At 40.9% G+C, this 144,179-nt stretch overlaps 1 long non-coding RNA gene across 1 annotated transcript; it reads left to right on the forward strand.

The window, feature by feature from the left end:
• The first annotated feature begins 29,987 nt into the window (after nucleotides 1-29,987).
• On the forward strand, nucleotides 29,988-101,875 carry LOC148148787 (uncharacterized). The gene is made up of 3 exons (XR_015758577.1): nucleotides 29,988-30,150; nucleotides 97,198-97,294; nucleotides 101,510-101,875. It is a non-coding gene; the product is annotated as an uncharacterized LOC148148787 (long non-coding RNA).
• The last annotated feature ends 42,304 nt before the right edge of the window (nucleotides 101,876-144,179 follow it).

The raw sequence follows: 144,179 nt of genomic DNA on the forward strand, positions 1-144,179 counted from the left end.
AGTAACAGTAACGTTTTGCATTTGAAATTAGATGATACTCGCCATGATAACAAGACAGTATTTAATGGCTTTGGCATTGAGGAAATTGTGAAACATTGATTTTCACACTTTCCATTGGCTCGAAGTCCAAACACAATAAAAAAAGTGTTATGATTGTTGAAAGCCAATCATTTCAGTCACTGCACATTGCTGCAGGAGTTCTCCAGCAGGTTACATTAGACACACAGTTACTATAGAGAATATGCCATGACTGCCTCGTGAAGCAAAATGTCCATATAACCTCCCCCTCCCTGATTTAGCACAAAGTCTGTAGCTCAGACCCCAGCTCTTCAACTTGTATCCAAAGTTGCTCAAGCTGCAAATGTGTGATGTAGATGTGTCCACTCTGGGTGTCCAGCAGCTCCAACATGCTAGAGCAGCAAAACATCACATAACCTGTAATCCCTCATATGTATTTTATTTATTAGTCACACTTATTTTCCTGTTCTTTACCTTTTCTTTGAATATCTTTTGATTTACATCAGTATCAATCCCAAACTATTAAGGAAATAAGAAACAAAAGACAAGACACTGAAGCACAAACTAAAGTCCTTATTTCTCCTACTTTAAAGACTTGAGTATTTCAAGTCACACTCATGGATCAGTTGTTTTTTTAGACAGAACCAACTCTCCTCTTCCTCCACTTAAATGTTTTTAAAATTTACTTATGGATAACACTGGCTGAATAGCATTTAATACCCATTCCTTGTTGCCTTTGAGAAGGCAATGAGCTGCTGGCTTGAACTGCTGCAGTTCATGTATTTCATTTCTTTGTTGAGATTTTATAGCGCCTGATACCACTGAGTCACTCACTAGGTCAATTCAGATGGCAGTTTGAGAGTCAACCATAATGGTGTGTTTCTAGAGTCCCATGTAGGCCAGACTAGGTGAGGGTGACAGATTTCCTTCTGTGAAGGACATCTGTGAACCAGGTGGTTTTTTCCCGATAACTCACAATGTTTTCATGATCATCAGTTGACTCTTAATTCCAGATATTTACTTTCATTCCAAGTGTTTGAGGACAGTATGGGATTTAATCAGGCCTACTATTGCCAGTCAACTCATGTTAAACCATGCCCACAGACTCACCCCAATGGTCTTTCACTTGTTATATGTTAACTTAATACATCCCATCCACTCCTATTATCCCTTGATCCATGTCAAAAATGTTGCCAACTCATGCCAATCCATCCTTTACTCTTCCCCCTTACACCTCCATGCCAAACATACATAGTATTCAAAAGGGATAAAAAATAAAGTTCTAAAATTATAATCTTCATGATGAGGTACGTTCTGGTTTGATAGTGGGTTCAATGGGATGTAACAAAATATGAGTTAAGTGATTCTAATTAAATTACTTTAGTTTTGGTCTCCTTACTTGAGAAAGGATGTACTGGCACTGGAGGGGAGTGCAGAGGAGGTTCACTCGGTTGATGCTGGAGTTGAGAGGTTGGCTTATGAGGAAAGACTGAGATTATATTCATTGGAATTTAGAAGAATGAGGGAGGGATTTTATAGAGACATATAAAATTATGAATGGAATAGATAAGGTAGAAATGGAGAGGATGTTTCCATTGGTGGGTGATACTAAGGCAAGAGGGCACAGCCTCAAACCTGGGTGGAGCAGATTTAGGACTGAATTAAGTAGGAACTTCTTCACCCAGAGGGTTGTGAATTTATGGAATTCCCTGTCCAGTTAAGTTGTTGAGGTTTCCTCAGTAAATGCTTTTAAAGCTAAGATAGATAATTTTTTTGAACAGTAAAGGAATTAAGGGTTATGGTGAGAGGGCAGGTAAGTGGAGCTGAGGCCACAAAAAGATCAGCCATTATCTTATTGAATGGTGGAGTGGGCTCAAAGGGCTAGATGGCCTACTCCTGCTCCTCGTTCTTATTTTCTTATAACGATATATTAGAAACATATGTCAACTAATAAGTAGATCTGGTGTCTAAAGTAGTTTAATCTATGTTCAACAATGTATCTCACTGTCTTGTGCCCTTTGGGGACCCTGTTTTATGTTGGCTGATCTGGAGAACCCAGGGTTTCTGCTGCCATTCGCAATCTCACTTCAAGGTGAAGTCCCCTGAATAGAGCAAAGTCCCCAATATCCTGAATGTAAGATCACGTGCTATATTATCACTCTGAGGTACTTTCAGTACTTTCCCAAGCATTCCAGTATACAGAAAAACACACTGTGGTAGCCAGTTAGGACAATTCTAACAACAGTGTAGAATCACATGGTCATTCCTCAGTCAAACAAAGCGACTTTCGCATTTGGCCTATTTCCCCATGTACTTTTCCATTTTATTTCAATTGCTTGTTGTTATATTCAATTAACCCTCAATTAACTTTTGATGATCTATTTTGAAGATATCATTTTAACTCCTGTCACTACAGAGGAAACTTCCATCCATGAAAGCCCATTCAAAACATTTGAATCTCCACAAGTACTATATTTTTGCAAAGAGCAATCAGATTTGTATTTATCATTCCACAAAGACAATTAGTCCTTTAATAAAACCTCTGATCTGTCAATCAGTTGTAAACTTCGGATCTCCTACTGAGATGCATAGGAAGCAACCAAGCATTGATAATTTTATAATTTTAGTCCTTGAAGTAATGTCTACAAGTATCTATTTTAATTTCTGAACCTGTTCTTTTGTAAACTCTCACTGACATAATGTCTATTTAACAAAAGGAATTGGGATTGAAATGACCTCATAGCTTGAAGCCTCTACAGGAGCAATATATTGTTCAAGAGCATTAAAGGCTGCATTTAAAATTTCAAAGTCCATTACTGCATAATAAGGCCCTTGCTAACGCAAAATGGGATGTGATTGAACCCAACACTGAATTTAAATGGCCTACTGAGTTTGATTTTTTTTCATGTATAGATCATGTCCCACTTGCTTTATTCCACGAGCAAAAATGAGTTGTTTGGAAATAGGGTGGCCCATCATTTACGAAGGTCCACAGATTCTCCACAACTCTGGATGGACTCAGCCACTGCTTTCTTCCATAAATGCAGATAATATTGAATTCATTCCAGCCATATCTTGTGCTGGCACTTCCTCTGCTTGCATACCAGCTCAGCTTTCAATACAAATAGTCGAATTTCTATTTACCTATGTATTAAACTTGCCTTCACAACAACTTGACATGTCTATCTTTGTTCTTATTAAAATTTAGAATTTCAATTAAGAAACTATGTCAAGGTTCAACTGAAGAAATCATGATATAAACATTTAGAAAGCACTGTGAATTATAGACTTCCTTCATAACAACTACACCATGATTTCTTTGCAAATACTTGTTTTCCTTCCTAGTTGATTTAAAATTTATACCTCTACTTGGATTCACTGTTGGAAAATACAGAACAAAAGGATGTTTTTTTTCCTGCTTGAACTTTGCTCTTTAACCTACTTACTGCATCAAAAGGTTCTGATGTCAACATAACCTTTAAGCTGCATATGAACACCAGGGATTTAGAGATTAAAAACGGAAATGATAGTACGAAGTAAAAGTACCAAACTAACATACTGTTCAGCAGACAACTGGAATTGCAGTCAGTTTTAACTGAAGGAAAACAGTCCCTTTGTCACAAGGATAGTTGCATTTCAAATCTAAAAATGTAAAGATAAATTGCATTAAGATTCATTTCTATTTTAAACAATACTTCACTAAAGTCAATAAGTGCAGTTAGAAACCTCTATTGAAAGCAATCCTGATTCACTTGAGAAGCAGTATTAATTTAGATTCTAAAACCAATCAACCAAAACTTCAGGTGAACGATTGGCTTGTAGGGACCTTTCTATTGTCCTCAGATCATTGCCAAGGCCTATTTGTCAGCAGGAAATTGCAATTATATTTGAACTTCTCTCTGAAATTAATTTACTTCAGGTACTACAATCATCCCATTACACAGCCAGCAGTCTCCATCTGATCTTAATATAGGGAGCATAGAGGAAAAAAAGGAAAATTTTGTTCTATATCCCCAAATATATCAAAGGTCCATGCAAGAAGGAAAGTTTAGAAAATCTACTTCTTTAAAAGGGAAAGTGTGACATAAATGGTAATGACACTGATCAAGTATATCAGAGGTACAGACAAAGGTCCTGCAAATCTGGGTTTTAATCCCACCATGGCAGATAATGAAATTTGTATTCAATAAAAAACTTGGAATTTAAAACTGCCTAATAATAGCAATGTAATCATTTTTGTAAAAACTCATCTAGTCCATTAACACTCTTTCGAAAAGTAAAACTGTAGTCCTTGCCTGTTGTGGCCTACATGCAACTGCAGGCCCACATTAATGTGGTTGACTCCTAACTGCCCTCTCAAATGGCCTAGCAAGCCTCTCTGTTGCATTAAAATTGCTACAAAGGCTGAAGAAAGCAATGAAACTGGATGGACCACTTACCAATAACCAAAGCATGAAAATGACAATAACAAACATCACCCTATCGACTGCAAAGTTATCCTTACTAAAATCTAGAGGCTTATGCTAAAGTTGAGAACACTATCTCACAGACTAGTCAAGCAACAACTTGACATTGTGTATGTCCCATCATCACTATCACTGTGGATGTTCCATCTCACCAGTACAGCAGACTCACAAGAGATGATATGCAGAGATGTACAGTCAGGAGGCTGTTGTCTTGGGAGTATTGAATATTGATTCTGGATCTCACGAAGTTCATCAAGTCAAACATGGGCAAGAAAATCGATAGCTTCTCATTTTCCTCCTCAGCAGATTAATCAGTACTAGCCCATGTTAAACACCACTTGGTTGAAGCAAAGGCGCAGAATGTACTCTGGGTCAGAAACTGGCAGAACCCAGAAAGGACCTAGTCACTTGCTTGTGGAAGCAAGAGGTAATGAATGAAGTCAACTAGCTTGTTCTTCCTCTACTATCGAATTGTTTCAGATGCATACATCCATGATAGGATTTATAAAACTGACAGCAATCATTTTAGATGAAGTCCTGTGTTGTGCTGTGTAACACTAGCACTGTACTGAATAGGGTTGACTTTGAACAGCTCTAGAGACTTGACAAGGCATCCTGTGGCACTGTGGGCTACTTATAATAGATCGTATTTAATCACAATTTGTAGTCCCATGGCCCAGCATATCCCCATTCTACTACTACCATCAAGCCAGGAAATCAACCCTGGTTCAACAAAAGCTCGGGGAAATACCAGGCATGTCTGAAAATGACATGCCAAACTAGTGAAGCAACACAGGGCTGCTTACATGCCAGACAGTAGCAGCAGCATGCAAGATACAAGGCTAAGTGATTTGATACAAGCTCTGCAGTCCTGCTACATCATGTTTGGTGATGGAATCCAAACAATGAACAGGAGGTTAAGGCTTCATAGGTTTCCCCATCCTCAATGATGGGAGGAGTCCAGCATATCAGTGCAAAAGACAAAAGGTTAAAGATTTGCATGCATCTTCATCTAGAAATGCCACATGATCCATCTTGGCTTCTTCTTGAGCATCACAGACACCAGCTTCAGTCAATTCAACTTGCTGTGATTTCAAGAAACAACTGAAGGCAGTAGATGTGAGTCCAGAGAAATGTTCCAACAATAGTATGACTCGCTTGTACTTGAATAGTAGCAACAAACATTGACATTTATTTAACAGTTTGGAAAATTGTACATCCTGTGCACAATAAGCAGGACAAATCCAACTTGCCTAGTTACCAACTCCTCAGCACACACTTGATCAAATGTTGGAAGAGGTAATTGGAAATGCTATCAGTTGGAACTTGTAATTGAATAACCAGTTCAGTGATGCTTAGTTTTGGTTCTGTGAGGACCCACTCAAAACCTGACCTCAACTGAGTTTGATTTACATGAATGAAAGAGTTGAACTCCCAGAGGGAGGTGATCATGGCTGCCTTTGCAAACTTTGACTGAATATAACCTCAAGGATACCTAGACAACTTTGGAGTCAATGGAATTAGGGGGAAATCCCTCTGCAGATCAGGGCCATACTCATTGCAAAGGAAACTGTCAATGGTTGGTAAAGATCATTACCTCAGTCCAGTGTCTCAGACTAGTGTCTTCGGCCTACCCACTATCAGTTTCTTCAATGTCCTTACCCTAGTCATCAAATCAGTAGTAGGGCTGTTTTCTGATGATTATGCAAAGTTTATCACCATTTACAATTCCTCAGATGGTGAAGCAAACAGTATCCCCATGCATAAAGACCCATACAAGATCCAGGCTTAATTTGATATTCGCATGCCAGGAAATGACTGTCTCCAACAATAGAGGACCTAAGCAACATTTCTTGACTTTGAATGGCATTGCCAGTGCTGAATCCTATACCAACATCATCCTGGGCTAACTGTTGATCAGAAACTAGACTGGAGTAGTCATATAAATAATATGACTATAAAGAGCGGATCAGAATCTAGGAATTCTGCAGCAAGTACTCCACCTCCTATTTTCCCAATGCCTGCCCATCAATTACAAAGCAAAAATCAGGAGTGCAATAGAATACTGTCCACTTACCTGCTTCAGCAACACTCAAGAAACTCCACATCATCAAATTTAAAGTAGCCTGGTTGATTTTTTTTTTAAATCCCCCACACTACAGCAGTAGTCCTCATTTCTCCCCAGCACCCATGTCGTGTGTGCAGGTGTTGGACACAGTGAAGAAACAATAAATGCAGAAATCTTTATTCATATTCCACCATCTCGAAGTAAAAAACACCCGAGTGACCAATGACAGGCAGTGCTCTTCTCTTCAAAAGCAATGCTTAAGTGAACAAAAAATTGAAGGGGAGGATAGGGTTTAAATCAAAATAGAATTGGAAGGGAACATAAAACACGTATGCCCTGCCATGCCCACCTCTCACTAAAAATCTCATGGGTTCAAGTAGATACCGCGTGCTCTTTCTCCAGGGACACCTGGCCCCGAATGTAACCGTGGAAGAGGGGCAGGCAATCGGCCATAATGAACACCCTCCATGGCCACTTCCTGGACTTGGTTATGGCCAGTCCCAGGAGCAGACCCACGAGATCCTCTAACATGCCCACCCTCTTCCATGCTGAGTGAGCAGCCTGGTTTATTGGCATCCCAGCGATCACTTTCAAAATTCACTCTCTTCACCACCAATATGCAGTGACATCAATGAGTAACATCTGCAAGATGCACTGCAGGAACTCACCAAGGCTCCTTCTGAGTCATCTTCCAAACCTAAGACATGCAGTATGTGGTCTAGCAGTGTTTATGATGTAGACCATCTGACATCCAGGCAGATTGATTATATTTGCACTCAGGCATTAATAATCATACACATATACAAGTTCACCAATTCTACACTGAAATTTTTCATTGTTTTTGTTTAATGGCTTCCCATGCCATTGGTAAATGTTTTTAGAATTCAGAGATATTTCACTGGCATTTGTCCCTGTATCAGACTTGGCCAATAACTGATCAGCTTATGGAGTACAGATAATTTGAATAACTCCATACAAAATGCGATGACTGTCAATCTTATGAAAACATCAAAATGAAAACATCAGTCTTTGTCTCATTATGTATATTGTCAGAGTTTGTTTTGTTGATCGCTTTATGCATATGCCTCTGGCAGAATCCCAGATGGTCTTTGTTGTAGCTGGAATATGCTCCTTGTGTGCAGTCTGTTTGGGTTGATGCACAGTTCTTTGTAGCTGTATAATGTTATGATTCCAACTGATGCTATTGCTGGACAAATCAGATTCCAAAATGAAACATGGCTTAACAGATCATATCTTTTGATTTTTGCAGTTGATTACCATGGTGGTGAGTTAATGGGACATATTCAAATAAGGCTCCAAGTGGTACTTCAATACACAAGAAAACCAATAAATCTACACATAAAACACACTACAGTTAGAAAAGAACTTAACAAAATAAACAAAGTTACAACCTATTTCCCAACATTAATCAGTTCAGATACTTAATTCCAGAAAAAACACTTTTTTTTCCCCCCAGTCTTTACGAAACCAAATGTTTTCAGTTTCTTTCCCTTGGATCACAGGAGATAACTTTACCAATTATTTGAGTCTTCTAGTTTGAACCTTTCAAAATTCTTATGGTCTAACTTTTTTCTCGGTTCTAACTTGAATTTTCTTTTATTCATTTGTAGAGCCTGGACATCACTGGTTAGTGAAGACTTTTACTTAAACTCTCCTGGATTCAAAACTCCACAAACTAGAAACCACTTTTACTGAAGAGCTGGTTCTTTTGAACTAAAAATGTAATTCTTCTGAACGGAGGCTTTGAGCCTTCTATTCTGAAACCAAAATTAAACCCACAACCTTGAAGAATTTACCTTTTCATAAATTCAACGAGATCAACTTTTATCCATTAACATTACAGGAATTTCCACAGACACTTGACTGCAAGCATGGTTTCTTGGAACTGACGCAATTAGTTCACTGTCCAAATGACAGGCTCAGCAATTTTATTTTGGTAAGAACTACATTCAGAGAGGAAACAAAGTCCTTCTTCCTCTGCTCTGTCCCAGTTCTTTGGACATTCATTTTGGATGGCATGCATTTCACCTTTTCTGGCTTACCATTTATCGACCACATACCCTGATCACCTGCCTTTCTTGAGGAGTCTGTTAAATTAGCCTCCTGATAGGAATTTGTTTGCTTACCAGGAAGGTGCATTTTCAACACTTTGCTATAATAAACAAAGACTTTAAGGTTTGTCTCACCTATTTTCATAATCAACCCATTCGGATATGTTATTACACACCTCTGGAGCATGAACTTAGGTCTCTTGGTTCAGGGTAGGGATATTAACACTGTGCTACACCCAAAGGTTTGTCTTATGCACTTTAGCATGATTTGAAACCGCTGACTCTGTTTAACGTGTTGAATAACTGGCTTGCTGACTGTTCAAGCAGAATAGGCTTTATCATTACAAGGGAAGAAGAATGATATTGGACTGAAAACATTACCTCTGTCTGTCTCTCTTTCCATAAATGTTGCCAGACTTGCAAAGTTTCTCCAGCACATTGTTCTTATTATTTCAGATTTCCAACATTTGCAGTAATTTGCTTTTATTTCAATGTTTTCCATTCTTGTTCAATTTATTTGACCGTGATCATGAAAGTTAGCATTATATACTTGTCAGGGATTGATTAACTCCATGGATTAGTTCATTGTAAAAAGTTGTGAAATAAACATTACAGTGATCCACAGCAGACTAGTTGCCAGGAAGATTCACAAAATTGTATGCACACAGTACGTGGAGTGCTTAAAGAGAAGATGCATGTAAAATATAACTGGCTACTCTGACTGACGATGGTGAATTTGTTCTAAATTAGCTTCTGTATCATTTTTATAGACATTTACTAAGGTTCTATTGGCCACAATTGGTGTTGAAACTGGACTGAATTATTGCATCCACAGAAGGTTAGTAAACTACGACAGAGCTTGAAAACCAGTTTATATACGGAGAAAATGGATACGTTTGTTACAGTTAATGATATTTTAGAAGATAAAGGTAAAGAATCATTACAAATCCCAGAGCGCTGACCATTCGTAGGAGGTCTAAAGCATACTGGCAGACACCACATGCTCCTTCCTAGAGGACAATTTGGTGCAGTTGCAACCACAGACAAGTGGAAGAGTCAGGTATTACAACCCCCTCCTTGGCATGCTCCATAGACCATGGTCAGGTTCAGGAGCAGACCATGAAAGGTTGTTCACCATTTTGTGCATCAAATAACCAAAGATCAGGAGCATGGGGCTGAAGTGCAACCAGAAATTTAAAGGGAGCTCAAAGAAAGATATAATATTGAACATGTTGTTTTTGGACAGGGACAGAAGTGCATCAGTTCCAAGAAATACGTTTGCAGTAAAGTGTCTGGGCTCAAGATGTAAATTGTTTCTAGGATCTGATTTCTATAGGTGAAAGTGAGGACTGCAGATGCTGGAGATTAGAGTCAAGAGTGTGGTGCTGGAAAAGCACTGCAAATCAGGCAGCATCCAAAGAGCAGGAGAGTCTACGTCGATTTTCCTGCTCCTAGGATGCTGCCTGACCTGCTGTGCTTTTCCAGCAATACACTCTTGACTCCAATTTCTATATACTACTGCAGGGTGATTAATTAGGACTGAAGGTCCTTGACAACTCCCCCTTTTCTTTGGGAGAGAAGTGAATGAGGTCTGCCTCTTGTCTGGCCTGTTATAATCAATTTGCTTGGAACCATCCCTGTGAGTCTTGTGGAGGAGGTATCAGGTTTGGTTCTGTATGGGTCAAGTGTAGAGGTAGTCCTTTGGGCTTATAATGATCATATGCTCCTCATATTCACAAACTGGTTTAAACTGCAGATGATGAGGGTGGTTCCAACAGATACTGTGCAACTCATCTGTAAGGATCAATTGGTTAAAGTCAGAAATCACACAACATCAGGTTATAGTCCAACAGGCTTATTTAAAATTGCAAGCTTTCAAAGCACTGCTTCTTCATTAGATGAAATGATGAAGGAACAGCACTCAGAAAGCTTGTGATTTTAAATAAACTTGTTGGACTATAACCTGGTGTTATGTGACTTCTGACTTTGTCCATCCCAGTCCAACACCGGCACCTCCACATCAGGATCAATTGGTGAAAGAGTTTCAGACTCTTTGTCAGTTTGTGGTGGACAGACTGTCTACTGCAAGTGCTCAGGCCCTTCACCTGAAGCACCATCCATCTCTTCTGCTTGGAAGCCAGTCATAAACCCTCTGAAGAATCAAGGTTGATGAAGTCACAAGAGAAGGAAGCCAAAATAGCCTAAAACACTGGACTGGATTAATCCAAGTTCTATCCTGACCGAGTATTGATCATAAACCAACTGATAGCTGCTATGTTGTGATAGTGGTTGGCCTCTCAGGTTATGTGGTTTGCCAACATTGGCAAATGGAGTATAATGTGGGAAAATGTGAAGTTGTTCAATTTATAAAGAAGAACAAAAGAACAGAATGCTACTTAAAATGGAAAAAAGCCACAATGCAAGGGGTTTTTGGGGTACTTGTGTACAAAATGCAGAAAGCTAACACAGGTGCATTAGGTAATGAAGGCTAATGGAATGTTGGCCCTTATTTCAATTAGGTTGGAGTATAAGAATAGGCAAGTCTTACTGCAGCTGTACATGTTGCTGGTGAGACCACACCTGGAGTACTGTGGACAGTCTTGGTCTTTATATTTAAAAGAAGATATATTTTCATTGAAGGCAGTTCGGAGGAATTTTACTCAGATTATTGGAGGCATGGAGTGACTGTTTTATGAGCAAAGACTTCAAAGATTGAAACTTCACTCACTACAATTTAGAAGAATGAGAGGTGATCTTATTGAAACATAACAGATTCTTAATTGAATTTACACAGTAATTGCTGAAAGAATGCTTGCCTCATGGAAGATAGTAGACCAGAGGGCATAGTCTCAGAATAAAGGAGTGCCAATTTAAGACAGATGAGGAGGAAGTTTTTCTGAGGTTTGAGAGTCTATGGAATTTCTTGTAATAGATAGCCATGGGAGCAGAGTCCTTTAGTATTTTTAAGGCTGAGATAGATTCTTGATCATTAGGGATATCAAGGATTACAGGGAAAGGAGGCAGTAAAGTGGATGCAAGGAATGTCAGATTAGTCACAAACTTATTCAATGGTGGAGCAGGCTTGAGGGCCTGCTCCTGTTCTTATTTCATATGGTCTTACAGCATCAGAACGCCACACCTCCATTAGGATGACATTTGATGGCTGCCAGAAGAGAGGTCTAGGCCTACTGGGGTCACGAGACTCAAGGATGTGCAAAGTGATCAGTATTTTGCCAGGCATGGGTCTGATAATATCCAGTTTATAGATAAAGCCAAGTAAAAACTGAAATTAGCAGTCCTTGGCCTAGTATGCACTCATGGTGTTGAGGTAGTTCAGCATATGCTGGGGCCTGTCTAACTTGACCCCTGCTCAAACACGATTTTGCATTAGCCACGACCTCTCAACGCCACTCTTAGACCTGCACTCACAACTTGAGCTATCTCAAGGAAATTCCCTTCTAGTCCTTCCATCTGGCATGGAAGATTTTTCTCCATGAGGTGCTGCTAGATGCCTTCCACTTCCACATCTATCTGGCATGAGGTGGTGGCAAAAGCCCCCAGTGCAGAGCATTTTAAGTGAAAGTTCTTCCCCATTACCATTGAAATTTGGGGTAGAGAATTGTTGCATCAAACTGTCCCATGTAATCATAGGTTGAGTAAGTTCATAGATTCCCAAAACCAAAGTCCCTCTTTGTTATTTAAAGGAGATTCTTTTATATTTCTGTTTGCTTTTTGGCTGGCCTCAGGATCTGGAGACTATCTAATAAGTTACAGTCCTTTGTTTGATTGTTCTTTAAAGCATGTTTCCATCTTGCCCAGTCATCAAACAGTCCTTCAGGGCCTACACACACTCGTTCAACTCCAGTCAGCTCCTGCAAACTGGAGGAAGAGTCTAATTGCTTGGTGACCAACGGGACGACCTGTGGCAACGTTTTTACAAATGCTAAGTAGGGCTGCATACTGACACAATCTTTTGGCTCGGGAAGCAGATAAAATCTGCACCACAGAAGATACATTTACTCCGATCAATGGAGTTCAAAAGAGTAGATACTTCTTCAAAGAAGCTTCCATTTGCAATCCAGCCAGAGAAAGGTATGTATTCAGAAATTGAAGTACCAGGCCCCAAGTCAATGCTGATGTGGAGCTGGCACTGGTCCCCTAAATGGCCAAGTGAAATTGAGGGCTCAACAAAATAGGCATTTCATCGGAATTCAAGGAATGTGACTCATGCAGACCCCTCCTTATCACTTCATGACCTACCTGGCTACTTTTCCAAGAACAATGTGCTTCTTTCCCTCCTGCAGGAAGCACAACACAAACTTCCTTCTTTATGGAGTGAGATGTTCCGAAATCCGCAACGTGCTTCTCTGCTGCAGTTCAGGTTGAGGTTTTTTATGGTAATGTCCATGTCAAAAGCTAGAAAGGTCGGTGGACCATGGTATTATTGCTAGGCTATTAATCTAGAGTACCAGGTAATGTTCCAGGGACTCAGATTCAAATCCCACCATGGCAGATAGTGGAGCTTGAGCAGAATAAAAAATTGGAATTGAGAATCTAATGATGACTCGGATTGACCATTGTCAGGGAATAACACATTTAGATCAGATTACCTACACTGTGGAAACAGGCCCTTCAGCCCAACAAGTCCACACCAACCCTCCGAAGGGTAATCCACCCAAACCCATTTCGTTCTGACTAATGTACCTAAGATTATGGACAAATTAGAATCGCCAATTCACCTCATCTGCAGGAGGAAACCCACAGAGAAATGGGGGGAAGTGCAAACTCCACACAGACAGTCGCCAAGGCTGGAATCAAATCTAGGTCCCTGGTGCTGTGAGGCAGCAATGCTAACCACTGAGACACTGTGGCATTAAATTTTTTATAAATTTACTTACAGGACATGAGGATTGTTGGCTGACCAGCATTTATCTCCCATCCCTAGTTGCCCCTGAGAAAGTAATGGTGAGCTGCTGCCTTAAACTGCTGCAGTCCACATGCTGTAGGGTTGACCCATAATGCCATTAGGGATGGAATATTGACCCAGTGACAGTGAAGGAGCAGCAATACATTTTGAAGCCAGAATGGTGGATGGCTTGTAGGGGACCTTGCAATTGGTGGTGTTCCCATGTACCTGCTGCTCTTCTCCTTCTAGAAGTAGTCATGTGTTTAACCGGACAGTCTATCTTTGGTGAATTTCTGCAGAGCATCTGGTAGAAAGTAGCAACACTGTGTACTAAATGTTGGTGGTCGAGGGACTGGATGCAGTGCCAATCAAGATGGCTGCTTTATCCTGGATGGAGTCAAGCTTCTAGAGTGTTGTTGGAGCTGCACATATCCAGGCAAGTGGGACATATTCCATCATTCTCCTGGCTTGTGCCTTGTAGATGATGGATAGGTTTTAGGGAATCAAGAAGTGAATTACTTGTCTCAATATTCCTTGTCGTTGACTTGCTTTCATGGCCACTTTGTTTATGTGGTGAGTTGAATTGGTTTCTCGTCAATGATAACCCAAGGATGTCAGTAGTAGAAGAGTATATGATGGCATCACCATTGAATGTGAAGGGGTGTTGGTCAGATTGTCTCTTAATGGAGATGGTTATTGTCTGCCATTTTTGAGGCATGCAAGTTATTTGTCATTTGTCAGCCCAAGCCTAGGTATATTCCAGATAATGTTGCATTTGAACAGAGTCATAGAGTCATAGAGATGTATAGCTTGGAAACAGACTCTTTGGTCCAACTCGTCCATGCCTACCAATCATCTTAACCTAATCTAGTTCCATTTGCCAGCACTTGGCCCACATCCCTTTAAACTCTTCCTATTCAGATGCCTTTTAAATGCTGTAATTGTATCAGCCTCCACCGCTTCCTCTGGCAGCTCAATCCATACATGCACCTCCCTCTGCGTGAAAAAGTTGCCCCTTTGGTCCCTTTTGTACCTTTCCCCTCTCACCCTAAATCTATGCCCTCTAGTTCCGGAGTCCACACTCCAGGGAAAAGACCTTCGCTGTTTATCCTATCCATGCCTCTCATGATTTTATAAACCTCTATAAGGTCACCCCTCAGCCTCCGACACTCCAGGGAAAACAACCCCAGCCTATTTAGCCTCTCTCTATAGCTCAAATCCTCCAACCCTGGCAACATCCTTGTAAATCTTTTTTGAACGCTTTCAAGTTTCCCAACATCCTTCCAATAGGAAGGAAACCAGAATTGCATGCAATATTCCAAAAGTGGCCTAACCAATGTCCTGTACAGCCGCAACATGACCTCTCAATTCCTGTACTCAATGTTCTGACCAATAAAGAAAAACATACCAAACACCTTCTTCACTATCCTATCTACTGGCGACTCTACTTTCAAAGATCTATGAACCTGCACTCCAAGGTCTCTTTGTTCAGCAACACTCCCTAGGACCTTACCATTAAGTGTATAAGTCCTCCACAGATTTGCTTTTCCAAAATGTAGCACCTCACATTTATCTAAGTTGAACTCCACCTGCCACTCCTCAGCCCACTGGCTCATCTGATCAAGATCCCTTTATAATCTGAGGTAACCTTCTTCGCTGTCCACTACACCTCCAATTTTGATATCATCTTATGTTCACATCTAAATCATTTATATAAATGATGAAAAATAATGGACTCATCACCGATCCTTATGGCACTCTACTGGTCACAGGCCTTCAGTCTGAAAAACAACGCATCATTACCACCTTCTGCCTTCTACCTTTGAGCCAGTTCTGTATCCAAATGGATAGTTCTCCTTATATTCCATGAGAACTAACCTTGCTAACCAATCAACCATGAGGAACTTTGTTGAACGCCTTACTAAAGGCCATATAGATCACGTCCACCACTCTTTGTTACTTCTCAACATGGACTAGTTCAGCATCTGAGGTGTTGCAAATGATGCTGAACATTATGCATTTATCCCCACTACTGACCTTATGACCTTTAAGATGGAGGAAAGGTTAGAGATGAAGTAACTGCAAATTGTCGGGCCTAGGACACTCCAACAACCATGACCATCTTCCTATATGTCAGATATGACTTCAATGAGCAGAGAGATTGCTTTCATACTATCCATTGATTCCAGTTTTGTTACGGTTCTTCAATACTGTCCTCGTTTGAATGCAGCCTTAATGTCAAGAGATGCCACTCTCATCTCATTTCTGGAATTCAGCTCTTTTGTCTATGTTGAACAAAGGCTGTAATGATGTCAGGACCTGAGCAGGTTATTGTAGAACAGGTGCAACACAGTTGTTCAGGATTTACTGTTGCCTCACAACACCAGGGACCTTTGTCAATTCCACCTTTGGCTGACATTGCAAACTCCACACAGACATTCTCCTTTATCTTAGTGGGTTTCTTCCAGGTGCTCTGGTTTCCTTCCCTAGCCCAAGGTTGCGCAGGCTAGATGTATTAGTTGTGGGAAATACAGGATTATAAGGATAGCATTACGCAGTGGATCTTGGTAGGATGCTCTCTGGGGGGGTCGGCATGGACTCGATGGGCTGGATGGCCTGCTTCCTCACTGTAGGGATCCTGTGAAGGTGCTGCTTGATAGTACTGTTGATGATACTTTCCATCACTTAAGTGATTCGAAAGTAGACTGATGGAGCAGTGGTTGGATTTGTCCAGCTTTTTGTGTACTGGACATATCTGGGTAATATTCCACATTGTCGGTAGATTCCAGTGTTATAACAGTAGTGGAAGAGTTTAGATAGGGCAGCAGCAAGTTCTGGAGCACTAGTCTTCAGTACTTTGCTGGAATGTTGTCAGGGCCCACAACATTTGATGTATCCAGTGTCTTCAACCATTTTTCATATCATGTGGAGTGAATTGAATTGACTGAATTCCGGCGTCTGTGATGTTAGGGACCACTGAAGAGGAGGCCAAGATGGATCATTTACTTGAAACTTCTGACTGAAGATTGCACAAATACTTCAGCCTTATCTTTTGCTCTGTTGTTTTGGGCTCTTCCATCATTACAGATGGGAATATTTGTGAAGTCTCTTCCTCCAGTAAGTTGTTTATTTATTTGTACACTATCATGCGTGTGAATGAATTCATTAAAAAAATGTGAAATGCTATCATGACCAACACTTGTTAATGTGACGAGGAAGGGGAGGCATCTTCAGTCTTTTTCTCCCTCTAGGACCCCGGGGAGAAATGTGGATGGAGTCATGGATCAGCAAAGTGAGGGGTTGTGGCAGTATGCAACTCCAGAGCCAACTGGACTTTGTTGTGACATCTGAAATAGATTTACAAAGAAACCTGAAGATCCCCAGCAGGAATGATGGGTATGCAGCATCCATCATTTCATTGTTAATAGATTCCAAGTTGTCTCCACTGTGTTCCACCAAACCACTAACCTCCTCCAGTCAGTTGCCCTTGGCTTCCATCCCATTTCTCAAGGGATCCCCACAGACATTCTCCTTTGTCTATGTGGGTTTCTTCCAGGTGCTCTGGTTTCCTCCCCTAGCCCAAGGTTGCGCAGGCTAGATGTATTAGTTGTGGGAAATACAGGATTATAAGGATGGCATTACGCAGTGGATCTTGGTAGGATGCTCTCTGGCGGGGGTCGGCATGGACTCGATGGGCTGGATGGCCTGCTTCCTCACTGTAGGGATCCTGTGAAGGTGGGAGTGGGTTTAGAGCCACCAGCTGATTTTGACACAGTGGTGATTCTACTCTCAGAATAACCAATGAAGGGCTCCACCTGGGTTCCTCCAGAGGTTCTGGGCCATCGAGAGATAGTGCCCAGCTCCATCCTCAATCCCTGATGCCAAGTCACCCATTGTGGTTTTAAGGATTTGAGGCACCCATTTAACCAACTGGTTTTAAGGATTTGAGGCACCTGGAGCAAATGTCTGAAAGTGAGCTAGGAGGTCTGGGTTAAAGTCTCATCCCTCTGGTAGTGTGTAATAACATAGTTTGAGTCTTGTGACCGTGGTAGTGTCCTTGCTTCTGAGCTAGGAGTTCTGGGTTCAAGACTCACCTGTTCCAGAGTTATGTAATAACATCTCCAAAGACGTTGATTAGAAAATAAAATGAATGTCTGCAGAATAGGCTGGAGTATTGCTGTTACTTTGAGCCCAGTGCACCACTCATTTGGCCATCTGGAAGAACACACCATCATAAGTGGACACCAAACTGTGGAGTTCAGACACACTTTGATACTCCTGCTGAGATGGGCACAGCTCAGCATCCTAGACTCTTAATGAAGAGCTCATAAGGCATTGGGGCCACAGAGGTAGCAGCTACTATATAAGTGCGGTTGGGTCCTACCACCAGCACCATTGCTATCAAAGCCATGATCACCTCTTCTCTAACGTTGGTATTGATAATCATCAATCAGGTAGGGGGCAAAAGAGATAGTAGTGTAGGTATCCCCCTTTTACCTTTAAGGAAATAGAGAGTTCAGGTAAAACAGGAGTGGGGGTGAATAGGAGGTTTCAGGTTACATGGGTGCTTGTTTCTTGTTGTTATAATCAAGAGCAGCAGGATGTTTCTCAATGTTTTGGGAGTGAATGGGTGATGTTTTTCTCCAAGATGGTTAAAGAAAGTACTGCTCTGCTACAATTAAGCAAAATTCTTACTTTCAGCTTTCTCTCCTCCCCTCCCACCATGTGCAGCTACCAACCAAACAAAGTGCAAAGCAGCAAAATAATTTCTGTTGATGTTATTTATTTTCCTCTGAAAAAATATTGGACTTTTTTCATGTTTTGCCTTCAGTCTCTTCAAAATCTCATATCTTTCCTTTTCTGTCTAGGCAGTTTCAGCATGGAGTCCACTCGCAGTACCTCAGAACTGCTGCTGCTAAATGAATTAACTAGGTTGAAGAGAAACTGTTACCTCCACACAGTAGTAGCATCAGAACAACACCTAGAACAAAACTTTATCTCATTGCTCTCTCTGTAACCAAGCACTATAAGGCTCTGGCTATGTAGACTTTTCTTCCGCCTCCACACAGCACAGAATTGATATTTAGTATAAGGACCTAAATAATTAGCAGTGGTAGAGTATAAAGCACTCATGGGTATTAATGAGAAAAGGTACTGCCTGAACAATGAGATGTAATTTATTGCTTTATATGAATGGGTAAAAGTTGCATTAATAGTTTTGTAATTATGGCTCATTAGACAAAGTTGGTACAGCTGTCTCCTTGTGCTAGATTGCCTCTTCCCCACCCAAAGACTATGTAACATCATCAGATTGGGTTGAGCGTATTAATTCCTTCAAACCCATTACCTTATACAACATTTGATATAGTTGCAATTTACTGTTACACATAGTGACATAACTCTAACTAAAACACAGTTTAATTGAACACTGGTGAGATGTTACAAACATGCAGATAAATCAAGTTCAAAGTAAGAGTTCTTTAATGCTGTGGTTCTGTTCGCCGAGCTGGAAGTTTTTGTTGCAAACGTTTCGTCCCCTGTCTAGGTGACATCCTCAGTGCTTGGGAGCCTCCTGTGAAGCGCTTCTGTGGTGTTTCCTCCGGCATTTATAGTGGCCTGTCCCTGCCGCTTCCGGTTGTCAGTTTCAGCTATCCGCTGTAGTGGCCGGTATATTGGGTCCAGGTCTATGTGTTTGTTGATGGAGTTTGTGGATGAGTGCCATGCTTCTAGGAATTCCCTGGCTGTTCTTTGTTTCGCTTGCTCTATAATGGTAGTGTTGTCCCAGTCAAATTCATGTTGCTTGTCGTCTGCGTGTGTGGCTACTAGGGATAGCTGGTCGTGTCGTTTCGTGGCTAGTTGATGTTCGTGGATGCGGATCGTTAGCTGTCTTCTGTTTGTCCTATATAGTGTTTTGTGCAGTCCTTGCATGGGATTTTGTACACTACATTAGTTTTGCTCATGCTGGGTATCGGGTCCTTCGTTTTGGTGAGTTGTTGTCTGAGAGTGGCTGTTGGTTTGTGTGCTGTTATAAGTCCTAGTGGTCGCAGTAGTCTGGCTGTCATTTCAGAGATGTTCTTGATGTATGGTAGTGTGGCTAGTCCTTTGGGTTGCGGCATGTCCTCGTTCTGTTGTCTTTCCCTTAGGCATCTGTTGATGAAATTGCGCGGATATCCGTTTTTTGCGAATACCTTGTATAGGTGTTCCTCTTCCTCTTTTTGCAGTTCTGGTGTGCTGCAGTGTGTTGTGGCCCTTTTGAATAGTGTCTTGATGCAACTTCGTTTGTGTGTGTTGGGGTGGTTGCTTTCATAGTTACAAACTCCATCAACAAACACATCGACCTGGACCTAATATACCGGCCACTACAGCGGACAGCTGAAACTGACAACCGGAAGCGGCAGGGACAGGCCACTATAAATGCCGGAGGAAACACCACAGAAGCGCTTCACAGGAGGCTCCCAAGCACTGAGGATGTCACCTAGACAGGGGACGAAACGTTTGCAACAAAAACTTCCAGCTCGGCAAACAGAACCACAGCAACGAGCACCCGAGCTACAAATCTTCTCACAAACCTTGAAGAGTTCTTTAAGTTATCTACTGTTGTGGCAAGATATGTCAGCCCACCAATAGTAGTGGTAAAATATAGTTTTGTAAATATTTTCTCTTCAGTCTGTCCAGCTATGTTATTACACACCTTTGGAGTAGGAAGGACTTGACATCAAGCTCCCTGGTTCAGAGATAGGGACATGACCACTGTACCACAAGAGCCCTTCAGTCTAGATGTGTAAGTTGAGGTTGGACTGGAAATGTGTTTTCTAGGATAAGACAACAAGGAATCTTAATCGGTCATTGAATAGTCACAGCAACATTTTCAAAGACAGTGATTAAGATATATTTGGTATGAAAGCACACACCTAAAGCAGACTAGTATTTTGCAAGGCTAATCCAGTTCCCTATGCTCTCAAAATTAGGTTGAGAAGGAAATAAATAAATTGAGAAATATAATGAACTCATCTAAACTGAAGTCATCGAGGAACATCAATTGTAATAGTGCGAAGTCAAACACAAGTATGTGGCGATGACAAAATCTCAGGCAACCAGACAGTTCATAAAAACAGAGACAATGGGATCCACAGGGTGACAAGGATGGACCTGACACACTTACCAAAGACCAATTTGGAGTGAGAGAATCAACAGTAATTTATAATAAACATTCCCACGAAGTTATATTCTACATAAAGTAGCCCGATAGTGTGAAATGTTTTCTAACATTCATCCACAAACAAAAGAGAGATTTTGTAAGATATCATATTGCTTGTGCAATCAGGATTGTGTGTTGATTGTGACTGCAACAGAGGGCAATGCTAGATTTCATTGCCAGATAAAGTGCAATAAAGGCTCAGCAATCATATTGTGAAATTAAAACAAAGAGAATATGTGCTGAAATCCAGAGTTTTATATCTTGGCCTAAAAAGCAATGAAGAGAAAGTGAGGACTGCAGATGCTGGAGATCAGAGTCGAGAGTGTGGCTCTGGAAAAACACAGCAGGTCAAGCAGCATCCGAGGAGCAGGAGAATTGACATTTCGGCATAAGCCCTTCATCAGGAATAACTGATGAAGGGCTTATGCCTGAAACATCGATTCCCCTGCCCTCGGATGCTGTCTGACCTGCTGTGCTTTTCCAGCACGACACTCTTGACCCCAAAAATCAATCAAGCCAGTGACAGAGAAGATAGAGGTGACAATGAATAGTTCAAACCAAAAGATGTGCCTGAACTTGGAACTTTTCAAGGTTTCTTTCAATATTGTCTGTGATTTTGGCTTAATGTTGCAATTATGTTAGCTCCCCTACATGATTGTATTGAATAGAGGAGCACATTCATGAGGCTGAATTGCCTACCATTCCAAGTTCTTCTGTTCTTATGCTGGTCTTCTAACTGTTTGTTATACCTTCATACTAATTTCTTTTAATTCAAATACTAGGACACCCAGCAGCTCAGTGCTCTACAATCTCACTCCATTTAGGTCATATGTTTATTTATATTCTTGCTGTCAAAATGGACAATTTCACATTTTTCAACTTTGTACTTCATTTGCTGAATGTTGGCTCACTATCTATAGCTCAGGAATCTATCTAAAGCATAGGTCTTCCTCACCACCTACTTTTCTATATATTTTGTGTCATTAGAAAATTTGGCAACCACACCTTCTGATCTTTCAACCAAATCATGAAAATAGATTTTTGAAAGTTGAGGACACAGCACCGATCTCTGTGCCACACTACTCCTTATACCTTACCAACCTGAACAAGCCCCATTTATAATTACTTGCTGCTTCCTGTTTGCCAGACAATTTTTCTGCCCAGTCAATTTGCTACAAATTATGCTATGAGCTTGTGTTTTTTGTAATAACTTTTAAAGTGGCCCTTTATCAAATGGCCACCAAGTACAATATATCGCCACCAGCTTCCCTTTATAGACAGCATATGTTACCTCCTCAAACAACCTCAACAGATTGCTGAAACATAAATTCCCTTTCACAAAAACATATTGAACCTGCCCAATCATCTTGACCTTAGAATCCTACACATGGAAGCAGGCCATTTGGCTGATTAAGTCCACACTGACCCTCCAAAGAGCATCCCACCCTGAACCACTCGTCTACACTATCACACTGCACTTCCCGTGGCTAATCCAACTCACATGCACATCAATGGATACAGTGGGCAATTTAGCATGGCTAATCGACCTAACTTGCACATCTTTGGACTGTGGAAGGAAACCCGTACAGACACAAGGAGAATGTGCAAATTCCACACAGAGAGTCAGCCAAGGTTGGAATCGAACACAAGTCCCTGAGGCAGCAGTCCCTGAGGCAGCAGTGCTAACCACTAAGCCACTGTGTCACCCATATAGTGCACCACCATAACTTCTTTAATAATAGTTTCAAACATTACCCATATGAAAGATGTGAAACAAATTAATTTGTAGTTTTCTGCTTTCTATCTCTCTTTTTTTGAATAAATGAATTACATTTTGTACCTTCCAATCTCATGAGAACTTCTCGAAATCAGAAGAGTTTTGGAAACAAACTGAACTTGAATAGTAAAACCAGGTTTGACAATTGTACAGTTGAGAAATTGAAGCAATTCCACAATCATTACAATGAGTTGTCATCTAAACAGGACTTCATTAAGAGTGGTCAGAGATGAGGAGTGCCTAAATCCTACAATGCAGATATCTCACCCCTTTGGTATGTGACTGACCCAGCATGTTTCTTTTACACCACACCAAAGACCCAGTTCAATCCTACAATAAACTCTCAAGTGGCTCATTAACTATCTAAATTGCTTACCCACATTTCTGTCCAGTCACTGCCATCCACCCCCTGACCCCCAGCCACAGTCTCCCCAACAGACATTTCAGCAAAATTGCTGGGAAGCAGGAATGTGCTATGAAACCAAAATGCCACACAATATTGTGGCTTTACTGATATGAATGCCTTTCATAAAAGTAAATACTGTGGGAAACTTGCAATCTGATACAAAATTGGAAGCCAAGAGCACACTCCAGTGGAGATGAAACTGACATTTTTACCCTGGTCCACTGATATTCTTCAAAGCGAAATACACAAACATTGTTTGTAGTTTGGGACATAATGTAGGGAGACTGGCTTGATGTTGAGCAGACGGTCATCAGCCCCTTCAGGTTATCTTTGTAGTCACAAGAGATTACAGCCAATCCTGTTTGGACTTGCCACTTCTATCCTTTGCAACCAAAGGTATGACTTAACATGGGTCCTCCTCTTTCCATAAAGCACTTAATTTACAACCAAAGTCATTTTCATCAGTTTCAGCTTTTTTGAGAAATCACATTTTGGAATTACAAGTTATAAATTTCCACAGTTCTCCATGGTTCTGTTCCGTGGTTGTAACACTTCCAAATGAAAAATTTTGCCAAGTCTTTGATCAGTTAGCTCATTTTATAATCAATAGAGAGTTCTCTTCATGCCCCAACCAATGTTTATCCTATAATAAGTACCAAAAAAACAGATTTCTTGGTCATCCGTTTATGCAATTTGTCATCGTTCTGTTGATCCTGCATCGCAACAATGTGAACACTTCAAAAGTAGTTACTTGATTGAAAAGTGGTTGAAAACTTGTTAATGACGTGCAAGTAATTTAAAAGTTCTTTCTTTCCCAACATAAAGGTTGTGCAAAGGCCATGTTATTTGTAGGCTGACCTATGGAATACAAATAGCTAATTCCTGTTCTCTTTACACCCCCAAAATGGAAACAGATGGATCATAACAGAGCATTACAATAGGACTGAACTATTACAGGAAGAGGCGTTTGCCTTCCCGATAATGCATCTGACTACAGCTGGGAGTGACACCACACACATTTTCAAAATAGTGACAAATGAAGGGCTTGCATGTGGTGAATCATCAACCTCAAGTTTGTAGCAGCAAGGGCAGCAGGATACGATTCCACACATCAGCTTGTTAGATTATAAAATCACATACCAACACTGTTGCAGAGAATGAAATGTAGACATTGAGTGCTCAGCTTACCAGGTTAATACATTATAGTTTCAAAGAGTGGTTATTACACAGAAGAAAGCCATTTAGCTCATTTTGTCTGCATGGGCTTTCATGGGAATCTTACCTAATATCACTTTTTTGGCCCCTTATCTATAGCCCTGTGTTTATTTTCACTTCAAATAATTATTCACTTCCAGTTTGAAAATCATGCATGACTGTCTCCACCACACTTTCAGACAGTGCATTCAGATCCTCATCATTCATTGCATAGGTACATTGTATAACTTGTCAGCAAACTTACATACAATGACTAAGAGTGTGGACGAGGTCACTTTCAGTTCAGCATCTCATGGAGACTGTTCTTTCAGAGGTGGATCAAATGGCCAACTGCATTGGTATGTTTTAAAATGGTGCCCATCCTGATTCAATATCTGCTGTCAACTATGGCAACTTACAATGCTAATTCAGAAGCTCAGATGACTTTGCTGTGGGAAGCAGTGCTGTCAGATGCTTCCAAGTGCCCCTTAACTCCTATCCTCCCTCCCATAGGAATAAGGAGAGCATTCGAGGGAAGTGGCCATAATCTCATGGCAAAAGAGCTCCCTGGGATGGTAGCCTGCCTGTACCTTCTCCATCCACAGCATCAACACCATTGCCATGTGGCAGATTGGACTACTTATACTTATTTCTATACTGCAATGTGCAATTGGTCATCAAGGCTCATAGCTGCTTGTGGTCACTCAACATGACAATCAGAAATATCTTCAATGGAAATTCAGTCGATTTCGTTCCATCAAGGACACTAAAGTAAATATGCAGAAACAAGATGACAACTGAGGGAACACCTGCTTAGTTATATTTTATCTGTTTGCTTCTTCAATTATCACCTTCCTGGGCCTTGAAAACTCCTCCATTTAGCGTTTCCTGTCATCCACCCCAGTTTTTGTTCTTTTCTCCATTCCCTTACCCTCATTTCCTCATCTTGCTTCTGAACTATCACATCTCTAAATCCTTGCACTTCTAATGTAGTCATTGACTTGAAATGTGAACTGTTTCTCTCTCAAAATTGCTGCGTGACTCGTCAAATATTTCCAACAGTTTTTGTGTTTATTATGAACATGAAGGAGTTACACAAGAAAAATTCTTAATTATTCCAGCGAAATATTTTATAGAGTTAGAAAGAAACTGCTCGCTCATGTTTTTCCTTTCTTAATTTGATGTCATTCTTTGGCTTTGTACTGAATTAGGACAAAAGGAAAGTAATCAGATTCTGATAGTTGGAAATGGAAACAGGAGAATTTTTAGATCATTGTAAAATTTGTGATCGAAAGATAGTAGATGTGAAGATTCCCTGATTGAACAGCCCTCCAGTAACTCAGACAACTAGGTACACTGCAGTCAATGGTGCTCTTCCTCCTCTCTGTGTTGTTCTTCATCCGACACTAGCTGGACTTCCTGCTGTTCAGGTGGTGAGAAAGACTGCTTTCTCCTTATTGCAAAGTCATGTAGAAGGTAACATGTAGTAACAAATTAGGACGTGAGATTTGAAAATGATGTTAGATGTAAAGATGTCACTTGATCCATATTTTAATTTATTCATTAGTATCCTATTTGTTTCAAGCAGAAACTCCTGTACCTAGGATTGTTAACCGATTTACAATCTAAACAAATGTAAAAGCAATGGTAAATGGATGGATCAAACAGCTGTTTTATTTTTTATTCAGTTTTTGAAAATAAACAGAGCAGCCAAAAGTTGAAACCTGAATCCATACTCTGTTGTTATAGTCTAAACTCTATCATAGAGCTCCATCCATTCCCATTCCATGTAGGAGAATGGAGGACGGAGAACTGACGAGTTAAAAAAAACAGTTTTGATTAAGGAGATTATTTTTTCCTACGAAGCCATTCAAGGATGGATATCGGTTATCAGTTGGATTAGGTAAAATATCAAAATAACAAGGCTGTTTTGCACTGTGACCATGAAGCTAATCCAAAGTCATAACTCACAATGAGCTGCAGTTGCTTCACAATTATGGGAACAAAGAGCCCTGTGTATCCAACAGTCCTTTGATAGAATTCGGAGCACCCACCCAGATAACATTACAGATACATCAGTTGCTGATCTGGAAGACTGCTTGTGGATTTAACATTTAAAATGCCTCTTTTTCAACTGGACCAGGGACTAAATTTTCAGACCAGTGTTGGGGGCACACAGTTGAGGAATACCCGACTCCTCATTTGCAATCTGGAGAAACTTCACAAAAGGTTAGATTTTTGCTATTGGTGCTTATTGGAATTGGATCACCATCAGAAACAGCACTCCAGAGACGTCCATGCTCTGGGATTTTGTCCCAGCATTGTTAGAAGCAGTAAGATCCCCACACCCCCTCAGGCTCACGTATTTTTCTTACTCCATTCATGCCAAATAAACAACTTCATGCTACCCACTCAACCTCATGAGCCATCACACCCTGCATGGCAACCCATGACCCTGTACCCACTTCAATGAACCATCATAGCTTTCATAGTCAAAATGTGTGGTGCTGGAAAAGCACAGCATGTCAGGAAGCATCCGTTGAGCAGAAGAGTTGACATTTTGTGTATAAGCCCTTCAACAGGAATGTGGGGGAGCTCAAGGGGGCTGAGATATAAATGGGAGGGGTGTGGGGCTGGTGGGGGGAAGGTAGCTAAGAAGACAATAAGTGGATGCAGGTGGGAAGACAGGACGCCAACTTGAGGAACGTTCCAGAGAATGTCTCCGGGACAGACACACCAAATAGCCCACTGACCTGGGGCCAAACGCTTCAACTCGCCCTCCCACTCTGCCAAGGACATGCAAGTCCTGGGTATCCTCCTTCACCAAATCCTAGCCACCAACACCTGATGCCTGGAGGAAGAACGCCTCATCTTCAAATTAGGGAACCTTCAACCACACAGCATCTATATCAATTTCACCAGTTTACTCATCTCCTCTCCTCTCACCTTATCCTAGATCCAACCCTTCAACTCAGCACTACCCTCTTAAACTTCTCCCCCTGACCATCTTCCTTCCCACCTTTCCACTCCACCCTCTCTTCTGACCTATCACCATCACCCCCATCTACATCCACCTATTGCCTTCCAGGCTACCTTAACCCCAGCCCCACCCCTCCTCCTATTTATCTCTCAGTCCCTTGGGCCTTCCCACATTCCTGATGATGGGCTTAAGCCAGAAACATCGACTCTCCTGCTCCTTGGATGCTGCTGACCTGCTGTGCTTTTCCATAGCCACACGTTTTGACTCTGATCTCCAGCATCTGCAGTCCACACTTCCTCATAGCTTTCATGCCAACTTAATGCTAACTCATGTCAACCTAAGAACCCTGTCATCTCTGTGACTCTTTATTGTCTATGTCAGCACATACTCCCTGTCCAGCACCTTTTGGGCTTATAACATCCATTCTAAATCACCTTGTATCTAACTTGGGCAGAACGTAGGGCCATGCTAAGATGAAAAAACTTGCTCATTGACATTCAGTTTGGATTGCATTGGAGCCAACCAACCCTGCCTTCAATATAGTTTGTCCAAGCATAAACAAAAGAGCTGAACACCAAAGGTGAGATGAGAGTGACTTACATTAAAATTCAGACAGCATTTGACCAGGTATGGAAAAAAAGCACCATAACAAAACTAAATTAATTAGGGACTGGGGAGTATTCTCTACTGGCAGGATTTGTACATACCACACAGTTAGAGATCAATCATCTTAGGACATCACTGAAGGAGTTCCTCAAGGTAGTCTCCACAACCAACCCTCTTCAGCTGCTTCCTCAGTGATCTTCCTTCCATCTAAGGTTGGAAGAACCTTCATCCCCTCCCCCACTCACCTATTGTACTCTATGCTACTTTCTCCCCACTCCCACCCTCCTCTCACTTATCTCTCCACACTTCAGGCTCTCTGCCTTTATTCCTGATGAAGGGCTTTTGCCCGAAACGTCGATTTTACTGCTCCTCGGATGCTCTTCCAGCACCACTAATCCAGAATTTAAATTCATAAAGCCCATGTATTTCTGGATCACGGGAGGTAAAAATTGATACTGTTTGAAGGTAGCTGGAATTTGAACTGTTCCATTGCCTCCAATGAAATGTGCATGTGTGAAATATGTCCTGCCTCTGCTTGCCCCATCCTTAGTGAGAATGACAGGAGCAATTTCATGAGCAGTGCTTCTGGAATCAGAGCTCTACCCATCTTTGGCTAAGACTTTGTCCATCTCTGAAAATTTGGACCCAGTCTCCTTAAAAATACTTTTGGACTTTAATGTGGATAAACCAACTGCAAACACATATTAAGTTTTCATTTATGTTTGGGATCAGAAAGACACGATAGGGAAATGTTAGAGCGAGGACAGGCAGCTAAAGATTGAATATGTAATTGTGCATTACTGGACATCATCTGGTTACTTTGGTTTACAATTTAGGATTAATCATTAGCATAAATAGTATCTAAAATAATCTATTATTAGAGAACTATATATGAAGCATGTATTCAAATGTTAGGTCAAAAAATTAATGAATTTGAATATAATGGTCTAGCAGTTACAGTGCTGAGCCAGCAACTCAAAGTTATGTATTTGAATTCTAAAATAGTTCAAATGGCAAGAGATGAAAAAGCCAACTAGTTGCCTAATGAAGGGTAGTGAAGGGTATCTATCAACATTCCCTTCTCTAGTCTACATAGTTCTAAATGGTATGGTTGATCTTTAATACATTTAAGACATCTGAATTAGGCAATAAATGCTGACTTGCTTAAGTAACCTACACATCAAGAACAAATTGAAAGAAAATATAGAATTGCCTGGTATCATGGGATTTGATTTCAAATCCAGCAGGTTATAGAGATGAAAAATAGTGCTTCTCTGACAGGTCTACATATTATAATATTTCTAAGAATCTCAGACACTGAGGTGAACTCTCTTTCCCTCTCTTTCCTTCTCTCCCTGGATAAGCACATGTGTATTAAGTTAGTAACATATAAATTCTATATGCACATTATAAAAATATCTTTCTTTACCATATAATAAATACTTGGAGTAATCTGCCAAAAAGGTGGCTAAAAACAAGATGCCAGTAGGTTTCAAGAAGCAGCTGGTATTTAGAGGTTTTAAGTGTTTGAGGGAGTGGTTGATGGGATGGATAGACTTTTATCCTTGGCTTTATCTTCTTAACACAAATTAATAAGATGAAAGTCTGTAAATGCTGATAAGTGTCATCATTAGAATTTATTTATGGCAATTTCAGTTCAATTTTCAGATGATGGCAGCCTAAGATAAGGCCACCATTAGATGATACTTGATTATCTTAATAAAAGAGGGTATGCACTCAGACATCAGAAAACAAACATAGAAATCACCATTGCATGCAATATTTTTGATGATCGGATTAAAAAACCATGTCCTATCAATCATTGTTAAACTCACAAATGCTTCTACGTTTTGCCTGTTCCGATCTGTGATTGCTCACTCCTGTCATTTGATGTTTTGAAAAGGAATACTTAATTCCACAGTATCTGTCAGTTTTCATATTAATAATTATATACTCAGAGAGAAAGAAACACAAGTTAAGCTGCTTAGGTCTGTGTGACAAGGATGTGTGGTCAGCACTACTCAGAATCTGCTCATTTCATCATATAATCACATAGCTCAGCAGTCAGAGTGCCACTGATTCAGAGCAGAAAATAATGCTGGGGTGAGCTGAATCCTATTTGTCACAATTGGTGGAAGATAGGATAGCAACCTTCCCCTGAGGGAACTGGCCTTCCAGACAGCAGATTGAAAGCACTGATGCTTCCGAGATTGAGTGGGTTGGAGAACACTGAAGAACATTAGAAAATTAACAGGGTAAAACATGTTTTAAAGCTCCACAGCTGTTGTAGTGCAATGTCTACAGTGTCATCTGTTCAGAAACCTTATCCTGACAGAATCCTTCTCAGAGTCTGACTATAACATGGCTTCATTACCTTAAAGACACAAGGAAAACAGTTCTGCATCAAAGAGCAGAAACCTGCTGAGATTGCAGAGAACTTCGATAAAAGAATAAAGAGGGTAAGCAATACTGTTGCTCTCTTACAATTTTGAGATACAAAAACTGAAAATCATTGATATTTCTCAATACTCGCTCTGCATTAACATAAAAATATTTCTGGGAATTAAATGGAGTGAGTAGTGCCCATGTTGCACCATTAATATAAGATTTATTCTCATCAATGTTAAAAAGAGCTAGGTTTTTGGATTAACTTTTTTTGCTGAATCATTGGAGTAGTCATGGAATTAAAAATAGTAATGGTATATTGTTATTCAGTTATGCATAAATGGTGTATTCACATGGTGCTAAAGTAGTCTCTGGTGGTTGTGGGCATAGTCATGTAAAGACAAAGAAAGTAATATGTTATCATATTTTAAATTGAGTAGTGGATTTAGCACATGTCCTATGTTTAGAAATTGAGCGGAAGGTCTTTCAGGTGATATGTGTTTCAAGGCTGCATCTCTGAATGTCCACCAACACCCTTACCGCAAAGGTAGAAGTCAATGGCCATGCAATCCACCTTACTCTGAGTACAGTTATACCTCTCCAAATGGCTCTCTTTATAGAAACATGTACTATCAGCTACAATAATCTAATCAGCTGTTATTCTATATCCAAGGTCACAGAAAGTTAATATCCATTAACAAAAATGGCTATTAACTCTAGCTAGTTCTACTTCCATCTGTTGCTGCAAAGGCACCATATACATAGTCTTTAAATTACACAAGTCTCCTAATGGCATATACGTGCATTGTCACATAAAATCTGGTATCTGCTCATTCCTGGGCTAAGGTTCTTTGTCCAGGGGAGTTTTATTTTTGTTACAAGTGTTGTTGCCATGGTTACATTGTTGCAGATTCATTTTTGTTATGGGGGAACAATGAAACAATGAGCAGATCATTCACAATAGCTTTCACTTCCAGAATATCACTGAGCCACTCCTGCTGTCTGCACCAATACTCTTATGGAGCAATGAAAATGCTAAATTGACAATCACCTGTATCTCAAAAACATTGAGAGTACATTTAGAAAACTCCTCCTTTCATCCAGTTTCATCTATCAGTAATCATTTTTTGCATAGAGAATAATGAAAACTTTGCCTTGGCAAATTGTAACAAAATTTATACAATATTTGGTGTGAGATAGTGAAATCCCTTAAAAGTTTTACTGAGATCCTTTGGGTCTATATCTGCTCTTGGTTGGTTCCCTTCCTTGTTAGTTAATGCGTCTTATTTTTCAGGCTAGATTTTAGCACAGCTGGAAACATCCTCGGCAGATATTGCACTGGTCTGACACTCTCACCCACTTCAAGATGGTATTCATCAGGAAGACCTGTAAAACTTACTTTGTAAATGTCTAGGATCTCTTCAGTAGTCAATGACTTAGTGGACTACAAATCCCTGCAAACTTCCTCTGGGATGTTTAGGGTTACTCGACCAAGCTTTCTACTTGCTTTATGTTATGAGGTTTCATGAAATATTACTGTTTTAGAAATTGAATTCTAAATTGGACAGAACCATGATATAAATTTTAAGTTTGTTTTCTATTTCTATATTGCACGCATTTAGAGGAAACGGTGTAGCTTTATTTTCAGTTTTGAGTTATGTGAATAAAGTGAGTTTGTCTGATAAGTTGTTCACATGCATTTAAATAAAGTCTTTTTAAAAAAATCATGCTGGATTTGCATTATGAGGAGAAAATATAATAATTAGGCTATTTCTCCAAAATTTGGAAGTTTAAGGGATCAAAGTCTTCAGGATATGAACAGGAAAAGACTGCATAGGTAAGGGTAAACTATTTCCAATGATTGGAAATTTTAGAAGCAGGGGCATGGTCTGAGAATCAGGGCCATGTCATTCAGGAGAGATGTACTTCTACACACACAGGGTGATAAATGTTTGGAACTCTCTTCCACAAATAAGAGTTGATTCTGGATCAGTTGCTAATTTTAAATCTGAGATAGATAAATATTGATGAATGGCTTATGCCCTAAACGTCGATTCTCCTGCTCCTCGGATGCTGCCTGACCTGCTGTGCTTTGCCAGCAATACACTCTCGACAGAGATAAATATTTGTTAAGCAAAGGTATTAAGGGATATTGGCTAAAGGCAGATATATGGAGTTAGGCCACAATCAGCCATGATCTAATTAAATAGAAGATCAGGTTCAAGGGGTTGAATGGCTTACCCATGTTCTTTTATTAGCTCATTGCTTTAGAAAATAAGATTGGAGGAAATAAACAAAATTCAGCAAATAAGTATTTATTGGCCTATAAACTACTGCAAATCTCTCCTGGCACATTTAAGGTGATTACTCCAATGTTTAAACTTACACTAGTTCAGATAATTGGATTTTGCTAAATATCTGTCATTCATTGTGTTCTCAGCTTACTTTGTCATCTTGGCATGAGTATCATTTCATCATTTAGCTTTAACCTTACTTTTGAGAGTTTCATTTTTGGGTCCAATCTTGAATCACTTGAATCACAGGTCTGTGAAGCTTATGATATTGCATGAAGTACTCTTGCTTGTCTGAAACTTCCCATTCATTTGATATTTTTCTTCTGCAGACATTATTCCAAATGCCACAAGCTATTTAACATCTTCAAACCTGATAATGCAAACCTACTGCATGTTGTATAGTGATTCTTCAGAATAATAAGCTTTCTCCAGTAGACAACTGTATAAGCTTATTTTTCTTCAAACTGCTTAAATGTTGCATGCAAAATGATTTAGTTTTTTGCAGTAACAGCTTTGCTTTCTCCAAATTGGATATGATTTTGTATGATGTCCTGGATCTTTCTGCTGGATTTTCTGAAAATATTTCTTCATTTTTGCAATCTACTGTCCTCATTCAACTTGAGATGTCTATTTACATAATACAAAGCTTCATGTATTTTCTATATAAATTCGCTGTGGCTGATGATTGACAAACTTAGAGCTTCTGTACATGTCACTAGGTTTCTTGAGAGTAGCTTTCTGCTGTCTCATCAGATGTGATCTCAGGCCAGGATCTCTTATGCCTAAAAAACCCATCTCTGGTGACATCATCTTTCAGTTGTCCAGATGCACAGACTTTTACTGGATGTATCAATATGGTCACATATTGATAACCTCCTGCCTGCCCTGAGCCCTAATGGTGGATAAATATCATTCATAAGAACCGTAATATAGGTTTTCAAGAAAGCCTTCAGAAACTGCAAAAGCTCTTCTGTCTACCTTTTCTGCTCAGTGAACTCGAAGCTGCAATTTAGCTTGTAGTACTCTTTCCCCAACATGGATAGCAGGGTTGCTACTTTAAATTGCTCAGTCTTTTAAAAAAGGAAAATTCTGTCACTATTTCATTATTTTCCCATTGAATGTGGGAAGAAATCTACTTCTGATTCATATCTCTGTACATTTCCACTACACAAGGAGTAGAACATGGACAGTAATTTTAAGTCAGCCAGTAATTCAAAGCTTCCATATCCGCCACAGATTCACCTGCACCTCCACCCACATCATCTACTGCATCCGCTGCAGCCGGTGTGGCCTCCTCTATATTGGGGAGACAGGCCGCCTACTTGCGGAGCGATTCAGGGAGCACCTCTGGGCCACCCGGACGAACCAACCCAACCAACCTGTGGCACAGCATTTCAACTCCCCCTCCCACTCCACCGAGGATATGCAGGTCATTGGACTCATCCACCGCCAAACCACAACAACCCGACGGTCGGAGGAGGAGCGTCTTATCTTCCGACTGGGAACCCTCCAACCGCAGGGGATGAACTTGGACTTCACCAGTTTCTTCATCCCCCCTCCCCCCACCTTGTCTCAGCCGGATCCTTCCAGCCCGGCACCGCCTTCCTGACCTGCAGTCTTCTTCTTGACCTCTCCGCCTCCACCCTACTCCGACCTATCACCCTCACCTTGACCTCTTTCCACCTATCACATTTCCAACTCCCCTCCTCCAAGTCCCTCCTCCCTACCTTTTATCTTCTCCTGCTGAACACTCTCTGCTCATTCCTGAAGAAGGGCCTGTGCCCGAAACGTCGAATCTCCTGTTCCCTGGATGCTGCCTGACCTGCTGTGCTGTTCCAGCAATAAAGTTTCAACAGTAATTCAAAGCTGCATACTACATTTTATTTTACTTATTCCATCTTATTTCTGTCACTAACTGGATCTCTTTCAGATATGAATATCAACACAATTTCAGCTGCATTATGTTTCAACTGCTGCGTCGGAGTGGGGGTGGGGGGCGGAGAGGTCAGGAAGAAGATTGCAGGTTAGGAAGGTGGTGCTGAGTTCGAGGGTTGGGACTGAGACAAGGCGGGGGGAGGGGAAATGAGGAAACTGGAGAAATATGAGTTCATCTCTTGTGGTTGGAGGGTTCCTAGGCAGAAGATGAGGCGCTCTTCCTCCAGCCGTCATGTAGCCATGGTCTGGTGGAGTGGGAGGGGGAGTTGAAGTGTTGAGCCACGTGGTGGTTGGGTTGGTTGGTCCGGGTGTCCCAGAGGTGTTCTCTGAAATGCTCCACAAGTAGGCGGCCTGTCTCCCCAATATAGAGGAGGCCACATCGGATGCAGCAGATACAGTAAATGATGTGTGTGGAGGTGCAGGTGAAGTTGTGGTGGATATGGAAGGATCCCTTGGGGCCTTGGAGGGAAGTAAGAGGAGAGGTGTGGGCGCAAGTTTTGCATTTCTTGCGGTTGCAGGGGAAGGTGCCGTGAGTGGAGGTTGGGTTGGTGGGGGGTGTGGACCTGCCGAGGGAGCCACGGAGGGAGTGGTCTTTTCGGAATGCTGATAGGGGAGGGGAGGGAAATATATCCCTGGTGGTGGGGTCCGTTTGGAGGTGGCGGAAATGACGACAGATGATACGATATATATGGAGGTTGGTGGGGTGGTAGGTGAGGACCAGTGGGGTTCTGTCCTGGTGGCGGTTGGAGGGGCAGGGCTCAAGGGTGGAGGAGCGGTAAGTGGAGGAGATGTGGTGGAGAGCATCGTCGATCACGTCTGGGGGGAAATTGTGGTCTTCTTCAATTCCCCCTCCCACTCCACCAAGGACATGCAGATCCTTGGACTCCTCCATCGCCAGACCATAGCAACACGACGGCTGGAGGAAGAGCGCCTCATCTTCCGCCTAGGAACCCTCCAACCACAAGGGATGAACTCAGATTTCTCCAGTTTCCTCATTTCCCCTCCCCTTGCCTTGTCTCAGTCCCAACCCTCGAATTCAGCACCACCTTCCTAACCTGCAATCTTCTTCCTGACCTCTCCCCCCCCCCACCCCCACTCCGGCCTATCACCCTTACCTTTACCTCCTTCCACCTATCGCATTTCCAACGCCCCTCCCCAAGTCACTCCTCCCTGCCTTTTATCTTAGCCTGCTTGGCACACCATCCTCATTCCTGAAGAAGGGCTCATGCCCGAAACGTCGATTCTCCTGCTCCTTGGATGCTGCCTGACCTGCTGCATTTTTCCAGCAACACATTTTCAGCTCTTATCTCCATAACCCTTGATTCCACTACCCTTCAGAGCTCTATCCAACTCTTTCTTAAACGAATCCAGAGACTGGGCCTCCACTGCCCTCTGGGGCAGAGCATTCCACACACCCACCACTCTCCGGGTGAAGAAGTTTCTCCTCATCTCTGTCCTAAATGGCCTACCCCGTATTTTTAAGCTGTGTCCTCTGGTTCAGGACTTACTCATCAGCAGAAACACGTTTCCTGCCTCCAGAGTGTCCAATCCTTTAATAATCTTATAGACTCAATCAGATCCCCTCTCAGTCTTCTAAATTCAAGGGTATACAAGCCCAGTCGCTCCAATCTTTCAACATAAGATAATCCTGCCATTTTCCAGGAATTGACCTCGTGAACCTATGCTGCATTCCCTCAATAGCCAGAATGTCTTTCCTCAAATTTGGAGACCAGAGCTGCACACAATATTCCAGGTGTGATCTCACCAGGCCCTGTACAGCTGCAGAAGAACCTCTTTGCTTCTATACTCAATCCCTCTTGTTATGAAGGCCAGCATGCTATTAGCTTTCTTCACTGCCTGCTGTACCTGCATGCTTGCCTTTATTGACTGGTGTACAAGAACCAGTATTGTCCCTTGTATTGTATCTTTGTATTGTCCCTTTACCTAACTTGACTCCATTTAGGTAGTAATCTGCCTTCCTGTTCTTGCCACCAAAATGGATAACCGTACATTTATCCACATAAACCGCATCTGCCATGCATCTGTCCACTCACCTAACCTGTCCAGGTCACCCTGTAATCTCCTAACATCCTCCTCACATTTCACCCTGCCACAGCTTAGTATCATCAGCAAATTTGCTAATGTTACTGTTAATACCATCTTCTATATCGTTAATATATATTGTAAAAAGCTGCAGTCCCAGCACTGATCCCTGCGATACCCCACTGGTCACCGCCTGCCATTCCGAAAGGGAGCTGTTTATCACTACTCTATGTTTCCTGTCAGCCAACCAATTTTCAATCCAAGTCAGTACTTTGCCCCCAATACCATGCGCCCTAATTTTGCTCACTAACCTCCTATGTGGGACTTTATCAAAGGCTGTCTGAAAGTCCAGTTACACTACATCCACTGGATCTCCCTTGTCCATCTTCAGAGTTACATCCTCAAAAAATTCCAGAAGATTAGTCAAGCATGATTTCTCCTTCATAAATGCTGACTCTGACCTATCCTGTTACTGCTATCCAGATGTGTCGTAATTATATCCTTTATAATTGATTCCAGCATCTTTCCCACCACTGAGGTCAGACTAACTGGTCTATAATTTCCTGCTTTCTCTCTCACTCCTTTCTTAAAAAGTGGCACAACATTAACCACCCTCTAATCCACAGGAACTGATCCTGAATCTATCGAACTTTGGAAAATGATAACCAATGCATCCACGATTTCTCAACCACCTCCTTCAGTACCCTGGGATATAGACCATCAGGTCCCGGGGACTTATCAGTCTTCAGACCTAACAGTCTCTCCAACACCAATTCCTGGCAAATATAAGTTCCCTTCAGTTCAGGTCCTTCAGACACTGTTACCTCAGGGAGATTGCTTGTGTCTTCCCCAGTGAACGCAGATCTGAAGTACCAATTCAACTCTTCTGCCATTTCTTTGTTCCCCGTAATATATTCCCCTGTTTCTGTCTTCAAGGGCCCACCCTATATATTTACAGTAAAAGGGGAAGTCACATGACTGTGGCAAGTTAGCCAATGCACAAAGTACAATTATATTCCTCCATACAGTGCCTACAGTAAGTATTTATTTTGTTAAAGGTGGCTGTTTAAATTGTTGAAGTATTTCAGTTGAACAGTTGGGTGCTTTAAAATATTCCTTCACCATTTTAGTTAAAAATGTGGAAATTTGCTGGATTTTTCAAGGCTGAAGTCTTCTGTTGTAGCTAAGCTTTGTTTACTAGAGTAATCTTTGAATGCCAGAGGCACTAGTCTCTCACTTTATTCAAAGGTTCAATGGCTTAGGGCTATATTCTTAGAATTAGAAACTCAGTGGGCCCAATCATCCCTTTGATGCATAATCATAGTTTGGGGAGAAATGTATGATATTTTGTGCAACTTCAGGAAGAACTGCCAGCATCATTTCAAAAAGGCTGCATCATTATAAGTTTACTTTTGTATTTGGCTTCTTCAGTGCCCAACAATGAATATGATACAGATCCATCTGACACAAACCCAACTGGAAACTTTAAAGAGTCAATCTTAGGATGAATTTTGGACATGTTAGAAGTTGCAGTAAACTAAAAACAGAGTGATGCGGTGGATTCAAGGCAGGCATGGTTTGCATAATAATCCATCATCACATGTACAGTATACAGTGAGGGAGAGAAACTTTTCACAACAGTGAGAGGAGAAAAACTACTGTTGTAGTGAACAGATTGTGATTGGAGGTGGCTTAGGTCAGCAATAGGATCACCATAGCTGTGGATTCAATGTAAGTAGTGCTTTATTGGCGTAATTAAGTCAGGAATGTCATGTATTGTTGTTCATTTACCTCCATCCTGTTGTGCATATTACCCATTCCAGCCCCCTTGCCATTCTGTCTTGTCAAGACTACACCATAACATGACTCCTCATACTTATTTACCTTGCAAGCAAACCCTATGCCCTCCTGCTTAACACTTTTTCAAAACTTTGTCTACTCACGATTGCCAGTTACTCTGATTTTTCTGTAATTTGCTGCCTCTTCTTGATAATCACCCACAGAATTGGGTGAACATATGTCATTATAGTTATGGAAATGTTCTTTCTGCAATTGCAGGGAGAGCCAGCAGGCAGTATGTGGTCCTGCACAGATTGCTGAGTTGACAGCTGCACAGGGAAAGCAATGGAGATTAATGGATTTCTGGTGTCCATGGACATCAAAGATGGAAGGGACTGAGACCTTGCAGCTGCCTGTTGACAGTATTAAATATCAGTGGCATACAGTTTATAGAATATTTAGTCATGTGGACCTGATTGCAACAGCATGATAAGTATGATCTTTTTATAATGATAAGTTGAATACCCTTCCTTTGCCAGTACTTCTATTTTACCTCGACTAAGAATATTGTACATGCAACAATTGTGTGCAGATCTCGTGGATAGTGACTCTTAGCAAATCTAATTTCTCTGAATATGAACCCACAGAATTCACATTTACTATGCACCAAGTCAGATATTCATGCATCAATAGATATGGTTAGTCAGTTGGCCTTTACTTGCCCCTGTATGATTCACATGTGAGATGGAGCAGACTTTAGCAAAGAACCTTTTGAGCAATCTTGCCTTTCAAAGTTTGTTCAGCTGGACACAGATGCTGCACCTTGAGGGCCATCAATGAAAAACATCATCATTGAGAAGAACATAAAGTCTGAGAGGTACAGCCAGGTTTTCTTTAATGCACATTGTTCACAATGACAATGACAATAAAGAAGTCCAACTCAAGTATATTACAGGGCATTATGGAAGATGAATTTTTCCATGAATGGAAGGAACCAATCCATGCAGCATCAATCACAGCAATTCAGTGAGTCCACGAGAATTTGACCATTCTCATGCATACTCTGAATATCAATATTTCTAATATATTCAACTGAATGATTGACATCTCATCTGTAATCCAATGAAGCATCATTGATCTGCTTCAAGCAGATCTCCACAGAGTGGTGGCAGTGAAGGATCATTGGCGAGAAGAAAATGTTGACGAAAGTGGGCTTGGAAGTGACATTTCAACTCTCACCTGTTACCTGTCTATCATCCATTACCTGACCATTGAATCTTTCTCCTAAGGGATGAGTCAGTCCCCGCATTAGACCAATTCATGATTCTTCATGGGTCCAGCACTCAGAAGTTAACAGCCAAAAATATGTCCACTATTGTAGCTGAGTTATGAACAGTTTGCCTCTTGTTGTTCCGAAGCCACAGAGGTTGGACTATGTAAGAGTGCAAGGAAAAGGAAAAAATGTTCACTCAGGTTTAGATCTGGGAGTTGATGCAAATGTTGTTAGTTGAGTTTCCTTTGTTTAGATGAATCAAGGAAAATGTACTTCCTTGTGTGTATCACTTTATTCATTTTAAATATTCGTGGTGGCCAAATAGTATCTCACCTTTTCAATTGTTCATTGATGAATGGGCAATCATGAATTTAGACATCAATGTGGACATGTGCAGTGGAATGATGGTTAATTGCAGGGCTTCTTCATATCAATGGAATTGTGAAATGAATGGCCACATTTTATGTGGATACTACATGACCAATTAATTTAGATGTTAAATGATTAACTTCAACAAAACTTCCCCATTCATTATTTCCTGTTACCTCAATCAGGGATAATCATATTACCCTTTTTCTGATTCATATGAAAATAAACCAATCACACTTGTGTATTCTCTTAGTGCCTTCTCTCTGGTCTCTTTGTCATTCTTCACTTTGACATTCTTCGTCTTCTTACGAGGTCCTTTCCTAGTGGCTGCAGCTAGGCTGATTGAATATTGCTAACCTTTAATTGAGGAGAATCAAGATGACTGTTTTGAGCAGCTTGTAGTTATAAAGGTGTGTTACCTTTTGGACAGACTAAATATGTGCATCACATGGAAAGTCAACTAAAAGCAGTTTATTCTGTGACGTACGAATGCCATACAGTCCTCCAACCATAATGAATATGTTACATAATGTTCAAAATTCCACATAATTTATATACATCTCCTGCCTTCCATTCACTTTCAAATCCAATGGAACTACTGATTTCCATTTTATTAGAAAATACCTCATGTCTTGAGTCAAATATGCAGAACTTGGGAAAGAACCTTGACCAAAGAATGAGGAGACATTTTCTCTAACAAGAATTGATTTTTCCATGACCTCCATTTCAATGTTCCCCTTCATCAGTCATATCTGTCTGACTCTAAATCAGATGTAACTGGTTTACACAAAACTTGCATGGATTCACTACTGGTATTTTTCTCATATCCCAACTACCCAATTCATTACACTCATTTTATTCTTGCTAACATCCTTCTTCTTCATGAATCTCTGAAGGTCTAAACATCACCTTTTCATGTCTGAGTATTTTGATTAAATATGTGCAAGGACCTCATTACTTTCATGTTCTCCCTAGTAGACATATGACTATACTTTTATAACTGGTTTTGATTACATTCTTTTAACGTAACCTTTCAAGTTCAGAGTGCTTTCTCTTACTCTCCCCCATCATGACTCTTTCTGACTGGATCATTTTTCCTCCCCGATTCTTTTAAATATGGCTTTCGCACAGAGCAATTTCTTTTGTTGTTGCCCTCTCAGAAACAATTCAGTTTGTATTCTGCCTGTAATAATAGAAAGGAGTTATAATAAACAAACAAAAAATGCTAAATTGTGATTCAAAGACATCTGACATTTCTTCCAGCTTGCATGTAATATTTGTATAACAGGAGCGCGCTTATCAATTTGTACTGTGAACTTCGCTGCTCAATTTGAAGCAGGCTCATTCAACAGACTCTTGTGTGTTTTGTCTAATATATTCTCACTTAATTTGAAAACTCTTCTGGAAAAATTGAGGTCCACCTAACCTGCACACCTTTGAACTGTGGCAGGAAATGGGAACACTCAGAGGAGAACCACACAGATATGGGGGAATGTGCAAAATCCACAGACAGTCACCCATTATTTTATTGCTCCACTATTCAGTGAGATCATGGCTGATCTAATAATCCTCAACTACATGGTCCTTGTCAATAACCCTTTATTCCCTTAAAATGATTCAAAATCTGCCTCTTTCATCTCTGAATGTACTCATCAATCCAACCTCTACAGCTCTTTGCAATAAATAACGCCACAGATACACTCGCCTTAGAGAAGAAATTCCTCCTCATTGTGGATAGGTTCTTGACTTTGGCAAGTTATCAGATGAATTACATCTGTGTACCGATTTACGCTGCTTTATAATCCTCACACCATCTTACAGTACCTTTTTGTGCTTTTGGCATTACCACTGTTGGAGAAGTTCAATTACTTTGTTCAACCTTTGCGATAGCGTTCTCTGTCTCAAGTTATTTCAATTTTGTGCTATTTCTTCTGTTAGCAAATAGGGCATTGGATGAGGTCTGCAGAAAACTGGTCTGGTGTTCTTCTGAATATATATACTGACCTTATTTTCTTGAATCAGTTTCACTAACTATTCAAGGATACATGGCAACTCGATAATCTTGTGTCTTGAGTTTGACTTGCAGGTCATTTGTAATGACTGCCATTTCCTTCTACTGGTGTTTCATTTTCATTCTCTCAACATCCCTTGGCAAGATGGCCCTTCTTGCAGATGGAGCACTCACTATTCATAGTGTTGTCCTATGCATCAGTAACAGGAGTTTGTAACTGCCTTTGTTGTGGCTTTCGGCTCATTTAGCTGCAGCGTATTTACTTCACAGATGACTGACAGTTCTTAACTGTGACTTCTCTCAAGTTTATTCCACCAAATCCAAGGACAAAATTGTTTAGCAAGCTATGTTAGACAATAGACAATAGACAATAGGTGCAGGAGTAGGCCATTCAGCCCTTCGAGCCTGCATCGCCATTCAATATGATCATGGCTGATCATTCCTAATCAGTATCCTGTTCCTGCCTTATCTCCATAACCCTTGATTCCACTATCTTTGAGAGCTCTATCCAACTCTTTCTTAAATGAATCCAGAGACTGGGCCTCCACTGCCCTCTGGGGCAGAGCATTCCACACAGCCACCACTCTCTGGGTGAAGAAGTTTCTCCTCATCTCTGTCCTAAATGGTCTACCCCGTATTTTTAAGCTGTAATTGTTGAAGATTAACTTCAACAATGTCAGCAATTACTGCAATTCCCTCACTTTTAAAACCACATATGAATCTGTCCTGCAGTGCTCTCTCTTAAAATTGTTCAAAATTATATTGAATGGACAGCTTTTTGAAAGTCTAGATAAACTCTCTAATATCCGCAGTATGTAGCTGAACCATGTACCAAACCAATAGCTTTCTGCAATGATCAAGCTTGTTGTCAAACAGTGGAGCGTCTTTTGTTTCAGCTGGGGAGCAAATTCTTGAGTGTTTTATATATTTATGGGTCTGCTTCTGTCTAGAATATAGCCCTTTGTCTTAACCCCACCAACTTATTAACATCCAATTCTCAGAAATATCCAAGATATTATCTAAAGCAAAAACCTTCTTGAGCTGCTCCACTGAAAGACTCTTGATTGTGCTCTCCTGGTCTCAAATAATACTTGTTGATGCAACAATCTTCAAAGATTAGTTCACTCTCATGTATTAACAGCCTTTTCACAAGGATCAATCTGTGCAGCCAGGCTCTCGCGTAATAACATGAGAGAATCCACTCAAAGCTATAATCATGTTAATCATGTACCAGCACAAAGTTGATATGCTGGCATCTCTCAACTGAACAGTTCACAGATTATGATCTCCAAACCCAAGAATCAAGCCGAGTCAATTGTTTTGACCACTTACCATCTCTATGGAGGGAGTTATAATTGGAAGTTGGCAAGTTAGTCTGTCGCTGAAAATGTGTTGCTGGAAAAGCACAGCAGGTCAGGCAGCATCCAAGGAACAGGAGAATCGACGTTTCGGGCATAAGCCCTTCTTCAGGAATGAGGAAAGTGTGTCCAGCAGGCTAAGATAAAAGGTAGGGAGGAGGGACTTGGGGGAGGGGCGTTGGAATTGCGATAGGTGGAGGGAGGTCAAGGTGAGGGTGATAGGCCGGAGTGGGGTGGGGGCGGAGAGGTCAGGAAGAAGATTGCAGGTTAGGAAGGCGGCGCTGAGTTCGAGGGATTTGACTGAGACAAGGTGGGGGGAGGGGAAATGACGAAACTGGAGAAATCTGAGTTCATCCCTTGTGGTTGGAGGGTTCCCAGGCAGTAGATGAGGCGCTCTTCCTCCAACCGTCGTGTTGCCATGGTCTGGCGATGGAGGAGTCCAAGGACGTGCATGTCCTTGGTGGAGTGGGAGGGGGAGTTAAAGTGTTGGGCTACGGGGTGGTTGGGTTGGTTGGTCCGGGTGTCCCAGAGATGTTCTCTGAAACGTTCCGCAAGTAGGCGGCCTGTCTCCCCAATATAGAGGAGGCCACATCGGGTGCAGCGGATGCAATAGATGATGTGTGTGGAGGTGCAGGTGAATTTGTGGCGGATATGGAAGTGTCCCTTGGGGCCTTGGAGGGAAGTAAGGGGGGAGGTGTGGGCGCAAGTTTTGTATTTCTTGCGGTTGCAGGGGAAGGTGCCAGGAGTGGAGGTTGGGTTGGTGGGGGAGTCACAGAGGGAGTGGTCTTTTTGGAAAGCTGATAGGGGAGGGGAGGGAAATATATCCCTGGTGGTGAGGTCCGTTTGGAGGTGGCGGAAATGACGGCGGATGATACGTTGTACATGGAGTTTGGTGGGGTGGTAGGTGAGGACCAGTGGGGTTCTGTCCTGGTGGCAGTTGGAGGGGCGGGGCTCAAGGGCGGAGGAGCGGGAAGTGGAAGAGATGCGGTGAAGGGCATCGTCGACTATGTCTGGCGGGAAATTGCGGTCCTTGAAGAAGGAGGCCATCTGGGTTGTACAGTTTTGGAACTGCTCCTCCTGGGAGCAGATGCGGCGGAGACAAAGGAATTGGGAATATGGGATGGCATTTTTACAGGGGGCAGGGTGGGAGGAGGTGTAGTCTAGGTAGCTGTGGGAGTTGGTCGGTTTATAGTAAATGTCCGTGTTGATTCGGTCACCCGAGATAGAAATGGAAAGGTCTAGGAAGGGGAGGGAGGAGTCTGAAACGGTCCAGGTGAATTTGAGGTCGGGTGGAAGGTGTTGGTAAAGTGGATGAACGAGGGAGCACGAGGCAGCGCTGATACAGGCATCGATGTAGCGGAGGAAAAGGTGGGGGGTGGTGCCAGTGTAGCTGCGGAAGATGGACTGTTCCACATATCCTACGAAGAGGCAGGCATAGCTGGGGCCCATGTGGGTGCCCATGGCTACTCCTTTGGTTTGGAGGAAGTGGGAGGATTGGAAAGAGAAGTTGTTCAGGGTGAGGACCAGTTCAGTCAGTCGAAGGAGGGTGTCGGTGGAAGGGTACTGGTTGGTACGGTGGGAATGGAAGAAACGGAGGGCTTTAAGTCCTTCGTGATGGGGGATGGAGGTGTACAGGGACTGGATGTCCATGGTGAAGATAAGGCGTTGGGAACCGGGAAAGCGAAAATCATGGAGGAAGTGGAGGGCGTGGGTGGTGTCCCGAACATAGGTGGGGAGTTCTTGGACTAAGGGGGACAGGACCGTGTAGAGATGAGTTCGGTGGGGCAGGAGCAGGCTGAGACAATGTGTCGGCCGGGGCAGTCAGGTTTGTGGATTTTGGGCAGGAGGTAGAAACGTGCGGTGCGGGGTTGTGGAACTATGAGGTTGGAGGCGGTGGATGGGAGATCCCCTGAGGTGATGAGGTTCTGGATGGTCTGGGAGATGATGGTTTTGTGGTGGGAGTTGGGGTCATGGTCAAGGGGGCAGTAGGAGAACGTGTCCACGAGCTGGCGTTTAGCCTCAGCGGTGTAAAGGTCGGTGCGTCAAACCATCTGGTCTGTAGTCATGTTTCTACTTTTGACAGACTTAACCACCAGCCTGGCACCCTCCACCAATTTCTAACCATCCAATTATGTAGTCTTGATTATTACAATTTCCTCTATTGGTTCCTCAGACTCAGTTTTTGGATTTTATACTATAAGGTGTACGAATTAATGTTCTACTATTAGACCTAATGATCTAGACTTGCTGTCATGAGGAACATAAATATTGAAGAATGAAATTCCTGTAAATTTTGACAGTAAAATTCCATGAATCTCACTTCTTCCACACAGCACACATAATGTCGGGGTGTTGGTTAACTCAGTTGGCTGGATGGCTGGTTTATGATACAAAATGATGTCAACAACATGTGTTCAATTTCTGCAGTGACTGAGGTTACCAGAAAGGATTGTCTTTCTTAACCTCTCCTCTCATCTGAGGTATGATGACCCTCAGAAGTAAACCACCACTGGTTACATCTATCTAATGAGAGGGCAATCCAGTGGGATGATTTTACTTTCCTTACAATATACCCATTATGATTCCTATCCACCCATTTAATTATTGAAGAATTGTTTGCAAATATACTCACTAATCTTCAAAATCAATCAAGCAAAACTTCTGAATATTCGTTCATTCAACTACTTCAACGATTTAATCTTGGGTTATGTCCCATTTGGTCAACATTCTGCCTTCCCAGTTAAATCTCTCAGGCCATCCTGAGTCATTGGTTCTTGCTAAAGCTTATCATACAAAATCCACACACTGATTTAGTTCTTGCCTTCATATAAAAAAGTAAAAAGTAATTAAAAAGTTTAACTGAAAAGTTGCTCAAAGTCAGAACACAAGTAAAACTGTTAATTTATGATAATATATTGTTAAAATATCGAATGAGAAATTTCCTAAAAGCATGTTAATGTATTGATTATTATGATGGGATCTTTCTAATAAAGACAAGATCCTTGGTCTCATGAAGTGCTGTGAAGGTTTGTGAACAGTTTAGCACGTAATATGTCAACAAAACTGAAAAGGATCAGAGCAAGTTCAGTGAAAAACAAGAGAACTGTGGATGCTAGAAATCAGAAACAAATCAATTTGTCTGACTTTTAATTTCTTGAGTTACAATATGGTGCCATTATCTTTGAGAAAATGACACTAATCACTGCAGAAGACTGGTGCATTGAGAATGTTTCATTGCAGGTCACAGTAAAAGACCTGGGAGAGATGGATGGTGCTTTAGAGACTTGTATACATGAGAAATTACAGGTATAATGCATTGTCACACATGTAATGGACTGGTGGAAGGAGATGCCAAATATATTATTGATGGCCCTGCATGACAGGTAATCCCAGCATCAACTGGAGACAGGCAGATTGAATCCTCTGATCGTGTTGACAAAGTTAACCATAGTGGCAGCTGGTAACTCTGATGGAGAGTCATTCAGAAGAATCATCAAATCCAAGAATCAATTCAGGGTTTTTCTCAAGAATAAAAATGCTTTGTATTTCACCATTTTTTGTTTATTTGCATGAAATAAATCAGTGCCAAATTGGCTGGGAATTAAAATTCACAGATGTTATTTTTTGAATAAACTCATCACAGCAGTCCTGACCCCAAAGATGACTCAGTGGGTAAATGCAGCATCTAATTCCAAATTTCAGTTTCGAATTTGTACTGAGATGAGGAACGTGAAAGTCTCAATGGTGCCAAAGGACTATTGGTTGCTCCCTCATTAGACAGAGACAACTGATGGTGTGTTTAACCTGAGGGTCACCATACTTCAGGTGAGGGATGAGACAGAGAAAGCAGGACCTTCACGGTGACTAAGCCAATACAGGAATTGAATACATGCTGTCGCCATCTCTAAGCAACTAGATAGATTATCTCAAACTTATAATTGGACACAGTACCTAGCATTAGAGAGAGTAAAAAGTATTAACTAGATTTTGATCCTGGTAGCACCCAATAATAACTATTGGGATATCTTTATATGGATATCAAGTGAGATCAAGATGTGAAGCTTCGTAGAGTTTGCACCAAGTTAATTGGTGACACTTTTTGAAAGATAATGTGCTATGTTGGAACTAAAGAGATGAAAAGTGTCAAGCGCTTTATTTCAGATTTTTACCAAGTTAGAAATGAAAAGAGCTGCAATCTCCTTCACCAACTGAGGCACATGTTGGAAGACCCGTGAGAATGGTCATGTATATTGAATTGAGCTACTAACAGCACCCTATTGGATCACAATGTGGCTAACACCCCAACTTGATGCTGTTTTCTCAACTGAATGACCACTGCATGCAGACTGCACTAACTGCACTGTTCATTTGTTGGGCATGTCAGCAGGGCAGTCAATATGGTAAGGGCCAGCATTGCTTAAAGTTAAATTGCAGAGTTTAATCATATTTTTGTTAATAAAACTGCAAAATGTTAGCGAAGCCCAATTAGTCTGACAACATCTGACCTTCAGAATGCCAAAAGAGAGTCATATTGGACTTGAAACATTATCTCTGTTTCTCTCTATATAGATACAGCCAGATCTGCTGAGTTTCTTCAGCACTATCTGTTCTTATTTCAGATTTCCAGAATCCAAGTCTGCAGAATGACTTAAAAACAAGTGAATGCCAGCTAGAGGCAACCTGTTAATGCTCGATTTCCAGTGGTGCTGTAGGAGGTAAAGACCATCACTTTATCATGGATCACATAGAGTAACAATGGTCTGTGCTGGCGGCAATGAAAAGTTCTATGATTGATTTAGGTCTGGAATGAGAAAGTGGTCAGAATGCAGCAGGAACGTCCTTTCGATGTAATGTCTTGTCACTCAAATTCTACGGCACTTCCACTAAAGAGTTGTAAGTGCTGAGACTGAAGCTGAATAAATGATGGAGATTTTTCCCTCATTATTAGGGTGCAGCATGTCACCTGCAATGTACACTCTGCTGATTCTTCTGAGAGATGAGAATCTCTTTCATTCCTTATGTTCTTAATGGAGGTCAATGCCAGCAAGAATCTTTTGCCATTGGTAAGACATTGGCCACCTGTGACTTTCTAAACTGAAAATGTGTTTCTGGTAAAGCACAGCAGGTCAGGCAGCATCCAAGGAACAGGAGAATCGACGTTTCGGGCATAAGCCCTTCATCAGGAATGAGGAAAGTGTGTTCAGCAGGCTAAGATAAAAGGTAGGGAGGAGGGACTTGGGGGAGGGGCGTCGGAAATGCGATAGGTGGAAGGAGGTCAAGGTGAGGGTGATAGGCTGGAGTGGGGTGGGGGCGGAGAGGTCAGGAAGAAGATTATAGGTTAGGAGGGCAGTGCTGAGTTCGAGGGATTTGACTGAGACCAGGTGGGGGGAGTGGAAATGAGGAAACTGGTGAAATCCAAGTTCATCCCTTGTGGTTGGAGGGTTCCCAGGCGGAAGATGAGGCGCTCTTCCTCCAACCGTCATGTTGTTGTGGTCTGGCAGTGGAGGAGTCCAAAGACCTGCATATCCTTGGTGGAGTGGGAGGGGGAGTTGAAGTGTTGGGCCACAGGGTGGTTGGGTTGGTTGGTCCGGGTGTCCCAGAGGTGTTCTCTGAAGCGCTCTGCAAGTAGGCGGCCTGTCTCCCCAATATAGAGGAGGCCACATCGGGTGTAGCAGATGCAATAGATGATGTGTGTGGAGGTGCAGGTGAATTTCTGGCGGATATGGATGTTTCCTTTGGGGCCTTGGAGGGAAGTGAGGGGGGAGGTGTGGGCGCAAGTCTTACACCTCCTGCGGTTGCAGGGGAAGGTGCCGGGAGTGGAGGTTGGGTTGGTGGGAGGTGTGGATCTGACGAGGGAGTCACGGAGGGAATGGTCTTTACGGAACGCTGATAGGGGAGGGGAGGGAAATATATCCCTGGTGGTGGGGTCCATTTGGAGGTGGCGGAAATGACGGCGGATGATACGCTGTATGTGGAGATTGGTGGGGTGGTAGGTGAGGACCAGTGGGGTTCTGTCCTGGTGGCGGTTGGAGGGGCGGGGCTCAAGGGCGGAGGAGCGGGAAGTGGAAGAGATACGGTAGAGGGCATCGTCGACCACGTCGGGGGGGAAATTGCGGTCCTTGAAGGAGGCCATCTGGGTTGTGCGTTTTTGGAACTGGTCCTCCTGGGAGCAGATGCGGCGGAGACGAAGGAATTGGGAGAATGGGATGGCGTTTTTACAGGGGGCAGGGTGGGAGGAGGTGTAGTCCAGGTAGCTGTGGGAGTCGGTCGGTTTGTAGTAGATGTCGGTGTTGATTCGGTCGCCTGAGATAGAAATAGAAAGGTCGAGGAAGGGGAGGGAGGAATCTGAGACTGTCCAGGTGAATTTGAGGTCGGGGTGGAAAGTATTGGTGAAGTGGATGAACTGTTCAACCTCCTCGTGAGAGCACGAGGCAGCGCCGATACAGTCATCGATGTAGCGGAGGAAAAGGTGGGGGGTGATGCCAGTGTAGTTGCGGAAGATGGATTGTTCCACATATCCTACGAAGAGGCAGGCATAACTGGGGCCCATGCGGGTGCCCATGGCTACTCCTTTGGTTTGGAGGAAGTGGGAGGATTGGAAAGAGAAGTTGTTCAGGGTGAGGACCACTTCCTAAATACAAGCTTCACAATCATCACTTGGCAGTGCAGAATCTGAATCCTGCTGAAGGAAGAGAATAGCTTTTGAAGCTTTTTGTCTTGCACACATCCATGCAGAATTGCAAGAACATCAAAATTCAAAAGGAATAATAATTTATATTGCACAGGTAAAGATGTTTGGTTGGTAGGCATGTGCTCTCTAATTGGTCAATTTGTTACCATGAAGAATCCACGGGCTAACAATTATTCCAAAAGTTTTCATTTGAATTCAAACCAGACAATTCAACATTAATTGATCAAGGTATTATCATAAATAATCCCCAAGCTTTTGCCTAGTTCAGAAATGTGGATTGCCTAGGCATGTTCTTATGTTTACAGAGGACAATGTCCAATGAATGTATGTAGACTGTCTGAGGCACACACATATATTTATGGACTATGAGAAACTGATCAATGATACTATTTGGACATTTCTGGATTGAAGAGACTTTATCATGTTATTTCTTCAAAATGAAAAAAACAGAAGATCAAAGAGAACTGGAGATTATCGGTTGTTTATTGGTAAATGAAGAAATTTTAGGAGAAAGAATCCAATAAACATTCTTAAAAGAGATAAGAGACAGGTTTATGGCTTAGTTGTAGGACAAGCAGACTTGGAGAATATTTGGATCTGTGCTGCTCATTGCCTAGCAACAGCTTCTGGGTGAGGTTGATTTGTACTTTCACAGACCTGAGATGTAAGCTGTTGAAGACACCTGCAGCAGAAAGAAGCTCTCTCTCAGCAATAAGAGACTAATCTTAGCAACATCAGCTGAAAGGTTTCATTTTCTCTCATTGAAGTAGTTTTCCCAAACAGGACTCCTTACTGTTTCCATTCTAAATCTGGTCTGAAGATTTTTCATAACTCTGTGACTGTCAGTAAGCATACATCATTGATATGGAGTTGAAAACAGCATCCAAAGTAAAACCATTTTACATTCTGAACTCATACCTTCAACCTACAGGGGTGTTTCTTTGGGTCTTTTTTCAATCCAAACCCACTAAACATGTATGAATGCATTTGGAAACAGATTTTATAGTTTAATTCTGTATAGTAGCTTAATTGATAACCAGTTGTTTAGAACACAGAACAGTACAGCACAGGAACATGCCCTTCAGCCCACCAAGCTTGTGTCAATGCATGCTTTTCTGAACTAAAATCCTTTTGCCTCTGCGTGATCTGTGTCCCTGTCTTTTCATGTACCTGTCGCGATGCCTTTTAAATATTGTTTCTACTATCTCCAGCACATTCCAAGCACTTACCACCCGCTGTGTAAAAAAAAAATTGCCTCTCACATCTCTTTCAAACTTTCCCCCTTTTACATTATAATTATGCCCCCATGTAACTGACATTTCTACCTGGGAAAAGAAGACTCCTACTATTTATTCTATTCATGCATTTTATAATTTTGTAAATTTCAATCAAGTCTCTGACATTCAAGTGAAAACAAATCAAGTTTTTCCAATCTCTCCTCAAAGCTAATACCCTCCAAACCAGGTAACATCTTGGCAAATGTTTTCCGTGCCGTCTCTGAAGCCTCCACTACCGTCTGCTGTGTGGTGACTTGAATTGTGTGCAATATTCCAAATATGCTCTCACTAAAATTCTATACAGCTGCAACACAACATGCCATTTTTTTTCATTCTGTGCTCCAATTGATGAAGGCAACCATGTTGCATGCTTTCTTTACCAGCTTGTCCACTTGTATTACCACTTTCAGGGAAATGGGAACCTGTACACCTAAATCCCTCTGTATGTTCATGCTGCCATTTACTGTGTACTTCCCCCTTGCATTAGACCTTATATAATGCATCACCTTACATTTGTCTGGATTAAATTCCATCTGTCATTTCTCCACTCAACTCTCCAGCCTAACTGTATTCTGTTGTATCCTCTGGCAAACCTCCTCACTATCCACAGTTCCTTTAATCCCCAATCAGAAAAGGATTATTCTCTGTCTTCTTTGATCAAGCCAGTTCTGTATCCATCCTACCAGCTCACCATGGATCCCATGTGACTTCACCATCTGTATTAGCCTGCCATGAGGTATCTTGTCAAAATATGCTAAAGTCCATTTTGACAACATCCATCATCCTGCCCTCATAAATTATTTTTGTCACTTCTACAAAAAGCTCAATTAAGTTTGTGAGACGAGACTTCCCCTATACAAAGTTATGCTGCCTATTGCTGAAAGTCCATTTTCTTTCCAAATTTGAAGAAATTTGGTCCCTAAGAATCTTCTCCAATAATTTCCCTGCCACTGACATAAGGCTAACTGGCCTGTAATTTCCCAGATTATTGCTGTTGCTATTCTTAAACAAGAGAACAACATTGGCTATTCTCCATTCCTCTGGGACCTCTCCTGTGACTAAAGAAGATGCACAGATTCTGTACAAAGCCTCATTAATCTCCTCCCTTGACTGCCTCAGTATTCTGGGATGGATCCAATCAAATCTTGAGGTCTTACCTACATTAAAACACCCAATACCTCCTTCTTTGTTCATAATTAACAAGCTATTTTGAGAAGTTGAAGAATTCTGATGAAATTTGACATGACATAACAGTGATAAAGGAAAACAAATTGACCATTTTAGCCATTGAATTAAATATTTATACTTGTGTGTTTCAGGAACGGCTGGAGCTTGATTAATAGCATACTCCTTTCATGTGTTAACACGTGTACTGGAGGTCCAACTGATAATCGTGTGTTAGTTGTTCATGCAAATCTTAGCACACTCAAGTCTGTTACATAATTGATGAACAAGTAGAATTATATCTAATGTATGACCTTAAGTTCTGAGTTTTGCAAGCATCAGCTGCTTTCTAATGATTTGTGCTCTGCTTGTTGTGAACAGCAAAGGTTGCTGTTTGTTACAATCCACCAGCCTTTGGGTCATGCATATCTGGAAGGTGATTAGCACTGAAATTCACACTGGACAGAACATGCCTGTGACTTGACTCAACATTTTATTGGTGGGAAATATTCAGTATTGCTTATGCAACATTGCCGCAAGAAACAGCTAGCTTTGTCTGTTGCTCAAGCTTTTGCGACACAATTTGAGGTAAACTAAGTATGTTTGAGGACTGAAAGTGGTAGCGTTAGGCCCATTCATAAATTTACATGATATAGAATGAGCAATGCTTTGATTGGGTAACCATTATCCCACAGGATATCTTTGTGCACCCTATTTCAACATCAAGCTTGCATGGTGAGCAAATAGCTTGGGCTGTACTTACAAGGTTCCCAATAAGGCCAGTGTTGTCACTGCTCGCCACTACTCACCAATGAATCCATCAGTATCAAAAATGGGATGGAACCAACCTATGACTGGAGGAGCAGCTGGGAAGGTTGCAGTTAGCAATTGCTGAGGTTACTATGAGCTGGGCGGAATTGTGGACTACAGATGCTGGAGATCAGAGTCTAGTTTAGAGTGGTGCTGGAAAAGCACAGCAGGTCAGGCAGTATCCAAGGTACAGGAAAATCAACATTTCGGGCAAAAGTCCTTCATCAGGGAGGAGAGACAAATGGGGGGGGGGGGGGGGGGGGTGGCTGGGGAGAAGGTAGCTAAGAGTTTAATAAGTGGATGGAGGTGGGGATGGAGGTGATAGGTTCGAGAGGAGGGTGGAGCGGATAGGTTGGAAGGAAGATAGGCAGGTAGGACAGGTCATGAGGATTTATTGCTGGAACAGCACAGCAGGTCAGGCAGCATCCAGGGAACAGGAGATTCGACGTTTCGGGCACAGGCCCTTCTTCAGGAATGAGCAGAGAGTGTTCAGCAGGAGAAGATAAAAGGTAGGGAGGAGGGACTTGGAGGAGGGGAGTTGGAAATGTGATAGGTGGAAAGAGGTCAAGGTGAGGGTGATAGGTCGGAGTAGGTTGGAGGCGGAGAGGTCAAGAAGAAGACTGCAGGTCAGGAAGGCGGTGCCGGGCTGGAAGGATCCGGCTGAGACAAGGTGGGGGGAGGGGGATGAAGAAACTGGTGAAGTCCAAGTTCATCCCCTGCGGTTGGAGGGTTCCCAGTCGGAAGATAAGACGCTCCTCCTCCGACCGTCGGGTTGTTGTGGTTTGGCGGTGGATGAGTCCAATGACCTGCATATCCTCGGTGGAGTGGGAGGGGGAGTTGAAATGCTGTGCCACAGGTTGGTTGGGTTGGTTCGTCCGGGTGGCCCAGAGGTGCTCTCTGAATCGCTCCGCAAGTAGGCGGCCTGTCTCCCCAATATAGAGGAGGCCACACCGGCTGCAGCGGATGCAGTAGATGATGTGGGTGGAGGTGCAGGTGAATCTGTGGCGGATATGGAAGTTTCCCTTGGGGCCTTGGAGAGAAGTGAGGGGGGAGGTGTGGGCGCAAGTGTTGCACCTCCTGCGGTTGCAAGGGAAGGTGCCGGGAGTGGTGGTTGGGTCGGTGGGGGGTGTGGATCTGACAAGGGAGTCGCGGAGGGAGTGGTCTCTACGGAAAGCTGATAGGGGAGGGGAGGGAAATATATCCTTGGTGCTGGGGTCTGTTTGGAGGTGGCGGAAGTGACGGCGGATGATGCGCTGTACATGGAGATTGGTGGGGTGGTAGGTGAGGACCAGTGGGGTTCTGTCCTGGTGGCGGTTGGAGGGGCGGGGCTCAAGGGCGGAGGAGCGGGAAGTGGAGGAGATGCGGTGGAGGGCACCGTCGACCACGTCGGGGGGGAAATTGCGGTCCTTGAAGAAGGAGGCCATCTGTGTTGTACGTATTTTGAACTGGTCCTCCTGGGAGCAGATGCGGCGGAGACGAAGGAATTGGGAGAATGGGATGGCGTTTTTACAGGGGGCAGGATGGGAGGAGGTGCATCGTCAAAACGCCATCCCATTCTCCCAATTCCTTCGTCAAAACGCCATCCCATTCTCCCAATTCCTTCGTCTCCGCCGCATCTGCTCCCAGGAGGACCAGTTCAAAATACGTACAACACAGATGGCCTCCTTCTTCAAGGACCGCAATTTCCCCCCCCGACGTGGTCGACGGTGCCCTCCACCGCATCTCCTCCACTTCCCGCTCCTCCGCCCTTGAGCCCCGCCCCTCCAACCGCCACCAGGACAGAACCCCACTGGTCCTCACCTACCACCCCACCAATCTCCACGTACAGCGCATCATCCGCCGTCACTTCCGCCACCTCCAAACAGACCCCAGCACCAAGGATATATTTCCCTCCCCTCCCCTATCAGCTTTCCGTAGAGACCACTCCCTCCGCGACTCCCTTGTCAGATCCACACCCCCCACCGACCCAACCACCACTCCCGGCACCTTCCCTTGCAACCGCAGGAGGTGCAACACTTGCGCCCACACCTCCCCCCTCACTTCTCTCCAAGGCCCCAAGGGAAACTTCCATATCCGCCACAGATTCACCTGCACCTCCACCCACATCATCTACTGCATCCGCTGCAGCCGGTGTGGCCTCCTCTATATTGGGGAGACAGGCCGCCTACTTGCGGAGCGATTCAGAGAGCACCTCTGGGCCACCCGGACGAACCAACCCAACCAACCTGTGGCACAGCATTTCAACTCCCCCTCCCACTCCACCGAGGATATGCAGGTCATTGGACTCATCCACCGCCAAACCACAACAACCCGACGGTCGGAGGAGGAGCGTCTTATCTTCCGACTGGGAACCCTCCAACCGCAGGGGATGAACTTGGACTTCACCAGTTTCTTCATCCCCCCTCCCCCCATCTTGTCTCAGCCGGATCCTTCCAGCCCGGCACCGCCTTCCTGACCTGCAGTCTTCTTCTTGACCTCTCCGCCTCCACCCTACTCCGACCTATCACCCTCACCTTGACCTCTTTCCACCTATCACATTTCCAACTCCCCTCCTCCAAGTCCCTCCTCCCTACCTTTTATCTTCTCCTGCTGAACACTCTCTGCTCATTCCTGAAGAAGGGCCTGTGCCCGAAACGTCGAATCTCCTGTTCCCTGGATGCTGCCTGACCTGCTGTGCTGTTCCAGCAATAAAGTTTCAACTTTGATCTCCAGCATCTGCAGACCTCACTTTCTCCAGGTCATGAGGATGGCAGGTTGAAACTGGGGTAAGGTGGGGAAAGGGGAAATGAGGAAACTGGTGAAGTCCACATTGATACCCAGGGGTTGAAGTGTTCCGAGGCTGAAGATAAGGTGTTCTTCCTCCAGGCGTCGGGTGATGAGGGAATGGCAGTGGTGGAGGCCCAGAACCTTGGCAGAGTCGGAGGAGGAGTTGAAATGTTGAACCACAGGGCGGTGGGGTTGATTGTTGTGGGTGTCCCAGATGTTCCCTAAAGCGCCCTGCGAGGAGGCGTTCAGTCTCCCCAATGTAAAGGAGACTGCATTGGGAGGAACAGATACAATAAATGACATTGGTGGATGTGCAGGTGAAACTATGATGGATGTGGAAGGCTCCTTTGGGGCCTTGGATGGAGGTGAGGGAGGAGGTGTGGGTACAGGTTTTGCAATTTCTGCGATGGCAGGGGAAGGTGCCAGGAGGGGAGGGTGGGTTGTTGGGGAGTGTGGACCTGACCAGGTAGGCACAGAGGGAATAGTCTTTGCGGATAGGGGTGGGGGGGGAAATATTTCGCTGGTGGTGGGATCTGTTTGTAGGTGGCAGAAAATGTCAGCGGATGACGGGGTTTATGTGGAAGTTGGGAGAGTGGAAGGTGAGGACCAAGGGGGTTCTGTCCTTGTTGCGGTTGAAGGGGTGGGGTTTGAGGGCAGAGGTGCGGGATGTGGATGAGATGCGTCGGAGCGCATCTTCAACTATGTGGGAAGGGAAATTGTGATCTCTAAAGAAGGAGGCTGTCTGGTGTGTTCTGTGGTAGAACTGGTCGTCCTGGGAGCAGATCCGGCGGAGGCAGAGGAATTGGGAATACGGGATGGCATTTTTGCAGGAGGTGGGGTGGGAAGAGATGTAATTCAGGTAGCTGTGGGAGTCGGTGGGTTTGTAAAAAATGTCAGTGTTAAGTCGGTCGTCATTGATGGAGATGGAGAAGTCCAGGAAGGGGAGGGAGGCATCAGAGATGGTCCAGGTGAATTTAAGGTTGGGGTGGAATGTGTTGGTGAAGTTGATGAATTGCTCAACCTCCTCACAGGAGCACGAGGTGGCGCCATTGCAGTCATCAATGTAGCGGAGGAAGAGATGGGGATTGGTGCCAGTGTAACTACGGAAGATGGACTGTTCTACATAGCTGACAAAGAGACAGGCATAGCTGGGGCCCATGCAGGTGCGCATGGCTACCTCTTTTGGATTTGAAGGAAAAATTGTTAAGAATGAGGACCAGTTCAGCCAAACAAATGAGAGTGTCAGTGAAAGGGTACTGGTGGGGGCATCGGGAGAGGAAGAAACAGAGGCCTTGGAGGCCCTAGTCATGGTGGATGGAGGTGTAGAGGGACTGAATATCAGGTCCAGGCCTCAGGGATTACCACTGGATGCTGCACTTGGTGGAGTTCGCTGAGTCCTGGCCCAGGCTTTATGTGCTGCAGACGTCCAGGTACTGCTATTGGTTTTGTTTGTGATATGTTGCATTGACATGATCCTGATAAGAGAAAGACAGAAAGCTTTGAGAGCAGTCTCATTTAACAACATACTATTCATAATAATATAGCCAAGTTAAAAGTGATTTGGGGGAAAATAAGGAGAAGTAAAATGACGTGAACATTTTCTGTAATTTATACACATCCTCAAATCCAATATGAGAGTTGGGAAAAAAATAAAAATGTTTGTAATACTGAAGAAACAGTAGAAAAGGCTTTGGGGAGGCAAGGAGAGGCAAACATATTTCCAGTTGAAGTAAGTTTTGGAAAGTGACTCCTACTGATATGTCTTATAGATAGTTTTTAAGACATAAACTTTATTCAATGTGAATTTTGAAATGAACTTTTCCTTTTTAAGTGAACAAGATGCTGCTACAAAAATGGATGCTGAAGGTCAGTTGACCTGGCTCATATAGTCAAAAGCTGACTTAAGTGTCTAATAGAGACAAAAGGGCACTTCCCAGATGAAGAGGTGTCAACTGCACATATCCTGATACTATTATAAGTTCTTTGGAACTATTTTTGTAACAAAGAAAGTGGTTGACTTAATGCCCTCAGGATGAATATTTTAAAACAAAAAGATGAGGATGTGGCTCATCAACTTCAGACCACCACAATCTTTGGAAAAAGAACTGAGGAGTCAAAAGTAAGGCAGCCATAATTGCTTCATTTTAATCTTAAAATGCTGTGTGTAACACAGATGGACAGAACAGAAAAGCCAATAGTATCTAAACCTTAAGAATAGCAACCTTTCTCAATGTAAGATCTCCAAGCTTGTTCCATTTCAGGACCGCCAACATAGTAAACTAACCTCTTGGCAACAAGACTGCAAATAATGAACTTTGTGGCCTGCAGAAAGTCCATCTCTTTGACAGTACTCTGAAAACAACTTTCGGATATGACCTAAGCTGTTGAATTCATGCAAACTGAACATCTAGAGTAAGAATGTTTTACTTCAGGACTACAATACATGTTTTATTATGCAAGAATCATGTGAATTGTAAACCATTGTCAATGTTTGTAATTTGTAAAAGTGCACAATTCTCTGTAACTTTACTCTCCTTGAGTGTTTTCATGGATGTGCTTGTTTAAGTGTATGCATTCATTTTCAAGGTAAGTATTTAACTAAACAATCAGCATTCTTTATTTAAACTTGCTTAAATATTGCTGTTAGTTATTCAACTTGTCTAGACACTCAAGGATTAACTAATACTCCGACATGGAGTAAAGCCCTCTGCTAATTTAAACCAGACACACAGAAAAGCTCACCTCGTGCCATAATCTGTTAAATTTTGAGGAGCAAAGAACTATCCCAAATATCATTATTTAAAGAAAAAAGTAACAAGTCCAAAAGAGAACATTAGACAACAACTATTTACAACTCCTTTCTCTTAAACCTATCTTTTATCTCCCACTCTACAATACTGGTCCGATAAATTCCCTCTTAAATTTATGGCAAAATCAATTCCAACTCAGTTATCATCTTCGGGTGTTGAACTTTCTCTATAGGTTTCTCTAGGTTGGCTTCAGTGTTCTGCTGCACAAATTTCTTAAGGACAGGTACCTTTCAGAGAGCTATTCTGCTGGCTGTTATGCTGCTTGGCTGCTCTTTGCTGTTCTCCCTCTAACTATTCAAAATGTCCAAAACATTGGCTCATTTCATTGGTTTGATGTCATCTAAAACAGTAAAATTCAAATTCGATTGGATTTTGGTATCTGGGGCATAATTTAAACTGGTTGAATTTGACTTTGTTTTGTACCATGGGAACACAACTCCAGATATTTGATTCAACCAAATGTTACATTTTTAAACTTTTCAGCACACTCTGTGCCTCTCTAGGTCTATGTCAGTTTCCACACTCTCTGAAAGGTATCGTACACACTTACACCATCATAACACTAAGCACATACACACATATACCACATGAAAAGGTACTGATTAAGGACAGTTGAGGAGGGAACAGAGATTTCAGCAGTTCTTTCTCACTATGTGTGCAAGGTAAAGATATATTGTGTTTCAATAAAATTAATATATAAAAATGAAGCCTGTCACTCTTAGCCAATCAAACCATTCTCTGACAATGCCTCTTTACTATCAAGCAGTTGGGATTGGACTTGCTTGGTTCCATTCTCACCTATCTAATTATAGGTGTAGAATCACTGATAAATGTTCTCTCTTCCTTCCTTCAAAGTTATTTTGATGTCCCTTAAGAACCTACTCTTGGCCCTGCCTTTCCTCTCTGTATGTGGTCCATTAGCAATATTATTCAAAAACACAGCATTGGTTTCCATTTGACTGCTATTGACCCTCAGCTCCAACACACCACCAATTGTCTTGAATCCCTCCATTGCCTCTAAATTGACACACTGCTTGACAACCAGTCCTGGACTATCAGAGATTCAGGGTTAGGTATTGCAGTGCACGCAGATAGAGTGTGCCACATAATCCAACCATGTTTCCCTCTGCACCACTGAAATCACTGAAGAGGGGATGTAATGGATGCTAAAGAGTTGGGAGAATAGTGACAGTCTTCTGAGGAGGAAATTCAGGACATTGAGCAGGAGGAATGTCACATTCTGTATAAGCTCAATTGTACTCCACAAGACCTTTAGAATTTTATTCCCCCGAGAGAAGAGGCTAGGTTATTGGATAGATTCAAGTCTAAATTAGACAGATATTTGAACCACATGAATCAGAGGCTGTGGGGGTAAGTAGAAAAGTGGAGTTGGTAAGGGCCACAATCAGATCAGTCATGATCTTGTGGATGGCTGAACTGGCCCAAGGGGCCAAGTAGTCTATCCTGGATTCTATTTCTCATGATCTTATTGTGTATCACTTACACATGATTTGCAGTGTCTGACAGAAACATCTTACAGCTGTTAGTAATGTTTATCAATTATATGGCTGTGTTTTGTGACTGCTTTAAAAATGTGCATCATGTTGGGTACAGGCCGCATTAGTATTAGATGCTCCCTTCCATAATAAACGAAGTTTTCTGTCCAAGTTGCATTTCATTTCATAAATTGTAGCACAGCAGGAGTCCACGGTTGAATTTACCTGGGCTAGGTCAAACTCTTGCACTGAAGTTACTAACTCTAATTTCATTCCCTGAATCCTTTTATTTGCATCCTTTAAAATATTAATCCAGCTCTCTCTTAAACACTGCGATTGATTCAGATTCAATAATCACTTGTGTTAATACATTCCATATTTTCATAACATTGTGAGTGAAAGAAGAGTATTCATTGAGTAAGGTACCAGATGACATGAAAAATGAGCACCTGTTGATTGTCAGCCCTCATGGGACCATGCCCCAAGCAAAATTCAATCCTTTTGAAATGCAAGAGAGAAAATGGGAAAAAAAGCATTGTCAGGTGAGGTGGAACACTGCTGTGCATGGGAACATTGTTGCAGCTGAATTGCTTCCTCATGCTCCTCAACATATTTGAGGATGTCCCCAGTGAGTTAGCGGCACAGTCTCAATCCAAAAGGTCACTGAATTCAATTTAATATTCAACAGCTATTAACAACCAAGCAATATTAAACATTTGGTGTTGGCATTGCGCCACAATGTTTTGAGTAGCTATATCAGAGTAAAGAAATCAATGCCTGTTTGGTGCTGAGAGGCATGAGTGTACTCCACAGCCTGAGAGCTGTCAAGTGGATATTTTTAAAAGTATCTATCCAGGTTATCAGTAATTGAAAACTATTTGAAAGTAAACAACGTGAGATAAAGAGGGTTAAGGCTGTAAAACATCAGACTGTTGAATCAGTTGAGCTGCAGACAGAATGAAACCTGGCAGGTGTGAAAGTCTTTCAAGAGTGCAAGCTTAAGTTGAAGTCACATGGCTATAGGCTGTCAACGTTATCAGGAAGCCAGGAAAAATTGCCATCCAAGTTGCAAATCCCATCTTAAACATAGAGGGATCTCATCATGAGCAGACAAGTAATGGTGGACTCTATTCATCAGGAAACTCCACTTAAGATAAGACCATAAGACCATAAGACATAGGAATGGAAGTAAGGCCGTTCGGCCCATCGAGTCCACTCTGCCATTCAATCATGGCTGATGGGCATTTCAACTCCACTTATCCGCATTCTCCCCGTAGCCCTTAATTCCTTGTGACATCAAGAATTTATCAATCTCTGCCTTGAAGACATTTAGCATCCCGGCCTCCACTGCACTCCGCGGCAATGAATTGCACAGGCCCACTACTCTCTGGCTGAAGAAATGTCTCCGCATTTCTGTTCTGAATTTACCCCTTCTAATTCTAAGGCTGTGTCCATGGGTCCTAGTCTCCTCGCCTAACGGAAACAATTTCCTAGCATCCACCCTTTCCAAGCCATGCATTATCTTGTAAGTTTCTATTAGATCTCCCCTTAATCTTCTAAACTCCAATGAATACAATCCCAGGATCCTCAGCCGTTCCTCGTATGTAATCTCACTGGAAGCCTCAACAAAAATGAGATAGTCAGAATGAGGATAGAAGCTTTGCTAACAAGCATCTTTGTGAGAAGAAATCTTTCTGTATGAATTATCTTAAAGAGTGATTTTCACTATCAGGTTGCTGTTCACTGTCAAAAGTCCATTTTCAGGAAGCATCTTACCAACAGCTATCATTGCGAGAAGGACTAAAATAAACAATGTTTTTCAAAATGTAAGACCCAACTTGAAGGATGTTTTTAACCATATTTTCACTTAAGACCATTTTTTGAGAGTAACTCCAAATGATTTATCAGTTAAAAATAGAAATAATTAAGCAGTTTGGCTCACTATGACAATTTCTCACTGCAGTGTGCTGGGGTGTGAGCATTGTTGGCAAAGTTAGATTTTGTTGCTCATGGCGATGAATAACTTTCTTGAACCACTAAAGTTCCTCTGCAGTAGGGAGTTTCAGAAACTTGAACCAGAGTCATTGAAGGAACAGTGATATTGTTACAAATCTAGATAATATGTGGCTTGTAGGGGAACTTTCAGATAGTAGTATTCTCATATATCTACTGTCCTCATCTTTGTAGATAGTAGAGGCCATGGTTTGAAGGTTCTGCTGAAAGACATTTGACAAATAGTTGTAGTACATCTTACACTTCTGCCAATGTGCAAGGATGTGGATGAAGTGAATATTTAAGGCAGTCGATGGGATGCCAGTCAAGCAGAATGCTTTGTCTGACATTAAGCTTTGTGAGTGCTGATAGAGCTGTACTCATCACATGTTGTAGATGATGAACAGAATTTGGGCAGACAGGAGTTGAATTACTCACCAGAAGATACCCAATCTTTGATCTACTCTTGTAGCCACTGCCATTGGATGTCAAGGAGAGCTGGTTGGATTCTCATTTGTTGTTGATGGTCTTTACTTGGCATTTGTATGCATCTTACTTATCTTTCATTTTATAACTGGCTTCTTCTCCTTATCAGCCCAAGCCTGCATATTTTTCAAGTCTTGCTGTATACAGACACAGGCTGATTCTATACATGAGGAGTCACAAATGGTGCTAAATGCTGTAAGATCCTCAGTGAACATGCCCACTTCTGGCTTTATAATGGGTGAGGGTCAGTAACAATTAGCTGAATATAGCTGGACTGCAGAGTCTGCCTTGAGTAACTATTGCAGTTATATCCGGGGACTAAGATGATTGACCTCCACAACTGCAGCCACCTTCCTTCATGCCAGTGAATCCAACCAATGGAACAATCTTTCACTGATTCTGACTGAAGTCAATTTTATTCGGATTTTTTAATGCCACACTCAGTCAAATGTTTCTTTTAAGTAAAGGCTAATCACTCACACCTTACCTCTGTAATTCAGCTCATATATCCATATCTAGATCAAGACAGTAATAGGTCAGGATCCAAATGCCCCTGACAGAACCCAAACTAGTCATCCGTCTAGTACTCTGGAAACGTCAATTAATATCAGTGTAGGTGACATCTTCCAGCACTTTGTTGTTAGTTCAAAGTAAACTGATTGAACAGTTATTAGCCAGATTGCATTCTCCTGCTTTTTGTGGACAAACCATTCCTGAACAATTCTCTGCAGGATCAGCTAAATGCCAATGTTGTAGATCTACTGGAATAGCTTGGCTAGAGGTGCAGCTTGTCCTGAAACACAAGTCTTCTGTACAACTGCATATCTGTACTCAGGTCGTATAGTCTGTGCAGTATCTAGAGTCTTAATCCATTTCTTAATATCTTCTGGACAGAATCTAATTGGTTGAGGATTGGAATCTTTGATACTGGTGACCTTAAGAGGATGCCAAGATAGATTGCTTCTGGCTGAAAATCAATGCAGGTTTGCAGCATTGCATTTTGCACTGATATTCATGACTCCCCCATCATTAAGAATTGGAATATCCTTAGAGCTTACTTCCTCCGATTAAGTGTTTAATTGTCCACCCTGATTTATTACTGAATGTGGTAGGACTGCAGAGCTTTTATCTGAAAAGACAAGTAAATTGTTTAACTCTATCAAATGCCATTTTTACTGTTAGCCTTGCAAGTATTCCTGCTACTTTTACCAGGTTGTTACTTTATTCTTAGTTATGACTATTGCAGTTCTTGACATGCTTTTCTGCAAATCTCTGGCTTGATGATGATGGTGCAGTGAGTGATACGTTGAGTCATGTTGATACAGATATTAATGAAGTTCACTTTGCTGCTGTTTATTGCCCACTGCATTTCATGGATGACAAGTTTTTAGTTGCTAGATGCATTAAGCATCTATTCTATTTAACTTGATGGTTGTGTCACACAACATGATGGGTAGTATCCTTTGTATGGAGATGGCACTTTTTCTGCACAAGGACTGTGCAGTGGTCACTGTCAATACTATTCATGGTTAATTACACCCAGAGCAGGTGGATGGGTGAGGACAAAACCAAATAGGTTTTCTCTCCTGTTGGTTCCTTTGCACAGAGAGCAAATCCAGTCTGGTAGATGTATCCTCTAGGTCACAACAAACTCAGTCGGTAGTGATACTATCATTGATGTTCCCTATCTAAGGTGCATTCTGGCCCTGCAGAACTTTTCAGAGCTGCTTTCGTTGGTGTTCAACATGGCGGAGTTCTGATTCATTAACTGAGAACGTCTGGGAGGCAGTATCTGTCCTTTTTAAAAATGACTTTAATCTCAGAAGGTCTTGGATATAAAAATCAGACACGGGAAATTGAATATTGATAGTCCGTACTTGCCATTACCATAATACCATGGACCAGTTAATGTCTGTTTCAGGTATACAATAAAGTATCTTTATGTGCTGATCTGTTCAAAATGGAGAGGCAAAGTCAAAATGCCAAAGAACAAAGAGAATTCTGGGGAATACAATGAATATAATGATGAATTCAAAGATGCTATGCTGATCAAAAGTGACTTTAGTCATTTAATGAATGCATTGGTAATGGCCAGCATTTATCACCCATTTCTAATTACCCCTGTGGTGGTGAGTTGCCTTCTTGAACCGATTTCCATGAACTTTGACCCAGTGACAGTGAAGGAACGGCATTGTATTTCCAAGTCAGGATGGTGAGTGGCTGGGAGGGGAATGTACCTTGGAGGGGGTGGTATTCCCATGTGCCTTTTGAGATGGTAGGAGTCATGGGGTTGGACGGAGCTGTTGAAAAAGTCTTGGCAAGTGGCTACAGTGGATCTTATGGAAGGTCCACACTGTCGCTGATGTGTCACTGGTGGAGGAAGTGAACCACTTTGCTAAGAATCTGAAGGCTTCCTTACTTATATTTGGCTTGATGCCTCAAGGTCTCCAGTCAATTTTGAGGATTGCCAGGCAGTTTTCTGTCCTACTACTGGGTCAGCTCATATCCAGTGATAAGAATGATAACTTCTTGAGTATTGTTCTGAGGTCTGATTTGGTGATGTTACAACTAGGTGAGAAAAAAATGAATTAGCTCCCCTTTTTTAAACTTATTATCAGTCTGTAACAAAAAAACGTTTTATGTAGCACACAGCTCCATCATATATCAAATGAAGATACAATTAACTTCTTCAAAAAAACCAATGATGAAGCATAAAACAAACACAAAACTACGGCTGGTGGAAATCAGAAAAATAAACAGAAAGCACTGCAACAGATGCAGGTGGAGTGAAAAGTGAGGAACTTGGGGACTATTTTGCTGTCGTGGAAGGGAAGAGAGGGGGAGAGTCTGAAGCATAGGAAATGGGTCAGATATAACATGAGGGCCCTGTCAATCAGAATGGTGGACAATCCTTGGCAAACTTCAGCTCAATCTCACTTCCCATTTTGGGACTCTGTAACCTTCAGAACCAACATTTTCATTCCTGAGTGCCTTCTCCTATACTCTTAACCCCGCCACCATACACCCAGCCTTGTCATCATGTATAGTGCTACCACAAACAACCCATTGTCAGCCACTAATGGTCCCCATTAGCAGCTTTTGATTCTCCCAGGCTGACCTATACCCATTCTTTTGTCTGCCCCACTATTTTTCTCTCTCTGTGCTCAATCTCCCCCTTCTTTACTGTCCCACCCCACCTTCAGCATATACACCAAATTTTACCTCGATATAATCAGTTCTGGAGAAAGGTCTCCAGAACCGAAACGTTAACTCTGCTTTCCCTCCAACAATGCTGCCAAAACTGCTGAGTTTTTCCTAAAAACTCAGGTTTTGTGAGCCAGTTGCTAAGTTTTCTTGAGTGAAAGAAAGAGAAATTATATTCACTATTAAACCCAAGGGACTATATATTAGCAGGATATCAATACATATAAAACATGTTAATAAATTTAAAAAGGAGAGAGGGAGAGAGAGGGAGAGAGAGAATCTGATATAGACAGGAAGAATAAAGGCTATTCAGTTTAAAAGATGTTAGAGTCCTCAAGGTGTTAAGTTTTTTAACTTTGTTCAAAGTTTGGGAGAAAATTTGTAGCTCGGGTGCTCGTGGTTGTGGTTCTGTTTACCGAGCTGGGACTTTGTGTTGCCTGTCTAGGTGACATCCTCAGTGCTTGGGAGCCTCCTGTGAAGTGCTTCTGTGATGTTTCCTCCGACATTTATAGTGATTTGTACCTGCTGCTTCCGGTTGTCAGTTCCAGTTGTCCGTTGCAGTGGCCGGTATATTGGGTCCAGGTCGATGTGCTTATTGATTGAATCTGTGGATGAGTGCCATGCCTCTAGAAATTCCCTGGCTGTTCTCTGTTTGGCTTGTCCTATAATAGTAGTTTGTCCCAGTCGAACCCATATTGCTTGTCATCTGACTGTGTGGCTACTAAGGATAGCTGGTCATGTCGTTTCACGGCTAGTTGGTGTTCATGGATGTGGATCATTAGCTGTCTTCCTGTTTGTCCTACGTAGTGTTTTGTGCAGTCCTTGCATGGGATTTTGTACACGACATTGGTTTTGCTCATGCTGGGTATCGGGTCCTTTGTCCTGGTGAGTTGTTGTCTGGTATAGGTGTTCATCTTCCTCTTTTTGCAGTTCTGGTGTACTGCAGTGTGCTGTGGCCCTTTTGAACAGTGTCTTGATGCAACTTCTTTTGTGTGTGTTGGCTTGGTTGCTTTCGTAGTTTAAGACTTGGTCTGTGTGTGGCTTTCCTGTATACCTTTGTGGTGAATTCTCCGTTCGGTGTTCTCTGTACCATCACGTCTAGGAATGGGAGTTGATTGTCCTTTTCTTCCTCTCTAGTGAATTGACTTCCCGTGAGTGTGGCGTTAATGATCTGGTGTGTGTTCTCTATTTCTGTATTTTTAATGATTACAAAAATATAATCTACATATCTGACCCAGAGTTTGGGTTGAACTTGCTATCCTTAGTAGCCACACACTCAGATGACAAGTAACATGAGTTCGACTGGGACAACACTACTATTATAGACAGGGGACGAAACGTCTTTTAACTTTGTTGTTTAATTATTAAATGGTATTCTCAGCAGTGATGACGTTTGTAATCTCCTTGAATTCTTGGTGAACGGTTATTTCCCTAGTTCACATTTTCAAAGGGCATTGCTTTCTGAGATGAGAGAAGGAGACTATCAACTCTTGTGTTTCAAATTCCCTTTTCCCTCTTCCTAGTGTGCTGTTCAAATATGACTACTAAAATTCTGTTAATTTATATAATTCTAAATCTGACTCCATTGTCTTTTCAAGCTAAAAAACTGGCAAGTGAACCTTTCAGCTCGTAATAAAGAAATTATCATACAAGTATGAAATAAAACAGAATATACATATTCCTTGGTTTCAATGTTTTAAAAAAGATTGTCAATTTAATTGCGGAGCATTTGTCCATTCCACATTGATGACTTGAACTGTTTTAAATCAGGTGATCATGACAGCCATTTTATGTCTGAATTGGTCCTTTTTTTCAAACAATCTGAGTCGCTGATTGAAGTTAAAATTTGATGGCCCATATTTACCTAAGATCTTGCCACAATGACGAACAAATGCAAATAATACTTCTCCTTCTTAGTTATTATAAGCATTTTATTGCAAGGTCAATATGAAATATTAGTACAAAAACTGATGACAACACACACAGTATGTATCCATGTTTTTCGTCGTAACCCAGATTTAAAATTTGTTGTGGAACTGCTACATACCTCTTTGCCTCTTTCATGAAGTGAGGTTTCACTGCCACTTCTCATTGGCCTATCTGAGAACTTTCTGAAATTTTATCATAAATGTGTTATTAGCCAGATCTCCGACTCTAACCTGTCACCTTTTTCATCTTCCCTTGCATTTTTTTGTCTTCCTTTATGACTATTGGTCTAACCCCTTTGGATACAAACCTAACCCTTTTTGATACAATTGGTCTATTTGTGATGTTTTTTAATTCAAGAGATCCTCCTTGAACCCTGAGTTTTGCTGCCCTCAGAAAAGCTTCGAACTACCACATCATAGAATCAAACAATACAGGAGAGGCCCTTTGGTCCACTTGGTCTGCACTGACAAGTACCTGGCCGACCTTCAACCTCATTCTATTTACCAGCAACTTAACCCGTAGCCTCAAATGTTATGATGTGCAAAATGCTCATCCAGGTACTTTTTAAAAAATATGAGACAAATCGCCTCTACCACCCTACTAGGCAGCACATTCTCAGACCGTCTCCATCCTCTGGGTAAAAATTTTTTCCTCACATCTCCCCCAAACGTCTTGCCCTCCACCTTGAAACTGTGTCCCCTAGTGACTGATCCTTCAACTAACGAGAACAGCTGCACTTTATCCCCTCATAAACTTGCAGACCTCAATCAAATTGGCTCTTAGTCTTCTCTTCTCCAACAAAAACAACCTGAGCCTCTCCAACCTTTCCTCATAACTGAAATTTTCCATCCCAGGCAGTATCCCATTCAATTTCCTCTGTATCCCCTGCTTCAAAGACTCTATAATTGGTGATCTTTCTGTTGCTTGCTGCTGGCTCTCTATAGCTTCTCTGGCATCGCTGGTCTGACCTTTTCTGTTTGATAGAGGTTAAAATTTGATAGTCCATACTTAGCATTTTCAAAACATCAAGTATTACATTGCCGGGCCTTTATACGACTCATCTGTAGCTCTCCTTAGACACAAACCCCAAGAAATTAGTAAGAAGAACTTTGCAGCATTGACTTTGCTTGTTATTATTCTTTCTGCTTTCTGAGTTGAAGCTGGCCATTGTATCCAGTTTTATTTATGTTTGACCTTTTAATCACAACTTCCTACCATTGAGTGGCCTGCTTGGATAGTTTAAAGTGCAGTTTCGAGTCAACTATATTGTGTATGTCCAGAACTACTTTCAAGCCAGATCAGATAAGACAGTGGATTTTGATTCCCAGTGGGCATTAGAGACCATAGATTTTTACGTAAAATCAATTGTTTAATTGTCAATATAATCAAGACAAGGTTTTTAATTCCAGATTGATTAACTAATTGAATTTAAATTCCACCAACTGGTATGGTAGTATATGAATCCCTGTCCCCAGGACATTAATCTAGGAAACTAAATAGTCCAGTAACATAAGCACTGACTATATTTCTCATTGTCACTCAACATGACCTTGCTTTGCTGCTGGTTGGATAAATATCACAAGCAGGTCTGGGAGCCTTAGGCAGGTAAGGAGTGGACACAATGCTCATGTAAACTGATGAACAATGATTAACTATTTATATTACACAGAGGCTTGTTTAGGCTTGATTTAGGCATCTTCCATCAGGTGATCTCTCATCATCTGCAATCACTAATGATGGAGTCTTGTAATAGTTATTAATCCCATATACCACACAAGTAAAAAGGGGCCACTGCACTCAGTCAATCAACCTGAATGATTTCTCCAAGTTAGCTGGAGAGACATAATGAAATATTGTTAGGCTAGAAAGCTCATGGCCCAGGTTAATGCTTAGGATCCCATCATCATAGCTGATGGGAATTACATTCAGTGAATGAGAATCTGGAATTGAAAGCTAACCTCAGTCCATTTCCCAAAGGCAAGCTAAAATATTATCATTAAGCTTTCAGAATCTTTGAAGGTGGTGATGGGGAAAGCAATTGTCTTTCCCAATCTTTGTGGTCAGGGACCTCTGTTGCATTCATTAACATGTCATGAATATTCATTAATATCTCAGCCTTTCAGGATTACATTCATGGGCACAATCTTGTTAGCTAAATACAGCAAAAACATATTCAAGTCATGTACCTAACAAAGTAGACTACTTCCTCCAAGTTCCAATGTGTACAAACATCTTGACTAAATTGGCTCCTTCAGAACCTCATGTCCCTACCCATGAGTTCATGAGAAGTCTCAGTCATGTTTAGTCTATAATGACAGTGTTAAGGCTGACTGGGCCCACTGCCCTTCCAAGCAAAGCATCCACAGTAGCGATTTCAGCAAACCTGACCAGGGAAGGCAAGCAAGGCTTAACTTAAAGGATAGTGAGGGAGGGAGAAAAAGAAGTAGAACTGAATAAGGGGGTACTCAGTTAAAAATCAAACAACACCAGGCTATAGTCCAACAGGTTTATTTGGAAGCACTAGCTTTCAGAGTGCTGCTCCTTCAACAGGTGGTTGTGGAGTATAAGATCGTAGGACACATTATTAATTTCAGTTACATCACAATGTAAACTTTTGCTATAAATTCTCCACCTGATAAAGGAGCAGTGCTCTGAAAGCTATTGCTTCCAAATAAACCTGTTGGACTATAACCTGGTGTTGTGTGATTTTTAACTTTGTACACGCCAGTCCAACACCGGGACCTCCAAATCATGATTAAGGGAGCTGTGATGTAAGGGGGTCTGAATGGGAGTCAAAGCAAAAAATATCCAAGGATATAGTGAAAAGGTCAATAGCCACAATGGGAGCTTGAAGATGGACAAAAGGATGAAAGCAGAATGGAGAAGGACATCAAAAATAATACGGGCAGTGGATTCAAAAGGGAGAAAGTAGAAAGTGTAAAACTGGAATGAAAAAATCACTACTACCATGTCTTGTAAGAGTATTTTCCAAATAATAATTCTGAGAATGTGCACTGCAAAAGGGATGGGCCACAGATTTGCATGAACATATTAGTTCACAACACAGGTACAGAGAGCAGACTCACCCAACTGAGGCAACTGAAACAAAATGTGAAAAGCTGTTGTGCAAGCACTCAATTAAGGCCTTTCCAATGAAGGGAAGCTTTCACTGCACAGTCAGAACAAATAAGATCTTGAAGCTGCAGGCAACACCCCCACCCCCTAAATCTCCCATTAATTATTTACATTTGACTATCAGGGCACCTAACAATCATTATTATTACTGATGATGCCAGAGTTGGGGTTATTGCACATTAAACCATGCAGGACAATTCAGAGGCCCATGCATATGAAACTTGCGGACATGGTGAATAAGCTGCTATGTAAGCAGCACATTGCACAATTGTAAGGCAGCGTTTCAGGGGAAAGTGCTGGACAATAAGAGGAACACTGTGCTCATAGCTTCATGCATGGAAGGCTAGGTAAAGAAAAAAGACATAAATGTCTTGCTTTTGGAAGGACAAAACAAGTCATGAGTGCTGTAAGATGAACCTCATCGTGTAGAAGTGGCAGTAGGACAAGGTCTTACCCAATTCATGAGGAGCTTGATAAGGGACCAAAGGTTACATTGACCATGCAGTATTTCAAATAGAAACCTTACATCTCATTACTGATACTTGTTTCGCAGATCAATACTCTCTTGTCACATGTTTGATCTACCTAACTCAGCAGCCTTTGTGTATTGGCAAGAACAAGAAGAAGGAGGAGAAGAGGAAGGAAACAGAAGTGACAACACAATCAGAGATGCGAGGTTCAGAAGGTTACAGTTGAGGATGAGCAAGCACTGAATGAAGAAGGGAGCCAGCAACTCCAGTAACAACAAGCAATCTACCAAGAAAGGGAGTATAAAGAACACCAGCTGCCTACAATTAAGTGAAATGGAGTATGGCAGGCTTTTTCACAAGATCTGGGAAGCCATCACCTATATATTTCACCACATGTAGAAAGATCTGCTGCTGCTCAGCTTTGAAGGAATCACATTGGCAATTGTTCTGAAGATCAGATCTGCAATGGTTCTTTTTGGCAGCCCACAGATGTATTTGTAAGTTCCCTTACAGGAAAGCAATAGTTTCTCCAGTTCACCACAGTGCCTGAGCTGTCGGACTTTCAGCTGTTGCTTTGTCCCTCAGGTACAAGGTCATTAACTGCATGTCTATGAGGCTCAGAGCTCCCTGGCATCATCAAGTCAAGTTCCTGAAAAGAATAAAAAAGGATTTCTTTCTCTTGATATCCAGGTTTTGTGTGACTACAGGCAACAGTCTTTATAGGTGTGTGCTCGCTGTCCAGCGACCTGTCCCAATACTGTACTTACCTTCTGCTCAATTCCCAGGTTCCTGGATGGCCTGCTGTACAACATCTCCAGGGCTGGTTCATGTGTGACAAGGTGTACCTGAGAAGACATGTCTAATGACCCCAGTGCAAAACCCACAGACTGATGGGGACCAGAGTTTTTAATGCAGTACAGGGTCATCAGGAGGAGCACTCTAGTAGATACAGGACATAGTCTTCAAAGTAGCAATTGTTTGCTACAACCTAGCTCAACAATGGGGAGAGATATTTACAGTAATTGACAAGAGTATTGCAGAAGTGTTCTTCCCCTCAAGCGAATGCTTATTTCATAACTGTGAAACCTGAAGATTCTCAGCTTGTCATAAATTATAAAAGATTTATTCCCTTTGTACCAAAATATCCCTTTCAGTTTGCTGGTCAGAGCATCAGTACACAGTCTTCAGGCTTACCTGAGTGCTGCGTCTATATGACACAAAGATCCTTCTTTTGCAAGGTGCATTCATCTGTCAGGGATGTAAATGGGCTAGACTGGGCTGATTGAATGCCAAACCCATCCATACCTCTGAAGTTTCCACTTTGTAAAAGTTATGTTCTCCCCAGAAGTCAGCAGTGAAAACCTCAGAGCTAGATGTACTGTTTCATATGATGTGTCTGTGAGCCTTTCGGATAATCATCAATTTTTAAGGTACTCTATAAGGAAAGTATCAAATGTCAAACACCTTAATAGATTAAAAATGAATACAAGGATATTGTTCAAAGTGCTGTTTTTGTTTTAAAATGTAGCATTGGTCCTAAGCCAATAGGGCTCCAGTCTGCTTGGAATCTTCTTAGGCTGACTTGCTGAAGATAGTTGGCTCCCTGGTAGAGGGAAGATGGCAAACCCCCTATCTCCCTGTCAGTGCATAGTGGCAGGTCCCTCACCCTTTGAAGTGATATCAGGGTCCCTCAATACTCTCTCAGTGAACATCCATAGCTTGTGCAATGAAGTGAAGGTCCAAACATATCTGCCAGATATTGATTGATCTACCTGAACTGGATATCCATGGCAGGTTTATGGATGCATCCATAACATCAGGTATCCACAACATCAGGTAGACATTGGGAAGACTCCTCTGTCTTTTACTCTAGTCTGAGCATGGTCTCTAATACGTCGGCCAAATGCTCCCTTCTTCCCTCTGCATCTCCATCTGATCATTAATGGCCAAATCTAAAGCTGGAGCCTGCTCTCTAGAAGTGTCCCAAGCGTCAGAGACCTCAAGCATTTCTTCTTCCTGTACATGAACCTGAGGCTGGGGCTTTTCCTGGACTTCACTTGGATCTTGAATCCGGAGGCTGGAAAGGAAAATATAAAGATTGGTTCGTGTCATGAGCCATCAATCTTATCACAGACTTTGCTGATTGACAGGCTGTTTGTGTTAACTGCTCAGAGGATTTTAGATGGTTACACATGTCACAGTTCTCCTTCAGTACAAGGACACCTCTTTGCTTCATTGCAATTTCTGCAGCTTATTTCTCAAAAATGGTGAGCACCTTTCTATTGCTGACTCTGCACTTTTGTCAGTGAAAGCTCACGCTGGTTTTGCATATTCTTCTTCTGCAAAAGAAGGAAAGAAGTTTTAAGAAGCATCACCATAGGTACATGAATGCTTTATCTATATTGATAAACAGAGAGAGAAAGAGAGAGAGAGAGAGAGAGAAAGAGAGATGTTAGTCTCCAGAGCTGTAATAGTGAATGTGCCTTACTTGCAAGAAGGGTATGGTATCGAGAAAGTTGGGAGGGCTATGAATGAGTTTGAATCCTGCCAGGGCAGATGGTGGAATTTGTTTCCATAAAAGTCTGAAATTGACAACTAATAATGACTATGATTTTATTGTCAATTGTTGGAAAAACCCATCTGGTTCACTAATGTACTTTATGGAAGAAAATTGCCATCCTTCCCTAGCCTGGCCTATGCATGACTCCAGACCACAGCAACATGTTTGAATCTTAATTGCCCTCTGGGTAATTAGGGATGGGCAATAAATGCTGGCCTGGCCAGTGATGCCCTCATTCCAAGAATGATTTTTTTTTACAAGTGTTTCCAAAGAGCTATAGATGATGGAGATTCAAGAAAGCTTCATATGAAGCCTAATGTGTTTGCCTGCTCTTCCTATGAGGTTGTGGTTGCATCCTTGTTCAATGTTAACATTTAATGAAAAACTATCAAATGTATACTGTCCTTCCTTGTGATGAAAGGTCAGTGAGCTATTCAGTAGCTACTCACCTTTTATGTCTTATGTACATAAATTGCCAGATGTGGGAGAGACAATAGCATGGCGGTAATCTGCAATAAAATGATAGGTATTGATGGCACATGAAGTAGCTGATTGCCATGGCTGGTATCCAATCTTCTATGTGATAGTCACATGCAGTGGCAAACTTACAATGCTAACTCAGACTTTCAGGGGCATGAAGCATTGAGTAGGCAGTTGTGTCTCTTTTCCTAGTGATGCAGATCATTCATCCTTTTGTGGTGTTGTATCCCCAGTTTCTTCCCTGATTCCCATGGGTACTGATTTGCAAAAATACCCCAGTCCAAGCTGCTTTGCTCAATCAGGATGACTTCTTGCTGTCGTCCTTGAATAACTGTATATCCCTTCTCTTATGAAGACCCCACAGGGAAGTATGACTAAAGTGTGGAGCTGTTTGCTGTCCTGTCTGTGACATGATCAGTGGTAGGAAGAAGTAATGAACTGATACCTGCCAGTAGTTCTGGGTTTCAGGGAATGAAATGCTGCAATGTTGCCTGTTAAATATTGCACCCAGATATTGGAACTCGAAAGATCCTGGCAAGGTCAGAACTTCCTACTTGTCCAGCAATATAACTTAGTGTTTTACTCTGAATGAATGTGTACTGAGCTCTGAAGAATTTAATTGCATGGGAGAAACCTTACCATGACTGAGCAGAAGGCCCCTCCCACTTCTACACCCACCTCTAAGTATAGTTTCAAGAAAGAAACCTGCCCCGTGAATCCATCATCAATTGTTGTAACATGTTCCATCATATTCACTAATGTAAAATCTTTCAACCTTTCTAAAAGTTTGACTCCAGTTCCACAGTATTGACTTATACTAGCCTTGCCTGGCTTGCTGTGTTCTTCCAGCCTCCTGCTTGAGTACCTCTGAAATAATCCAGCAATTATTCAGTTCAAGGATAATTTGGAAGGGACAATAAATGCTGGCTTTTTCAGCAATACCCACACGTCATGCAAGAATAAAGAAAAAGTAGTACCCCAAACCTGCCCTTGCAAATCAGTGCCATGTAAATAGATATGCCACACTGGAGAACCTTCCAGAACTTTCCTAATTATACATTGTTCACTCTTTTTTGTAAAACAAAACCTCTGTAGCTGCACTGAAGAGTGATTGCTCTTGACATTTAAAGTCAGATGAAATCTGATCATTTGAAATCTTTGAGTATCGAATTGGTTTTTCCAAAGAGAATCACACTCTGTCCTAAGGGGGAAACAGTTGAGGATTAGCCAGAGGCTAGAATGGAAATAATTAAAATGAGGTGCAATTTGTTCCTGACTTATGGTTACAACTTCACTGCTTCTGACTGGTACAGGAATATTTGGGATACCATGGTGAAGCTGGTGCGAATGGAAATGAATTGTAGAGCTTGTGTTTCTAGCAGCTCATCTGATTGATTTCCGCTTGCTGCATGGAGGCCCAACAGAATTAAAATAAAACATTTTCAACCATATACATACTCCTCAGCTTTTTTGAATAATTTATTAACTGAGCCATGCCTCACTGATACTTTGAAATTTAACCTATCATACTGTTCCCATTCTCTGTCTTAGCCAAGCTCTTCTTGCCAGCTTACCATCCATTTTCTCAACTATCTTCTGTGTGACCTCACAAGAGCTATGATGTTTCCTATTTGGGCAGACACAAGATTTTCCTTCTGCTGTCATATTTCTTTGGGGTCATTTTTGAGCAGCCTTTATCCTTTGAAAAGAGAAAACAAACTGCTAAAGGAACTTGATAAACAATTACTCTTTTCTTCCAAGTGTCTGCATTCATAACCTTGTAATGACATAGGCAGATGCAGGATCACTTTAATCGCTTCTTTTAGACTAGCAGAACACCTTTGTGGCAGACAAGAAAATAGTACCGAGTTAAAAAGATGCATTATTGGTTCCAGAGGTTTCTTATGACTAGATCATTTCCTTTCTTTCTGCTAATGTCACACTGAGGGCATGATATATAAGGAAATGAGTCATGCCTATCATTTCCAAGATGTGTATGGGGAACATTGCCTTATTTACGCAGTTTGTGAACTGTATCAGCTGTGTAGATGGCTGTGTGCAGGGTTGTGGAGAATATAAAAATATTAAATCAAGTCAAGGCCACTTAGCCTCTCCTTGCAGGTCTGTGAATGACTGAAGTTGTGACTAACCTGTGACCTAATTTAGTTAGTCATCTTTTTCCCTACCTTCTAATAACTGGTTAGGAAAATATATCAAGCTCAATTTTAAAGTTAATAATTTATATAATATCAATTGCAGTTTGTGAAGGACAGTGCCAAACCTCTCTGTTTTCTACAAGTGTAGATAACTTAAGCACACCACAGTGTATAGAAGTGTTTCCAAATTCACCCCTGAAAGTTCTGACTTGAAATTTTAGGCTGTGCCTCCTAGCCACTTTCCTTCCAGTGGAAAGACCTTTTCTCTCTGGAAAGGCCCAGTATTGAACTGCTCCATTATGGAGTCCATATTAATCTTTTAGGGAAATTCTTGTCCTCCATTGGAATTATTTTCATCTCGCCTTTTATTTAAGTAAGCCATTAAGTGAAAACTTGAAACACAATGTGCAATCTTGTTGGCGATTCTTCCCTCTCCACAAAATTAGATCTTCTTGACATTATTATTGTTTCCAAAATTTGTATGAGCTACTTTCAATACCTTGCAAAAATCAATTTCCTTTTGGAAGCAGTTTTATTGTTCGAAACCCACTCTGAATGTGAAAGAAAGGATGACTCAGTATGTTGGAGCATATTAAGATCTCAAATCTTATTGGATCTGATGCCAGAGCACATTTTTATTGGAATCCATATTGGAATCACGTGTTGCAGCCACTGTTATGTCCAAGCAAGAGGAATGATCTTCTTTCCTGATCTCTTTATTTCCTTTGCTTGGTTTGAAATTAAAAGTCTTGATAATATTTTCCAAATCAATGCAAATAGAATCCAGCGCAGTGCATTTCATGCTGTCTATTCACCACAAATCTAATCCATTCCATGCAAATGGCAGACACCATTGTCATCGATTCATGCCTGGCTTCTAAATATACAATGAAGATACACAAATGTACAACATACTGAATTGACACTGCCATATTTCACCCTCTGAAGTTTGGTGCTGCATCTGTGTCAATAATTAATGCTTCTATCCTGCTAGATAGAAGAACACGTATCCAACAGATTTTTCCATATTTAATTGTAGAGAATCGAAAGAATAAATTATCAATAAAGTTGTGGCTTGCTAATTCACATGAACCATCTCAACTGTTGCATTCCTTTACCTCTGGCAAACATAAATCCTGCTGTGTACTCTCTGTGAATGATTTAATAAAAAGCCGAGAAAATAACAATTAATGAGAGACCTGCTCTACTGCCTGGTAACCATAGATTAAGGCTTCAAAAACATTCTTACAAATCAGTCTATATGCTTTAACCTCACACACATGCATCTTTCTCAATAAATTTGATTTGAATTTTGAGACCTTTACAAAATGATATGAGCTTGTAGTAAACTTACAGTAAAACATGTCCTGCTGCGAGCTTGACAGAATCTGATAGTGAATTATCTTTGAATGCTACAGTAGTACTCATCCCAACAGCTTGGCAGCAGAATATCGAGTGTCTATTCAGAGAACCTTAGATATCCCATAGAAGACTGATCATTAATAATAAGTTTTGTGTGAGGTTAAGAACAGAGTTGCAAACAAAGAGTCAAGTACAAGCAGACCAATTGACATATTGATGCTCATGCTTCTATTTCTAGCATCCAACAAGTAAGTTTATAAGGTAGTTGTGTTATTTTGATACGAAAATGGCATCTATACTGCTCCACTCATTCCCTGTTAGACCAAAGTTGCATACCATCCTGGTGAAACCTTGGAATTGTGCAACAAAGACAAACTGTGATATCAGTCACTTATTTAATGCTGATTTGATGGTTATATTGTCAAATTGAATCCTGTTTCTCTCGTTAAAATCCCCTCTGAGACATGCATAAGTCTGCATGTTTTCAGCAGACACAAAGATATTATCAACACTTGCAGTTTAGTTGTTAATTACTTTCTCCTGGTTTGGTTTGAGTTTGTGGAAGTGGTGGTGCTTGGAGGAGTTGTTTGCTGTTGCTGATGTACTGATGGTGTACATGGGAAAGATGATGGACTGCAAGGACCATGGACATACTTCTTGCTCCCAATGATGGATTCTGCAGTAACAATCACACTTGAGATGTAGTGTACAAGAGTTGATGAAGAAGCAGAAATTAAGAAGATAAGGTGCTTGAAGAGTGAGGTGAAGGTGAAAATGGAGGTGGAACTGGAGCTGGAGGAGGCTCAGAGCATGAAACCTAAATAACCAAGGGTAGTCTGAGAAGATTTTTCTTATTTCCCCAAGCTGGGAATAATGGGCCATATTGAAATATCATAGGATCACACAGAACAAAATAGGCCCTTCAGCCCATCAAGTTGAAATTAACAAAACTATTCTAAATCTACATTAAACCAACTTTATATTACTTCGCCCACAGCCATAAAAGTTAGAGGACATTTCAAGTGCTCATCCAAGTATGTGTTAAAGGTTTTGAGGTTTCCTGCCTCCCAGATAGCGCAATCCAGATTTCCACCACCCTCTGGGTAAGAACATTTTTCCTCAAATTGCTTCTAAACTTCCTGCCTTTCACCTTAAAAGTATGCCCCCTGGTTATTGACTCTTCAATCATGGGGAACAGCTGCTTTCCATCCATTCTGTGCATGCTCCTCATAAACACCTCAAACAGGTCCCCTCTCAGCCTTCTCTGCTCTAAAGAAACAATCTCTTGTACAAACAAACAGCCTCTCTTGTACAGTGGAGCTGCCATTAGGGAGCCTGTGAGCTATTCCCAGCAGTGACTTCTGTCACTTGTTATTCCTTATCTCCACTCTCACTGATTCTATATTTTAATCTTCTGAGCCAAGGTTCTTACTTCTCACTATGCTGATCTTAGTGTGTTTCTTATTAAGCAGAGCTAGCCCAGTTCCTTTTTGTTTCTTCCTAACCTTATCTTGTTTTCTCGGTTCTCAGTTTGAATAACTTTGTCATTGATTATAGACATTGGTGGGAAGTGAATGAAGAACCTATAATGAATGAAACAGCATGTAAGGCACTTAATATAGCACGATACAGCACAGCAACACATATTGGCCCATCATGTCTCTGCTGCACATGGATGTATCCCTCTGTTCCCTGCCTGTCCATGTCTAAATGTCTCTCAAGTGTTGCCACGCCACTTGTTTCTACCACCACCCTTGACAGCACGTTCCAGGTACCTTCCCATCTTCTGTGTAAAAGAAATTGCCACGCACATCTCCTCTAAATGTTCTCCCTCTTACTTTGAACCTATCTCCTTTATTATTTGACATTTCCAAACTGGGAAAAAGACTCTGACTATCCAACCTATCCATTCCTCTCAAAATTTTAGGTACTTCCATCAGGTCACCCCTCAGGCTCCGATGCTTTAATGTAAACATTTCTAGTTTGCCTAACCTCTCCTTATGGCTAATGCACTCCAATTCAGGCAACATCCAGGTAAACCTCTTTTGCATCCTCTCCAAAGCCTCCACATTTTCCTATAGTGTATCAACCAGAACTGCACACAATACTTCAAATGTGGCCTAACTAAGATTTTATACACTACAATATGCTTGCCAAATTTATACTCCATGTCCTGACCGATGAAGGCAAGATTGCCCACAAACAGTTGTCCCCAATCTAATTTCTCAATTTCCTGCCTAATACTGTTGTGATTAGCCTTTCCCCGATTTAGCTCTTTTACCCAAAGACCAGTTTTATCCTTATCTTCTTTACCACCTTATCTATTTATGTTGCCACTTTCAGGGAGCTATGGGCTTGCACTCTAAGATCCCTCTATATATCAATGCTCCTAAGGATCCTGCCATTTTCTATATACTCCTTCCTTGCCTCCCTCAATATGCTGGGATAGATCCCATCAGGTTCTGAGGATTTATCTGCCAGGATACTGATGTGAAGTATTGATTAAAGACCTCACTCACCACCTCTGATTCCATGCATAAATTCCCTCCTTTGTCCTTGAGTGAACCTACCCTTTTCCTAGCCACCCACTTGCTCCTAAAAAATGAAAAACTTATTCACCATTCTCCTTAATCCTACTTGCAAAGGATATGTCATAGTCCCTTTTAGCCCACCTAACACCTTGCTTAAACTGAAACCAAAAAAGAAAATGCTGGAAAATCTCAGCAGGTCTGGCAGCATCTGTAAGGAGAGAATAGAGCTGATGTTTCGAGTCTAACTGACCCTTTGTCAAAGCTTTGACAAAGGGTCAGTTAGACAAAGGATCAGTTAGACTCGAAACGTCAGCTCTTTTCTCTCCTGCAGATGCTGCCAGACCTGTTGAGATTTTCCAGCGTTTTCTCTTTTGGTTTCAGATTCCAGCATCCGCAGTAGTTTGCTTTTATCCTTGTTAAACTGTTTCCTGCTTCCCCAGGGTCTTGTCTGATTTCAATTTTCTAAACCTTACATATTCTTCTTTTCTCTTTTTGACTAAACTTTCAATATGAATCTAGGGTTCCTGAATCTTGCCATTGTTAACTTCCATCCTTGCAGTAATATGCTGGTCCTGAACTCTGATCCTTTCAAAGACTTACACATATCAGATTGGCTTTGCTCTCAAACAGCTGCCCACAATCTAATTTCTCCAGTTCCTGCCTAATACTATTGTGATTAACCTTCCCCCAATTTAGCTCTTTCACCCAAAGACCAGTTTTATCCTTATCTTAAAACTTACAGAATCATGATCACTGTTCTCAAAATGCTATCCCATTGAAACTTTGATCACTTGGCCAGGCTCATTCCAGAACACAAGGTCTTTCCTGAGTTGGAGACAAAAAAAAACTGCAGATGCAGGATTCCAAAGTTGACAAGCCTCATGCCTTTCCTGAGTTGGATAATCTACATATTGTTTCAAAAAGCATTCCTGGATGGCACATCACAAATTCTGCCCCACTCAAGCCCCTGGCACTAAGGGAGTCCCAGTCGATATGGAGAAGTTAAAATCACCTACTAAAACAACTCTGTTATTTTCACATCTTTCCATGATCTACTGAAATATCTGTTCCTCCATCTCCCATTGGCTATTGGGAGACCTCTTGTATATAATTGTTTCACTTTTCTTACTCCCGAGTTTGACCCATTTGGCCTCACTGGGTGAACCCTCCATGATATCCTCTCAGCGTAACTGTGACATTCTCCTTAATTAGTAATGCAACCCTCACCACCATCTCTCAACCCCCACCCTTTCACATCCCTCTCTATCATGTCTGAAACATCTAAACCCTGGAAGATTGAGCTGCCAGTCCTGCCCTTCTCTCAACCAAGTTTCTCTAATTGCTGCAACACCATTGTCGCATGTACTAATCCAGGTTCTAGGCTCATCTGCCTTACTGGTTAGACTTGTTGCATTAACATAAATACACTTCAGACCACCAGGCATACCATGTCCATTAACCTTGTTCTGTCTGTTCTTATTAGACTTATTTGACTTAACCTCTACCTTCTTTTCAACCACTCCATATGCTGACCATCTGCTCTGGTACCCATCCCACAGCCACACTAATTTAAACCCAACCGAGTGGCACTAGCAAACATCCCTGCAAGGATATTCAGTTTAGGTGCAACCTATCCTTGTTGCAGTTAATAAGGTATAAAAATAAAAATACATTCACTAGTCTTGTCTCATTGTTTGAGGCCATGAAATATCTTCCAGCACAACACCCAGAACCACTATGACTGTATATGCCACTGCCTTTTTAGTATGTGTGTGGAAGCCTTTCTGGTCTCCGAGGGAAGATAAATTCTCTCCTCCTGTACACATCCTGACTAAGACCTCTAGCAGTGCATGGATCAATATTAGGACATTGTCTCTGATCTGTGGTGTCAGTTTTCAATTTTCCTTCTACTCTTTAATTATTCTTTCACCACTTTCAGCTCGTGCTGCAGTTAGAAAGTACTGACGTTTAGGATGTGAAGCCTGGTTTTAAGTTGTGCAGGCTAGTTTTAAGTGACAAGAGTCTCACATGAACTTGGGTTTTCTGCTGAATCACACAACAGCCCATTCAGCTCTGGGAATGATTCCACAGTCATTTGTATGATCCCTGCACCTAATTTCAGAGGCATACTAATTTAACCCCCATTGATTTTGTGCAATTTTATGAAAGAGATGATGGCTGATTTCTGCATGATCGGCTGTATATAAAGAAGACTGTGTTTTCTCTGTGTTTCTGTAGTATAGTGGTTACCACATTCTCCTCACATCTAAAAGGTCCATGGTTTAAAACAGGCAGGATACGTTATTGAAGCTCTTGTATCGACACATGAGAGATGGGCGCATTACTCTAAAAGACTCGTATAGTGCAATGATTAATAACTTCACTCAGAGCCAAAGATCTGGGTTTAGCTCTTACCTCCTGCTTTTCCCCTTTCCTATTTTTGAGCTATTGCTATTGGAGCAGAAAAGTGTCTTATGAACAGGAGTTCTGCTCTGTGAACTCGTGACAGTGAACTGCGACTTCACATCTGTTGTAGAATATTTTGCCTCGTCAGACCACACTTAGTCCTAGATCATCAGTTCTTTACAATTCTTGTTGCAAATACTATTTCCTATGTTCTGTTCTTACTAGCTGAAATAATTTAGCAGCTGGCTTTTGTTGAGACAATTATGAAGCTGGTCCTTGTTCACCTTCTGCCAGCTCTTAGAATTGACTTGCTGCCCTTTTCAGAGTCTCCTGCCAAGGATTAACAGAACACACAGTATTGATCTCCTGTTCACTTAGGATCACTGTAACATAAAGCAGCAAACAGCCCAGCTAATAATGACCCCTGCGGGAAGCTCTCATTAGGATCCACATGATTCGCAGACAGAGAAACGAAGGCAAATTTAGATACTTCTCATGTATCCCATTGTTACACTTCTTCATTATTTGTAACTGCAGGATGTCTGCCTTCAACATGTACCCAGACATGCTTGAATACATTCAATCACTTTGATGAGTTACTAAGTTAATTAATAATGCCCTTGCACACTAATCCTCTTGTAGTGTATTAATTAAATACTCATAGAAAATCAGTACATAAGTCATCTAATATACTGTAGCGGTTTTCAGTGGAGTCTATGGAAATAAATACAGTAGAGCTGTGACAGGAACCTGCTACACAGCATAGGGAACCTTCAATGGCTTGATCTAAACTGTAAAATGCAGGAGGCTATTAAAATAGGGTCTTTCATCACCATTCCACTTCCAAAGAAGAAATCTCAATATTGCAAATATCTCAGTGGTAAAAACAATAAGAGCATATTGATTGTCTGGACATAATGCAGAGGGCATCAGCAAAAAATATAAATTAATCAGTGATTATAATTAGGTGAGGAAACAAATGCACTAACCATAATGGAAACATGACTTCAGTCAAGGCAACATTAACAGTTAACATCACAGGATATAATGCATTTAGAAACCATATAACAGGGATAAGGGTGTAACTGTGTTAATCAATGTAAAACAATGGCAATCTGCTTCATGACTTGTAGTGCATTGCACTGTTTTAAATAAACTAACCCACGGAGTTAATAAATGCCTGATGAGTAATTGATTCTTAGACAATAATCTTTAACATGGCATGGTGAACAGCAGTGGAAAACATTGTGCTGGAAAAATCAACAAGCCAGTTAATCTACAGCTAAAACATATCACCAACAGTGTTTAGTTTTGCTAAAGTGCAAGAGACAGCCCACAACATCTTTTATCATTAGGGATGCAGTATTGAAGAGACAGCTTGCTGATAAACAAATTCCTATTGAGGGGCTGATTAACTCACCCAAGAAATGCAAGGGATCAGTGTGTGTAGTAGACCATGACCACCCAAGTGAAGGTCATGGGCATATTGTCAGAAGGTCCACAAAACTTCCTAAATAGGGATATAACAGCTCTGCTAACAGTGGCTCAAACAATATAAAACAATTTTCAGAGCTATTATTTCTAGATTTGGATGAGTCCAATGCAAAAATTAAGGCTTTTGTTAAGCAATTGGGAAGGAAAGTCTGCACAAACATTGTATGTTTGGATAAATACCTGAAAAGCTAAAATTCTCCAAAAGTTTATTAGGAGAGTTTTAGCTTTTCAGGACCATATTAGGAGACCAATTCATAATCATTCATGTCATTTAAACATTAACCTAAATAATTCATAGACACATTTTTGAAATATACCTGTGCACCGATAGAGGGTTTTCACTGCCTGACCTGCGATGTTACAGGAGGAAATTCCCAAAGAATGTGATAATGTCAGTTGCAAAGAAATATGTGATTGAAAATATGGAATTGTAACATGATCAGTTTTCCTATCACACTCTCTCCTGAATTTCATTTTGCTAAATGTTACTAATTAAACATTAGTTTCAGAGAATTAGCCCAATTGACTGAATTCTTAAATAGTTACTGAGACAGCCTTTCAGCAATCACTGGTGACAGTCAGCAGAGGATTAGGACTACCAGAGAAAATTGCAAAATCAAATTTCAATGCAATGTAGAAGTAAACCCTCCTCATGATAAATGCGTGCATTCTAGTTTTGGATGTTTACATTCATCAAATTAATAAATTGTCCCTTTTCCTGTCACATGATCCTCTCATTATAGCAGCTCAACATGCCGTCCTTTTCTGTCACATAACTGGCTCAGACATTCTGAAGACTAATGCAAGACGTCATTCCAACACTCATGAAGAAGTAAGCTTCAGGATTCAGTGTTATAACCACAAAGGGTGACATGAAATTTACATTACATGAAATTGAACACAACTGGGAAAATTGCTTGGGTGGTAATTCAGTCTTGAAGCTTCAGCAGATGTCAAATGACTAAAAAGGGTTTTGTTCTCCATGGTTTGTTTACCCCAACTGTGGATGCCTTGTCGTTTTAGAAAACTCAGTGATATAAATGATTGAGATTTCACTCAAGTTAACACTGCCATCTTCTGTGTGTTTTTGATTGTAAATTAGTTCATTTCTAAATATTCTACCAGATTAAGATGAGGCAAGTTGAAGTAAGTATATCTTTTTTATTCCTCCCAAGTTCAAAATGAGATCATTGTTTTTTGACATCCTCAACCAAGACCAGCAATTCTTTCCTCCTCTGAAATAAGACAACTGTTACTATATATCCCATCTCAATTTCATTTTTTAGTTGTGGAACAGAACTACTGTTTGATGTAAAATGATGAAGAATATACTCACTATGAAGACAGAGCATTGTCTCCACAAGAACTGTGTAGTGGGTACACCTACTAATACTGTCAGGAGGGGATGGCTTAGTGATGGATAGACGGGAGAGGACAGTCAAATGGCATTTCCCCTCATATTGTTCTCTCACCATTAGCTGCAGATCCATCTAACAGTTATATAATTTAGAACATGCTCATTAATGTTATGGAAATCATCCAGTACCCAATCTCCTGTAGTCATGTCCACTAGCAACTGTATCTGAGCTAATGGCTGAGTAATTAATGTCCTTTGTTGGAGCAGATGGCTCAATCAAAACATTGTTTCATTGGAGCTGATTTTCTGATGATTCCTTCTGTAGACATTTATTTCCTAAGAGGGCTGTATTGGGCAGGAACTCAACTTTGAATTGTGAAACAGATTATTTTATGCTGAATAATATTTTCTTTGTTATAGATCAGATTTTATGTCAAGTCATGTGATGCATTATATGATTACTTAATTATTTTTCCCTACTTCCAACTTTCTCCCATTCTGTCATGAAGGTATTAAATCCGTTTAATTCCAGAGGGATTCCCAGCCCTTCAAAATCTCTTCCAAATGAATGTTCTTCATAAGCAAGATCAAACAGTGAGTGTCCATACACTTACTTTCCATTTATAGACAGTGGGCAGAAACGAAACTCAGGAAATTTCTTTGATCCTTGGATATATGGTCTGAATTTCAATGATCGCAAGTAACTCACCAGAGACGTGTAAACAAACTTGGAATTCTTTTGTTGTGTAGAGTTTAGTGCCTCACAGGTTTTGTAGTTACTCACTCAATCAACAGGTTTAGTCAGCAATTGTTATGGTTTTGTGAAATATTCAGTAAAGTACCTGCTCAGAAAGAATCTTGCTGCAGTATATATCATAGCTTAAATTCTGAACCGCATAAAGCAGGAAGGCACTGGCTTCCATTTGTTGACTGCGCTGGGTTTATTAATTGAGTTGGGACAAGGCTAGAAATATGTGGCTACGTGACCATCAGACGAGAAACATATAGAACCCATCTTTCTTGTCTTTCAAAGACAAAGTTTTGTCAACTTGCATCAAAGGCTTCCTTTTCATTAAAAAAGAGAAAAACTTGCATTTATATCATTTGTTTCATAGCCAACAGAAGCTTACAGCAAATTAAATATTTTTGAAGTGTAGTGACTGGTATAGAAAACCCAACAAAAAAACCCACAAACAGCAATGTAACAATGACCAAATAATTGGCTTTTATAATGTTGATTGAGGGATAAGTATTGCCAGGCACTGAGGTAATATTCCTGATCTTTCTCAATATGGTGCCACGGAATATTTTACATCTACCTGAGAGCTTTGCTTTTGCATCTTATTCCAAAAAAAAAACCTTTAAAATTGTAGTAGTCACTTAGTACTGCACTAAAGTATTGGGAATGATTTCTGTGCTTAAGGTCTGGAGCAGGACTTAAACCTACAAACTCATGCATCAAAGTTAAGTATGATACCAACTAACACACAGATGACTCAAAGAAATATAAAGACGTGTGTGCTTGTTTTTTTTCATTATATATCCCAGTGCAAATCAATGCCTGCTGAGAAGCAGAGGAAGGAAATGAAAGGGGAAAAAACTCATAGTCCTTCTCATTAACTGGCCCTCATACAGTAATTGATTGCTATCTCTTGAAAATAGGTTGATCTTTCACAGGACAGAAGCAGAGTAATATCTACATTTGTTGTTATTGATGATACATTTGACATTTGTAAATGAGAAAAGTTGTAGATTCAAATCTCGATACTGCCCTTTTAAACTCCATCCCTCAAGGACCAACAAATGGAAGAATATCTTTACCTGATCTTGGAATTATTATTTCATTAAGCTGTGCATTGTAAACTTCCTTACCCGCTGCAGGCCCAGCTATGGATTGAATGGGAGCTGAAAGACTAAAAACTTCAGCAATCTGAGGCTAAAGGTGCTGAGGGTCAAAGGAAGGACGTTATAATAATGATGTGTCATCTTTAGAGACCCTGATTCCTACTAGAGGTCTCTGAGTGGGCTGAAACAGAAGAAAAGGAAAACCTATTGTTAAAATCTGCTTGAGAAGCCTCAGAGGAGGTAACACTGCAGGGATTCGGAGGAAGTGACTACTATTTTAACTGTTCATTTTTGGTTCATATGTAATTTTGTAAGAAGTCAATAGCTTAATAATTCAGGAGTTCCCAATTTTGTGCATTTGTCTGAGTACTTTAGATTAGATTAGATTAGATTACTTACAGTGTGGAAACAGGCCCTTCGGCCCAACAAGTCCACACCGCCCCGCCGAAGCGCAACACACCCATACCCCTACATCTACCCCGACATCTACTATTTGCCATATTTTGGCCCACTCTCCTCACCTAACTATATCCATTTGTAAGATTATTATTTCCTCATTGCAATTTACTGGCCTGCCTATTTTTGTGTCATCCATACATTTGGCTATAGAACCTTGTATCCCTGTATCCATGTCATTAATGTAGACTTTAAATAGCTGGGGTCGAAGGATCAAACCCTTGGCACTCCACTAGTTACATCTTGCCATCTAGAAATAACCTATTTATCCCAACTCTCTGTCTTCTGTCCATCAGCCAGTCATTTATCCAGGCTAATAAATTACCCTTAATCCCATCTGATCCAAGCTTGTGAATTAACCTTGTGTGCGACACCATATCAAATGCCTTCTGAAAGTCCAGATATATTACAAACACAGGATTTCCATTATCTGCTTTGCTTGCTATATTTTTGAAGAACTCTCGTAAATCAATCAAATATGATTTGCCCTTCACAAGACCATGCTGACTCTGATGGATAGTATTTTGTCTTTCCAAATATCCTGATATTGCTTCCTTGATAATTAATTCTAATACTTTCCCAACCACAGATGTCAAACTAACTAGATTGTAATTTCTGACATTTCGCCTCCCTCCCTTAGGGCGTTACATTAGCATTTTTCCAACCCACTGGAACCTTTCCCTTGTCCCGGGAATTTTGGAATATTGTAACCAACTCGGTCCTAGGGAGTGTTGCTGAACAAAGAGACCTTAGAGTGCAGGTTCATAGCTCCTTGAAAGTGGAGTCGCAGGTAGATAGGATAGTGAAGAAGGCGTTTGGTATGCTTTCCTTTATTGGTCAGAGTATTGAGTACAGGAGTTGGGAGGTCATGTTGCGGCTGTACAGGACATTGGTTAGGCTACTGTTGGAATATTGCATGCAATTCTGGTCTCCTTCCTATCCGAAAGATGTTGTGAAACTTGAAACGGTTCAGAAAAGATTTACAAGGATGTTGCCAGGGTTGGAGGATCGGAGCTACAGGGAGAGGCTGAACAGGCTGGGGCTGTTTTCCCTGGAGTGTCGGAGGCTGAGGGGTGACCTTATAGAGGTTTACAAGATTATGAGGGGCATGGATAGGATAAATAGGCAAAGTCTTTTCCCTGGGGTCGGGGAGTCCAGAACAAGAGGGCATAGGTTTAGGGTGAGAGGGGAAAGATATAAAAGAGACCTAAGGGGCAACCTTTTCACGCAGAGGGTGGTATGTGTATGGAATGAGCTGCCAGAGGAAGTGGTGGAGGCTGGTACACTTGCAACATTTAAGAGGCATTTGGATGGGTATATGAATAGGAAGGGTTTGGAGGGATATGGGCCGGGACTAGATTGGGTTGGGATATCTGGTCGGCATGGACGGGTTGGACCAAAGGGTCTGGTTCCATGCTGTACATCTCTATGACTCTCTGGATTTAACTCAGCTGGACTGGCAGAAGCAGAGAGTGGGGACAAAGGGGTCTTTTTGAGCATGGTAGCCAGTGACTACTGGAGTTCCACAGGGGTCAGAGTTGTGTCCATAACTATTTATGTTATATGTTAGCAATCTGGACAAAAGAATTCAGTGCATTGTTGCTAAAAGTACAAATGACACAAAGATAGGTGAAAGGGCAGGTAGTGTTGAGAAAGCAGGAAGACTGCAGAAGGAATTGCAAAGGTAGGAGAATGGGCAAATAAGTGGCAGAAGGAATACAATGTGGGAATTGTGGAGTTATATTCTTTGGTAAGAAGAACAGAGGTACAGAATATTTTCTAAATGGGCAAAGTCTTTGGAAATCTGAAGCTCAAAAGGACTTGGGAGTCCTAGTTCAGAATTCTCTTAAGGTTAACATGCAGGTTCAGTTGGCGGTTAGGAAGGTAAATGTAATTTTAGTATTCATTTTAAGAAGGTTAGTATATAAGAATGTGGATGTACTGCTGAGGCTGTATATGCTTTGGTAAGACAACATTTGGAATATTGTGAGCAAATTTGGGCCTTGTATCTCAGGAAGGATGTGCTGGAGGGGGTCTAAAGGTGTTTTACAAGAATAATCCTGGGGATGAAGGACTTGTTATCTGAGGAGTAGTTGAGGACTCTGGGTCTATACTTAATGGAGTTTAGAAGAACTGGAGGGTCTGATTGAAATGAGAATACTGAGAGGCAGGGATAGACTGGATGTGGAAAAGATGTTTCCAGTTATAAGAGAGATTAGGACCTGAAGGCACAGCTCTTTAGAACTGAGATAAGGAGGAATTTCTTGGGCTGGGGGTGGTGAATCTGTGAAACTCATTGCTGTAGAAGGCTGTTGAGGCCAAGCCATTGAGTGTATTTAAGGTAGTGCTAGAGAGATTCTTGATTAGTAAGAGGATTAAGGGTATGGGGAGATGGCAGGAGAATTGGTTTGTGAAACATATCGGCCATGAATGGTGGAGTCGACCCAATGGGCTGAAAGGCCTAATTCTGCTCCTAGGTGTTATTATATGAAGCAGCAGGAGTTGAATGGAGTAAATTGGGCTCCTGTTAAGATGGCAGTGACCCACAGTTAAGTGATGCTTTTGAGATTTGAGGGTATCTACAGGCCTTAAGGACAGATTGTTATCCAAGCTGTCAGCAGCTGGGAGAAGCCAATGATTTTGGGGCCAGGAAATTGGAAATTCCAAGTCCAGGAAGTCTCGAAGGATGGAACTCTCAGGATTGAAGGATCAGGAGCTGTAGCAATCAGTCATTGGTTTAAAGTGACATTGGTAAGTACTCTCTTTCTTCTGGTAGAGTTGGCATGTGTTTGTGGACAGATACTGTGTATCATTGGCATACGTTCCAGAGAAATCAGGTCTCTAACTTTATGACAGCTAAATAACACCACATCTTGTGAAATATTGAGATCAGGGTACCTGCCTCACCTTCAATCACACTCTCAACTTAACACCATCACTCAGTCAGTTATGTGTATGTAATGTACAATAACATAATTTAGCTCAGAACATAAACTATGTGCATCAGTCAGTGATACTGTAGCCTTGCAAATCATTAGTGATGGAAATAAACTTCAAGATCTCTAATTCAACAAGAATCCAACTATCTGTGGCATACATAGTGTAAACTAACATACAGCAAACAATAAGCCTCATCATGGTGGCAATAAAACTAGACATAATAGCTAGTTAGTGACAGTACATGGGCAGCAAAATAACAGTTAAAGGTGCTAGAGAAATACTTCTACAATGAATTGTGGATAATACCAGTAAAAGTAATATCTTCTATGCTAATATGTTTAATCTGTGTCCAGATGGACGGTGCAAGAATAAGAAAGGGCCAATGGTGCAGTACCACTGCTGCATTGTAGGTGCAAATAGCAATGATAGGCAGAAGCCTGTAACTTTTAAAGGAACAGTGACTTTCTCAAGGAACGGCAACATATACTCAAAGGAAACAGCTCATAAAAAATGAAAGAGCATTAATTTGTAATATGGATTTTACACTGGCATTTTAGAACTCATAAAGTTTACACAAGAAAGAATTAAAGCTAACACCTCTGCATGGTCTAGTGATACATTGACATACTGTTCGAACTTCAATTACTTAAAGAAGGAGTTGATCTTTATTTTGCGGATCAGCAGATAGCTGATAAAGGACAATAAATATTCAAAATTCTTGTTTATGTACTGAAGGATTAAATGCCTCTAATTCTTTGATTTCTGTTGACAACCTCAAAGATGTTAACAATGTTTTTTTCAGATTTTAGAAGATCAACATAAAATCCTGTCAATTTTAAGATAAATAATCTTGAGTTCATGTCATACTGACTTCAAACAATGAAACAAATGACCAGTTCATGAGGCCAACTTAGATGAAAGGTTTACAAAACTGGTCATTATCTCCATACCCATTAAATCTTTCAGAAAAAGTATTTTTGGATAAAGCTGAAGAATATACTATTGCTCATTGATTCTTTGCCAAGAGAAAGATGTAAGCTCGTAGGCATTATAACAAGCCAGCATCATTTGCCAGTGCTTGACTCTGGAACAACAACTGCAACCTTCAAGAAGTTCAGTAGGCAATTTAATTTCTGCATGCAATTTAGCTTATCTTACAAACCAAGACAGTAGCCAACATTTAATGGTATATGCCAGCTATGTTCCTCAAGATTAATTTGGGCTTAAATGTGTATGAAATCAAGTTGTCCAGAGAAACCCAAGTACAATACAATGCTCCAAAGTGGCAAGTGAAGAAAGCCTGACCAAGGAACAATGCCAAAGCAGCTTCCAAAACTCTGTCCATGACACACGAGCATACAAAGAGGTCCTTGAGGTATCCAAAATGTTGCCCCCATATATTTTGAATTTTGTCACATACGTATGGCAGAAAGAGCAGTAGCACAATTTTACATCTCTCAAAAATGCTTTATCATCCAGTCAATATGTATATCCATTTTATAATCCCACTGAAGGTAGATATATCCCAAAAAGACTTCAGAACCTATCTATTTCAGGATGACCAGGCCATTGTTTTTTCATTCTAAGGCCGTTATGACAACTCAGGATAACTACTTGTTCACTGAAAAGGAAAGTGTTGCCCTAGTTTTCAGGATGCAATTACAATATGTATCTAGTTTTCAAGCATTTAATTGTTCACTCTGAGTACAAACCAAGCGAAATGGTCTGCTGAAATCTTTTCAGAAGTGTGTTTCCACAACTATAACATCTACTTGTGAATACCCAAGGGTGTCATTTAGAAGTACAATACAAAATAGTTTCCCACATGACCATCTTTGATGCTTTTAGTTGACTCCCTAGCCCCACTAAGAAGAGAGATATGATTTAGATCTGCAAGTGGCCATTATTGAATCTAAATTGAAAGATAGTCTTAACATTGATCTCATGCATTCTGCTTACATGAAATAAAAACAGAAATTGCTGGAGAAACTCAGCAGGTCTGGCAGCATCTAGAACATAGAACATAGAACATAGAAAAATACAGCGCAGTACAGGCCCTTTGGCCCTCGATATTGCGCCGATCCAAGCCCACCTAACCTACACTAGCCCACTATCCTCCATATGCCTATCCAATGCCCGTTTAAATGCCCATAAAGAGGGAGAGTCCACCACTCATCTGGGAAGAGAAAGCAGAGTTAACATTTTGAATCCAGTGACCCTTGTTCAGAAGTGATATCACCATATGACAGTGTCCAGCTGCAACAGTTCAGAAAGACCATCATCAAGGAGTTGTCTGAACTCACCTAACTGGGTACTGAGCGAGTATGTTCTTTCTCATCATTTAGAGATGATCTAGGACTCTCCAAATATATAATCTTTAAGGCAAACAAGTCATTATTCCACAAGCTAGAAAATAAACATATGGACCCCATGAGCAGACAGAAAGTCATAAGTTTGGCATGTGTCATTGGCCTGGCACAAATGTGGACATCAATCAAATAATCAAGTTATGTAAAATAATTCCATTAACCGCAACAATGGAGAGAACATCTCTGTCCATATAACATTTCTTCTGAGCCATGGTGCAAGATTGCCACAAATACTTTCCTTGTCCATGGACACAATTACAATCTAGTGATAACTATTTCATCAAAATCCTTTCTACGTGACAAATCAAAGATACTACTGATATAAATGTTGTTCACACATTGACTCATGTTTCAGTACCTTTGGTGTACCTCAGAAAATTGTATCTGACAATGGTTTGCAAACTCACTTCAAAGACATGCATAAGATAGGATTGTCAACATATGACCTTCTCTCCTCACTATCTTAGAGATGGAGGTTTTTGGTTTACTTTCGTCTTACTTTGAGTTTTGAACAGTCCTGTGAAGTCCTTGGAAAAAGATGACCATATCAGTGGTCCTGAGAAGGAAGGGTATATAGTGAGCAAGGTTTCTTTAGATTAAAGATTTAGTGTTAGTTCCTGAACAGGAATGTTGAGATGCAAACCATGAAGAGATTACTTGGCATTGAGTTCCTTGAACCTCAGCTATAAAAAAAAGCTCGATGAGAAAGCTATTTGCAGTTCTAGTCTAAAAGTTGAAGTCGCAAATGACTTTAACATACCCAAGGAGTTAAATACAGGAACTTTGATGTGAGAATTGTATGTGTGTGTTTTTTTTTAACTGTCATGGGAGGGTGTTTTAGGATATTATACAAAACATGATTTGTTTCATTTCAAGTTATAAAGGAGTGTTGTGGGATTAATAGTATTAGGTTTTTAACCATGTGCTTAAAAATCTTTGAATTAGTTTTATAATTATATGCTTTGGTTTATGCTATGTTATCTCGATTTCTTTGATTAATAAACTTCTGTTTTATTATTAAAGCAAACTCTGCAGCATTGTATGTCTATGTTTCAACAAGAGACCACTTTGTTAAAACCAAAACAAATTAAAATTTGATCTGACAAGCTAGGTTCCTGTCTGGGATTGGACTTGTCCAGAAATAACATTAGTTGGGATCATAACAATACCCAACACCCCCTTCCCCAGGAACACTTTAGGAAGCAGAGGGGAATTAATTCTTTTGTTAATTAGCACTCCATCTGAAAGGCTCGAAGGTACAAAGGACTGGTCTAACCAATGATTTTTTTAAAAATAAAATAAACAAAAACTGTTTCTTTCTCCAAATAAAATTATGTTACCACAGGGAGAAAGAAGCTTTAAAGTGTGTGAAAAATAATTAATTCCCAAATTGACAACTGAATCTGTTAATATTTTTGTAAATCAAAAAAATACAATTCCATTGTTTAATATAGATCCCAGAATTCAACAAATAAATGTGAAAAGTCTTAACTTCCTGGGCTGTGCATGTAAAATAAATCATGTGTTGTCAATACTGACAGTTCTCCCTTGGTATTCACTTATAATTAATGGACTGTCAGTAACTAGAGGGCAGAGTTCACCGACCAAGCTAACTACCTGGCAAAGGAGCAATGCTCCGAAAGCTTGTACTTCCAAATAAACTTTCTGGACCACAATCTGGTGTTGTGTGATTTTTAATTTAATTTATACATGTCATTTTTGGATTTTTTTTTAGAAATAATTAAACAGGTTTTGCTGGTTTTTTGCATTATTGTGTGAATAAGAAGTGATGTGCGCAGAACTTTTTCGTGCTAAGGGTGGAGTAGCTATGGAATAAATTACCATGAAAAACTATTGAAGCGGACAGCACAGTAAATTGGAGAAACATTTGGATATGTTGCTGGGCAATGGGGTAAGGGATATGATGAGAACATTGATTTGGGATGAACTTACTGTGTCCAAATTGACCATTCCAAGTCTGTTCCAACTTTTATATATATGTATTATTTAAATCGAAATATGTTTTCTCACCTTTGTAAAAATTATGAGGATTTCATTCAAAATAAAAGAACTGTGAAATGGATTGTTCTGCATAGAACATCTCACAGCTCGTGTCTCTCAGTCTTTGTATAAATATTTACTCTTAATGTGGAAGAACACTCATCAGAGTTATGATCATTAGTAACATGAATGTTTTTATATATCTTAATACAGAACAGGTCCAGGGTTGATAGAAATGAGGTCCACCAAAATCCCACATTACATGCACAGTACACACTATAAAGGATAACATAGAAGTGGGTACACAGAAAAAAAGAATTAGCAAGCGATTAACCGAGTTACAGATAGACAGAATATTGCAAAGATAGATCAAGACATACTGAAATAAAGACAGAGAGTGATGAATAGAGAAATATAAACTTAGAGGCAGAAACCTATATCGAATATAAAATGTAAATAAATAAAGATGGAAATAAATGAGAGGTCAAAATTGATATAGTTAGAAAAAATAATAAAAGCAATGAGGAAATAATGGATAGCTGAGATAGAAAGAAAGACAGAGAGGTTGATTTTTACTTTAGTATAGATGTTAAGCAAATAGGAGGAAAAGTGAGTTTCAATAACCCTAATTTGTCACATAGGCTATTGTAACTCATATGTAACTGGCCACCCAAAACATGCCAACAGTGTATGTGGTGGCCAGCTGAGTAAGGTCACTCAGCCCTGAGACGTCATGCTGCTGGGAGAGTAAATGACAATGAGGGGTAACTTGTCAGATACTCATGGGTGTGGAAGTAGATAAGAGGTGGAGGTAGGGAGAGTCTAAGGCTCCTCTAAACACCAAAGTAAAGGTTAACTTTGACTTCTTTTGGCTCTTTGAGTCTTTAAAGCAGCTTTCACAAAGTAGGACAGGCACTTGGAACTTAGAGTTTAAAGGGCCATTGGTATCCTATTGGCAACTGTGATGATACTGTGGCTTTAAGAGGTTATTTTGTCCTGATTTTATTTTGAGGAGAGGTTGAAGGCAGAAGTGACAAGCAATCTACCAGTGCCACCGGAGTAAACAGCTTGCGAGGCTTTGGGTTTTTTTAAAGTTGCAACAATGGAAGCTATCTGCATGGTTGTCCTCAAAGAAGAATTAATGTCTTTAGTTTAGCTTTCAGAAGTTGCTATTGGGGTATTGAAGAAGTGGAACCTTTTTTTTGCCCTGTCTTGGTTACAACTAAAAGCTGGTGTTCCCTGCTTGCTACGGGAGTTGCATGTGAGACAATTAGTGTTCTAATTTATTTTCCAAGTGTGTGGTTATGGGATGTTACGATATTGAAACAGCCAATTAATATTATTGTTACTATTATTCTGTTAAGTTTTCCAGTAGAGTTAAGTTATTCTAATTCCTTCTTTCTTTTGTTATATTTTAACTACAGTGGACTAATATTGTATGTTTTGCTTTAAATCCAATAATTTGACCAATCAAATTGCACCTGGAATGGAACACCTTATATTTGTCTTCAAAATAAGAAAATGTGAGGGTCTGCATTTTCTTCTGAATATATTGAGGGGGTTCATAACGCTATGGAACTTCAATTTATATAGATGCATGCTGCATCTATCTGATTAAAGTGGGACTCCACTTGCTGCCTAAAGCATTAAAATTCCCAGAGAACAAGAACAAAATAGGGTAATTGCACTTGTTTTTGTTATCTATCTCTCCAACCTGGTTTCCCAGCAGTTAAGGAAAGTTAAATTCTAATCAAACAAGCAGAGACACTTTTGTATTTAAGAGAAGGTCTGAGATGAGTCATTTTCATTATAACCAGTTTGATCTAAGCCATCTAATCTGTTGTGTGCATTCTCTTTCTGTTTATTTCTAAGATTCAACTCCAGATGGAAATCGTTGCTGTTCCGGCTAATTGGTATTTTTCTAACTTTGTTTACTCAGTGGAATGAAGAGGAAGCTCGGACAGTGCAGGTAACATTTCCAACTGTTAATGATCATTGCTGTGGGTTACAATGTGGTTTATATGGCTTCCATATTGACAACCACATGCCTGAGAAGCACTTTTATCTACTCAGATCTGCTGTGCAATCAATTAGGAACAGCTGAAAGGGGAATACTATATCTAAACAACTGTCTTTTTGGAGAAGTAAACTTGCAATTGACAGGAACTAGCTATATTTACATATTGTACACAGTATATAAATGCATTCCAAAGTTAGATACACAGGAGACATCTGTGAGCCTGCAGAATTTCTCTGAACCCTGAAAATTAAGTCAAAAGCAAGTTCAGAAGACCTTATTAGCCAGAGTGTTAAAGGATCACATCTTTCAATACTGAGGGAAGTAAGAGAGGAAATAGTAGATTCTACAAGTGCAGTCTTTCAAACAGTCAGGATAACCTGCATTGCGAGGTTACAGGATAACAGGCTTGTTTGTATGTGTCTTTATTGGGAACCAGCTGGAGATGAATGCCGACAATGAATGTCTCATCATGGAGGTCACATGACTACGCTCGCAGGAAGTATTTTAGTATGGTATTGCATTTCTATTCTATTCTATTGCATTGGATTATGTTACTTATCAATTTCTGGTTCTTTGAAAATACTACGCTAGATCTTTCAAGAAGTCTCCATCATGCTCAAATTGCCAGTTCACTTCTTTTTTAAATGATGCATATTCTGATCAGGGCAGCTGGAGGTGGTCCTGGGTCTGGCAATGGGGGCAAGTCCCTTATTGTGTTCGGTGGTGGATGGGAAAGGATGAATGGGGGACATCAGGTCCAGTTGCTGTAGAAAGGGGGATGTCAGGTCCAGCAAAGGGCTGGGTGTGGGGGTCTCATGTCCTGGGTAGGGAGGGTTTTGTGGTGTTGAGTATGATGGCAGGGGTTTGAGAGTTCGAGGTTCTGGAGGGAGAAGGTGATGTCAGATCAGATGGGCGATTCAGATCTGGTGGAGTGAGTGTCATGTCGTGATGTTAGAGGTGGTGTTGGGAGGCAGGGGTAGAGGAGGGTGGCATGATCCAATGACAGTGGAGGGTACTGGGGTCTGGAAGTTGCAAAGTGTCCAGGAGAGGTTTAATTGTGAATATGTGTGGTAAATTGGGTGGGTGGTTATAGTTAACCAGAAGTTAGACTAGGCTTCTACAAAGAAAAAAGAACAAATAAAGTTTACAGCCCAGGAACAGTCCCTTCAGCCCTCCAAGCCTGAGTCGATCCAAATGTACTGTCTAAACCTGTCAGTCAATTGCTAAGCATCTGTATTCCTCTGCACCCCACCTACTCATGCACCTGTCCAGACGCATCTTAAATGAATCTACCGTGCCTGCCTCTCTGGCAACGTGTTCCAAACACTCACCACCCTCTGTGTGAAGTACTTACCACGTGTATCCCCCTTAAACTTTCCACCTCTCACTTTAAAAGTGTGACTTCTCATTATTGAATGCTTCACCCTGAGAAAAAGCTTGTCTCTATCTACCCTGTCTATACCCTTCATGATTTTGTAAACCTCAATCAGGTCCCTCCTCAATCTCCTTTTTACTGATGGAAATAAACCTAACCTACTCAACCTCTCTTCATAGCTAGCACCTTCCATACCAGGCAACATCCTCATAAACCGTCTCTGCACCCTCTCCAAAGCGTCCACATCCTTTTGGTAATGTGGCGACCAGAACTGTACACAGTATTCTAAATATGGCTGAACCAATGTCTGTACAATGTTAACATGACTTGCCAGCTCTTATACTCAATAACCCGTCCAATGAAGGCAGGCATGCCTTCTTGACCACTCTATCCACCTGTGCAACAACCTTCAGGGTACAATGGACCTGCATTCCCAGATCTCTCTGCCCATCAACTTTTCTCAAGGCTCTTCCATTCATTGTATAATTCGCCTAGAATTAGTCTTGCCTAAATGCTTCACCTCACATTTGTCTGAATTGAAATCCATCTGCCACATTTCTGCCCAACTCGCCAGTCTATCTATATCCTCCTGTATTCTCTGACAGCCCCTTGTGCTTTCTGCTACTCTACCAATCTTCGTGTCATCTGCAAACTTGCTGATCATACCAACAGTGCTCTTTTCCAGTTCATTTATGTATATTACAAATGTACAACATCTAATTGTATTACTTTCCCTGTGTAACTATTTTTAACACTTTCTACATTCTCTGATTTAAATGAATGCTTGAAATGTATGGAGGCTTCAGGTGTAGAGAATTGCTCATCGGAAATCTCTATTTCCTCGGCAATTCTCTTAGAGACTGATATGTCAGGGATTCCAGCATCCCAATGTAAATCCCATCTATTCTTCAGAAATGACTGTTTGGCCATTGGAAATTCTGGACAATTAAAACCTACCTCTTACTTCATCTACGCTATGATTAAGAATGTGTTGAATTAAAATGTGCTGTGTTTCTATCATTTAAGGACTGTTTTGGCTGATGATCTTGTAATAGAATTGATTGTGGCTGATCTGGCATTGTTCATTAGGTTGTAGTAATGACAGGTTAGACTTTCTAGACGAGACAGGATTAAAGGGAAAATAGACAGTGTAAGTAATAGGAGGGTCTCAAAGGGGAAAAAAAAACATACAGTGTAGGTTTACTGGTAATTACAAAGTATGTGTTAACCATTCGAGATGTCAACAGATGATGATTTGATTGAATGATACAGTTATGTGTACTAAGAACTATGCAAATACAAGTGGGTGGAGATTGGATTGAGTAAATGCTTAACCTGTAATTGAAAGCTTATTTTCTGTATAAACGTATAAAACCTTCATTCTTGCAATAACATTTGATCTATCACCATTTTCTTGAAATGTACAACTCCAATGAATGCATGAAGGAACATTTAAACAAATAAACCTCTCACCTGCTTTAAGAGAAAATAAAGGGCTAAACTCACTCTTTCACAGTGTGCCTGCAACCCTAGTGTTCAATTCATTCTGATATGTGAATGAGATACTATCCTTACTGGCTTGTTATGTGTTACGAGACTGCACTAGCCCTGTTAAGATCCTTGATCCACACTGTTTCACCTTGTTTCAGACCTAGGATGAAATTTCTGTTCTTTCTGACAAATTCTTTATTAAAGCCACTGGACCAATTTGTGGAGACAATTGCTTTATATGGATAGGAAGTTGAGGGTTATAGTTTTATCACCATTTGTATTTCCAGTGGTGAATAAACATGTTGGAAAGCAATGGAATAGTGCTTTAGTAAAGCTGTGAAGAAGTGTGTGTTCTCAGAAATTTTAAATTCTTGGCCACTTTTCAGTTTTACTATTTGTTTGAGGATACGTTTGTGAACCAACGATGTATTAGAACCCTGTAATGATCACAAAGTATTTAGGTGTCACATCATTAAATTGTCTTCCATTATCAATATAACCATGGCTGGCAAATATTTCACATGTGGTTTTGATAGCTGTGGAGGTGGAATATAATACCTTTATTTTGACATATCTTGAGAAATACTTGACCACTATTAGGCAAGAGCGACTTTCAAACCTGAATTAGTCAGTCTACAAGTTCCGAAATGTGGCAAGAAACATGGCAGAAATGAATAATTCGCTTCTTTCATGGCCATGCATTGTACGTGTGTGACAAACAGTTGTACGACTTTCTATCCATTTAATAATTCATTACATACTGAAGCTCACAATCTTGCTCTATATTTGATAATGCTCAGACAATCTTAATAGATCATGCCAAGGATATTAAATATGATAAAGGGTAAACAAGTTTGTTGAAAACTAATAAGACATGTTCAAATGTAAAATATTGCCTGTGTTTTAAATAGAATTTTCATAATTAAATCATTGTTTTCTTTTCTGTCCATTCTTCTAAAGAAGATTGATTCATGATGATTTTTGTTTTGTTCCTCTGAAGAAATTACACTTTGTGTTGCTTGCCACAATAGTTTTGTTGCTTGAGTGTATGAATTGAGTTTGACAGCCCATTGTCCATCTGCTGGTGTAAGCTTGTCAAAGTGGCCCTGGAGAGGGCACCTGCTGACATTTGTAATTTTCCTTGATCTTAGTACAAATCGCATGAGCTGAAGACAAGCTTATTGTATCCATGGAACATTTTTGCAAATTCTTTTTCATCTAATAATGACACCTGTGGTTTATGATCAGTCTCTATAAGAACCATAAGACCCAATGTGTAATCTAAAAATCTCTTGCAGGCCCACGTAGCTAGAGAGAATCCTTTTCAATAAATGCGCATTGAGTTTGTGCACTGGATGATGCTCAGGATGCACATGATACAGATTTTCAGTATCCTTCCAGCAATTCTTCTAAAAGACACTTGTGGTCCAAAGCATCCGCTGAAAAAGTAGTCAGAAATGATGGATTGTAGCAAGCAAAGACATCTGAGGAAGATCATGACTCTGAATTTCTGACAGGCCTCTTCTTAATGTGCATCCCAACACCACTATATGAGACTCGGTGAGTAAGTATCTCGGGGCTTTCGTAATAGTTGCTGAGTGGGATAAACGTTTTGTGAACTGGTTTATTATTCTTAGAAAACTTTGAATGTTCCTAGAAAATTGACTTCGGAATTAGAAATTCTTTCTCTGCCCTTTTTGGGGTCTGTTTTTATGCTATTTTTGTCACTGATATGTTCCAGAAATTGCATTAAGTCCATGGAGAAATACATTTCTCGTTGAGGGTGAGCATTGATGCTTACAGTTGTTTCAAGACTGTAAGTGCTCTTTAGTCACGTATTTCTGTCATTTCTGCATGAATCAAGATGTCATCTCTATGACATATAATGCCCTACAACTCTTGTAGAGTATTGTATACAAAACATCAGAGGATCTCTGGAGTTAAGGGGATTTTAAACAGTAATCTGTTGAAAGTAGTACATCCAAATGGAATGTTGAATATGGTAAGCAGTTCAGCCAATTCATCCAATGTAATGTGTCTGAAACCACTGTTGTAATAAGCTAAGTGAAGATCTTTTTCCAGAGAGATGTGAGAAGTTCTCATCCTCATATCTGAGGGTATATTTCTCTAACCACTACCCTGTTGAGTTGTGTAAGATTAGCACATATCCTGATAGAGCCATTAGGTTTTGTTGCATTGACCATGCCCAAACACCATCCTGAAGGCCTTGTCACCTGGAAGATGATGTCTGTGTTGGTCATTTCCTATAACTATTTTCTTACCTGCTCAATTAAAGAACAGGGAAGTGTCCAAGGTATGTACAGGCACAATGGTTTAGTGTCTTTTCTTAATGTGAAGCTGTATTCTACATTACATTTAGCTAAATCCATGAATAATTTAGGATATTCTTTCTCAAAAATACTCTTCCCTCTCTTTGGCAAAGGTTAAGAGATAAACATGCATCCTTGCTCAACAATGAGCTCTATTGATAGTGAGCGATATATACCTAACCTTTATAGAAAAAATATTATGTCTGAAACTCAACTGTTTCCTTTTGTTTTGGGGGGTAGTTCCACTCAAAGGGTTGTAACATGTTTTGTATTGTCCTATCATGTGATTTTTTTTAACCTGAAAAATTTGACAAAGCATGAACATCTTGAGCTAGATTGGCTTTCTGTTGTCATCAGTCTCTTGTGCTGTTTTCAGATTTCAGCTTCCAACACTATGTGTATAGCTTTTTCCAAAGTGAGATCCTCTTTTAATTGCAACATATCTGCAAGAGATATGTCTGAAATTCTGACAACAACAATTCTGTTCTAAATTAGTTATTTTTGATTCAAAATAATAGTCACAAAATTCGAACAATTTGTAAAAATTATGAATAAGATGCCAACAGGTTCATCTGGAAGCTGTATTTATTAAATTTTGTTGTCTCCATTATATAATTACTGCTTAGTGTAAAGCCATTGTTGAAAAATCTTAAAAATGTCTCTTCTTTTACATCTGTCATTTCAATATATGATATACTATCAGATTACAGAATGAAGAAATATGTCTGCTTGTTCTTTTCTGGGCTTCTTCTGTAATCCTGGCACAATGTGATATTTCAGGAATTCTTTGTTGCATACAGTCCAGCTACGTACCCTGTATTTGTGAATTCAGTCTTCTTGGCGGACTGATATTATTCTCTATTCTCATTATGTATAGCTGCTATCATTTCTCATTTTTTTTCTTGAAATCGGTTTCAGAATTTTTTAAACTTTTCTTTGTGAATGCAAATGGTTTCACTGTTTAGTATTTTAAATTGTACAATCAATGTATTGAATCTTCTCTTTTTCTTCAGCAAGTTTTGTTAAATGCTATAATTTTTGCTTTAATTACTGGCTAATAAAGTTGAATCGGTAATTAAAGTCTTGTCATTAATAAACTTTGAACTTTAATGAAAAAAAATTACTTCATCAACTTTTTTTTTCGTATTTTGCGTATTTTCTGTTAATCAAAGCTGAAAAACTTTGGAATGTTTGAGAATTATCCTCCTATTTGTGCTGAAAAAAGACATTTCCAAATATTCAAAATTGTTGAAATGTTTTAAAATGAAGAAATGTTGTAATTTTACTTTCCCCCAAGACTAATTTCATCCAGTTCCTTGCTTCTTCATGGTTTTCACAGTCTTTTCAACAATATGGATAACTTAAGCCTTTTCTGCTTCGAGTCCAAAATCTGCATGCTATTTCAGATTTTAAAAAGCGGTATAATGTTGTTAATGCATTAAGAAAATTGTTGTTTGCTTAATACAGTTAGTATCTTTTTTCACAAAGCTCTAATTCTTAATGAAATTATCTTTGATACCTAGCTGCCATTTGTTTTCTCACTTCCATTAGTTGGATGATACTACTGTTTTGACAATTTTCACAATGTGGTTCCTTTTATTCCCAAAGATTTTTCTGCAGTTATTCCCAGTAGTTTTAAATAATTTTAATAACACTGATTTATTTGAAAAGTGAAGTAAACCTTCTTTTAACTTCTTAGTCTAGAATTTTGCCTTAAATGTCACTCTCCTCTCTTCAGGCATCTGATATTTAACCTAGTTCCTGGGTCTTTGATCATATTTTTTTCCCTTGTTACCCCGCAAAGAGTCTCTGTTGCCTATTCATTTTTTCTCGATATGTTTCACTAGTTCTAACTGTTTTGAGCCTTTACAGGTAGGCCTAGTAATGCTATCAGAGGCACAGCTTTTTTTTTTAACTTGAAAGGAATATGTCTTTTTATGTTGTGCTTTTCTTAAAAAAATCTGGCAACTGGATGAGAAAGAACTGTTTTATAACTAGTGTTTGAAGGGAATTGGCTACAGTTTTAAAAACAAGTAACCTGACACCCATGGCAAGCATCATAAACAACTGTTTGAACAAGCAGTAATTGAAACTTGGGTTGCAGATGAATTGGAGTGGAGGGAGTGTACATTTGCAGATTTACTGACAAGAAGTTTATTGATCTGTGGACTAGTGACCAATTGTCAATAACAGATATCTTTATGTCTGCCAACAACTATGGAATTGGCTCTCAGCTAAGTGGACATTTCAGAAAAAACAACGAGAAATTGCTGGAAAAGCTCAGTCAGTCTGCAGCATCTGTGGAGTGACCCTTCCTCAGAACAACAGACAGGAGAAAAGTTTTTTTTTCCTCAGCTTGGGAGAGTCCCTTTTTACTGCAGTCAAAACTCTCTGTGAACCTGAACAAAACCAGTTTATCTTTCCTGCAACAGTTGTTTAATGCTGTGAGACATTTTTTGAGTGGACTGACCACCCTGTGTCTCTTACCAACCAGTGGAAGCATCCAGTGAAAAATGACTGAAGCAATCTGCTAGCCAGCAGAGGAGCCATAATAATCATCTGAAGAACAGAACCTGGAAACAAATCTATTGAACTGTCTTTCCAGTTTATTCCTCTCTGTCCGTAAACTATTTCACCTATCTGTTTTTCTGTCTATGTGTGTATGGGTGGGGTTTAGTTATGAGGGGATTAGAGTTTGAATTAGTAGTGTTGTATTCCAATGGTTTATAACTGTTTACCTGCAGTGAGAGTCTGATTACTTGTAACAAATAGGAATTATCCTTCAGTACAGAAACCCGGCATGTGTTCTCTCTCAATCTGACTCTAAAAATCAAGTATATTGGGGAACTTAGTGTACTTGTTAAAATATTTCACCTTAGACATGACTGTTGTTTGTTGTATTCACAGAAGTGGACAGGCTCTGTATGCATTTGACTGGCTGAATATTGATAAATAAACTTACAGTTTTATGACAGAGTTTTTTTTCCGTTTCTTGTTAGCAGATGGCTGTGGTTTTTGAAGAATGTATGAACAGGAACAGGAAAGGGTAACTAAATCCCTTGAAACCGTTCCACCATTTCATAAGATCATGGGTAATCTGGTTGCAACCTCAACATCATATTCCCATCTATCACAGTGACATGTCACCCTCTTAATTTAACAAGAATCTATCACTTTTGTCTAAAAATGTATTCAAAGACACAGCTTCCAGAAATAATTCCAAATTCTCATGACACTCTGAGAGAGAAAAGAAGTCTCAATTCTATTTTAAATAGGTGCCTGCTTATTTTAAACAAATTGACATTATTCCATCAGCCTCCTTTTCTGTGCCTTGTAAATGGTGGACAGGTCTTGAAGAGTCAGGAAATGAATTATTTTGAGTTATGGAGTCATACATCATGGAAACAGACCCACTGGTCCAACCAGTCCGTGCTGAAGATAAACCCAAACTAAACTAGTCCCACCTGCTCCTGGCCATATCCTTCCGAACGTTTTCTATACATGTACCTATCTACCAAATGTCATAGAATTTCTAGCCTCTCACTTGCTCTTGCAGCAACAGCTTTTCCTTAGTTGCTTCAGTTGTTTCTGCTCAGTGGTAACCCCCATGCAAATGTTGCTAAATGTTATGTAAACAGCCGTTGATTTATTTTTCTCTGACATTATGATGAGAACAACACCATTGAAGAAGCAGCTAAAAATTGTCAAGTCGATGGCCTTATCCTGAGGAACTCTTGCAGTACTGTCGAGTGACATGAGATAATTGACTTACAACAACCTTTGTGCTATGCATGATTCCAACCAGCAGAGGTTTTCATCCAATTCCCCTTGACCCTTGTTTTGCTCGGGCTTGGCTCCACGGAGTCAGATGCACCCTTGATTTCAAGGACAGTAACTCTTACTCACCATTGAATGAGCAAACATTTCTCTAATTAAATATTGGAATGACTGAAGCAATTATTTTGTCTTGGCACCATAATTTATTTGCTTGTTACTAACAACATTCCTCTTCCTGTCTGAAATAACTGCACAGAGATCGGTATCCCATTATCAAGTCACCTTTTATTTACCTGTGCACAGTACATTAGCTGTGGCCAACCAGCTTGGAGTCAGTCCCCTGAACTGAATTGTCTCTCTTGCTTGGAGGAGGCATTATGGCTGGCATTGGTGTTCCTGTTTCACCATGCACCCCCAGGTCTGGAAATATCAGGTTTAATCTGGTGCAGAGTCTTCTGCCCATCAGCAACTCTGATGGTGAAGGGTGCAGGTTGATGACACCCCAAATAGTAGTCTTTTACATGGATATAAACCCTTATGAGTATTTATTGTTGTGTACTTCTGGGACTCCTCATCCAATCACAATTGTAAGTAGTCATAGCTCATGTCCAGCTTCATAAAGGACAGCCCACCCAGTCAAATTTGCATACAAGGCCTCTATGTGAGGGAGTGGGTATTTATCCAGCTGTGAACAGTGGTTTACCATTTGCTTAAAATCCCCACAAAGGCAAACTGAGCTGTTAGCCTTCACAATCGGTATGACTGGTGCTGCCCGTTCTACCAACCATACTAGTTTGCTGATTCTTTCGCTCTCCAGCCTCCTGATTTCCACCTCTACTTTTTTTCGCAAGGCAAATAGTACTGGGTGGGCTTTACAAAATCTTGGAACTGCTTTCAGGTCAACATGTAAAGTGGCTTTGACCCCTTTGATAGCCCAGGCCCTTCCTAAAAAACTCCTGAGTATTTCACTGGGACTTCATTAAGGCAGCCATTTTCCAATCGAAAAATGTTGAGCCAATCAGGGTGAATCTTTCTCAACGAATTCTGCCTCAATAGGCTTGGACTGGAGCCTTTTCCTGCCATCAGTGGTAACTGCACCAGCTGCTACTCATAGGAGACCGGAAGATAAGTTGTACCCTTGATTTACAACGGTTCTCTAGCATACATTCTAAGTCTGACTGAGGTCTTGCGCAAACTTAAAGGTTGGAATCGCGAGCAAATCTCATTAAAAACTGATTCTGCAACCACAAATACAGCTGCACTGTTATTGGCTTCAATGGGAACTGGATGACCATTTTACCAACACTCATTTTAATTGGTTTCAATTTGATTTTACTAAGTAACTTAATTTTTCCAAATCACAGGTAGGGGAACTTTTCAGAGTGTGCACTCCCCTGGGTACCTGGGTACTCTTCTGGGAAAACTCCTGGAGTTTTCTTATACAAGCTATGGAATGAGCTGTCAGAGGAAGTGGTGGAGTCTCGTACAATTGCAACATTTAAAAGGCATTTGGATAGGTATATGAATAGGAAGGGTTTGAAGGGATATGGGCCGGGTGCTGTCAGATGGGACTAGATTGGGTTGGGTTATCTGGTCAGCATGGACGGATTGTTTCCATGCTGTACATCTCTATGACTCTATAAGTCAGACTTTGTAGGACTCCTTTACTGTCTCGAGCCCGCATTTGGACAGCAACTATGATGGCTTGCCAGCCCAGATCCTGAAGAACTGTTCAGTCACTTGGCCGAGACCCGACTTTGTTGTGGGGTTCTGCTGTGGGCAGTCCTGTAGTCTGCTCAGCATATGCCCTGCATGAGGCTCAAGTAATGTTCCCCAAGCTGAATTGGATAGGTGAAGGAATCCACTTCCATTGTGATGCCCTATAGTTCCCATGCTCCACTTGCCTCATTTTCTGACAAAGCCAATTGCAGTGCCTACTTAAAGTCTAGTTGGGCTTCAGCTAGTAGGCGCTTCTGCATGGTTATAGAATTTATCCCACTCTCGTCACCACTGAAATAACAACACAGAGGTTGGTACCCCATCACCAAGTTACCCTTTATTTACTTGTGCACAATAAACTGGCTGTATCACTGTCAATACTTGGAAATTACATCAGTCTTTTTGCAATCTCAGTGTCATAGTTAACCTTCAGATGAGCGTCTGACCACATACTTGAGCCATCACATAGACTGAAAAATGTGTTGCTGGAAAAGCGCAGCAGGTCAGGCAGCATCCAAGGAGCAGGAGAATTGACGTTTCAGGCATAAGTCCTTCTTCAGGAATGAGGAAGGTGTGCCAAGCAGGCTAAGATAAAAGGTAGCGGGGAAAGGGACTTGGGGGAGGGGCGTTGGGAATGCGATAGGTGGAAGGAGCTTAAGGTGAGGGTGATAGGCCGGAGAGGGAGGTGGGGGCAGAGAGGTCGGGAAGAAGATTGCAGGTCAAGAAGACGGTGCTGAGTCTGAGGGTTGGGACTGAGATAAGGTGGGGGGAGGGGAAATGAGGAAGCTGGAGAAATCTGCATTCATCCCTTGTGGTTGGAGGGTTCCAAGGCGGAAGATGAGTCCCTCTTCCTCCAGGGTGTCGTGGGGAGACAGGCCATTCGTGCGGAATGTTTCAGAGAACACCTCTGGGACACCAGCACCAACCAACCCAACCGCCCCGTGGCGGAACACTTTAACTCCTCCTCCCACTCTGCCAAGGGCATGCAGGTCCTTGACCTCCTCCATCATCAGACCATGGCAACACAACCTTACCCCACCTTATCTCAGTCCCAACCCTCGGACTCAGCACCGCCTTCTTGACCTGCAATCTTCTTCCTGACCTCTCCACCCCCACCCCCTCTCTGGCCTATCACCATCACCTTAACCTCCTTCCACCTATTGCATTCCCAACCCCCCTCCCCCAAGTCCCTCCTCCCTACCTTTTATCTTAGCCTGCTTGGCATACCTTCCTCATTCCTGTAGAAGGCTTATGCCCAAAACATCGATTCTCCTGCTCCTTGGATGCTGCCTGACCTGCTGCGCTTTTCTAGCAACACATTTTTCAGCTCTGATCTCCAGCATCTGCAGTCCTCACTTTCTCCATCACATAGACTGCCTACTTCCATCTCCTTGACATCAATCAGTTTCACTTTTCTCTCAACTCATCTGCTTTAGAAAACATAAATCATACCTTTCTTTCCTCTAGGCTCAATTATTACACCCATTCCTGAAGAAGGGTTCATGCCCGAAACGTCGATTCTCCTGCTCCTTGGATGCTGCCTGACCTGCTGCGCTTTTCCAGCAACACATTTTCAGCTCTGATCTCCAGCATCTGCAGTCCTCACTTTCTCCTATTACACCCATATGCCTGGCTAATCACCAATACTTTAGTCTTGATATTTCAGATCATCAGAGTTTATGTAATTGAAGACCTTATTGAATACAAGTTGTTGTTGAGCAATACATGAGCCAATGAACAACTAACATCCATTAAAATCAGCAGGGAGAAATCTCCAAACTTATATCTCCACACCAAATGTATCTGCCTCTTATCCACATAACCCCTTTAAGAAGCATTTTAAAATCTAGCCTTTGACCAAGTTGTTGATCATCTGTTCCAACATCTTTCTTTGCGTTTGCTGCCAATTTTTATTTGTTAATATATTCCTTAAAGGCTTTGGGAATATTGAAATGTGTTAGAGATTCTATATAAATGTAAGCTATTCATTCAGTTGCTTGTTGCTTATGGTATAATTAGGAAAAAGTTTAGACTTTTCTTAAACTCGTGGAGTCATAGAGGTGTATAGCACAGAAACAGACCCTTCGGTCCAACTCGTCCATGCCGACCAGATTTCCCAACCTGCTAGCACCAGGCCCATATCCCTCCAAACCCTTCCTATTCATATACCCGTCCAGATGCCTTTTAAATGTTGCAATTGTATTAGCCTCCACACTTCCTCTGGCAGCCCATTCCACACATGCACCACCATGTGAAAACGTCACCCCTTAGGTCTATTTTATATTTTTCGCTCACCATCAACCTGTGCCCTCTAGTTCTGGACTCCCCCCACCTCAGGGAAAAGACTTTATTTAGTTACTCTATCCATGCCCCTCATGATTTTATAAACCTTTATAAGATCACCTCTCAGCCTCCAACACTCCAGGGAAAACAGCTCCAGCCTATTCAACCTCCTCTACTGCTTAATTCCTCCATTCCTGGCAACATCCTCGTAAATATTTTCTGAACTCTTTCGAGTTTCACAACATCCTTCTGATAGGAAGGAGACCAGAATTACACATAATATTCCAAAAGTGGACTCACCAATGTCCTGTACATGAGCTCCCAACTCCTGTACTCAATACTCTGACCAATAAAGGAAAGCATACCAAATGCCTTCTTCACTATCCTCTCTACCTGCGACTCCACTTTCAAGGAGCTAAGAACCTGCACTCCAAGGTCTCTTTGTTCAACAGCACTCTCTCGGACCTTACCATTAAGTGTATAAGTCCTGCTAAGGTTTGCTTTCCCAAAATGCAGCATCTCGCATTTATCTAAATTAAATTCCACCTGCCACTCTCAGCCCATTGGCTCATCTGATCAGGATCCCGTTGTAATCTGAGGTAATCTTCTTCACTGACTACTACACCTCCAATTTTGGTGTCATCTGCAAACTTACTAACTATACCTCTTATACTCATATCCAAATCATTTATATATATGACGAAAAGTACTGGACCCAGCACCGATCCTTGTGACACTCCACTGGTCACAGGCCTCCAGTCTGAAAAACAACCCGCCACCACCACCAGCCAGTTCTATATCCAAATGGCTAGTTCTCCCTGTATTCCATGAGATCCAACCTTGCTAACCAGTCTCCCATGGGGAACCTTGTCGAATGTCTTACTGAAGTCCATATAGATCACGTCTACCGCTCTGCCCTCATCAATCCTCTTTGTTACTTCTTCAAAAAACACGATCAAGTTTGTGAGACATGATTTCCCACACACAAAGCCACACATAATTCCCTAATCAGTCCTTGCCTTTCCAAATACATGTAAATCCTGTTCCCCAGGATTCCCTCCAACAACATGCCCACCACCGACGTCAGGCTCACCAGTTTATAGTTCCCTGGCTTGTACTTACCATCTTTCTGAAAAAGTGGCACCACGTTAGCCAACCTCCAGTCTTCTGGCATCTCACCTGTGACTACCTATGATACAAATATCTCAGCAAAAGGCCCAGCAATCTCTTTTCTCATTCCCATAGAGTTCTAGGGTACACCTGATCAGATCCTGGGGATTTATTCACTTGAATGCATTTCAAGATATGCAGCACTTCCTCCTCTGTAATCTGGACATTTTTCAAGATGTCATCATCTATTTCCCTACATTCTATATCTTCCATGTCCTTTTCCACAGTAAAGACTGATGCAAAATACTCGTTTTAGTATCTCCCCCATCTCCTGTGGCTCCACACAAAGGCCACCTTGCTGATCTTTGAGGCACCCTATTCATTCCATAGTTACCCTTTTGTCCCTAATGTATTTGCACACTTCTTTGGATTGACCTTGTTCCAGCCTCCCATCCAGGCGTTTTGACAGACACTTGACAGAAGTCCAACAGGAACATCAGTGGTTTTATGGGGTCCTTGTGTTCAGGTCTTGAATCTACAACTTGTTGACTCAGAAGTGAGGATGCTACCAACTGAGTGATGCCAACACAAGAGAAGAAACATCAGTGGAACACTAGAATAGGTTTTATTAGCATTAAAACTCAAATAAAGGTAAATAAAAGGTGAGAAAAAGCCTGAATATGAGGTGACTGACTTGCTTAATTTTCTGTCTAAAAGAAGTCAAAATGTTTGGGAACTCTCATCTGAGAGTTCAGTTCATCTGCTGAACTGATTTGGGCCTTATAGAGAAGTGCACTTTTTAGCACAAAATAAATAATAATGTACAAGAGATGTTTGCATAGCATTGACTATGAGCTTATTTTGCCTTTTTATTAATGGACATCAGTCACGAAATGAGATGCTTTGTACCATTTGGGAGGATTTCTTATGTTTGAATATGAAGCCAGCTTCAGCAGGCTGCCTCCTAAATACATGCTTCATTCAAAATGAATAACAAAACATATGGTTATGAATGTTGTCGACAGACAAAACAGTTGTTGCTCTAGCAGGCAATCCTTCTTACGAATCAACTTTGCAATATGCAATATAAAATGGAGAGGTGTGAAAAGGTGACAGTTACCAATATCAGCTTGACACTGTGCCACAGCCATCTGTCTCCATACAACAAATCACTTGTGCCTCAAAATGATGGTGAGAAATTACACATTGCAAAAAATTCAGCATGTCCTTTGTCAAACATAATGCTAAGATCAGTTCAAACCTCTTTGTAATTCATTTTTGGTGAATTTTTCACTCATTAAGATGCTGCAGAAATGGAACATTGTTGCATTTCAAATACCAAGTGTCAAGTAGTCAAGCAGTGGGCACACTATGGTTAAATTCATACAAAGGCTTATCTTACAATACTCCAGGAAACACTTCTAAAAATATATGGAATAAATCTCTGTCCTCTGCCTCAAAAACATTCCTCAAAGCCAATCTCAGAAGAGCATCTAAACTGTATTTTTCATTCCAATGTGTACCAGTCTGTGAACTTTAAGTCAAATTGCAATTTGATGACAAATTAGGGTAGTTGTATACCATGAATCCGTGTGACTAGGGATTGGATTAAGACTGCTGAAAGCAGTTTGAAATCAAAAAGCTCAAATGTACTATTAACAACAGTGCCTGATTTTCTGATTTAAATTTTAAATAGCCTTGACAATGTTCAGAGTAAGAATGGATCACATGGTTGGGTACTGGTCCTAGTGTCCTGTGCTACTATAATGCAAATGATGGAAAATATGCCAGATGATACAGTGCAGCCAAGCATAGAAAACGTCATACAATAAGCCAAAATCCTGAACCTCCTCTGCTATTTTTCTATTGCTACAAATTTTGGATGTTAAAGGATGATGATTCTACAAACAAACCAAAATGAATTGAGGTGACAGTTTATATTGTTACGTCTATTTTCATGTTGAATAGTATTTGCATAAAAATAAAATGGACTCTTTGAAAGTGATCATAGAATCCCTATGGTGCAGAAAGTAGCCATTTGGCTCATCAAGTCTGCACCCATCCAGACCTGAAACCTTTTCCCCGTAACCCTGCATTTAGCATGGCCAATCCACCTAGCTTGCACATTTTTGGACTGATGGAGGAAACTGGAGCACCCAGAGGAAATCCACACGGTCACAAGGAGAATGTGCAAACTCTGCACAATCATCCGAGGTTGCAAAAAAAACTGGTTTCCTGGTGCTGTGAGGCTGCATTGCTAGCTACTGTGCACCATGCCACCCTATCCACTGTCCTGTCCTATCTATGAGCAAGAGTTTATTACATGGGTTCAAGAACAACATAGCCCTGATGATTTCTGGCTCATTTAGAAGTGGTTGTAAAGTATGATTTTACAGAATAAACGATACAGGATGTATTTCCACTTTAAAATGGGTCAGATGTGTTGTGTATGCTGTTGTTTACAACATCATCTTCAAAATGTTCTACTAACTCACAAGACTCTGTAAACACTTCCTGGGGGAGGATTTTTGCGGTTCTTAGAAGTAAACACATTTTTTTTTAATGTGTGCTTTGTCACTGCACACATCAACAAGATGGATTCATCCCTCTGTGTCAATCATTTTGCTGAATGCATCTGTTACAAGATGAAACAAATCTGTCACACAATACGGCACGGAACTGTCTTGTACTGTAAAACAGAATTGCAAAGAGTATCAGAAATTATGAATAGAGTCTACTATTAAATCATAGAGTCCCTACAGTGTGAAAGCAGGCTATTCAGTCCATGGAGTCCACACTACTGAACCCATATCGTATCCCTGTATTTTCCATAGCTAATCATGCCTAGCCTGCACACTATGGACAATTTAGCATGGTTAATCCACCTAATCTGCACATCGTTAGACTTTGGGAGGAAACTGGAGCACCCAGACGAAACCCATGCAGACACCAGGAGCAAACTCCACACAAACAGTCAGCTGAGGGTGGACTTGAACCCAGGTCCCTGGCACAGCGAAGTAGCAGTGCAAACCACTGAGCCACCATGTCAGCCTCTGAATGAAAAGTAAGGGCAGGGTTAGGGCCTCTGACAAAATGTGAAGCAAAGATAGAAAATATTAAAGATCTGAGGTAGAAATAGGACATGCTGAAAGTTTTTAGCAGGTTTGCCAATATCTAAAATGGAAATAGAAGGCAAATTTGAAATTTGAATGGCAATCTCTGATGTGATTTTGTCTCCAGCTAGGTATTTTGCCTGATGTGGCAAGGTTTACAATATCTCTTGTAACATAATATTGAAGAACCCAATAAGCATTTATTACAACTAGTTATGATGTACAAACATTGAATCTGAGACTCCTCTATGTAGTGATACGCAACTATTAAGTTACACAGAGCAAGAAGCTTCTTTTAGCATGCCATGTTTCTAGTGATCGAAGTAAGGTGTAGTTTGAGATCTTTATACCCTCAGATTGCATGCTACAATGCAGTAATGATGGCATCATCATCTCTCTTAAAGGTATACTGACATACTGACCATGAGACATCATATGAAATCTATCTTTTTCCAAAAATCAAAAAGTCATCCAAAACATACATATGGTTGTACCTAGACCATGTATTGCCAATTTAATAAATATCAAATTTCAATGTATCACTTTGTAGGTCTAACAACTCATCCTGATTTGGTGAGTGTATATCCATATGGAGACGTATATTTGTTCTTTATTGCACTTGTCAGACAATGTTATTGTCTTGCTACTGTTTGTTATCATTCAACATCACTGCACAATCAGCATCTTTGGAGTGCTGGTCCTCAATCCTTTCAAGTATGATGGATGTGCTGTACATTGGTCTGAGCTGGCTTCAGTTCTTTCATAATGGAGCGCCATGTTTAATAATAATGCCATATGATCTGGGTTGGTGAAATATTTTAGAAATTTTTGACAGCTAAGTGTTTGGGTTGGGATAACTGACTCACATTCTCTGTCCGGGCTCCCTTGTGGTAGTTCTCTGCCTGCTCAGTTATAACTCAGATTTCTCCAGTTTCCTAATTTCCCCTCCCCCCACCTTGTCTCAGTCCCAACCCTCGAACTCAGCACCACCTTCCTAACCTGCAATCTTCTTCCTGACCTCTCCGCCCCCACCTCCATTCTGGCCTATCACCCTCACCTTATCACCCTCACCTTAACCTCCTTCCACCTATTACATTTCCAACTCCCCTCCCTCAAGGCCCTCCTCCCTACCTTTTATCTTAGCCTGCTTGGCACACTTTCCTCATTCCTGAAGAAGGGCTCATGCCCGAAACGTCGATTCTCCTGCTCATACTGTATGATCCACAAGTTTGTTTGAGCATAAATAGTGAGTGATGTTGTGACATAGGTCACTTCCCACTTAGTATACCTGTCTCTCAATTCCACAAAAGTAAAACATACTGTGATATATTGTCAGACACCATCTGAACCAGGACATGACATATCTCAAAATCTCATTCATAACATTATCAATGGTTGTGTTTGTTCTGTTGCTAATTGATCAATGGGAAGTTCAGAGGAGCAATTGACAAAAAAATGTAATTTTCCCCTGCACTGTGAATAGACATGTTTCTACTTTTGTGTAGGGCATGGGGGGACTTGTGTAGGGAACTTTGTGCAGATATTAATTCTCCCTCTGCTGCTGGGATTGGTGTGTTTGGTATACCTTACATACATTCACAAGCCTTTGAAAATCTTGATTCATCCCTGTCTAATACACAGATTCATATGCTATTCTTGTGCATTCACTACCCACATATCCCTGTGTAATATAACACAGAGTAACATAGACATGATTTCTTGACACAATATGTTTGGAATTAGGACTTGTTTGCAGTTTAATATGACTCGTGATAATACACCAAGTTTGTCTCTGTATGGTGAAAATAAGTGAATCTTCTCAGATGCTTATTGAATACCATCAGAGCATTCATATAATGAATTTTTGCAACTCCTGTTGTTGCTTACCTGGGACAGTTAGTGAATGCAACTGTTCACACTGCCTTTGGCCAAGGGGTAATAACTCAACATTGGGAACACTTTCAACTTCATAGATGTAAAGCAAGAGGTATTTCCTAGTTTTCATGTGGGTTGAACAATCTGTTCAGCATCTGAAGTGCAATCATCCTATTATCTAGCTAATGTCCCACTTCAAATTAATATTCTTGGATATCATTAACTGACTCAACTCCATCATTTGTGGTGTGTTCTACCACAATAGGTGTGTTTTAAATTGCACAACTTGTAGCTACTGCGATCTGTACATACTGTTAATCCTGCTATTGCTGGCCTATTGGTAACAACATTTCAGCAAGCCATGGTGAGCTTGCTTATGGAAACTTCAGTTTGAATTTGTCACTTCATAGAATTAGTGATCCCTTGTATATGATATGATCTCCCATTGGTTGTATCATGGAATGCCACCTACTGAAGTAATATCTTTCAGGGTGCCTCATGGTAGTACGTTGGCACTTGCTCTTGTGTCTGGTAGTGTGTGTCATCTTGCCTTTTTAGGGCATGTAATATGAATGGCTGTAAAGACTTCTGATTATCTTATATCACCAACGCTATTGTTAGGTAACGCTAACAATATGGAAAGTTGGTCAACTTCTGAAATTTGCTTTTTGGTTGGTTAACTCTGAACCTCATTTAAATGTTTTGCATTCATGTATCTTCTTAACACCTTACTTACTGCCAGCATTGTGGTGTTATACCATTTTTTTGGATACCTGTGTTTTGTTCTGGGTTCTGGTTTAGACTTTGGAACCAGATTTCCTTTACATGTCTTTGTGACACATGCTTTATAGATATCAAGAAAAGGTGGACAGCTTTGAATTGGTGAGGCAAATGATTCCTGTTGCAGATTACTAGGCTTACACTTCTCTATTTCAGTTCAAAAGTGGACTGCAGTTTTCCTAATTTTTCATTTAGGCATTTTTTTTCAGTTCCTTTATATTGGAGTAGCAGAAAGCATAAGGGGCTGTCAAATAATACAGGAGATATAGATAGACTGGAGAGTTGGGCAGAAACGTGGCAGATTGTTTTCAATCCAGACAAATGTGAGGTGATGCATTTAGGCAAGACTAATTCTAGAGCGAATTATACAATGAACGGAAGAGCCTTGGGAAAAGTTGATGGGCAGAGAGATCTGGGAGTACAGGTCCATTGTACCCTGAAGGTTGCTGCACAGTTGGATAGAGTGTCAAGAAGGCATATTGTATACTTGGACAGGTTTTTGAGTATAAGAGCTGGCAAGTCATGTTAAAATTGTACAAGACATTGGTTTGGCCACATTTAGAATACTGTGTACAATTCTGGTCGCCACATTACAAAAAGGATGCGGGCACTTTGGAGAGGGTGCAGAGAAGGCTTACGAGGATGTTGCCTGGTATGGAAGGTGCTAGCTATGAAGAGAGGTTGAGTAGGTTAGGTTTATTTTCATTAGAAAAAAGGAGATTGAGGGGGGAACTGATTGAGGTTTACAAAATCATGAAGGGTATAGACAGGGTGGATAGAGACAAGCTTTTTCCCAGGGTGAAGGATTCAATAAAGAGAGATCACGCTTTCCAGGTGAGAGGTGGAAAGTTTAGGGGGGATACACGCGGCAAATACTTCACACAGAGGGTGGTGGATGTTTGGAATGCGTTGCCAGCAGAGGTGGTAGAGACAGGCATGGTAGATTCATTTAAGATGCGTCTGGAGAAATGCATGAATAGGTGGGGAACAGAGGGATACGGATGCTTAGGAATTGACCGACAGGTTTAGACAATACATTTGGATCGGCTCAGGCTTGGAGGGCCGAAGGGGTTGTTCCTGGGCTGTAAATTTTCTTTGTTCTTTATTCTATATTGTAAATGCTTACATTCCAATCAAAAGAAATTAGTTCTGTCTTCTGAAATAAAAATGTACCATGGATGTTGTAAATCAGAAACAAAAAATAGAAATTGTTTCTGATTTCTGAGGAAGGGTCACATGACCCTGAACATTAACTCTGATTTCTCTGCACCAATACTGCCAAACATGCTGAGCTTTTCCAGCAATTTCTATTTTAGTTCTGTCTCCTTGCTGGTCACTGCCCAATCTAAGATTTATACAATTAATTAGCTGTCAATTAATTTGCCAAATATCTGCAACTTAGATCTCAGTTTTTATCTTTAGTAGAAGGCCACTGCTGTTCAGCATGAACTGCCATTGCCTCAAGCAGCATATTCTATTTGATGTAGCAAAGCTTATGTTATCCCTCCTAACATTAGATGTCGATATTGAAGTACTGAAGAATCAAACATACATTTGTGGGCGGCACGGTGGCACAGTGGTTAGCACTGCTGCCTCACAGCGCCAGAGACCCGGGTTCAATTCCCGACTCAGGCGACTGACTGTGTGGAGTTTGCACGTTCTCCCCGTGTCTGTGTGGGTTTCCTCTGGGTGCTCCGGTTTCCTCCCACAGTCCAAAGATGTGCAGGTCAGGTGAATTGGCCATGCTAAATTGCCCGTAGTGTTAGGTAAAAAGGGGTACATGTAGGGGTATGGGTGGGTTGTGCTTCGGCGGGTCGGTGTGGACTTGTTGGGCTGAAGGGCCTGTTTCCACACTGTAAGTAATCTAATCTAAAAAAAAAATTTATTACAAGCAGCTATTATATGCAAACATTACCTTGCTCAGAAAGCTAAGTGTCCGATTGATATTAAGTTATTAGCTTACACTGAGTAGCATACTTTTTTTGGGGTGCAGCACTTTAAGGAATCCAAGTTAGCTTGAAATCTGATCTCTTTGTACCTTCAGGTCATAAGCCACAATGCCATGATGATGTCATGAACACGGTTCTTCATGGTTCTTCAGGATAATACTGACATACTGCAATCACTTAAAGCTTGCTGACGTACTGACCATGTGATATAGCACAACAGCCAACAGCAGGACAGAGTTTCAATGGGGAATCCTAGATGAAATAGTTACTACACTTTGTCATTTAGTTGCTGAATGACCTCCTGTCTGGGTCTTCAATTTTATGTGGTTTTGTTTTTGGTCTGTCACAAATCAGTTGCAATATATGGAATATGACAGTAATACATTTCAATAATCCACATTCTTCCCCTTCTTAGAGCAGTATTCCTGCTTCACTATGCTGTTGAGGATATTGTCCCTCCTCAATGTTATTCCAAAAGTCTGAGTTTTCTCAAATTTTAACCATAAATTGCCATGACAGATAATTTCAATGCTCATTGTCCTTATTGTATATGTCATTGTAGTTAGTTTCAGGAACTCCAGGAACCAGTGTGGCTACAGTGAGCTCCAGCTGCTTGGTGGGCTTCCAGCCAACTGGCAACTACTGACATAAAGAGGCTTTTGTAAGATCTATCTGGTTGATTGACAATTTATTTTCACTGTAAGGATTTATAGCTGTGTAGGTGGACCCTGGGTAAAGCAAGCTGGGAGAGCCCAACGAGAAAAGAGTCTGTTGATATTAGGGATCAGAAACACCACAGGGTCCCATCTTTACACAGTGAACATTGTTATTGTCAGTGCTGAATGAACGATGACATATCAGTAAATATACTGGGCTGGAGTTTCTTGGAGACTGGCTGGATTAACAAAGATGTTTGACTATATTGGAATAATAAAAGATCTTAAATTGCAATTGAAAATTAAAATGTTTGCATTCAGAAGGAAAGCCACAAATTGTGTTAAATTACTACCAAGTTATACTTGGTAAGATGTCCCTTTAAGTTACCCTTTAAGGTTTTCTCTTTAATTTCTCCCATCTCCAGCTTAGCTATTTTGTCCATTCTTATAAAGTATTCAGGGGCATTCATATAAATGAGAGCTGGCATATTAAATTAGGTTGTGTCGGGTCTGCAGACAAGTCCTAGTAATGGAGTCCTGTGGTGTATTGGTTTTACCTTCTTTTTTCCAAATTTGATACATTGTAAACATGTGTGGGTTAAATTTTTCCCAAACGTTGTCTCTGTCAATTTGGGGAGATTCAAGGAAGGTTTTTCTCTGTGAGCCCCAATGGGTTTTCTCGTGCAATTTTATGCTGTTCATCCCATTACTAACGCATCGTGCCAATCTCACACTATTTTACAATCATCAGCAGCAGACATGATAAGGACCTACTGCTGGATCTTCCAGGTTTCTCATTGCTGGCACCATATTTAAAAGTAGGTTGTGCACTCGGTCAAATGCTCCAAGTCACACATTGCTTTTCGACGTTTCAGTTCAACAGAGGAGATGACAACATCTCACCTTGCCAGCCTGGTCCAAATTCCCACCTGAGTCAGTTTATTTTCGCTGTGCAGAGAAATGTGCATCAATTCAACAAGACAGCTACTATTTACAATCCATATAAATGATCTGCAAGTCTGGGCAGAGTGTAACATAGCAATGTTCACAGATAATACTAAAATAGGTGGGAAAGCAGGCACGGTGGCTCAGTAGTTAGCACTGTTGCCTCACAGCACCAGGTCCTGGGTTCGATTCCAACCTCGGGTGACTGTGTGGAGTTTGCACATTCTCCCCGTGTCTGCGTGGGTTTCCTCCGGCTGCTCCGGTTTCCTCCCACAGTCCAAAGATATGCAGGTAAGGTGAATTGGCCATGCTTAAATTGTCAGTTAGGTGTATTAGTCAGAGGGAAAAGTGTGGGTTACACTTTGGAGGGTTAGTGTGGATCTGTTGGGCTAAAGGGCCTGTTTCCACACTGTAGGGAATCTAATCTAATCAATGATGAAGAGATAAAAAGTTTACAGATGGATATTAATGGGCTAGAATCTGGCAGGTGGAATTTAATGTGACTAAGTGTGAGGTTGTCCATTTTGGCTGGAAAAATAAAAGGGCAAATAATTACTTTGATGGGAAACAGATTCAAGGAGCATCAGTGCAGATGGATTTGGGCATTTCTGAGCATGAATCGCAGAAAGTAGGTATGCAGGTGCAGTATATAATTTAAAAAATCAAATGAAATCCTGGCATTTATTGTAAAGTACTGGATTATAAAAGTTAAAAAAAAGTGTTGTTACAATTATGTAAAGTGTTGGAGTAACCACATCTAGAATATTGTTTCCAGTTTTGGTCTCTTTGCTTGAGGAAAATTGTGATGGCATTGGAGGCAGTTTAGGGGATGTTCACAGGATTGATTCCAGGGCTGCCTTATGAAGAGCAGTTGAATAACTTGGACTTATACTCACTGCAGCTCATTAGAAGTGAGGGGGGGATCTGATTGGGGTATATTAAATGCTCAAGTGGATTGATAAAGTGGATGTTGAGCGGATGTTCTTCCTGTGGGACACTGTCAAACAAGACAGTATTGAAATACAGTGAGAGGAGGTAGGTTCAAAACTGAGATAAGGAGAAACTACTTCTCTCAGAGCATTGTGAATCTGTGGAACTCACTATCTCAGAGTGCAGTGGAAGCAGAATCAATCAACAGATTCAAGAAAGAAATTGATACGTTTCTGATGAAACGCTGGGTAAGGGGCTATGGGGAGCAGGCAGGAAAGTCGAGTTGAGACCAGGATAAGATCAGCCATGATCTTGTTAAATGGTGGAGTGGACTCAAACAGGTGAATTGACTATTCCTGCTCCGATTTCTTAAGTTCCTATGTTCTTAATGACCTTCTGCATTTCACAAGAGTATGTTATGGACCAGGCCAGATTCCCTCAAAACATTTTAAGAAGGTAGCCCAGACTTAAATTTTTTAGTTGTTTTAAGCAGGTGTAAGGATGCAGTTGGTCAAACCGCTCAATTTTAAGCAAAACAGAATTTAATTACAGACGACTGAATGAAACAAAAGCCAAATAAACAGATTTAGAATAATAACTATTTGAAAACCTGACCAACACTATATTCCCCACAACTTAGCAAATTGCTGTTCTGATTTCCTGCAACATCCCACAAACACACTCCGTGGTGAAAAGGTAAATTCAACAGAAGTTCTTACAGGAGAGAGAGATTGCAGAGAGGATCACCCAGGGATTATTGATGGAAACATGGAGACCTTTTTTGCCCAGCAGCTTCTCGGGGTCTCCAAAATCCCTGAACTGGAAGAACTGGCCACTTCCCTTTGACTGTACAAATGCTTTCTAAAAAAAACTGCAAAAATCCCTTTTCCCCGATTGTTGCCCTAAGCAGTATCTTTTTGCCATCATCAAAGTGGCCTATCCTATACAAATCAGAACCTCTGCCTTTTACAACCCCTTTTTAAAAAAAAACCCAAACGCAACACAACCTTCTTAAAGGAGCAATATCATCACAAGTAAATGCCACCATATCTTTGCTACCTCACACTCATTCTAACCTTTTTCTCCCTTTCCACCCAGGCTCATATGCTACATTTTCACTATTACATGCAGCCTGTTCCCTCAGTCACTCTCACTGACTCCAGTGCCCCATAACTATTAACCCTGCATGCCCTTTATACTTCTTACTGACTCACCTGGGACACCCCACCACCTTTCCACCACCTGCATCAATACAATTAGTAATGCCAGCCACTTTCATCTCATTCAATTCCTGCACTTGTCTCATTGTAGATGAAAATGATGTGGTGTTGCTGAGACTTCCATCTCCTTGCAAATGATAAGGACTCAATGTCAAGTGCTATGCTGCTCTCCAGTTTTCACCACTGCATAAGCTTCCAGCCCTGTTTCACAACTCATTCTCTCATTTGTCTTCTGTAAGTATCAGTGTCATACGCACAGCCTCCATGCTGAGGACAGGCCCTCCAATAAACACCCTCCCCGCCACCTCAGGGGAAGGAGACACAGAGCCCTTCAAGGAAGCACCAGCAATGCTGTCTTCTACACCCTCCACCAGCTTAGTTACTGTCACCTCAGTGGGTACGTTAGCCAGATCTGTCTCAGGAGCCCTTCCTGGTGAGTATGTCTTCATAGCTATCCAAGGAAGAAATGCCCCAGCTAACTGGCACTCAGAGGATTGCAGGAGACTAAGTTCTTGCTCCTGCACAGGCAAGTGAAGGATCCTGTGGGATAAGTTTGCCAAAATGCACAGACAAGGGGGCAGCAGACAGGTTTGTCAGACACACTCAGGAATTTGGATTAAAAGTTGGAGGAGTCCACCAACATCATCTGTAATGTGCTGATTCTTGCTGTCTCCATGGAGAGGTTGGTGGCTACAATGGGTGGGCTCAGTCCAATACACTCAGTGTCCGCTGGATACACTTACAAACTTCCACACCATCAGTCGGCACCAACAGCAAAATGGCAGGGGATGAGGTACCTTGACCTCAATCCAGGTGCCTCTTTATCACAAGGTGCCAGTAGATACCCAATGGTGAAAGAATTATGTACAGGCCTCCCAGAAAATTCTTTTAAGGGCAGAATCCAAGTCCCCAGCTTCTCCACCTCCACCCAGCCTGTGGCCTTCATCCTGTGAAGCATACACCTGTATCTGACCAGGACACTCTCAGCATCCCTGGATCCTCTACCCACTAATGTTTCCTGGGCCATCCAAACAAAACTCCAAGACCAGGCCCCTAGCAGTGGACCCTGGTACTCCTCCTAGATGTAGTGAGAGAGAAAAGATAAAGAAAATCTTCTGAGGCACAAAGATGGCATGAGTGATACTTCAATGTAAGTACAATCTCATATTTGTAAATGTATGTTCATATAACATCATCAGCTGTTTGACTAATTGTCATTTTAGCTGCAGTGAAAGTAGAGAGGCTAGTCATCCTTAGTGCCACTCAATGTTCCAACCCTGTCTGAAGAATCGCTAACTTTTCCATACTGTCCACACTGTCATGGAAATTTGTCCATACTGACCTGCAGGATGGTGAAGGTAATGCTCTTTATGATAAATATTTACATTTTCCTCCTTTGGATAATATTGTAGCTCTCACAGCTCATCATCATCAACATTATCTCCCTCATACATGCAAGGGTTAAGTGGTGCCCTCTGTACTGTTTGAATCCCCCACCTGAGCAAGTATGAGAACCTTGTGTTCAGAAGACATTTTATGACCAGCATTTGCCTCATAGAGTCGTAGAGATCTACAGAACTGAAAAAGACCTTTCAGTCCAAAAACAGCCACACACTCTGAATTCCAGACATACACCTTAGTAATGCCAAACATCGTTAGTAATGCCCAATATTCCTGATGAAGAGCTTATGCCTGAAATGTCGATTTTTTTGCTCCTCAGTTGCTGCCTGACCATCTGTGCTTTTCCAACAACACACTCTCGACTCTGATCTCTAGTATCTGCAGTCCTCACATTCTCCAAACATTGTTCTGCACTGTTCTTCGTTCAAAGTGGTGACCATCCAAGACTGCCCCTCCTGCAATAACCTGCGGCCACCCATCGAGGACTGCTTCCATCCCTTAGATTTGAGTAACTCCCCTTCAGAATTATTTGTCCCTCTGCACACTAATTCCCATAATAGATTCCACCCCCCCCATCAATACTTTCCACCACCATCAGACCCCAACTGACTTGGAACAATAAGTAACTGACCCAACTTGTCACTGATCACTGTGCTGATTGCCTGACTGACGTTCTGCTAATCCCCGGACTGGTTGCACTGGACCTTCTGGATCTTGAGGACTACTAAAGGCCCACTCTTTGGACTGTAAGGATATGGAACCCTTGACCTTGAAAGCTCTAATAGGCCGACTGATCATGACCAAGCCCTTGGACTGAAATTGGATGATACCTTTGACTTACAGGGCTGGTAGTCCCTGGCAGGTAGCAGACCTCCTTGACTTTACTGACAACTCCTTCCTTAGACTTTGAAATCTGGCCATTTGACTGAAGCACATTCTGTAAGGTTACCATGAAAGTTGCTGGCACATGCTGCAGATGTGACATTGATGCAGCATGATGCAATAACACACTGATTATTATTGGCAAATGTGACAAGCTGCCTGGTGCTGTGACTTTGCAAAAAGGCAAGGCAAGACAGGACGACAGTATGTCTTTATATCTCATTGATGCACAAATACACATTAGGGCAAGGCAGAGATACTGTGAGCATCCAAGCAGGTTCAAAGTGAGTGAGGGCTAAGAACGCAAGCTAAAAGGCCAGAGATACACCCTGTTCACCTGATATACAAGACTGGTACCTGTCCCTGTGTGCAAAGGGGCCTGTCAGTATCCTTCCAATGAAAGGTCTCATTGACTCCAAAGCACAATACTAAAGTGGTGAAGTAAAAGTAAGTTGAAAATGTGGTGAGGCTGGTTTTTGACTGATGGGAGATTCAACTGTGAGATTTTATTCTACCTGCTAAACCTGTTTGCTCAAAACCAGACCTTTAAAAAAATCTTGATGTCAAGAATCTGATTTTTAAATACTCACAGTGAGTGTTTAAATTCCTCCTATAGTCATTGCCCCATCAGGCAGAGCCTTGGAATATTTAGCATTATCTTAATGGAGTTTCAAATATTTCATGACTCAGAGAGAAAGCATTTTGCATTTTCTGTTGCAGTGCCATAGATGCACCATGGTGTAGTGACAGTGCACGAGGACCACTTGTTTTAAAAGCACCGGACAGGTCAAGAAAGATTATGCCTTTATAGTTTGTCTCCTGGCCACTTCACGATGTTTTCTCAATCCAGAAGTGCTGTTTCATACTATTGCTTCTTTCAACCTGCGCAATTATTGTTCTTCTCCAAAAAAATCAGCACTCTAATTTCTCCAATTATCATCCCACTTTAATCTCTTTTTTTCCTTATTTTTATGAACATTACTATTAATCAGCTCTCCATTTATTAAACTCTTCAGGCAATTTCCTCCTTTTCTACTTCTCTTCCGCACCAGGTCACCATGGTTAATGTCCATTACAATATGCTGTGTGGCCTCAATAACAACATGCTCTTCATACTCAAACTCCCATGGCCCACAATTCAATTTTCCTGCTACTTCTTCATGTTTGAATTCATATCTGCTCCATCTCCTAAAACACTTCCATTTCTCAGCTAAATAATCAGTTCAAAAGTTTCACCCTTGGTCTCCTCCTATTCATTGCTTGCCTATTACTTCCTTATCTGTAGTTTTATCGTCAATTTACTCTCTGTCTCCACTTTCGACTTCACAATTTATACTTTACTGAGTGCCTGCCTCTGATAGAGATAGGAAGAAATGAGGACTGCAGATGATGGAGATCAGAGTCATGATGAAGGGCTTTTGCCCGAAATGTCAATTCTCCTGCTCCTCCGATGTTACCTGACCCATCTAAGAAATTGTAATGAGTTAGATTTTGATCTGGCTCTATATTTGGCGAATGGAGGCTACAGGATTGAAGGAGTTTGGTTGCTTGTGATATTTCATGCTAGATGTTGGCTCTGGTCATGTCTCCCCAACAACACACCCAAGTGAAACAATCAATGTTGAAATAGTTCTCATATTTTAACTCTTTAAAGTTCAAATATTACAACACATTACTCCCAGGGAGACAATCTGCTGTATCTCTAATTTATTTGCCTTCTTTCTGGTAAATGTATTTTTCTTACTGTTACACTATCTTCCACTGTGTGCTGAACAGAATAAACTGTCAGTGCAGGGAGTGCCCTTCAAAATAACCATCAACTCAGCACAGCATAACAAAACCTATTCAGAGGTGGCTTCAGGGTCATGCATTAGTGATAGATCAATCACCTTTGTTCTTCTACAAGGTTCGAGCAAGGAGCCAGTTGGAGGGGTGGAGAGGAGCCAGCTGGATAGCAGGGCCCCCTGTGACCCTGCTGGAGGCCTTGACAATCCAAAGGACAATTCCAGATGTTAATATGACTGAGGAAAATAGAAGCACACACTGTAGTGGCCGTCGTACTACAAAGGAACAGACAGGCAAAAAGAGAATGCAACAAAGAGACTGATTTTTCCATGTGGGTTAAGTACCCAATAAGTTAATGTTATAATTAAAATTAAAAATGTTTCTACATTACCTCATGGCAAAGACATTCATTACATACTCTGCAAAATGAATAAGCAGCTCCACCATCAGGAAATCTTTAAAAGAGGAAATTTCTCCACCAGGACCTCCTACAAATATGAAACGTTTACAAAGAATTGTGACTATTCCAACCATTCTTTCGGTTGACACATTTTATGACTCAGTTAATTCAACAATTATAATGAAATTATGAAATTTATCAGTGCAAATTGTATGCCTTCTCAGTCAGCTAGGCAGAACATTACTCATTTGCATCTTATGCTATCACAAGATTGTGTCATTGAAGATTATAACAGCTTGTACACAAGGTGTGAGTGGATTTCTATAGAAACACATCGCTCCTTTGTGGACTGTGAATAAATGAGGTGGTGTGAAGAATGATTGATTAGACTTGTCTATTCTCACATGTTCCAAACTTCAGTAGATGGCCAGATTTTTAAAAATCACTTTCTAAAAATAAAGTAAGGTAAAAGGAAAATAAGTCGAACTTCTCACATGATTCTCAAGGTGGAACATCAATGGCTAAATGCCAGGCTAAGGAGAAGACTTAACAGTCACTTTGTGAGAGAAAGAGAGAAACTCTTCCTTTTCTTTATGTTTACAAGATCAAGATGAAGTGCATTGAAATCTTTGTGTGGTACAAGAGAGATTGTTTCAGCTGCAATTTTCTGCTTAAAAGCCTTCCCAGCTGAAGTCAGTGCCAGGACGGAAACAAACTGGGAGTGTAAACAGAAAGCAAACTGTGCAGTCTCATACCATGCACATTCTTGAAAAATACAATTCCAGTTTTCTTTTTATCCCAGAACTGGGATTATTTACAAGGAAAACAAGCTGAGCAAAAATTAAAATATTTTGATATCATTCTATATGCTGGCTTTTCTTTTGGAAAGAGCAAGACATTCTATGCTCATCAAATGAAGAATTTAGGAAAGGAATGTTTTTTCAACGTTTGCATATTGTTCCCAAATCCAAAATTTCCAATGCAGATTCAGCATGGGTTAGATGTGGAGTAAAGCTTTCTGTGTACTTTCTGTTAAAGCAGTCCAAATTCACATTCTGTGCTCACTCTATTTTACCTTGACTACATACCTGCCACCCTGAGTAGGATGATAGTTGCATACCTGCCACCTTGTGATTTTTCTAAGTGAGATTGCCAAATAATGTCAATTTAATAACTTGGTGCTAATTTAGAATCAAATTATGAGCAATTTTGTACTGTGGACTACTCCCAATGAAAACATGCTTGGAATCAGCTCATTTTACATTAGATCCTATAAGCCAAGGGAGAGTAAGGAGACTTTTATCCCATCATTTTGAGCTGCTTTCAAAGTCAACATCCAACAGTGAAAGGTCAGTACGCTAAATGAACAGTTTCTAAATTCTTTTTAGAAATTGAAATTATATTGCTGAGTAAACGTTTCTAGGATTTTTACATTATCTGAAAAGAGAAATGGCTTGCACATAACTAGTGGAAGTGAAACCATAAAACCATAAGAATTTACAACATACCAAAACATTTTAAGCCATTTTGTCCATGCCAGTTCCTTCTGAAAACAATCAAATTCTAATCTCATTGTCTTGCTCCTTACCAATCACCCAGCATCCTGCTTTGCTTCAAGTACTCTTTTGATTAAATTAGATTAGATTTCCTACAGTATGGAAACAGGCCCTTCAGCCCTACAAGTCAACACTGCCCCTCCCAAGCAGTAACCCACTCAGACCCCTTCCCCTACCTTATTTTTACCCCTAACTAATGTATCTAATACTATGGGCAATTTAGCATGGCCACTTCACCTGACCTGCACATCTTTAGATTGTGGGAGGAAACCAGAAAACCTGGAGGAAACTGGCGCAGACAAGGGGAGAACATGCAAACTCCACACAGACAGTCCCCCAAGGATGGTATAGAACCTGGGTCCCTGGCATTGTAAGGCAGCAGTGCTAACCAATGAGCCATCGTGCGCCCACCTTTCTTTTTACGTTTGCTCTGTTTTTTTCCTTCCTCTTTTTTTGTCCTTTTTTTTCTTTAAAAGCCTTTATGGTGTCTTCAGCAGTGCGAGAATATGCCCAGCCTTCTGAACTTGTGCAGCAGTGACAGCAAGAGTCAGCTCCTTGGTGCGAGCGAGCACAGCTCGGAAGACAGTGAGCCCTTAGGTAGCTCACAACAACAGCGAGTGTGGGCACAGCAGTGAGACAGGGGCTCCAGAATGTTGCAACTTCGATGTTGGTGGGCCTACCAGCAGGATTCGAGACAGCAGCGGCAATGGAATCAGGATGTTTGGCTTCAGCTGCGGTGATACAGTAGGCCTGAATCGGTATTCCTGGTGGTTTGACAGCAGCAGCAGCAATTACATCGGTAGCAGCATGGTAGGCTCAGTGTGGTACTCCCGGAATGTAGTAGTGGTGATGGTGGCCATGGAGCAGCACTTCTGGAATTGACTGTGATGCTGGAAGGGCATCCCACCGAGATCAAGCAGAGCACAAGAAGGGAGGAAGAACTCTGTTTTTAATTATATTTTAGCTTTATCTTAACATCTTCTATAACACAAAATGGTGCCAACGGGGTGACATATTACACTTTTCACTGAACTTATTTGTTAAATACAAGTGACAACAATTCCGTCCAAGTTTCTCTTCTAAAAGTTTGAATAGCTGGGGTCTCTGCCTTAACCAAAGCATGAGGATGACTGAATGCTGGCAGTTAATGGGCAAGAGATACGTCATCCTTGTGCACAGATCCAATTTTAATTGAGGCTAACACAGAATTAAAATCTGTGGTAAAATTCTAAAACTGGCCACTTAAGGAGGGTTTTAATTGGGTTTTAAGCAACTTTCCATTTGAAGAGCGTTTGGGCTTTGTTAATCAAAGGAGCAGTTAAATTAGCTCCTCTGTAACTGGGACAGCTGGGTTTTTTTTTCTGTTAGGAACATATAAAAACCAGTCAACGCAAAGCAATTTAGTATTTGAGTGTGAATTACAATAGAGAACATGCAGCCATATGAAAAAGGGAAAGCAGTGCTCCTTTGTTTTTGTTTTGGCTTTCTCCAACTGTTTCAGCTTCCAAGAATTGGTTCTCACTCTGCTACCGGGAAAAAAGGTTGTATTTTGGGAAGTGACTAAATTTTATTTCATTTGTGACCTACAAAATAATGCAACAATGGGTGGTAAGGATAATAAAATAATTTTAAAATTTATCCAATAAAATAATCATGTAGTTCCTGAGAGCACATTATAAATAGCAGGACAGTTGATATGTCACATATGAGGTGTTTGAAAGGTCCTGAAAGTCTGTGTGATCCAGGGCAAACACATCTGCTCAAATTTAAGTGACTTCAACTTATGCACTTCAAGGTGAATTACAGACACTGTGTTGCTTCAAGGAGTGGAGGAAGATACCTATAATTTTTATATTTGTATCATGAGGCATTCTGACCTCTTAAGAAAGAGTCTAATGATGAACATGAATCTATTGTTGTAAAAACCCATTGGTTCACTAATCTCCTTTAGGGAATGAAACTGCTATCTGAACTGGTCTGGTCTACATGTGACTCCACACCCACAATACTGTCATAGAATCATAGAGATGTACAGCATGGAAACAGACCCTTCGGTCCAAAATCGTCCATGCCGACCAGATATCCCAACCCAATCTAGACCCACCTGCCAGCACCTGGCCCATATCCCTCCAAACCATTCCTATTCATATACCCATCCAGATGCCGTTTAAATGTTCCCATTGTACTAGCCTCCACCACTTCCTCTAGCAGCTCATTCCATATACGTACCACCCTCTGCGTAAAAATGTTGCCCCTTAGATCTCTTTTATATCTTTCCCCTCTCATCATAAACCTATGACCTCTAGTTCTGGACTCTTCCACTCCGGGGCACTGTGATTGACTCTTAAGTGTCCTCCTGCAATAAATGCTGGCCGAGCCAATAACACTCTCATCCAACCAGCAAAAATGAATATAAACAGCAACATTCAAGACTGTAGTCCCCCCCCCAAACAAATTCTGGCATTATTACCAAAGGATATTTGACATTGTACAACATCAACTGTACCTAGCTCACATTCTACTGGAACTGAGTATCAGGCAGGTCCTGTTTGGTCTGTTGTGACTAATGCAGCAGAGCTCTGTAATGCACAGAGAACTTCTTCCTCAATGTCCTCATCTTCATCCTCTCCAGGGTTCAGGTCCTCTTTCTTTGAAGATTTCTCCTGTTTCCTCAATTCTTCAGCATCTATCACATCACCTCATTGCCTACTCCAATTGTGCTGAACACAGCATGCCAGAATGATATTGCTGGACTACACTGGTCAAAGCAGCCAAACTGCATTTTCAGCATCCGTATCATCTGCTCCACATGGCCCTGGTCACAGGGTGTGCACCAACTTGGTGAAAGTGCGTGCTGCCCAGCAACGCAGTACATTCAGTTACACTCCAACCCCCTTCCCATCCCAGATCCACATCAACCATGATGCTTATCATTGAAATTAATAGACTCCATCCTCATGCTTTAATGACAATGATGCAGTTTTGATCCCCACATTCTACAGCACCCTTGGGAGTTTCACAAGTAACGAGGCACTTCTGCCCAGCACTTGACACCTAAACATTGCATGCAATATAAATATATGAGGAATTGATTGGAAATTAAATGTAGCTTCAGTATCACAGATTTGCTACTTCAATGCTTGAGTGTCTGGCAAATGTGGATCCCAAACGTTCTCCCATCAAACTGATTGACTTCACCTTGGCATTGTCCCAGCCATTTTCTAGTTGAATTTCACATCCAGAGAACAGCAAGCACAGCAGGGAATATAGCTCATGGTGCTCACTGTCAGTACTAGTTTCTGCTTGGTCCTAAGTACCCTCTGAGAGTCTTCATGCTCCCTTTTACCTTGTACCATCCCAACAGCCCATTTCTTTCCATTCCCTCTTGTACAGACCTATCATATTGAACTTTCCATCCATCTGTCCTCACTGCCTTGTGAACCCCAGCAGTATATCTTAAGGATGCTCACTCTGCTCCACTATATTCCCTCGGTGGAGAATCTGTTCGTGGGTCACTGCCAACATTAGAACCCAATTCGTAACATGCCCTTCCAATGTTGTTCCACTGACATCACATTCACATTGAGAGATCATCATATTCTTCCCCCACCTCTACAAATCTCTCTACCTTCTCTTCCAGCATTGACTAGTCCACCACTTTTGCAGTGAACACCTCATGCCCCACATGTTCACCAATGTGCCTTCAGGCGCCCTCCTCAGCAATCAACAGATGGACTCACCAGAACTGTTTTTCCCTAAAGTTCTGATTGATTTCAATGTGCCTATACATGACTGACCAGATCCTTGACATTGTGCTCGCAGTTCCGTGACTGATGATACACAATTCCCTCACTGGTGCTATCCCAACAGGATGGACTATTATCTATTGCTTGGAATGAACTCAGACAAATCCCCTTACTATTACCAGCCCAAGCAGATGGCTGACCAAGGCTACGTCTCTGGATTGCATACACATTATATCAGTGGCTCACCATACTGACACCCCCGACTGACAGTGCCCTCACCCCACTCTTGACTGGACTGAGGACTAGCCCCACCCATTTTCCAGCTTGACCTTTTGGTTGATTGATCATACAGTGTGTTTGCAAATGGTAAATGCTGTACATGTTAGATTGACATCTTGGTATGCTATTCGTAAAGCCATCCCCCTCACCCCTAATTGACAATTATAACAAGCAGTCCATCTGTGTATCTGCTCTAAGAGCATATCAGTATGGCCGAGCTGATATCCTATAGCTCTGGCTGAGGTGCAACATGCTAGCAAGCACAGCAAGACAACAATACTGCAAAGGTGAGGCAGATGCTAAGTGAGTCAGCGCTAAGAGTGCAAGTGAACAGCCCTGTGATCCAGCCTGGTCCGATTCATGAATTCAGTGCTCATTTGTGAACATAAACAGTCCTTGCAGTGGCCTTACAATGTTAGTTGTGATGTGCTCTGCAATGCACCAGCAGAGTAAATCCTGTGCTGCCCACGTGGATCAGAGAGGTGCCATGGTGGTCAAGGGGGTTTGGCAAATGTCCATGTCAATGGTTGTGAATAAGGGGTATGTGTTACTAGTGCTCATTGGTAATACCCTGAGATGTTGTTTGGTACTAGACAATGTGGAAGCTCTTTGTGGTCATTGATGAGCTTATGTCGTCAGATACCCACTCTGAATTGCTGGCAGGAATTCTCAATATCTAGCTTGTTCAGCGTGTTTGCTAAGATAGGAATTTGAATGAGGTGAATTATGGTGTTAAAGTGTTTAGCAGACTATAATCACTCTTTAGATTGGCAAATCACTGCTGCAACTTGGCACAAAGATGCAAAGAATTGCACTTGATGTTGAGATAGGCCTTGCTGGACTTTTCAGGCGTCCTGCCGTAAATCTCACCATAGTTCACATCACTCACACCCTTATAAGATTCTACGCTCTGTATCTGAATGTACGAAGCATTTGAAACAAATCAGATGAACTGACAGCACAAATAGAAGTAAGTACAATGTGGTAACCATTACAGAGATGTGGCTACAGGAGTGCACAGAGCAGGAAATGCATATTGAAGGATATAGGATACTTTAGAAGGATAGGAAGCTAGGAAAAGGTGGAGGCATGGCTCTGGTACTTAATGATGGTATTAGCACTATAGAGAGGGATGATCAAAGTTCAGGTAATCAGGATATGGAGTAGAGACAAGACATGATAAAAGTCGGAAAACATTTGTGGCATTTACGTTAACATGAAGCCCAAAGAAACAAATAATGGATGCTGATAGGAATATGCAACAATAATCATAGAAGATTTTAATCTACATATAGAATTTTTAAAAATCAAATGGATAAATATAGCCTAAATGAAATGATCATGAAATGTTTTCAAGATAGCTTCTTAGAATAGTATATCTGGAGTCAGAGAGGAAGCTATACTGGGCATGGCATTGTGCCTTGAGATAGGATGAACTAATGATCTCATAGTGAAAACACACCTAGGTAACAGTGACCTCTATGATTGAACTTTAGAGGGAGAGAGTAGAGGGTCTGAGTCTCTTTTTTCAAATAAAAATCTTAAATAAGGGCAATTATGAGGGCATGAAAGCACAGCTGGATAAAATGAATTGGCGAATTATGTTTAAAGGATAGGTTATGAGAAACAAAATGGCAATCATTTAATGGTATATTTCAGGATATACAAAGTAGCCACATCTCAATGAATAGGAAAAAGAGATAGATACCTCATCTATCATTTATTGTCATGGCTAAAAAAAGACAGTATCAACATTAAAGAAAATGCACATAATTGTGCAAAGGCAGGAGGTGGAGTAGAAGATTGCACAGGATATATAATAACAACAAGGTATTACCATTAATTAATAAGGAAACTGCATGACAGAAAGATTACAAGAAACATAAAAACAGAAAGCAAATGTTCCTATCCTTTTTTAAAAAAAACTAACAAAGTGAGCATTAGTCCTTTAAGGGAAGTATTGATAATGAAAAATAAAGAGACAGCAGACAATTGAGCAGGTATTTTTGCATCAATCTTCATTAAGAGAAAACAATTACCGTCCCAAAAATAGTTATATATCAGGAAAGAGAAGTTATAAAGGATCAAAGGAAAATTACAATTACAACTGAGTAAATTGTTGCAATTGAGGGTTGAAAAATGCCTTGGTCCTGATGAACTTCATTCTAGGTTCTTCAAAAAAAATGACCAGTTGATGCATTCTTTTAAGTTTGCAAATGTGCCTTGAGCTGGAGAAAGTCCTATTAGATTGGAAGTTAGCAAATTTAACTTCTGTATTCAGAAAGTAAGGGTTTTTGGAACCAGGGAACCACAAGCCAGTAGGTTTAATGTTTGTCATAGGGAAATGTTGAAAGCTCTTATTAAAGGAGTTATAATAGGGACTTGGATAAGATCAAGATTATCAAGCAGAGTCAACATGATTTTGTAACAAGGAAATAATTTTAACCAACTTAGTGGAGTTCTCTGAGGAAGTAACACATGCTATGGATAAAGGGCACGTATACTGGATATACTGTACTTAGATATCCCAATGACATTTGGTAAAGTGCCACATCAAACGTTATTGCAATGAGTAAAAACTCATGGTGTAGGGGCAGTATATTGACTTGAATAGAAGATGGCCTAGCTAACATACATCAGAGAGGAGACATACTGGAACATTTTGGGTTGGAAAGAGGTAGTGTATGTCACAAGGTTTGGTCTTGGCATTCCAAATGATTATAATTTATATTAATAACTTGGATGAAGGAACATAAAACATGGGAGTCAGATTATCTAATGACACAAAGATAAGTAGGAAAGTAATTTGAGAAGAAGGCATAAGGAGGTTACAAAAAGTTATTGAAGGAAAAGATCTGCTAACCCACGATAGGCCCACAAAAGCAAAATTGGCCAAACTGTACCAAAAGCGCCCAGAATTCCCAAGCAGGCTCACAAGCCAAATCAGGCAGCCCACGCAGACAAGAGGATACATTTTAAGCTCATTAACAATGACAGAGCACTACAGATACCTCAAAACCCCAAGGGCAGTTTCACAACCCAGCAATACCAAAGCCACTCTAAGAGCAGGTCAGACAGAGAGGCACCAGCAAGGACATGTCCAGAAACAGGACAATGCAAGCACCTCACCACTTCAGAGGAGACATTAACACCTACCTGTGAAGAGGAAAGGAACCATCGATACTGTCAGGATGTTGCATTGTGTGAAGGAACAGGACATTCATCTGATATTTGTTTTCCAATTAGCATCCTTGTAACTAAATTACTCCATTTCCAGATACATTATAGTTTCCCATTTCTTAATCAGCCTCATTGTGCGCATTACTATAAAACTGGTCTCATCCTCAGCTCTGGGAAGAGAAATCTGATCTACCTGTGCAGACTGTCAGTTCTGTGTCAGCCTAGTCAGTTTCTCTTCCAACGATATCTTGCGTTTTGTGATCTCTAACTTATTGGGCAAATTTCTCCAACAGTTTGACGTTCGTCAGCAGGCCCTTTTTTTTCTCTGTCACCAGGGTAAGCGAACATCACATTTTAAATTTAACCCAATTGGTACCTGGCGGCCAGCCCTTCCCAGGGGGGTCAGACCAGAGAAAGGCTGGACGACTGTGGAGGGTGACCCCATTCTGATCTGCGCCAAACTGGCTTCTGCTGCTGCAATTTGGAATTTGAGTAGTGGCTGTGGCCTGTGGAGGTGGGCACTTGGCTCCTGAATTGTTAACTAACTTTTAAGCCGCCATGTCTGGGCCTGAAGAGGTTGTCTGGGCCTGAAGAGGTTGTCTGGTGGGAAAGTAGTTTAAACTGGCAGCCGGTAATTCGGTACTAAACAGTGTGAACTGGGCTTGTGGAAGTTGTCACCTGTGCTAAATTAATTACCCGAAATTTTTGCAACAAACCTTAATTTGGTCCATGCATGTATAAACTGTCAATTTCACTTCAAGCTGTGTTTTGTGATCTCTAACCTATTGGGCAAATTCCTCTGACAGATATTGACAGGTTAAGTGAGCAGGGAAAGATATGGCAAATTGAATATATGAATAAATGCAGAATTGTTCATTTTACAGGAAGAATAAAATTAAAATTTAAAAAACCTAAAAGATGAGAGATTGTAGAGCCCTGATATGCAAGGGGGTCAAGTGTCCCAGTGCATGAATCACAAAAATCCAATATGCAGAGACAGCTAGTACTTTCGTTATTGAATGAAAATAATCAAGTATGAATTATATTCATTAAAAACACTAATTCTGAGGAGATCTGTGGATATATGCCTGCATGCCATGAGTTCAGAAGATGGTCTGCTTTGTCCTCACCCAGGCAAGTATGACATCATCAGATTGGTGGATCTTAAAGCAGTCCTCAATAGTAACCCGTTCAGAGCTCAAACTTTATAAAGTATTACCTTCTGAAGATGTAAAGTGCTTACAATTTTCTTCCTCTTGCAGCTCCAATCTTCTCTGCTGTATTAGGATGTTGAAAACATAGCAGTTGATTTCTTTGTCTCTTGTTGGGAAAACTGTAGGTCTATCCATCAATTTAAATCTTAATGACTAGTTGAATGGCTAATTCTTGTGTTCATGCACCATCTATTTTATCCTTCTTGGATGTCAATGGTAGAACTCCATGTGGACGTCACATCCTAGAGTATAGCCCTTGTTTCAAAGGAGCCATCAGCTGCTTCTCAGAGATGTGAATATCTGCGGAAGACTTGACTGCTGCAAAATGAAAGCACCTCCCTGGGAATTTTGCAGCGGCATGCATGGAAATCTTTTGTTGCTTACAAATCAGTCGGACATTAATAGCATAGCATCTTTTCTAATTGATGATTATTGCAGATTGATCTCGGGGCATTTTTGATTGTAACATGGGGCAATCTATGATTTCCTGTACCCATGGGAATCAGACAAAACAGTAAATTCAAGAGCTCTGTCATGCTGACTGGCTTCCCTCATAGTGAAGGTAAAGAAACTCAGGGCTATTCTGAAGGGCAGCACAGTGGCTCGGTGGTTGGCCAGGGACCTGGGTTCAATTCCAGCCTAGGACGACTATCTGTGTGGAGTTTGCACATTCTCCCCGTGTTTGTGCGGGTTTCCTCCGAGTACTCTGGTTTCCTCCCACAATCCAAAGATGTGCAGGTCAGGTGAATTGGCCATGCTAAATTGCCCATAGTGTTCAGGAATAGTGTTAGGTGCATTTGTCAGGGGTAAACGTAGGGTATGGAAGGGTCTAGGTGGTTTACTCTTCTGAGGGTTGGTATGGACTTGTTGGGCCAAATGGCCTGCTTCCACACAGTAGGGGTTCTATGATAGTAACTGACTGGCAATGAGAATGGGTGCTCATATGGTCTACCTGGTAGGAAGTATTCCTCTTAGTGGCGGTAACACCAGAACCCACCTATTGTAAAAGCGTCAGTCATATGAGGCACTGGTATTCAGTCAAGTCAGAAAACTCACATTCTCTGCCTGTATTTTCTGTGTAGTGGGTTTCATTTCCTGTGAGATGGAGTCCTGTATTTAGTCTCTGTGTCCTGTGCAGATGCTGGGGCGAAAGCTGCTCCTGATCTAATTGTCACTCCTGCTGCAATTGCAGCTGCTGCTTTAAGTGTTGCTGTTATTGTTGCTGACATTGCTCATCTGTAGCCCAGGGTACAGCTGCATAAACGGTCACCCTTTCAGTGATAAAGCTGATAGTAGAAAGTGCAGCTCAAAGTCAAAATAACTCCAGGGTGGTAGAAATAACCACCAAGGCAGTAAGAGCCCACTGTCTGAAAATGTTCTTGGAACAAAAATCTATACAAAGAAGCAGCTGCTGTGTCTCTGTATATAAAGGTTTTTCAGCTTGTCAATTGCTCAGCACTGTCAATTCCTGCTGTCCATTGTTTTGTTCAGCATCGTGAGCTCCATGAATTACTTGGAACGCTTGCTCTGGATACTTCAGTCAGAATCAATGAATAGAAATGCAGTCAATTGACTTTTAGCATATGCTAATTGCTTGTTCCAAGGGAGTTTCTGCATGTACACTAATTCCAATCAGACGTCAGTGAATTCCTGTTGATTTGCCGACACACTGGAATTTCTGGCATGTTTTCATGTTTTAACTTTTCACATGTACTGAAAACCACAAACTTTCCAGATTAAAAATCTGTTCCTCCTCACACTTCTCATCAATCCACTTTTAAATTATGAATTGTATTTTCCTACCCTTCCTCCTAAAACGTTTGACCTAGTATTTATCGATGATAAATTTTATCCAACTATCCAACTACTCAATTGATTAACTTGTCCACCCTGAAGCTATTCTTCTCTAGTTTTCTATGTTTCCTCTTACTGAGTCTTCAAAACATTTATACGACATCTAAGTTAAAATCATGTGTATCTCGGAGAAAGCAGGAATTCCAAAACTAACACTTATTTGGGACTCTACTACTTTATTTTGGGTGTCCATGTGCACAAATCATGAAAAGCTATTAAACAAGCTCAGCAAGTAATAGAGAAGTTAAATGGAACATGGGCCTTTAAAGGGAATTTCAAAGAGAATGGAGTATGACAACAGGGAAGTCTTGCAGAAACTATACAAAGTCCTTGTTAGACCACACCTGCAATACTATGAACAGTTTTGGTCTTCTTACAATCATAGAATCATGGAATCATACAGTACAGAAGAGGCCATTCAGCCTTATCAACTCTACTGCCAAAAATATACTACTTACACTCGTCCCACTTCCTCACACTGCGCCCAGAGCCTTGAAAGTTTTGATATTCCAAGTTAAAAATCACACAACACCAGGTTATAGTCCAACAGGTTTAATTGGAAGCACACTAGCTTTCGGAGCGACGCTCCTTCATCAGGTGATCTCCGAATCATTATATTCCAAGTGCTCATCCAAGTACTTTTTAAAGGTTGTAAGGTTCCCTGCTTCAACTACCCCCCCAAGCACAGCACTCTGGGTGGAAAAGTCCCCTCTAAACCTCCTACCTTTCACTTTAAAATTATGCCCCCCACCTCAACATTGACCTTTTGACTAACGGAACAGCTGTTTTCTATTCACACTGTCTTTGCACCACAATCTTATATACCTTTATCGAATCAGCGCTCATTTTGGTGCTCCAAAGAAAACAACCTGAACTTATCCACACTCTCTTCATAGCTGAACTGTTCCATCCTGCTGAATCTAAAAAATGATCTACTGGCACTGGGGACAGAGAAGTTTCGCTCAGTTGATCCAGAGCATGGAGGGATGGTCTTATGAGAAAAAAGGTTGAGTAGGTAGGGATTGTACTCACTGGAGTAATAAAAAAATGAGATGACCTTATTGAAACACTGAAGATTCTTAGGGAACTTGACAGGGTAGATGTGGAAAGGTTGACAAGGTAGATGTGGGAGAGTCTAGCACCAGAAGATCTCACCTCAGAGTAAGGACTTGACCGTTTAAGATAAAGATCAGGAGGAATTTCTTCTCTCAGAGGGTAATGAATCTGCACAATTCTTTACCGCAAAGGGCTGCAGAGGCGGTGTTCTATAACTATATTCATGGCTGCTAGACGAATGTTTGATCGGTGGAGGAATCAGGGATTATGGGGGAAAGATAAGATACTCATCTTCTGCTGAATGTGAATCAAGGATTATGGGTAAAAACAGGAAAAGTCACCTTCTACTGAATTAAGATGCATTTCTTGTGGACTGCATCAAGACTCCAAGGAAAATGAAGTTGAGTATAATCACAGGTAAAGTGCACAAGCTGAATTAAAATTCACCAGCTCCTCAAATTTAGCATCAAGAACTCCTTTAATTGCCACAGCTGCCCACTAACCTGCACCATTCTGAGTTCAATTTTCTGTGATCCCATTCAATGGCGGAGAACATTCAACGTGCTGGGTGTTCTATTCCACTTCTGTATCTTCTTGTCTTATGGTATGAAGTCATGGTGTAAACGATACAGGGGTCTTTTCTTTATGCAGTGTATGGTAATCTCCTAGAACTCATTGCCTATAAGAAGTAAAGACAGTCAAAGATTGCACTTTGATTAAGATTGATTCAATTATTACAAAGAGAGCGAGCATATATTCAACAGGGCGAATTGTCCCTTTTTGTGAACTGGACTCTATGATCTGGAGTTTAATTTCCAGGGGATTTAGAAATGGAGATGGGTGCAAAATGGAAATCTGAAACATGATGTGCTTTTTCAAGAAACTGCTGGGGAAGTGAGGGGAGCAGGGAACCCACTTGCATTCAATTAATGAGCCATTAAATTCATTGAGGAGCTTGTTAATGTTTGGAGATACAATTTTCAAAACTGAACTCAGAATGGTGCAGGTTAGTGGGCAGCTGTGGCAATTAAAGGAGTTCTTGATGCGAAATTTGAGGAGCTGGTGAATTTTAATTCAGCTTGTGCACTTTACCTGTCAGTTGGCAGTTTGGCTGCATTGAGCTAGCTGGCTTTCTGACATGCTGCCTCCTTTCATCTGCGAGGCAATAATAGGCTTCACTGTGGCTGCTGTCGGCTTTGCCATTTGTGTTCTGCAAACAAATTCCTTATGGAGCTCAGCACCACTAAACAAATTGGGTAGCAAGCTCACCTTCTACTTGAATTAGGGCATATATATTGTGGTTTGGGGTCAAGACCTGGAAATTATCCAAACATGGGGTTCTCAACTCCAAGTTGAAAATTCAGCCCAATGACTTACCTTGTGGATAAGATGAGTACTAATGGATTTGACAATCCTTTCCCACACAATTTTTGTATGGTCATAAGAGCCACACATTCCATACCATTTATCAGTTATGTTTTTGTTTAATTTGCAATTCTCCTTGTAACGACTCAGCAATCAAAGCAAGAGAAAGGTAAACATTGGCAGATATATTTTGTGAACACTCCAGGTTGCAGCTTTCTTAAGAAAAAAAAATTTGTGAAAAGGATTCAAGTGAGTTTATGAGAGACATATGTTAATTTTAATTGGGAACAAGGAAGGAAGAAATCTTAACCAACAAGAGAACTTCAAAATGAACCCCTCATAAACCTAACAAATCGAGGCCAGTACTTTGGCTAAGAATACTCAGAACAATGGCTTGGGTGCGGCATCCAAAGATGACAAATGAAAATTGCCTTCTTCCTTTGTAGCTGCTTTTTAGATATAAATCAACAATGACTTATACTTGTTCATTGTCAACTGTTGCAGTTCAATGACCAGTAAACTGACTATTCATAATTGAGATTTGCCGAGGTTTTACTTATTATTAATGTGAGCCATATCTTGTCATTGATTTACAGAATGATTGTACATTTTCAAACAATGGCCTTTACTTTTGTTGTTTGTTATTGTAGTTTAAAAAAAAAATCAGAGGATGTTAGTATCCCTGGCAAAGCCAGCATTTATTGTCCATCCCTAATTGTCCTTGAGAAGGTGGTCATGTCACCTTCCTACTATGATAGGATTTGAATTTGTGTTTTTTAATTACTCATCCAGTAACAAAACCATTATGCTGCCTTATCTCTGTTACAAGATGAACTCTTCCTGTTTGGAAAGTATATTCACAAGCAGAAACTTTGCTGTAGCAGAATTTCCAAATTTTATTTTGGCCAATTTTACTTTCCTTTCTTTGTTAATTATGTGGTCAGCAAGCTGGGAGTGGAATACTTTTCATTGTAGGCAACCAAACGATTAGGAGTATTTTAATTCCAACAGCCTAGGTTGCACTTCAAACCATGTGACACATCTAACAAGTTAATGCTCTTCCATCTAAATGTTACTTGCCACTTATTAACACAAGCTTGGTTTTATTGCATACTCACATGGACTGTGAAGCATCTGAGAAACTGCAAATAGTACTGAACACAGTGTAATCATCAGTGAACATTCCCACTGCTGACATTAGGATGGAAGAAAGTTCAATGATGAAGCAGCAAACAAAATGACTAGGATACTAGCCTGAGGAACTTCAAGATCTTGTGGTGCACCGGTTGTATTCCTGCCTATGAGCCAGGAGGCTAGGTTCAAGTCCTGCCTGCTCCAGAGCTATGTAATAATTATTATGAAGCGGTTGATTTGAAATCTACCCTGAGGAACTTCAACAGTGATTTTTCTAGGACAATGATGATTGACCTAATACGCTTGATATATCTCCAACCACTGGAGAGATTTCTTCCTGATTCTCACTGCCTTCAGTTTTGTTAAGGCTCCATGATGCTACAATGTGTGAAAATTGCTTTGATGTCAGTGGTGGTCACTCCCACCTCACCTCTTAAGGAACGGAAGTAGGGGCAATTAATCCATTGAACTTGCTGCACTATTCAATTAGACATCTTTATTCCTGTACCAAATCCCCTTGCAAAGAAGGCCAAAATATAATTTGCTCACTCCAGTTGCATATTAATTTTAATGAGTCTTGAACAAGAACAGCAGGTCCCTTTGGGCACCTACACTTCCTAGCATTTCACCATTTAAGAAATATTCTGCCTGTCTGTTTTTTTTTCTACCAAAGCAGGTAACTGCATATTCATTCACATGATATTGCATCTTCCATATTCTAGCCCAGTTATTTACATTACCAACTGCTCTTGAAAGGATCTGAGAAAAGTGGACTAGAAGCAGCTACTTTTCAAAAAATTGACATAGAGCAGTGGGAGCCATTTACAAAGTGGAATGTGAGAGTGCAGAATCAACGTGTTCCTGTAAAGGTAAAGGTTGGTGGGAGGAGAAACCTATCTGGGAAGCCCTGCATGTTGAGGAATGTAGAGGATTGTATAAAGATAAAAAGGGGAGTTTATGGTAGACAATGAGGATTAAAAATAGTAGAAGCCTAAGAGGAGTGTAGAAAATGTGAAGGGTTACTTAAGAGAAAAACTAGGAGAGTGAAGAGGGGACCTGATAGACTATAAGTATATTACTGTATTAGAGGCAAGAGAAGAATCAGGGAAAGAGTAAGACCGGTTAGAGTCTAGAGTGGTAATCTGTATGTGGAACTGGAAGACATTTGTGAAATTTTAAATTATAACTTTCGATATATATTCACTTTTGAAAAGAACAATGTAGGTGTGGAAATCAGGGAGGGCAACTGTGATAAATCTAAACACATCAACATTGAGAGGGAGGAGAAAATAATACCTTCGGTAAGTTTAATATAGTACAAATTCCTAGGCCCTAGACTGCTGTAGGAGGCAAGGGAGACAATTGCATTAAATCTCAAATCCCCTCTGAACGCAGGAAAGGACATCAACTATGGTACTATTAGTTTAAA

Source organism: Chiloscyllium plagiosum, unplaced genomic scaffold, assembly GCF_037043375.1.
Source record: "Chiloscyllium plagiosum isolate Xiang-an unplaced genomic scaffold, Cpla_swu_hap1 HiC_scaffold_11, whole genome shotgun sequence".
NCBI lineage: Eukaryota > Metazoa > Chordata > Chondrichthyes > Orectolobiformes > Hemiscylliidae > Chiloscyllium > Chiloscyllium plagiosum.